Raw genomic sequence first — 144,179 nt, forward strand, 5'->3', positions numbered from 1 at the left:
CTCTGCTGGGGAGGAAGTGCTTCAAAGCTCACTCATAAGGTTTTTGGCAAGGTTCACTTCTTTGAGGGCTGTTGACTGAGGGCCCCCAACAGTTCCTTATTCATAGAGCCTTGAGAGAGTGTGAGTGCCAGCAAGAGAGAGAGAAAGTGCTAGCAAGATGGAATTCTCAGGCTTTTGTCACCTGACCATGGAAGATCTATATACCATCACTTTTGCCTTAGTCAGCTCATTGCAAGCAAGTCACCAGATAAGCCCTTCGGTAAGCCAAAGGACTGCACAGGAGGTGAGGATCATTGAAGGTCATCTTAGAATGCTGCCTGCCCAGATACTTACTAATGTGGCTAGCATAGGAAATACTAAGTATGTATTCTGGCCTTTGGTACGCATGCATTCTTTTATTTAATAATACTGAGAGATTTACATGATAGTAAAGAGACAAGTCTTTAAATATATCTTCATAATGTAGTTACAAGTGCATGATATAAACACTGACAGAGGAATGAAGTAATGTTACAAAGTTATAGATGATTAAGTTGGCATTACAATTTGTGAAGTTAAATACTAAAGGAAACATTTAAATAACTACTTTAATTCAATTTTCTTAGTCAACTGGATCATTTTCAAAAATATAAATTTGTGCCTGGTATATTGTAATAGTTTTTATACAATAGTAGCTATAACTTGATTGTGTGGGCAATTGATTACTTACTGGCTTGATATTTCATTAACAGAACTCCTCCCAGACCAATGGAAATAATAATTTACTTATAAGTTGGCTTTCTAAAATACTGATATTTTAAAATTTATCAACTACAGTACTATTGTACACTTAAAATAGCTAAGGAGCCAAAATGGTTTAAAAATACTTCTAATGTGGGAGCACCTGGGTCACTCAGTTAAGTGTCGGACTGTTGATTTCAGTTCAGGTCATGATCTCAGGGTTCCTGATATGGAGCCCCATGCTGTCCGCACAGAACCTACTTGAGATTCTCTCTCTCTCTCTCTCTCTCTCTCTCTCTCTCTCTCTCTCTCTCTCTCTGCCACTCCTTGGTGCTCACTCTCTCTCTCTCTCAAAATAAATGTTAAAAATATTTAAAAGTACTTGCAATGTGAAAAGAAACTATCTTTTTCATTCAATGTTTTGAAATGACCATTGGGCTTCTACTGAACTTGCTAAACTACATACGCATAGATAAAAATTGTACTATAGTTATGAGTATCATCCATAATCCTGGAAGCAAGATTCTAACAACTAGAGGTTATTACTTTTTGGAGGAATTTTAACAAACAAAAAGAATGATGTTAAGCTCATCAGAGACTTAAAAAAATGGTTTTCTTCCATTTCATCTCACTTAAAATGTGCAGGGTTTTTGTTGTTGTTGTTTTTGTTTTTTATGTATCCGGTGCCATGGGTTAAAGGCCACTAGGGACATATTTCAAACTTCTGACTGTTACACCACAGTTTTCATCTTTCTCTTGGACTAATGTTTCAAATTCTCTAATCAAAAGTCTTCCTTGTCCCTTGGCCCATTGTCTACTCTGATGAGCTTGAGGAGCTGGGGGCAGATGTGGCTCCTTAAGAACCACTGAGTGTTGGAAAGCATGAACAGAGCCAAGGAAAAGAAGTGATTTATGTTTGTTATGCTAAACTAAAAATGAGAACCATAATTTGAGTTGAGTCTTCCACAGCCTTGCTTTTAAAGTAGTTATGTTTACTTTGTGAATTATATTCAATTTTTGAAATGGCATTTAAAAAGCTATGCTAAGAATATCCCAGACCATCTCCAAAAATTGATTTATCACAGAAAAAAAATCCAGGTGGTCCTAAGAAGTTACTTCCTTCTGGTTCTGAAGGTATTCACATCCTATATGAAAGAGGTATAGTGTCTGTAATGCTGAAGGATCATAGACCATGTCTGTCAGCTAGCATCTGAAAGGAGAGTGCCCTGGGTCTCAGTACAGACCAAATAGAATATTCCGAAGGTATTCTAGCAATTTTAAATCTCATGGTCTCATTTTGTAATGGTTTGTTTCAACCATCTCTTTCTTAGTGTCTTTGGCATTAATGATTGTTTTATGTGATTGAGAGATTTCCTTTTATTTTGAAATAACTTTGTAATTATACCTTTATAAGCACCAATATTTCTCTCTTGTTTAGAAAATTACCTTTACTTGTAGTGGGCTTTCCAAATACCCGCTTCCTCCTTCATTGCAGACAGACCCAGGAGAGCTGATCTGTTCTTTAGGGTTTAAAAAGTAAAAGACTGTAGGGGTGACCCCTGGGTGGCTCAGTGAGTGTTGACCTCTTGATTTTGGTTCAGGTCATGATCTCAGCTCATGAGATCAAGTCCCACATTGGGCTCAGGATTCTCTCTCCCTCCTCTCCCCTCTCTTCTTTCTTTTTTTCTTTTCTTTTCTTTTCTTTTCTTTTCTTTTCTTTTCTTTTCTTTTCTTTTTTCTTTCTTTCTTTCTTTCTTTCTTTCTTTCTTTCTTTCTCTCTCTCTCACTCAAAATAAACATTTAAAACACTTTTTATTTATTTTATTTTTTTTTAATTTTTTTTTAAATTTTTTTTTCAATGTTTATTTTTGGGACAGAGAGAGACAGAGCATGAACGGGGGAGGGGCAGAGAGAGAGGGAGACACAGAATCGGAAACAGGCTGCAGGCTCTGAGCCATCAGCCCAGAGCCCGACGCGGGGCTCGAACTCACGGACCGCGAGATCGTGACCTGGCTGAAGTTGACGCTCAACCGACTGCGCCACCCAGGCGCCCCTAAAGCACTTTTTAAAAACATGTTTATTTACTTACTATTGAGAGAGAGAGAGACTGACGCTTAACTGACATGATGATGATGATGATGATGATGATAATAATAATAATATATAGTAGAGACTGTAGGATAAAGAGATAAATGACACCAAGGGGCTGTAACCAATGTCCCACTCCAGCAACATCATTGGGCAACATAATTCCCTTGGTGGCATCGGTGGTGCAGTTTATGGTGTAAATACAAATGAGCCTTCTAACTATACTTTTTTTTTTCCTGATACCAGGTAGATTTTGCTAGCACCGTATAGCCAATAGCATTTTGGGCATACTTCAGATGGATTGATGTCTCATCATCTGGGGAAAATTAAACATTCTCATTATTAGAGAGTTAAAATAAAAAACTTAGTCTAACACATTGCACTGTATGTTAACTGGAATTAAAATTTAAAAACTTAATAAAAATTGAAAAAACTGAATCTAGAAATCCCTCTTACAGAATTCTGAGATGAATTAAAAGATTCCGGAATGCATAAATGAGGTCTTGTTTTGGATTAGACATATGTGTCATAAGAAATACAAAAAAAAAAAAACAACCAGGTGCAGGGTTTGGAATTCTCTAAATGTGCCCGCTTTACCTTCCTTCCCCTCTTCCTATGGTTGAATTCTTCTCATTCAGGCTCTTCTCCAAACCAGTATCATTCTTGAAATTCTTATCCCTCCAGACAGGCTTTGGTGCCGCCTCTTAGGCTCTGTCACAGGAGCCAGTTGCTACTTCCTAGTATGAATCCCGTGTTTCATCTTTATTGATTCTTTCCCTGTTGTTAGGTTCTTTTAGAGCAAAGACTTCATTTCTAATTCCAGGACCCTTTACCCACTCTCACAGCACCCATTGTTTTCCTCACTAACCACTATCAGTCCTTCCATATTTATGGGTGTGCTCGTGAGATGAATGTCTACCTGCCCCAGGGCTCTACAGCTCTGAGAAGGCTTTACTTTCCTTTGCATCCCAGCAGGTAGCAGAGTACCTGACATCTTGCAGTTGAGAAAATAATTCTGTACTACCAGGATATAACCGGTACTCACATGTTCTTTATTTAAGCTCTCTAAAGCTTTGTTTTCTTACAGAGGGGGAATTGTTAACAGGGCTGAACTTCCTCTGGAGGCTCAGGGATGGAATCTGTGCCATGCCTCTTTTGGTTTCTGGTAACTGCCAGCTTTCTTGGCTTGTGGCCACTTAACTCTAATCTCTGCATCCACCTTTATAGTGCCTTCTCTGCATACATACACACACATACATACACATACATCTACATACATATATGTCTATATATAAAAATATTTATATGTTTATAATATATTTATAAGGAGGTTTGTTACAAAGTATTGGATGCAGGCTGAGAAGTCCCAGGGTTTGCTATCTGTAAGCTGGAGACCCTGGAAAGCCTGTGGTGTAGTTTGAAAGCCTGAGAGCCAGAAAGCCAATGACACAGATTCCGGTTGGAGTCTGAATGCTTGAGGACCAGGAGTGCTGAATACAGGAAAAGATCAGTGTTCTAGCTCAAACAGCAGTCAGCTAATTCAACGTTTCTCTGCCTTTCTCTTCGAGTTAGTGCCTCAGTGGATTGGGTTATGCCCACCTACATTGAAGAGGTTCACCTGTTTGACTCAGTCTACCAATTCAAATTCTTACATTTCCCAAAAACTCGCTCACAGACACACCCAGAAATCATGTTTAATCAGCTGTCTGGGCACACCATGGCTCAGTCAAGTTGACGCTTAAAAATAACCATCATACTTGGCATTGAAATGAAGGCCTACCTGGATAATCTCCTCATTTCAAATACTTATTTATGTCTGCAAAGACCATTTAAACCAAACAATGAAACATTCACACGTTTGAGGATTCAGATGTAGAACTATCTTTTTAGAGGCCACCAATCAGCCGGCGACAACACTCCTTAGGGGAGTGAGAAAAGAAAACATGCCGTTGTATATGTTGGCTGAAGTAGCCAAAGTATCGTGGTATTGCTGACCTTTAACACAGATAAATTAGGTAATTGTAATTGTAGTGATTTTAAGGATAATTTTAAGATACCCCTCCCCCAATATATATGCCACAACACCTTTGTTTCTTCTGGTCATTTTATTGCACTGATAATCCACCAAATACAAATTCAGGTAAGTCTATTATTATTAATACTATTAGTGGTAGTAGTTGTCATTGTTGTGAACCTCTGAACGAAGTGAGTTAATCAGTACCTTGATACATGGCACTTTATCATCACTGGTCTGCAAGTTCCTTTTCTTGTACATAACGCTTGTTTGGGAATATATGTTCTCTTTGATCCTTGTTCACTATTTTCCTCCCCACCCTCCATAGATTACCATTGTAAGGTGTTTTCCTAAGTCCCCTTGCTTATGTGTATGCTGTTTTGTGTGTGCATATTTTTAATTATTAGTTGGTGCTGTGAGAAAATTACATTCTGTTTCTTACTATTTTCACTACACAATGTTTGAAAGATTGATTTTTTCACTAACTTGTGCATATAATCTGTTTCTTCTAAGGGTTACACAATCTCCCAGGCTCCACATCTACCCCATTAACTTCCTGCTTTCCCAGGGATGGCGGTAACAGGCAGACTCCCAACTCCCCGCCACCAAAATAATGTGGCAATAAGTAACCTGTCTCTGTCCCCTTATGGGCCTGGATACATTTTTGGGGTACTATTAACATAGGAACAGGACTGTTGGTCCTCATTCTATGAGTTATTTATATTTTTGTGTTTAATACATCAACTTGAATTCATTCCTTTAAATTTTGGCATGTTCTTTGTACAGAGTCTAAAGCTGGGAAACTGGGGTAGCAAGAAAATAGTTTGGGGCTCCAAGTGCTTGGGTGCCAGGGGCAGTAGGAGAGAGGAGAATAAGGGAGAGTGGGAGGATATTCAGGAAAACCTTGCCTTTTACCCACAGTTGATTGGAGGTCCCAGGATTGACTATCTTTTCATTGTCTTTGTCATAATCATCTTGCAATTATAGTTTCAGCAGATCAGTTATCATTTGCAAGGGCCTCTTGTGTTCATTACTTTTCCATAATACCTGGTATAGCCAGGTTTACTTTCTGTCTACCAAGAAAAAGTCTCCTTATTGTGTCCTGCGTGCAATATGCCCATTTTCATTTCTGTCTTCACTCACACTGTTCTCATCTGACATGTGCCACTGTGTGGCTTAATATCTCCCTCCCTTCCTTCAAAACACAAGCAGAGAAGTACAGTGACAGCAAGGAAATACCCTGAAGGCCAGTGCCCCAGGCCAGAGCAGTCAACCAACTGAAAGGGACACTGAGGGCTTGGAGGGAAGGACAAGTCAAACTAATTCAGCAACAGGAGATCCTGTGCCCAGCTCTTTGGTCACATATTGACAACAGAAAATTTTTGGAATTCCTAAATATAAGATCAGGCATGCCCTTTCTTCACCATCCCTTAGAAATGATGAATTCATTTACATGACTTACCTAGATAACGGGAACAAGCCTAGATGTCAAGAAATGTAAGTTTTTAGTCCTAGCTCTGTCATGAACCCACTAAATGACCTTTGCCAAGTCAGTTAACTTCTGTGGGGCTTTCCCACTAGTGTGCCTTTGCATACATTACCCCTTTTATCTGGAATTACCTTAGCATTGGGACAGGGAAACTCTTACTCATCAGCAGTACTTAGCTTGGTGTCAGCTTTACTCTGAAACATCCCCTGAGTCTCCCCACCTACGCCTCAGCAGTTAGGTGCCACTTTCTTCTTGACCCTGTACTACACTTCTTATTTATGTGACTGTCCCTTTCCTACTCTGCTCCCTACCCCTAGAGTTCCACTATGAGCTACTACTATTGCCTCTGTTGTTTTTTGTTTTTTGTTTTTTTTTAAGTTTAAGTATTTTGAGAGAGAGAGAGAGTACAAGTCCAAGCAGTCTCCACACTAACAGTACAGAGCTGGATGTGAGGCTTGAACTCAGGAACTATGAGATCACAACCTGAGCTGAAGTCGGACACTTCTGACTGAGCCATCCATGTGCCCATCCTCTGTTTTTGAATAGAGGAAGTGCCCAGCCTATGGTTTGACATATAGTGAATACTCAGTATGTGCTTGTTGAGCTTGATGAACTTTGTCTTTATATTTCTTTGCATGCTAAATGAAGGAGTTGGACAAGAGGGTGGTTTTCAAATGTTTAAAAACTAGAAGGACCGGTTTTCTCATTTAAAAAATTTTAAGGGGAGGACCAATGAGAATGTCATGGAGAAAAAGAGGAAAGTGCTCTATTTGAAGTAAGAATGGGATTCCAGAAACCTGTCCACTTGACCTCTCCTCTTCAAGAAAGCACTAGGAGGTGGAGAAACACAGTTAAAACAAATCGGCCTGGAATCGGGGTTGCTCATTTCCCTTGCAGCTATAAAAGTGTAATTCTGTGAAAGATACTCTTTCAAGTAGCAACATTTTCTCTTTCTTATGTGAACATTTTTTGGTGAAATTTTTCCTGAAATGTAAAAATACTGAACTGCTTCCCTAAGACAGAATGCAATACTAATGTAACTGAATCTTTTCTTAATGACCTAGGTACCTCATTAGGAACATTCACTGTTTCACTGGGCTGAATTCACAAAGGCACTGTTATGACGTGTTTATTTTCCTGTATCTTCCCTACCTGTCATCTGCCATTTCTTCTGCTGTCACTTTCTCTGACCTAATAGCTCCCTTAGCTAATGTCTTTTTCTCAAAGCCCCTGCGCCCTAAATTTTTTTGTGAGCTAACACAATAGAAAATAAAGTTTGTTTAGGAAGTCTATGTTCACACACACAAAGAGTCGGGTTTGAGAAAGTCGATGGCCATTGTGTTGGCCCTATGTGAACATCATGAAGGTTATTTTTGCTATTTAGAGGCTTACGGGTATTTTTTGCATCCCTGGGTTTGGGGATTGCTAGAGTCCCACATTGACATAAATTAGGTAGGTATATATGTTTTTTAGAAAAACTAACCTTGGAATAATCTGGGAATGACTGAATGAACGTACCTTGAATGATGTAAAGCATTTAAACCATTTTTTTTTTTACAAAGCAAATGATAGAATATTTTTTAGTATGGACCCCTAATGTATGTTTATAAATGATACACAAGTGCTTTTGTACTAATGTGTTTTATACATTGTAAAACATACTCGAAAATCAAATTTACAAATAATAAAACAAAAATATAAATGTTCATATTAGAATATTTTCTCATATTCTCACACTCCAGAGAATCGTCTTGGGCACCCCCTGGGATGCATGCACAATTACATACCCCATTTGTGTGACTGTGTTTTAGATAACTGCATAAGGATATTGACTTTGACTTGAGCTATGCCACTATTCCTCTGCCCAAGTGAAAACTAATTTAGGTGCTTTTCAAGACCTCAAATAAAAATATTTAGCTCCCGAACTTGTGACACAGTACATAGCACAATAAATGTTTGATGAATGCTGAACGAATGATGGACATTGAGTAGTTCATAATGATGCTTTATAAACTCATTTAATTAGTTCATTTTATCGGTTTAGCTCGTGTCAGACTTTTTTCACAATGCGTTCACATTAGATCATCACTAGTGCATATCACTAGGCAGAAATGGGTATAAAACACATTGGGATTTTTAAAATATCTTTTTTAAAAGTTTTAATTATTTATTTTAAGAAAAAGTGAGAGAGCAAGAGCAGGGCAGGGGCAGATAGGGAGAGAAAGAGAATCCCAAGCAGGCTCTACACTGTCAGCACAGAGCCAGATGCAGGGATTGAACTCCTGAACCACAAGATTGTGACCTGATCTGAAATCAAGAGTCGGACTCTTAATCAACTGAGCCACGCAAGCATCCCACACATTGAGATTTAATGGTAGAGGGCTTTGAGCCAGAGCATTTACTTGCCCAGGGAAAGTTTCGACCCATCCAGATTACTATAGTAGGAGACATGGCAAAATCTGGCTTAACAAAGGCCATCATGTGATACCCATGGGCATCTGGGGTTGTGGGTCAGTGGTGGTAGTAGTGACTAAATAGTGGTGGTCTCAAGCCAGGGAGATAACAGTATTATGATGACATTGGGAAGGGTGTGGAGAAAGGGAGTGGGGCCAGTGAGGACACCTTTGTATTGAGTTTCAGTGCATAGCTGTGTCTTAAGCCTTTTGTTTTTACGCTACATATTCCTCTTGGGCACTCAGAGCTCCCAGTCAGTGGAGAACCATCTATGTGCTTACGTTCCAAATCCCTATCCAGCAACCTTCTGGATGACTCCAGTTAGGTGTGTTGCAGGCACCTCAGAGGCTATATCATCTGCGTGATCAATTCAGCAGCTTTCCCCAAACCTGCTTCTCCTAAATGTTTCCATCTTTGTGGGTGGTATTACCAGCCTCCACCTAGATGCAGAAACCTGGAAGTCACCTTGGATTCCTCTCCTCCCCGCCTCTTGCCTCTATTTGGCTTCATTCCCCTGCCATCTTAGTGGACTCCCTAGCTCCAATCTCGGTGCCTCCAAGTTGTTTCATACATTATTCCAGAGTGATTTTTATAAATGGAAATTTGGATAATATAGCCTCCTTGTTCAAGGCTGGTAAGGCCCCTGATTTTCTCTTCAGCTCCATCTTTCTTACTGCCTCCCTTGTATTAGTTATCCCCTTACACTGAACTTCTTCAGTTCTTCAAGGATGCTTGGCTCCCTTCCATCCTCCAGGCCTCTTCCCACATGGCTCCTTCTACCTAGAGCAGTCTGTTCCTTTCCTTTTCACTTTCTTCTTCTGGTCTCAGCAGAGACATAATTTTTTCCAGGACCTTTCCCTTGATTCCTAGACCAGACTACATCTCCCTGTTAGCTTATTTATTATCCTAGCATCCCAGAACTTGTCTTGCCTTGCCACTCAGCAACTGTTGTTGTAAGTGGTTGTGTATCCCTATTTACTCCTCGGCTGCGACTCCGTAAGGGCAGTGGCCACATTGATCATCTTCACTGCCGCGTCCCCAGCACCCGCAACAGTGCCTTCCACCTCCAAACGTATTTGTTACATGAAAGAAGAGGGCATGGAGTGCCACTCGTCAGGAACCAAGCTAAGCGATTAATCAGACTGAACAAATACAGCAAGGGATAGGGTAAGTGGGCAGCTTGGGGAACACTTACGAGCCCACACTTAATTTCTGGCCTATCAGATGCCACCCTTACACCTTCCAGAGAGAAGACCTGAGTTTACCTAAAGAAGCAAGATAGCCTTGAAGACGGATAGATCTGAGTTCTAAATCCTAGCAGTGCAATCCTGGCAAGTTATTGGTAGGGCTGATCTAAGAACACAGAAAATTTATAAAGTGTATGTATGATAACTGATGTATATATTTTTAAAATGTTTATTTTAGAGCTAGAGAGGCAGAAAGAGGGAGACAGAATCCGAAGCAGGCCCCAGACTCCGAGCTATCAGCACAGAGCCCGATGCAGGGCTGGAACTCAAGAACCGTGAGATCTTGATCTGAGCCGAACAGTGCTTAACCAACTGAGCCACCCACGAGCCCTGACACCTGGTATTTTGATGTGGCCCTTGTGATCTAGTCATCATGCCATGCTCAGTGTAATCCATCCAAATGCTTCTGCTGTATAATGCTCAGGTATTGACCCCCTGTCCTCATACCTGACATTATTCCAAATGCTATAGGAGACTTATGTTTTTCACTTATATTTTTATTTTATAATTATTTTTTTATAGTAAGCTTATTATCCCTCATGGGACCCTGTGAAGAGTTTCTCTTATCATCTTTATGAGGCAACAAAGGGATAGAGAGTTTGACTAAGTTGCCCAAAGTCACACAGCTGAGCAAGATACAGCATGTGACCATCCTGGTGATTCTATAACACAGGCTCTCATTTATTCCTAATATTTTTATTTGAATTTTATTCCTTCCTCATTAAAAAGTAAAATGTTTAAATTCAAGAAGTATTTATTGGGGCGCCTGGGTGGCGCAGTTGGTTAAGCGTCCGACTTCAGCCAGGTCACGATCTCGCGGTCCATGAGTTCGAGCCCCGCGTCGGGCTCTGGGCTGACAGCTCAGAGCCTGGAGCCTGCTTCCGATTCTGTGTCTCCCTCTCTCTCTGCCCCTCCCCCATTCATGCTCTGTCTCTCTCTGTCTCAAAAATAAATAAACGTTAAAAAAAAAATTTAAAAAAAAAAAAAGAAGTATTTATTGAATCCCTTACCATGTGTGCAACATTAAGCACTCCGTGTGAAATTAATAAATATTTATTGTGCCTATGACTTTGTAGAAGAGTTGTAGAACGTCTTGATATTCATGGACTGTAACCTCTTTGTGAGGGGATTAGAAAAAAAAAGAAGTCAAGGAAATGTGCAGAAAAGGGATAACACAATCTTTCCGAGTGGCTACTTCCTACCCTGTTCCTTTGATTGCAGATAATGTTGTAGTAGACAGTGATGTTTCCTAAACGTTTGTTCTCTAAAGGAACTGCAGTCATCCTCAGAATTGATCTGCTTCTATCAAGCAGATTCTAGAGTCCAGGCCCCTGTACAAGTTTTCAGCAAAGTGAAGGCACTTTTATGCACACTGTTTCTGAAATGTCTAAACTAAAGACAGAAGAAAAAAAATTAGGCATAGGTCATTAGGGAAAATGTCATTTGTCTTTTGGGATGTAGAGTTTGACCTCACTGTCATCAGCAACTTCAAAGTCTGTGTTCTTCAGGTTTAACTGAAAGTAGGTTGGGTTGCACTGGCACTTTCAAGTTAAGAAATGGATTTTTTTTGCAATCAGTTGAAATCAATTCCAGTGGGTTTTTTAAAGAAAGGAAATTCCTGGGATGTTATTGATACACCTAGAAAGCTGCATCCAGTGTACATTTTCTTCAAGGTTGACAACATGACTGATTTCCTCTCTTGGCCTAGAGATTTAAAGCATGAGTTGGTTCTAATTTTCTAGAAATGAATTCTGCATTTTGCTTGCAATGAAAGAACAAGTTACCTGAATATATTATTAAAGTACTTTGTACTTGCAAATTGCTTCGTACAAGTTATTCTAGGCTCATCAGGTTATGCTACAATCAGAACGCCTGATACTTAGTTGGCTTTTTACTTCCGACCACAGGTTTATCTTGCCACCGAAGCCATTCACTGTGCAAGGCCTGGCTTGGGGCCCTGGGCCAGGGCGTCCTCTGGGACATTAACCTTGTCTGCCTGGATGCCTCCAGTTGATTCAAGCAAGTGCAACTGGTTTTACTGATCCACGTTCCTGTTGGACCAGAATAAAGACCTGAAAAAGAGAATAAAGGTAACTTCAGAGGCATAGAGTTTAAACACTGAGCTAAGGGTCAGGGTTTCAAAACCACACTTTTACTATCCTATCAGGAAAGTTCGATAAATATTTATATTTTTTGTTTTGCATTGTCCCCCCTAAAGGTTTCTCCTTCACTCAGGGAGTTCCCAGATCTTCAGTGGGTCTGGGACAGAATTGGGAAGAAAGGCTGGGAGAAGAGGGAATGGGGTAAGTCTGGGCAGGAAAACGCCTAGGCAGCCAAGGACCAGCCAACTCCCTCCTTTCTCTCAGCCCCTAGAGAAACCCCTTACCCGGAGCCAGCCCGTTCCGGCTTTGGCCTCCTGACCCAGACAGTGCAGGGCGAGGGAGCCCACGTTGCACCGCCCCCAGCCTTGGGCGGCCCGCCAAGAGTTCGAGGCCTCCTGATCCGGATGTGATGAAAAAGAGCAACAGACGGAGAAGTGTTTCAGGAGTGGAGGAGTGGTGGCAGGGGGACAGAGAGCCAGAAGGGGAACAGGCCCCCTTCCTGGGGAGCTGGCCGGACTGAGCTGGCTGGAAAGAGAGGGCGGAGAGCACGGAGTCAGAAGAGCGGCCACTGGCGCAGTTGCAGCCACTGCAGTGTCTGGGCTGAGCCTGAGGGAGGCGGGGAGGGACGCGCCGGGGCGGCCGCCACTGCTGCCAGGCCACTGGGGTGAGATGCCGAAGCTGCTGGATCCTCGCTAACTTTGCCGGGCGGAAGAGGAGAAGGAGGAAGGGGCTTTGAGAGAGTTGGGGGGGGGGGATGCCGAGGTAGGTGGTGGTCTCCCCGGCCAGAAGGAGGAGGGGTTTGGTCCCCTTCCCCGCGCTTCCAAATCCAGTCTCCCTTCCCCGCCCCCTTTCAGTGCCTCCCTCCCACTGCCCTCCCCCGCCCCCCAACTCCACCACTGTCAACGTGCGGGGTAGCAGTTTTCCTCCCGGGTTTCAAATCAAAACTTCTCTGGGGTGGGGTTTGGGGGAGGGAGGTGGAGGGGCAGGGAATGTCCTGCAGGGGTGGCGTGCTGGTCTCTGAAAACACTTTTTCCCCCCCAACAGAAGCAGTCAGTTCTCTGCACCCACCACCTAACAGCCCTTCGCGTCCGCCCCGGGGGCGGCGAGCTAGGCGGCAGCGCGGCGCGGGCTCGGTGGAGCGGCCCATGTCCGGCGCGGGCGAAGCCCTGGCTCCCGGGCCCCAGCGCGGGGCCGAGGCGGGCGGCGGCCGGCTGGGCGCCCCAGCCCAGGGTGAGTGCCTGCTCGCAAGTTGCGAGTCGCTTTGTCGTTGTTGCATTTTAAAATCTGTCCACACATTTACTGATTGAGGGAGGGGGGTGGAGGTCGGTGTGCAATGAGGACGGAGTCTCACCCCGTAGTTGTGAACTTTTGCACAGTTAGTGCTACTCAAGAAAGTTCTCCAGGACTCCAGCCCTAGATCAACAACCGGATAAGAGGGCGGGATCCGCTGGTCCTTCCACTCCCCCTTCCTTTGACTGCAGGGAAACTGGATGACATGATTGCTTCTTTCTTAAGCATATGCATTTTGGGGCCTAAGACTCCAATATGTGGGATCTGAAGCACTCTCGCCTCCTTCACTTCAGTTCTTGTGTCTTCCTCAGATCCAGGTCTGTTGCTGCTCTCTGAACAAGCTAAGCACTCTGGGTTCATCTTTGTTTCTTGTGAGCCACTCTGCAGCTCAGTTGATGATCTGGGGTTCTGTGACCAGTTCCTTTGGAATGGCTCACGCATACGTTTCAATAACTGTTTTGTTTTGAAATCAGCATGCTTTAAAAAGGAACACTTGGCAAGAATGAATTAGCTCCTTTGTGTTTTTCCAAAGTGTAAACACAGGCAGCCTATAAAGAATATGATCTTGTTTCTGGGAGACTTCCCTAACAAGCTTATAAACAAGTCAGGCAATATCTTTGCTCTCTTGAAGGTAACATCCTTGAGGTTTTCAGGGAGCAAGGGCCTTACTCTTCTGATGCAGTTTCCTCTAACGGTGGCTCTGATTTAGAAAGTTCTGATATTGATTTGGGCTAAATAATTTTCCAGGTCTTGAAAACCTACTTTATAGTCTTGATTTTAAGCATATCTGATAGCTTTTGTATTTCTTTGAGGATAATGTAGTGAGCTTCTTGGGATTGGTGTGGTTTTTTTTGTTTGTTTGTTTGTGTTTTGTTCCTTTGTGTTTTTTTTTTCTTTTTCCCCAAGCTGCAAAAATGGAAAGGAAGAAGTTAATGTTGAACTCAAAAGAGGTGAAAGCAGAAAACATCCATGGCTAAATTAAAATGTTCTGGCATTCAGGGCTGTTAAATTGAATTATGTTTATCATTGCTTTTTGCTTCTAAACAGTGAGTCATTTTTTTCTAAACAGAAAATAGAGCAAATCAGAGAAGTAGAATGATAAACATGTTTTCCCAGAAGCAGCCCATGCTCTGCACATTGTATTGCCAACAGTCATTTTCCCGTTGTTAGGCATGCCCTTCATAGTCTTATCGACTCATTGATGTTTCACACTTGAGCTGTTAATCACTGTTGTTAAACAATGCTTATGTCAAAATCCACATCAAACACACTACAAAAACAATTGATTTGGACATAGTGATATCTACAGTGTCCAACTTACTTTAATAATACGCATCGTTAGAGTCAGCTAGAACTTGCAGTGGTGTGTAATGTAATGCAATGCAATGCTGTAAAATATCACATGATTCTGATTTTAGGAAGTGAGCATCTAGAATGGTCTGAAGTGCAGTTGACTGCATACAGGATTACCAGTGTGGAAACTCTTGGGGTTATATTGTACCTGAAAATCAGCTTACCCTCAGCAACATAGTTATATACCGCCTTTTTATTAGTTTATCTTCGACTCACATCCTTTAAGCATCAATTTAATTGCACGTGTAATATAAGGTAATGATTGTAATGATTTTTTAGGAAGAAAATCTTCAGATTCTTGCTAAAATATTATGCCTCATATAAGCAGATTTCATAAGGTATATCGAAAGAAAACAAATTTTGGAGTGAGTGGGTAGGGTACAAGTTTGCAGATGCAGCCTTCCATAGGTAGTTTGGTCCTCTTGGTAAAGGTGTTAGTGAAGAAAGAAGCTTTGCTCACAGAGTGCCCTACTCTCCAGCTCTTGAGTTCTTTCCTCTGTCCTTGGATTCTTTATCATCTTTTCAGAAGAATAGTTTAATAATTCTCTGGTCAGATGTGGCTGCTTAGTTAATTGAAACTTAATTTAAAATTTTTATATATTAAAATCTGTGAGAAAAATGGAGTGTTTTATGGCAATTAGCAGAAAATATCTTTTCATGAAGAGGAAATATAAGGTCAAGTCTTACCTTGTAGGCAAAGATAGATAGATGTCAAGATAAAACCTATGCATATATTACTATATCATGATGAGATTTCCACACTCCTAACTAAGGGCATGCAATGTTAAAGTTAAAAGAAATTATAGGGGGGTCTCTAGTGAACTCCCCATCAAATCTAAAATCCCTTTCTCCGTTCTTCCAGATGGTTAGTTAGAAACCTACAGTGTAGCTGATTCTACGTAACGGCATTCAGGGTTAGGAAGGTTTCCTTATTAAGAGCATTGTTCTACCTCTTTAAAATTTCTGCTCTTTTCCTGTGATTCTGCAAGGAAAACTCTATTGGTTTGAAAGCATTAAAAACATTTTCTGTGTATTTTGAAAATTGTTGCAGAGCAAGGACATAAGCTCTTATGCTCCAGGCTGTAAGAGGGAACCAGGATGGGTGTGAGAAGCTTGTAGCAGCAGGGATCGTGGGCCCTGGGACAGCCCATGGGCCAGGAGGTGGTGATGCTCAGCTCCAGCTCATTGTTGCCATTTGGGCTAATATCTTCCAGTATTTCAAGAGACACTGGAAATACAGATTTTTATGTATCATCTCTCCCTTTTTAAAAGTTGGCAATTGATTAAATACAATTTTGCCCCGGCCAACAAAACAACTACACTTTCAGGCTGGATATGGCCTCTAGGCAGCTGATCTGTTATCTCTGTTCTAGAAATCAGAATGTAAACATGTGTTTATAACTGTTTCCCTATTTATGACTAACTTCTGAAAGATTGGTTTGATTTGCTGTCCCATGAAAAGTCCCTGTATGAAGGTCTTGATAGATGAAGGATAATTTGGGCCAAACTTAATTTTGTTTTAAGAGAGAATGGATCTTGTATACGTGATTCATCTAATTGTCATTTTTTTTCATTCTTGGATTAAACATCTTAAAATTCATTGTGTTATCGCTGAAAATGTAGGTACTTACTTTTTTGCGCAAAAGTTACTAGAATCCATGTACTCGGAAGAGCTTTTTAATTAAGTACTTCATTCATACATTTGCAACCTGGGACTATGAGGATTTATAAAAATAACTTAGTCCAAATGGATCACTTTAAAAAAATTTTTTTAACATTTATTCATTTTTTGAGAGACAGAGGCAGTGCAAGTGGGGGAAGGACCGAGGGAGAGGGAGACAGAATCTGAAGCAGGCTCAAGGCTCTGAGCTGTCAGCACAGAGCCTGGTGTGGAGCTCGAACCTAGGAACAATGAGATCGTGACCTGAGCCAAAGTCAGATGCTTAACCGACGGAGCCACCCAGGTGCCCCCAACTGGCTCACTTTTTAGAAAGGTTGTCCAAAGTATTCAGGTGACTTGGCCAAGGTCTCATGCAGTCCATAGAAATCAGGGTAGAACCACAAACTGGGGAATATATGTCATTGTGATAAATGTGGTTGAAGTAAAGAATGAATATAAATCTTTCCTACGGATGGATGAATCGAAGATAATAGGCTTTGGATACTGTGAATCACTTGAGCCTGTTCCAGTCCCTGCATCTTCCCCCTCCCCCCGCCACTCCCTGCATTTGCCAAGACTTCGATTGTCGGACTGTGAGTGCTGGAATATACTTTAATGTGATAATGTGTGATTTAATGCACTCTTCTCTCTTGGGAGAGTCCTCTGAGACTATTAGGCAGACTTTTCATAGCAGGATGCAAAATGCCAGTGAAGTTAATTAAAAATAATTTAAAATAGAAGCTAGGGAGAAAATCTTCGAGTTGAAATTACATAAGAAGAGCTTTGACTTAGAAGCTTAGCTAAGTTGTCAGGAGTTTATAGTGGCTAATCAGATTTCCTTTATGGGAATCCTGTTTATTTCAATTTATACAACGTATGCTTGTAACACCCATATTCTTAGACACGTATCATATTGTTTTATCCTTCTGATTAAGGATGGAATTTCTCAAAGTGGATCCTCTTTGGATAGCTTCTCTCTCTGGTTCCAGTCTGGGGAGATTGTGCCCTCCAGGAGACATTTGGCAACATCTGGAGACATGTTTGGTAGACATACAGGGAGTGGAGTGGGTCCTCCTAGGATCTAGTGGGTAGAAGCCAGGGGTAATGCTAAATATCTTACAATGCATAGGACCAAACAGCCCCTCACAACACAGAATTATCTGGCCGAGAATGTAAGATGCATTGAGATACTACCCTAATATTTCAAGGCTACTGGCATTTTTGGTCCCACTCTGGACTTTTAGAATCAGAATCTCTGGATATGGAAGGGTCAAGAAGCTGTATTGTTAACAGTCTCCAGGTGCTCTTTATCTCTAGTTGAAAATAATTGTTATATAGGCTTTTGTCTGCAGAAAGATATATTGATAGGTTTCTAGTAAGTCTCTCATTTTTAGTTAGAAAGGCCTCAGAAAGCTTTAAAAACAGTCTCTCTTTCAAGTTCCAAATTTTAAATCCTATCACTCTGTGTATCTTCTACATTACTACTCGTCAGCATGTTTATCACATACCCCAATTAATAAAAATAATCCTGAGTGTATTCTTCCTCAGAGAACTTTCTAACATTTTGTGGACTGTAACACAAATGTATTGTGAACTTTAAAAAGGAAATACAGAGATGAAAATTGTAAGTGGATATAAGTACATGAAAATGTAAGTGAAATAGGTATTTTAGTACTTTCTTCTACCAGCTCAGTAGATATTCGTGTCCTGCCACCGTACACTTCTCTTTGGAGATCCCAGCATTATGGAATAATAAGGAAAAGAGTGCATAATTTGCACATGGGTTGTGTTCATTTGTAAGTTGGAGTTTTGGAACCTAAGTTACCCTTTCTCATAGAAACAGTGATAAATTATATTTAGTTCCCTAATCTCAAAAAATTAGAATCAACTTATATTAAATATTTATTACTAATTTTCATTTCTACCATAGCCTTTTTTTTCCTCTTTGCATTATTTCTGCTTTATTCAAATGCTTCATAAATATTCAATCACACACACACACACACACACACACACGAATATATATATATATACACATATATATGTATATATATATATATATATATATATATATATATATATATGTATCTTGAACCTTGCTGTGTGACAGGTACAGAGAGGAATACGCTGAATGAAATTCGGGTCTTGCTGAATGATGGGAAAACACCTACATTCACCCATAACTGTAATACAAAGTAGACTGATAGGTGCTATGATAGACGTAAAAAGAATGTGTGATGGCAGAACATGGGAGACAGAAAGTATCTCTAGCTGGGGCATTTGGAAGAACCGCAAGGAAAACTTTTGATTTGAGCTGGACAAAGAAGCACGATCATAGAACTCAGCTCTGTGAAGATGGATAATGGAGAGCAAAACTTGGAGGTGATTATTACAAAATGTTGAATGCTTCACTAAGCCCTTTGTATGGGCTGTATCAAAGAACAAAGAGTGAGGTAAAGTTGTAAAGTTAAACTGAAGTAATTTTGAGGATGGCTCTAATTCTCCACTAAGGCGTTTGTATATCCTTTTTGTAGGCAGTGGTGAGCCATTGAAAGTTCTTGAGAAGGGGAAGGACAGGACCAAATTGGTGTTTTTTAGGAGAATAAATCTGGTGGCAGTGCAAAGGATGATGTTGGTACGAGGGGCAAGAGTGAAGGCAGTGATTATCCGGGAAGCTATGACAGGCACTTGACAAAAAGGACATAGGGCAGCCCCACTAGGAATTTGATTGAGGAAATGGGTTTAAGAACAATAGCAAAATAGAGTTCTTCCTAGCTGTGAGAGCCCCTTGAGGGCCTTAAGTTTTACTTACTCAGCTGTGAATCTCCTAAAGCATAGTGTCCAAATTTTGTTGTATCTGATTGATATGGTTGAGCGATGTATTTTATATGGGAGGTAGTGTGAAGGTAGAAATTCAAGGTAATCCAGGGGTTTGATTTTTTAGCCTGAGTGGAAACATGGGAGGAGCTGTTGAGTCTTCTTTGGATCATCTTCGTTCCTGGAGCTTATCCCTTGCCATGATAAGCCAGTAAGCCACCAAGAACTAGAACTTGTACCTAGGAGAGTGGTGAGGGTCAAGCTCACAGGGTCAGAGTTCACCACCAGATAGTTGATGGCTGGACACAAGAGTGAGGGAAAGGACTGAGGAGAAGCTTTGGGGGCATGGCCACACTTGAGGAAGGAGAAGGAAAAGAATACAGAAAGAGAGTCCATAAGGATTGGTCACAGAAGCCTTAGAGGTTTAGTGGTCATGGAAGATGAAAAAAGTTGTGATTTGTTAAGGAAGAAACCAGGTGTAGAGAGGATTTCAGTTGGGTGGATTTTGAGCTTGCTCACCACGTGCTTATGAAAAGAAATCCAGGGGAGAGAGGGAGATGGAAGTTGAAAGGGTATGGGGTACAGTGGTGGTGTGGTGGGTGTGTGTAATTGAAAGTAAAATTCCGGGACAGAATTGGACAGAGACCAGTCATAGGAAAGTAGACCACGTTCCCTTTACAGATGGGCATGGGAGAAAATAATAAATGATAATCTAGACACAGTTTGATGAGAAAGAGAGATCTTGGAAGGCCTAGATCTTCTTAGCAAAGTAGATGGTAACATTTGCTGAGAGCAAGAGTGGGGGGTGGTTAGGATGAGTCAAGAAATTTGAGATGTGTGGAAAAGATTTCAAAGAATGAAGTATTCAAGAGGGATTCAATCTGGGGCAAACAAAAGGGCTGCTCTGTAGCACTGAGGGCTTAACTGAGAATGAATGGCATGAATTTTTAGTGGACACGGTCAGCATGGTTGATTGCCTTTCTCAGCAAGGAGCATGTGGGAGCTTGGGAATAGAGCTGATAGAATGAGTTTTTGGAATTAGCCTAGGGTTGGAGGTTGGCAGGGTAGAAGCAGTGGGGGACAAAGGAGGAGGATTACCCATGTGTGAGAAGAGTGTATTTGTTCTAATGAATCTTGTGTTCTAGGGTGTATGGGGAGCCAGAGAGCCCAGCAGTGTAATTGGCAGGCTAAGGTTTCTGGCCAGCAAGAACCATGCCTGTTGGCCTTGTTTGGTCAGTTAACATGTAAGGATTTATACGTTTATACATTTATACATATATATATATGTATTTGAGTGACCTTTATAGGGCTAGTTGGGGGGGAAACTGGAATTTTTGGGTGTGTAAGAGCCTTTCCTGTTTCTTTGAACCTTATTTCCTGGATCTTGTTGAGGTGATATCATGGAAAATTCTAATAGCTGTGTGCAATTATTTTAGTATCATTATATTTTTATAATAATAAAAGATTTGGGGAAAATAAGGAAACCTACATTGACATAATCTGAAGTTAAGCCATTTGCAAATGGAAAATTAGAACGATACAATAACCAACAAAGGAGAGAAATGATTCAACCAAATAAATGGTCTTTCTGAGGTAACATGATTATTCTACCCTATATAAAGTTAGGGGATGTGATTTTTATGTTTCTTTTTCTAAAAGTCTTTCTTCAGTTTTTACTAAGGAAAGATTGATCCTGCACTGTCTAGATAGTAGATGTTTGGATAGTTGGATGTTGGTGATTGGAGCAGATGAAGGACGCCGTGGTTTCTCCCATTGTCTTAATCATACATGTATTTGTGCACCAGTGTTTTGGATGCTTCTCTCTCTTTTCCTTATCTCTGTGTCTGTGTCTCTTTTTCCCTTTCCTCCTCTCCTTTTGCCATTGACACTTTCCTGAAGTTACTTAAACTTTTCGTATCTGCTTTCACATTCGCATACATCTTCTCCAGAAGGAAAGCTTTTAACCTTGAGTTTGAAAGCCAGTTATGTTTTTAAAAGATTCTAATTTAATCAGTTAGGGTTCACTAAGTAGGAGCTATGAACAGAGTTATTTTAACATTAATTTCGTTTGTGGTTTCTACTTGCAGTCCACTTCTGTTTTCAGATTCACACCCACATGATCTGAAGTAAGATGATTCATATGCATGTGCTTTTATGCCTGATTTTTTTTTTTTTTACTAGTTTCAGGAGTAGAATCTGAAGTTAATTTTCCTGCCAGCACATAGCTTTCATTATTGATACGTTTGAAGAGAAACCGTGTCAAGAAATCGTTTTTGTGTGCCTACTGCGTGCGAAGTCTTGTGCAGATTAAGAATCTGTAATGCGTAGTTTGCCCACAAGGAATTTGTAAAGTTAATTCCTTGTCTAAATATCAATTCAAGATTACAACAAGAAGCAGGTGACAGATTAGTTTATGGCCAGTTGCCAGCTGACTGGTGCAGTTCTGGAGCATACAAATTCAGAGGTTGAATGAGAAACCCAGAGTGGCAAGAAGTCTGTTCCTTCTGGGTTGGGCTGCTAGTGATCCCATCTGAAGAAGACATAGTTTGCAGGTCTTTTGGTTTGAATTATGCAGAATTGAGCACCAAAAATAAAGCAATTTGTGGTTGAGTAGGTGACAGACTCTCTGAAGGCAGCTGGAACACACAAAGGAACCAGCCTCTTCTCTAGGATCAGGTCCTCCTACTCTTTTCCCTGGATCAGCCCTTGATCTCCTGGGCTCTAATGAACGTGGACCTACTCTGTTGTTTGTTTTTCCATCGCTCATGCAGCTTGCATTTTCTGAGGGGTATTACTCTTTATTTCTCACTGAAATACAAGATGAAATTTTGGAGCATGGGAAAGGTGTAGGAGCTTCCATTAAAATATGTACAACATCACAATATACCGATTTGTCATCACTATGCAAAATGAATTATTACTTGAGCTAAGGAGTAACATATTCAGTCTTTGTGTTGAAATAATTTCAAGAAAAAGGTGGCATTGGTAGTGGGCATAGGAAAATATACATTCGAGAGAGATTGGGAAGTTATAATTAGCTGGATCTCATAGTTGACTCTGTTAGGGCAGAGAAAATAGAGAATTGAAAGATGATTCTGTGAACACCGCTGACCAAGATATAGACTATAGTTGGAGAAACAGGGCCAGAAGAGAAGTGGTGATGAATTCCTAAAATTTTAGGAAATGTTGAGTTTGAGTTGCCAAAGATATATTCATGTAGAGGTGAGACTCCAAATCTGTAGGTCAGGACAGGGAGCAAGTCTAGAGGAATGGATTTACAAGTTCTCCTCCTGGAGGCCATCAGCCATTTGTGAGATTACAAAGATTGTGGGGCCAGAATGGGTTTGTTGTCTTAGAGGAGAATCCAAAGAAAGCAATGTCTCAAAGAAATGATCCTGAAGGCAAGAAGCCACATCAGTTTTGGACTGAAGTCCAAAAAATAAATGGCAATATGGTTCTGCTTCTCTTATCATTATCTTATTTGTGTTTTCACTACTATGTGAAATGCTCTTCTCCATCCTCTCTCACTTATATCAGGAGTGGACTCAAATCATAGCTTTGAAAAAGGCTTTACAGATGAAACAACCCCCTTTGGTTCACTTTTGATTTCCATTGGCCTTCATTCTTGTAACAGTGCCAAATTAAGGTTCATCCCCACCCGATATAACTGAGAAGTAACAGAAAACTTTTCGAATTGTGGCACTTACAGCAGTGATCATGACAAAAGACTGAAGATGGGTGTGTGACATCATTTTAAAAAAGAGGAAGATGTCAGAGTCCTCAATTCCTTTTTGTAATGGGCTTAGTCAATTGCTAAGTAAGAAAACTGCTGCAGATATGGCCTCTCTGGATTTCCACAGTAAGACAAACTGTTTGATGATGGCTTTCTAGACAAGATGAAGAAGACTATCCTGTCTATAAGGGTGAACAGAATGTTAAAAAAGGTCCCGAAAAATGATTGAAGGAATTGAGGGTGTTTAGCACGGAGAAAATAGACACAAGGGCATGAGATATTTTCTAATATGAGACGGTCACAGAGGGAACATTAGACTTTGATTGCAAAGAGCAAAATATGATGAATCAGCGAAAAATGTAAGGAAGTAGATTTTAGCCAATTGTGAGGAAAGCCTGTGAATGATTAAAACAGTCCCAAACTGGAGTCAATGGTGTGCTGAGGCTATTTCCCTGCCCCAGAAGTAGTCATGCCTATACTCCTTGGCTTGTTCTTGGGGATATTGGATGGTGAAGGTATTCATCTGAATTCAAGTTAGCAGGTTGGGCTGAGACCTCTAAAAGCTCATCTAACTCCAAATTCCATTAGCCTGTGAGTGTTTGACTTTAGCATGAGTATACTTGGTTGAAAGAACACAAATGAGCATATATTTGAAGTGGAAGGAGTTTACTATGCCTCAGGGTAGGTCATCCTGAAAATATATTTTTAGGAGAAAGAACTGTAGGTTTGGATGTCAAAGGGCAGGAGATAAAGATGACAGAGGTAATGTGCCCTGGTTGCCAGTATCAGCTTTCTGTCATCTAACCTCTCCCTACTCCTTCTGCCATTTATTTAGAACCCAGATTTATTGAGACATTATTATATTTTGTACCTATTCATTTGCATGGTTCTATTCAATTGTATATTTATCTAACTTTGGAATTGTTTTCCGCTTTGCTGTGTGTATAACCCACTCTACCTACCCCCAAATTTTAAACCAGTGGAGTCAATGTCATTTTTATCACTCTTGAATATAAATGCACCCTAAGCTTTTAAATGCATATGGAGCCCTTTGAATGAATGCACACTAGATTTTGCTCAGTCTTATTTTTCAAAATATTGATAACAGTGAATTGATTAAATTAAATTGATTCATGCATTTAGTTAGTTCTATAAACACTTATAATGATTTGTGCTTATATAATAATTCTTGTATTTACAAAATTATGAAATTTTATGCATATGCTCATTCATGTGTTAAAATACTTTGGTTATCTTAACTTTTTTTGGACAATGAGATTTTAATCCAATTTATTTTTTGTTCTTTAACATTTTTGAGAGAGCACGTGTGTGTGTGTGTGTGTGTGTGTGTGTGTGTGTGTGTGTGTGCGCACGCAAGCAAGGGAGGGACAGAGGGAGAGAGAGAATCCTAAACATGCTCTGTGCTGTCAGTGCAGAGCCCACTGTGGGGCTCAATCTCATGACTGTGAGATGATGACCTGAGCTGAGATCAGGAGTTCAACTGACTGACATTCAACTGACTGAGCCACCCAGGTGCCCCGATTTTAACCCATTTTAGAGCATTAGGCAAAGCAGGTTGGTTTTGCAATGTTTCTTGAAGGTCATTAGGCTTGAGGGTTTTGTTTGTTTGTGTTATTTTGACGAGTGAAGAAGTAAAATTCCAGAACCTTAGGTCTTCCTGGAAACTGCTTTATCTTTGATTTTTAAAGGTTACATATGGGAAGCATTTGTAGATTTCCACATTGTTCTGAGCCTCTGGGAAAAACAGACCCAGATTTTTTACTTTGCCCAGAGATTTTAGTCTTGGATTACTTGAGATTTCATAAACCGGAACACACATAGACCATCTGAAACGATGCTGATATTTTAAAGGAAGAGTAAGAATTGTTTAAAACAATTGCTTTGTTTTCAGAAAAAGGAGGTATGAATATAGATTGCACAGCAGTAAGAATATCCATAATATATAGATTATAAATAATCTGACATAGATTATTATCAAATATTAAATTGAATTGGATGAGATCTAACATGCAAAAGTCCCCAAATTTAAGTACAAAGAATGGTACTTGTATTCCTTTTATATATGAATATATGTGTGTTTTACACTAAGTTTTTGAGGTTTTGTAAAGATTTCTGCCAAGCACCATCATTTATATTAGCCTTCCATGAAGTAAGCAAATAAAGTATGGTTAACGAGTAGAAAATATATTTGATGGTTGGTTTGTACATTTACATATACCTCTGCCTAGTTCAGTAGAATATTTTGAGGCGGCTTATAAGAGTACATTTTAAAAGAATATTAAAACCTAATAATGGAAAATACAGGTACCTAGGAGATCCAAACATGAGGGAAAATCAAAATGTATATAGAGACCGTAGGGTCAGACTCACTCAATTTTGTTGGTAAATTTGGGTCAAAAGGAAAACTTTTTCTTAAATACGATGTTCCTTGTGCATCAGGAAAAATGTATAGCTTCTCAGAGAAAGCAATAGTTTTCCTCATACTAAGTCTGGAAATAGATTTCTTGCCTGCTTTTTCACATAGGGATTACTGACTAGATAGTTCCCTCAACATCTTCCATATGATAGCTTTATATCAGGGTTTTAAAAGATGCTTATTGTAATAACAGTTAATGAAATAATAATAGCAAATGTGGATGAGCCCTTACTATATAACAGAAACTCTGCTTTCCAGGCATGATTCCGTTTATTTCCACAGCCAGTTTATGAGATAGATAACTATTGCTATTCCTATTTTAAAGATTAAACATGTGACAGTTAATTTGCTCAGGATCCATAGCATTCGTGGTTGACCCAGGCACCCTGATTTGAGATCCTGTGCCGTTAACCACTTCCACGCAAAGTACAATTTAGAGATGGTCTTTCTGTCCCAGAGAACCAAAGAGAGGCTTTGTTCATCAGGAAAGATTCAGATATCTGCACTTGTACATGACAGGATTATCTCCATTTCTTGGAAAACCCTGGCACGTACAGAACTCTGTGTTTAAAAGCTCATTAGTAATTTTCACAAACTAATCATCCTCATGCAGCATGGCTAGATTCTTTTACTATTGTGTGCTAAAAGCATTTAACTCTTGAGATGGTATATTTGCTTGATTACAAACTGATGGAAAGACTATCCCTTTTCAGTGGTTGACACTGTTACCTTTTAGAAAGGCTTAAGTTTACTATGTCTACCTTCAATGGGCAGAACTGAGACTAGTTATAAATTACCTGATAGCAAATTTGTGTTCAAAATAAAGAACAACTTACTAATAGACCTAACTGACCAGGAATAGGGTTGTTTCCTTGTGTGAGGGATCATTCCTTGGAGGTTTGAAGGGCTGAGTGGTGTGGTGGGTCTTTCTACACTTGGTACAGTATCAAATGAGCTGCAAGATGCTTTCCACTTCTGGCTTTTCTCCTATTTTCGCCTGAATGTCTGTCTCTGACTCTCATTCTGCATTCTCATCAGTAAAATGAAGCCAACGTGTTCTTACGATATCGTTGATGGTTCCGAAGATCAAATAAATATTAAAGCCCTTTGAAAATTGCTAATACTGTAATTGCAAAAGTTAATTAATTTACTCTTTCAACGAAAGGAAGTGTTTTATTTTTAAAAACTTGTTTAACAACCATATACCAGCTAAGTGGGTGTTCTGTGGCATAGAACGTAATATAATGTTGTACGTATATTATTATCCAATTTACTTATATGTAATACTTTTAGATTTTTCTCTTGTTAATCACCATTCAACTGGGTTATTCCCTAACTCTCAGAGGTCAGTAAAATTCTCATTCTCAAGGTTTCAAATTTGGACAATGTCAACTAGGTAAAATATTATAGAATTTTAAATGAAATGGAAATTCTGTTTACCTGAATCTCATTCTTCTTCAGCAGGAACGATTGAGATTGGAGAGAGATTACTTTTCACCATTCATACCCTTGTTTAGAAAAATAACAAAAAATAAAGAGTATTGATCCTGTGAGAGAGTTATTTCTGAGTAGAACATATTGTATTTAAATCGATCATTTAGAATTCTTACTATTTTCTTTTGATTCTTTTGAATCAGCCACATAGCTGGTCAGTTTTTGAGTCAGAATTACAACCCAGTGCAGTTTCCATTACCTTCTGTTTGGTAATTGCTTGATTGTTTTGTGTGTATGTTTGGTCTCTCAAGCTAGAGGATTTTTTTTGTCAGAGACCAAGGTGACTTTATTTTCCTCCCTCAGCCAAAGATTTCTTCCGTACTTCTGTGATTCCTGGGAGGCTAGCCTTATGGAAGCAGATGCCAGTAGTATGCAGCTGTCCTCTGGTCTAGTGCTGTTTTTAAAGTGTCTTCAAGTGTATTTTAATTTCTAAAACAATGCTTATGTATTCGTCTATTAGTAGAGCTTGTTAATGTCCTATATAACTCATGATTTGTATTTTCATAGTTGTCCTGACCTGGAGACCAAACTGAATACCTCTGTATTAGTGATTAGGTAAAATTGTATTTTCTGATTACTTGGAATACGGTGACGAGGTGATGTGAAGTGAGGTCTGTATTGCAGTATTGAATAGGCTTTTCTAAGTGTTCTCGAAATTGTGTAGTACAGAAGAGCTTGCTTAGAACAGTGTCTCTCAAACCTGGCCATATATGATGATGACATCCCTCCCCCCATCCTACCCCATACCACCTGAATTGGAACCTGTGCCTCTTTATGTTTAAGGGGCTCAACAGTGAAGACCCACTAGCGTAGAAGAACAGCATTATTGAGATGACCACGGTCCCCTTTTAAGAGAAAACTGTTAAGTTAGAGAGCAGTGCTGCTTGGTTGTATACGCAGAATTCTTACAGAAATGTACGGGCTGAGCTCATGCATCACGAAGTTACTTGATTGCCTATGGGATGTGCCTTTTGGGACCATATACTAGTTTAACAGCATCTACAAACCTTCATAAACCCAGGAAGGAATTGATTAAACCAGGACTGTCACCCTGCTTCTGCAGTTCAGAAGTGACACACACACAGTAAACCTCCATTGATAACAGAAATCTATTAGAAATGGCCTGTTTGTCATCTTACCTAGTAGTGGCTGACCCAAAGTACTGAAAGTTGTAGTAAGGTTGGTTCTGCGGCTGGGCATCATGATTCCCGCCTTACCGTTGTCTGTCAATTAAGTCTTAGTCTGCCTCCATGCGTTTCTTCAGTGTTAGATGTAACGGCGCCCCATTTATGAGACTGTTATATAGGTATTCCATTAAATATTACAAACATGCCAATAAAATAATATACTCATGTTAAAAAGTTATAGAACATTCAAATGGTCACAGAAATTTAATTTTTAAAAGTGGAGAATTGGCAAAAGTCAACTGAATTTTTATGCTTAGAACCTTTTCTGAGCCTTGTTTTGGGCTGGGTGCTGTGTGGGTCATAGCAAAAAGCTGAGGCCAACTTTTGGGCTAAGACATTTACTTTTCAAATGAGGCAAAGTTGGATTGACTGATGATTATGATTTGATAGTAATTACATTTTGTTTCTTATTTCTTGAATATAAAGGGACAAAGAATGATAATTTTTCTTTTTTAACTTGAGAAGGACTCTAACTCTAGAATTTCACAGATAAGGAAACTTAAAAAAAAATAAGTGATAAACTGTTCCTTAATAAATACTTAAAGCAGAAGAACTTTATTTTCCTCTTAGTGGTGGGTCACTAGTAAATCAGCGTGTATGTGGACCACATGACATTTTCATTTATTCAGTGGAGAGTTTAGAGGGCCTGTGTTGAGCACTTGAATATTGGACATGATTCAAACGTGAGTCAAGTGTGTCTAGAGGCTTTATTCATACCTATTTTCTTTTAGTCAGCAATGCTTCATAATGCCCTGGTTTCATGAATTAATTTTAATGGAATTAAACTTGAACAGCTCAAAATTATATAATTAATTTCATTCAGCTTCAATTAAAGTTGCTAATTGAATCAAGCCTACTAGCATGACACCTGGCGGCAGTTAGCTTCATAACAGTAGCGGCAAGTGTGTGGGACTCTGCTGATGAGCTAGTTTGTGTATACTAGTGACTTTTTATAAAAAGCTCTTCTGTTGATAATCTCAGAAAGGCCTTGAGTTGACTGTAACAGTGGAAAGATTTCTGGAGTTGTTTAAAAAAGTAAAGATTTTAATTGAAACGAACACCTCTCAGGAAGATTACATTTTCTCTAGGATAATGCTGAGTAAATGTTACATAAATCTTCTAGAACATATTGGTTTAGCATGCTTCTGATTTATATTTTACTGCTATCTGAATATGGTTTTGCTTTCTGAAAATACTTAGCATTGAAGACCTTGCTTTTTTTCAGAGATTTTTAGCCTCTGGACTTAGTCCTAAGCGGTGTCCATCTATTTTCATGTGTTGAAATGTGTTTCATGGCAGAACTTTTCAATTGTTGTGAAATCCCCATGGTACATGAGAAACTTTTGCATGTGCAGAAAATTTTTCCTTCCACTGGAAATGTTAACAGAGTTGACTAACAACTTCTGTTTGAATCTCTTTCCTTTCCTTGCTTCCATGGCTTGACATCATCCAGTTTCTCGTCCTTCTCTGACTCCTAATTGTACAGACCCCTCTTGGTACTCTTATTTTACGGTGCTCACTCTTTGGATGGGCCCATTCATTGAAATGGCTTTAGCAGTCAAGTTTAGGAAGATCACTTTTCCCAGCTATAACTTTATTTATGATTTGCACTTTGAAATGTGCAACCTAAAGTCCTCCTCTACTAAACTGTAAAGTTCATGAAGGCCTGAGCTGTGTCTCAGAATTCATTGAGCCTTCATTGCCTGACACGATGCCTAAAACATCTATGTACAAATAGATAATTTTAACTAATAAATTGTTCTCCTCCTCTCCAGGTTTTCCCCTTCAAATCCTTGACCAAGAGAGCTCCATCATCTCCAATCCCATCTTCCCTGATCATCTGTGCAAATCTCTAGTTATGTTCTCACATCTACCCCCTTTCCCATCTTGTTGTTCAGTTGATTAAGCTCTGATTAAACTGGACTATTCTAAGCCTCTCTTATACTCTGTTCTCCCTCTTAGATACATCCATACTCCAGTGATTGTCAAGGATGTGAGTGCAGTAAAATTACCTAAGTGCCCCATCCCTAAATTGAAATAGAATCTTTAGTGGTGGCGTCCAGGAATCTGCTTTTTTTTTTTTTTCTTAAATAAACGTACTACTCTTTCAACGTTTATTTATTTTTGGGACAGAGAGACAGAGCATGAACAGGGGAGGGGCAGAGAGAGAGGGAGACACAGAATCGGAAACAGGCTCCAGGCTCTGAGCCATCAGCCCAGAGCCCGACGCGGGGCTCGAACTCACGGACCGCGAGATCGTGACCTGGCTGAAGTCGGACGCTTAACCGACTGCGCCACCCAGGCGCCCCCAGGAATCTGCTTTTTAAAAAGCCCCCCAAGTGGGTTAAAATGCAGACGGGATTGAGACACTGCTGTGCACAAATGAATTAATCTTCCTAATGCACAACTCTGATAAAGCAATTCATAAAGCTTCAATGGCTACTTTGACTTACTTATCTTGCCTTGAAATTCTGTCTAGATTTCTCACCTTCACATTCAGATAAACATGCTGTGTCCCTAATCAAACCTTTATAGTCTTATCTCCTAATGTCCCCCTTAAAGTATTTCACACTCCAGAGAGTTGGAACCTTTGCTGGAGTTTATGCTTGTGGAGTTTGGCCAGGCCATGCTTCCACCTGGAATGACCTTTCTCCCATCTCTGTTTGCAGAATTCCTGCTAGTGTTTTGAAGACTATCCAACACGCACCTTTCTCTGGGGTGCTTTTCTTGAGGTCTGAATCTGGATGACTTTGTTTTTCTTCCTTTGAACCTCTTTATTGCTCTGGACCTCTTCTAACATGGATTTTACCTTGTGTTGTAGTTAGCTTTTTGTTTGAGTTGTTATGTTCCTGATCAGATGTTACTTTTCCTTACTGGCTTTCCCCCTAAGAGCCCATAAACCCCTGTATAAATCTCCCATCCTAAACATCTCCCTTTGTGAGAATATATAACACAGCCCTTGCCTCTTTCCCAAGTTTCTGCAGAGAGAACTCTGCTTGTTTCTGTACTTTCTCACTTCTCAGTTGCTCCCACTGAGCTTCAGCCTGATTTTTAATCCCCACCGTTCATTGGGATCTCTTCTCCTTTGTTGCTTTCTCTGCTGCACCTGCCCTCTGCATGTAAGGACTCACTTTCATCTTTTATGTGACCTTTCCACATTTCTCTGTCATGGCACACCACTTGTGTTATGATGACTTATTTATGGTAACAGGTTAGTTTTACTGTAAACACGTTTGTTTCTTCGATGCTTGTCACATAGTAGGTGCTCAATAAATCTGTTACTGCTTCAATACCTATGCGACAGTCAATAGAGGTACTGCTCCCATTTCCTTAAATTATGGCAGACTTGGAAGCATTTGGAAAAAAAACACCATAAACTGAAAAAAATAGAGAACAATATGTAACATTTAATGGTAATAGATCTTTTGTTTTATTTAGAAAAATGTGATAAAGAAAATACTGAGAGAAATATAACTCAAGCTGCCGATAGCTGCTTCGCACATGGAATGATGCAAGACCAGTCCATTTGGGGAAATTGTTCAGATGACGAACTCATCCGAAGTAAGTATTTTTAGAGAAAATCAGAGTGATTTGGGTATATGCCTATGATAATAGGCTTTTAGTTAATTGTCCCATATAATTTTCCTGGAAATCTATAAACCAACAGAGTTTATCTGAAAGTATGTTCATGAGTATTTTAAAAAACAGAGCTAAAACTAGAATATAGGTAATCCTGTTTGTCCATTTTCATCCTTTGTTTTTTTTTTTTCTTAGAAAAGGAAGAATTGACCTGTAAACGTTGGATTTTATTCTCATAGAGCTAGAGATAAAACTTAATTCATTCTTGAGCAGTGACTGAGAAGTAGTCAGACAATTCTAAATGGACTGTGAAACTAAAAAGATAATGAAAGAACAAAAGGGCAATGAACAGTATTTTGGTAATGCCATTCTGGTCTCTGTTCTTGTAGCCAAATGACTCCAAATGTTTTTTTTTTACAATTCCCATCATTGGCATTACTTGGCTTTTCTTTTTCTTCTCTTCCTCTCCCTGAACTTGCTCTGTAGACTGTATACAAAAGCTGTGGTTTATTTCCATTTGATGGTGGGAATCCCCGGAAACACCAGTATCTTTTGGGTACTATGTAGAATACTCATGATGTGTCAGGTTCTCCTAAGACCTGAGGCTTTCCCCCACCCCCACCCCCACCCCGGTAGGTTCAAAATGAATTTGCTATATAATGAAATATTCTTTGTAGCAAACAGGTAAGTATAAAGAATATTGTTATGCTATTTGGTGATAGAAAAAAATACTGTCAATTGCATGAAATAGTTTCTTTGTTGAGATGATGATGATTCAGCCTGTATGATGGGACACTGGCACTCTGGGAGCAACTCTCTAGTTGTTTTACTAATATGCCCTGAAGAAATGCAGAGACAGGGCGCTTTGTGCACCCCCCCCCAACCCTGGGAAAATGGACAGATGAATGCATACACAAAAGATAAAGTCCGAAGACAGCAACGCCACTCCTGCCTGAAAAATAGCTGGTGAGAATTTCCAAATATTTGCAGGTGACCTTGGACTCTGAATTCTGATTTACAAATTTCAGAAACTGTATTTTCGTTCTCGTCCTGGTCACGCTTTTCTAACTAAGGCAAAGGCGACTTTGTTGGGTCCAGAGAAAAATCTGATGTCTGGATTTGCCAAAACGGAATGTTTTATGTCATATTTAAACTCAACTCAAGCCTGGATAGCACTTCAAAGTTTGCTATTGTGATAGCTTCTGCTGTTCCAACTCCCTGACACTGAACTCTACAAAGCTGCCTGGATTTCCTTCTTTGGCCCCATAGGGTAGTTGGCCATCTCTGAATAATTTAATGTCTGTCTCTCTTAACCCCACAGCTAGGGAGATGTGTGTTTTCCTCTCAGCATCCAGCACATTTTGGGGGGCCCAGTGAAATCTTTTGTAATAACAGTAAGCCCTGGAAAGAAGGCCCTGGCTCAGAGTTGCACGGGGGAGGAGGGGAACATCTGTGGTGAGTCAGGACCGGGCTGGCTCCCGTTCCAGGAGTCCTGTGTGGCTCCCTGAGCACTGTGGAAGAGGAGGACAGCTGGCTCTCATGGAACTGATTTTAGTGTTCCCACTGTAGTGTGAGCTTGGCTGGATGCAGGGATCATCAGAAAAATGAGGCCGGCTGGGGTGTGGGAACGTTTTCAAATGCACAACCCACTCTTTTTCCAAGCTTCCATGGGATAGCTCAGCTGCATAAGCAAGAAGTAGAGGAGAGTGAGTCTGTTTAATACGACTTCTTTTTCTCTATCTGTTCTTGAGAGTGTTTAGAAGGGCTGGCAGCTAACATCTACGTTGTCCGGATGCCTGCTGCTTTCTTTGTTGGACATTTAAGGCGTAATTTATAGGGGACTGTTAGCTGTCAGTGTGATGAGGCTGTTTTTACTTTTCTGAGAATAACTGAGCTCTGGAAAGTCAAGGGAGTGGTTGCTTTGGAAATTGTATTCTAATTAAAGGGTGTATTCTCAGGCCTCATAAACGAGATCCAAGCTGAGAATAATTTCCAAATTATTCTCTGAACTTTAACCCTGACCTCAGTGGACCACCCACTTGTGGCTCACACTTGGTTCATACTCCACACAGAAGTTCATGAGCTTTGTGTGTCTTCCCTGGTCCTTCTAGAAAACATTGCAGGTGACAGACCTCAGGTACAGTGCTCTCAGGGCCTGGATTTCACATTGGTTGCCCTTGAGTTGCTAACTTATTACTGAGAATCCTTTCTGGAAGTTATAAATAAAAGAGAAGAAATCCATATGGAATCAAACATTTCGAATAAATAGGCCACACGCAATCTGGTCAGGGAATGTGCATTGTGATTCTCTTTCTTATGAAATTTAAATTAAAAAGACAATTCTAACGACTCAAGTTTTTTTTTTTTTTAACCTAAATCAAATCAGTAAAGAATTAAAAATGTAAGGAAGGTAATTTGAGGAAATTTTATGTTTGGAAAGTTTTATTTTTTCACCTTATGCATTTCCTTTTTACAGTTTACAATGGGTTCATGTTATGAGAAAATATTTTCGGTTTATAATTGCTGGAAAAGGGCTTAAGTCTAAAGTTTAGAGTTTATAAGAGTATATTTTTATGACAACACCAGTAAAGACTTTGGCTTTCCCCCTCAGTTTAGCGTATATGATTCAGTATATAATTTGGAGCTATGCCTTGTTTTTATAATCACTATTCCTCTGAATTGGTAAAATAAATGTGGCAGGGAAGTGACACCCTCAATTAATATTAATTTTTCTATTTAACCCATAACGCACATAAACTGGTAACAGGCAATAGGCAACATTTCATGTTTTAATTAGACTAGAAAAGGAACAGAAGTAACATTTTGATCTTAGTCTTTGGGGGAATTTCTAAGGTAGGAAGGAGTGTGTGTGTGTGTGTGTGTGTGTGTGTGTGTGTGTGTTCCTGTGTTACTGTGCTTACATTCAGATACATGTAGTATTTTCCTTTAATTTAGGTCAAATTCTATTTTAATTATTTCTTATAGAGAGCTCACATTTTTCTTTGTTCTTCTTTCTAAAGTGCCTTAGGTCTCTATCTCTGATTTTCTAGGTCTTTCTGAAAAATTCTTATCACTTAACTTTATCCTTGGCCACTGCTTTTACATACATGTCTCCTAATTCTAAATGCCATTACTTAACTCCAGAAATTTTCCTTAGCTCCTCTTCTGAAATAAATGTCCCATTAAATTAAACTATTTTGTTCAGCTAATTCTCTCCTTTGTGATTTTGTAGAATTCCCATGATCTGAAGCAAAGTTCGAATGCTCTACTTAAATGGCAATCCTCATTCTATTTAACCCATTTATTCATTCTGAAGAGTTTCTCGCTCTCGTAGTAGTAAGCACTCAATTGGCAGTAGGTTGCAAGCCTGTTGCCCAAGTCACTCTTGCCTCCTCTTCATGGAGCTAATGCATCAGGCTTTTTCACTGGGCTTGCTGCTTGACATCTTCCTCTTGGTGTCCTCTGAGCTTCCTCTCAACATCAGCGGGCTCGGTTATGAGGATCTCTATTCTTTCTTTCCCAAGACTTGGCCAATGTATCTCTGATCGCTCCTTAGTGAATATTATTTTATCACTTTAGGGGCCTCCTCTATGTCTAATACTGAAAATGGCAGATACTCAGGTGTACTGTTTATATACAGAGAACATTTGTTACTTGGTGATAAGGAAAGATCAGGAGAGATTGGGATTTAAATTTCTTTTGCAGGTCTCATGTTTGAATGCACATTATAGTAGTAGTATTAATATTCTCTGAGAATTCACTTCATATAAAAGAAGATGTAAACAAACCCCTGAAATAAATACCACCCAATAAGACTGGGAGAGGCAGCTTTCGTGTTACGGTTCTCAGTGGACCTGGAATTCTTTCCTAATATTGCATGCTCATTCATTGTGGGATCCCATATCGGGAGCAAGTCATTGTGATTTCATTTTGCTCAATATCTTTGCCTCCATTTGTCTCTCAGAAAAATTCTCTTTAAAAAAAAAAAATACACTGACCAAATGGTTATGTGGCTGCAGTTAAAATGCTTTGGTCTGAAGAGAAGAATCTTTAAAAAAAAATTTTTTTTAACGTTTATTTATTTTTGAGACAGAGAGAGACAGAGCATGAACGGGGGAGGGGCAGAGAGAGAGGGAGACACAGAACCGGAAGCAGGCTCCAGGCTCTGAGCCATCAGCCCAGAGCCCGACCCGGGGCTCGAACTCACGGACCGCGAGATCGTGACCTGAGCTGAAGTCGGACGCTTAACCGACTGAGCCACCCAGGCGCCCCATGAAGAGAAGAATCTTTAACCATTTGTTATTCCAAAATCGAACTCCTGGTTTAGTTTAGGGTTGGGTGGACAAATCATAAGCTGTTTTTTATTTTATTTTTTTTTTAACATTTATTCACCTTTGAGAGACAGAGCACGAGGGTGAGCAGAGGAGGGGTAGAGAGAGAAGGAGACACAGAATCTGAAGAAGGCTCCAGGCTCTGAGCTGTCAGCACAGAGCCCGATACGGGGCTCAAACCCACGAACCATGAGATCATGGCCTGAGCCGAAGTTGGACGCTTAACTGATTAAGCCACCCAGGTGCCCGAACATAAGCTGTTTTTGATGGTTACTTATAATGATCTCATTGTTCAATGACCATCACTAGGCTGCATTCTAGAATGGAACTCAAGTTTACTGACACACTTCTCCATTAGGGTGCATTATTCCAAGCTCATCTAGGTTTTGACCAAGAAGTTAGGGAGAACCATTGCCATCTTTTGCTTTGGGCATCTTAAGTTCAGTTCCTGGAGGCCAGTGGGAATTGATGGTCAGGTTCAGATCCTGGATACATGATTCCTGCTGGTGTTGGGCAAGTTATTTAAACTCTATGATCAAAATTCTCATTTTTTAAATGGAGGTCCTGGGGTGCCTGGGTGGCTCAGTCAGTTAAGCATCCAACTCTTGGTTTTGTCTCAGGTCATGATCTCCTGGTGTGTGGCATTGAGCCTTGTGTTAGGATTCACATTCTAAACGTGGAGCCTGCTTCGGATTCTTTCTTCCTCTCTCTCTCTGCCCCTCCCCTGCTCTCTCTCTCAAAATAAATAAACTGTAAAAACAAAATAAAATGGGGGTACTAATTCTGTATACCTTATTGTGTTATTTTAAGGATTATAGGAGAAAAATATTTTTTTATGCTTAATTATCACAGAAATATGTGTCTAAACATTGAATCAATTTATTGATTTTCATTATCTTTGGACACAAGTATCAGTTTCAAAGCTTTGTTTTTTGCTTTTGTTCTTGCTCGGTTTCGTTCTTTCATTGTTTCTTTCGTTCTTTCTGGATCCATGGTTCAAATGGGTTACATGTCCAGACACCTGATATGCTGGGTATTAGACCATGTCTTCCTGAGAACATTGGTAATTATGTCATAATAGAGCATTGGATATTACATGGTTTGTGCTTAATAAATCCTTAAGAAGTACATGGAATTAATGAGATTCTTTTTTTTTTTTTTTAATTTTTTTTTTTTTCAACGTTTATTTATTTTTGGGACAGAGAGAGACAGAGCATGAATGGGGGAGGGGCAGAGAGAGAGGGAGACACAGAATCGGAAACAGGCTCCAGGCTCTGAGCCATCAGCCCAGAGCCTGACGCGGGGCTCGAACTCACGGACCGCGAGATCGTGACCTGGCTGAAGTCGGACGCTCAACCGACTGCGCCACCCAGGTGCCCCAATGAGATTCTTAAAAATACATCTTGCTTGTATTATTTCATACTTTAAGTTCCTAATATGAGCATTCTAAATCAATACATTCTTTCTTTTTTGCCTTCTAACCCCCTTCTTACTCTCAAGCCATACCTGATTCATTCACGTCGAGTTCCAAATATTCATAGATGACTCCTAAAGATATTAAAACAGTCAAGTCATAGGTTTGACTGCTCTTCACTTTGAAGCTAGTCTGAAGAGTTCTCAGTGAACGGTGGCAGTGCTCTGAATAATGTTCATTGTCTGTGGAGGTGGGTAGGAATGGCACTTTATGTAAGACCTATTTTCGTTCCCTAGTTCTTATTTTTCTTGCCTTGCTAGAAGAGTCTGAGACTCCTTTAGTTCCTTTGTTCCTTCATTGCTCTTTCCCTTGCTTACTGCCTATCTCCCCAGCTTCCTTCCTTTCTTCTTCCTTCTCCTATCTTTCTCAACCTTTTTAAATTAGTTTTAAAATGCTTCGCGTTCTATAAAGTATACAATGTATATAGCTGATGTTGTTGTCCTTACTATTCCTATTAATATTCTAATTTATTACTTACCCTTCACCCTTATCTTATACCATGACTCATTTCATTTTCAGTCTATCTCTTGCTGCCCTTTTGTCAAAGATTTTCAGGCTCTTTCTGATATCCCTAAAATCTTTTGGTCTTTATTGGGAGAGATGAGATGATATTGAAATACAGGTGGCGGGTGGGGCTCAGTGAGGGAACCAGATATATTCCTTTCCCATCTGGGAGTTTCTTCAAGTCTCAGGGAGGAGCTGAGGCCTGGAAATTACCACAGAGATTACCCTGAAAATACTAACCACTGAAGAAATAACATGTAATGATCAAGACCATAAATGCTGTGGTCTAGATAATTTTAGTTCTCAAACCTCCAACTTCCTGGAGTTGAATACTGTGTGAATTTACACGTAAATTATTTTTTTGTAGAATATGTTATTCATGGGTACCTTTCAGGATTAGGAGTCAAAATATAACTTTTAAAGCTGAATAAAAAATCAGTTCTTTTAAGATGGAGTGTTACAGTGTGCTGACCCTGTGTTATGTTTGTGATGCAGTGATGAACACTACAGGTGTGGCCTCTGTGTTCAGAGTTTATAGTCTTGAAATAATGTGTGTTATGAAAGCTTTGATGGGAAGGAGCAGGCTGTTACATTTTCACATTTGAGAAACACAAATTCTCATGTTAGGGAGAGGTCAAAATGGGCTTTCCAGAGGGAGCGATGTATTTGGTAAAGCCAAAAGGAGCTAGCCAACTCTGGCAGAGCATGGGAGTGGGTGGAGCCAGTGTTCCAAGCCAATAGGATGGTTTACAGGTCTAGAGGTAAGAGGTCAGCTTGAAGAGAGTTGGAGAAGTTTTGCCTAAGCTGAGATGGAAAATATTGGATGAGAGCTGGAGGGAGGTGGGAGGCAAAGAATCTGTGAACAAAGGGTTAAGGGAAGATGGAAGGTATTGAAGAGAGTAGTGACTTAAGCAGGTTTATTATTTTGTTTGCCTATATTTTAGGGCATTAACTGTTGGGGTAGCTGGAAAATATAAGTAAGAATGAGAAACGGAAAATATTAGGATACCGACTGGGAGATTGTTGTATTAATCCAACTGAGAAAGATCGGTCTTGGATGGGGTAATGGCAGGTGGGATTCAGCTTTTTGGGGTGTACAATCAGTAAGACATATGGGGTAGGGGAATGGCAGGTGCTGGGGATGAGGCCAGGGTTTTTAGTTTGGACAAATGATAGTTATGATGAAAAGACAGTGGGGCAAAGGACTTAAGGACGTTGTCCAAAGAGAGTTTATAGCACTGGGCTGAGGATATCAGATGGGTTGAGAAGGAAGTAAAAACAGGAAAGATCTAACAAATAAGAAAACTAGCCAGAGAGGCTGACAGTCCCTAAAGGTTTCTATTCCTGAAGAAACAAAACAAGTATCAATGCAGTAAATGAACAGGAGAAGTAGAAAGAGTAGATGAATTATGAGATTGGGAAATAAGAATTTAAGATTTCTGAGGTAGGACAACACCCAAGGTGTAGTTGTGAGGCTGGATATCTGAAAGAGTGTCTTCCAAATCCAGAGTGCTAGATTTGGAAGAAATTTTGGAGGCTTCATAAAAATTGCCCTGTTTAGTAGATGGGGAAACAAATCCAGAGGTTCATTTCAATCAGCATGGCCAGTAAGAGGCAGAGCTGGGGCTTATCTATGTTTTTTGTTTGTTTTGAGTCTCAATCATCTGAATTCTTCATCAAAACATAATAGTTGAGAAGAAGGCAGCCAGTTGGTTATCTCTGGTTCTTTCTGCTTTGCCCTAAGATTAGTCACCTGTTGGGGAAGAATGGAAAAGTAGTTTGATATTCTTTAAGCTGAAGACCCTGAAATGAATGAAAAATAATGCACACTGTGTGGAGCTGCTGGTTTGCTTCATTGAAAGATTCAAAGGGGTCTTCTCCATCTAGTTCAGTAACATACAAAATTGGGATTTTTAAAAAAAGATATATATATATATATATATATCCATCTATATGTATATATCTATATGTAAGTGGGGGGTTATATATATAATTGTGTGTGTATGAATATGATTTTTATCAAATTAGATGTGTATTTTTCTTTTTGTTCGTAATGAAAGCTATCTCTTTGCAATAGTTACTTTTAGGGAATTATGTCAAATTAAGTGTGGGGGGGTGCATTTGTGAAGAAGACTTCCACTTAATATTGTGTATACCTTCCTCTGAATCATTGATTTTTCCCCACAGGGTAAATTCTCTTATTATATTAAAAGCAATCATATTTTAAAAAGAAAATTCTCCCAGATAGCAAAAAATACCAGGGCAAGGGGCCAGCTTCCCAAAGCTACATTAGAGCCCCAGTCACTTGTAAGAAATGCTTCTCAAGTGACAGATAAGCCAGGAGATTCAGATTCCTTCAGGTTCTGTGGAAGACAGGACCAGCTAAGTAAATTGGTGGGGGTGTGTGTGGAGAATAGTGCGAAACGAGAATTCAGGTCCCCTTATTCAAAAATTGTGAATTTTAAGATGGCAGCAGCTGAGCTTTGCACAGGTCACAGGTCCATGAAGCTGGGCCTGGCTGGAGGCTTCAAGAGAGTGGCCATTCAGTTCTGGTAAGCAAAAGAGAATACTGTATACCCGTTTTATAATTTGGTTTTTCAGTAAGGCACTAAAGTTCTAGAATGAGGAAGTTTTTCTTTGCTTGGCAGATCCTGCGTTTGTCACAAGCACAAATGACTTGTACGGGTACTTGGGAGCTGCCATGCAGCAGACTCTGGAAGACAGTGGTTCCGAGCTTTTCTCCAGCCACAGGAGTGAGACCTGCTTCTGCTTTATCCATGGCTCAGTAGTAGAGAATGAGGTGTGTTAGAATGAGGAGGCTTGGTAGAAATCCCTCTCCATTCCTTCCAGGAACTCCATTTCCCCTCTGCCTTAGCACAGCTGAGAGTCAATACAGTGACTTGTCCTGTGTTTCTTTCAGTGAGTCTTTCAGGACTCAGTGGTAAATCCATGCTCCACAGTTTTCCACTGGAAGCTGGATTCTTCCCAAGTCCTTGGGTTCTGCAGTAAAACACATAAAAGGGAAATTTCTTTTAAAACCCTCTGATGCTGGTCTTAGAGGGTGAAATTGCATTATGTGAGCTAGAGAAGGAGTGGGTGGAGAAATTTGTTCTGCATTGGAATATAATCTAATTAAATACATTTCCCATGGTTCTTGAGAACTTGGATTGGGAAATTTTAGAAAAAGCAAAAGATTTCCACCATCTCAAATTGTCATAAATAATTGATTCATGCCTGTGATCTAATAAGACCATTCATGTCCTCTTTGGATGCTGCCCATCATTGCTCCTCGTAATGGAAAAGGTACTAATGTATCATCCACAAAGAGGCCCGTCTCTGCAGGTGGTCTTCTGCATATTTGTTCAGCACTGCAAAGGTGCTGTAGTCATCACAAAGGTGAGTGAAATGTAGGCAGCAGCAGTGAGAACATCGTGTCCAGAGGATGATGTGATCATGCGCAACTAACATTTTTCTTCTCTTCCTTATGAGTTAGTTTCTTCTTTTTGCACTTCTCCCGTATCCAGTAAATTTTTGAAAGTCCTATCAAATAGCTCTGAATATGAATAATTACTACTGGAAATGTCAAATGAAACCCATATTCTTACATATTTAGGTTTCTAATATTTTTCATTTTAGCAAGTTTCAGGTGGTTGATTTTTGGTCTGGCTTTACCTGTTGAAACAAACAGAACAAATGCCTTTTAGTACTTCTTAGGTAGATAGGTATAATTTGCCTTTTTTTTTTTAAATAAGAGGAATCCCTTTTGATTTCTATAGATTATACCCCAGTGGAATATATGTGTGTAATATAAAATGTGTGTGTGTGTGTGTGTATTAATTTGAGGGAGGGAGGGAGGGAGGGAGGGAGGAGAGAGAGAGAGAGAGAGAGAGAGAGAGAGAGAGAGAGAGAGAGAGAATCTTAAGCAGTCTCCACGCTCCGCATGGAGCCCGACATGGGGCTTGATGTCACAACCCAGGGTTCATGATGTGAGCTGAAATCAAGAGTTGGGTGGTCAATCAACTGAGCCACCCAGGCACCCCCCTTTTTAATATATCATTTTAAATGTATATCATAAGATCTTTCTTATAGGAGGTTGAATAAAACTGGCTTTTTCTATAAAGTCCAAATTTGTTTGGACTGATCCAAATCAGGGTAAAATATTTCAGGCTACAAGATCTTCTGATAATTTAAACATTAAATTTGAGAGGCGCCTGGGTGGCTCAGTCAGTTGAGCCTCCGACTTAGGTTCGGGTCATGATCTCACAGTTTGTGAGTTCGAGCCCCGCGTTGGGCTCTGTGCTGACAGCTTGGAGCCTCGAGCCTGCTTTGGATTCTGTGTCTCCCTCTCTTTCTGACCCTCCCCCGTTCATGCTCTGTCTGTCTCTGTCTCAAAAATAAATAAACATTAAAAAATAATAATACTAAAATAAAGATTAAATTGGAGCCTAGCTGCTAGTCTGATACGTGGAAAGTTGATGTGAAGGGGGTGTTGGTAGTAGCTGACACTGGAAGTCAAATGGCAGAGTCTTAAATTACTCATTGCGTGGAGGAGTATTGAGTGTGTTGTTGCTCTGATTATTCTCACATTCTCTTCCACCTTCTAGCCTAAACTATTTGATCCCTAACTAGTATCCAATTTGTTCTCGAACTCAAAGCTTCTTTTAGTTTCTTTATAAAGCTTCTTTTAATTTCTTTGAAATCACACTGATTCTTGACGACTTTAGCTCAAAGGCCCTAATGTCTATTTCACTTCAGCCACCTTACAAATATAGACCCACCTTGGACCTTGTTACTGCAAAATCTCTAAGATTTCGAAATCAGAAATTGACTTTCTCATTTCTGCCTGTTTTTGACTTTAATTAGGCCTAATCTGTGAACTATGTTCTTTTGCCTCATGGTAACTCATCTGCTTCTTCACTTCATGTGCCTTTGTTTTCATGGCCTGCTAGCACCTGCAAATGATCTGTCATTATCCCCCTCAATTCTATGACCTTGTATCCTATTTGCCGTGATAATAAAGTAAAAGACAACACCATCAGTATTCTCAGTTCAGATTCCAGGGGCTGGGGATCATAGATAAAAGATGTTATATCGCAGTAAGATTAGCTGTGGTATAAATACATATTCTCTAATCTCAATTGAGACCTCTCTGATACTCAGCTATACTTTAATTTCTAGTTGGTTTTCACTTATGATCTATTTTTGCCTTTTGATTTTATGACACTTCTGTTTGCTGAAGACTCACATTGTATTCTGATACATCTGTCTCCATCACTGAGATATTCTAGGCTCTATTTTAATACTAGCTCCTGGTATTCAAACCCAGTTTGGTCCACATGGCTGATACTTAGTCTCCTGGAAGGTTAAATACAACTAAAATAGTCTTTTTTTTTTTTTTTTTTTACCATTTATTTATTTTTGAGAGAGGGAGAGAGAGACAGAGTGTGACTGGGGGAGGGGCAGAGAGAGAGAAGGAGACACAGAATCCGAAGCAGTCTCCAGGCTCCAAGCTGTCAGCACAGAGCCCGACGTGGGGCTCGAACCCACGGGCTGTGAGATCATGACCCGAGCCGAAGTCGGACGCTCAACCGACTGAGCCACCCCGGCGCCCCTGAAATAGTCTTTTAATACTGATAGGTCAGTTATCGCAGTGGTCTCTTCTCAGACTTCTGTGTGTAGTGTTTGACGTGACGTGTTTCCTGCTGGAAATTCCTGCCCCTGCCTGTGTAGCTATACGGGGTTCCTTTTCGGATCCTCCAGATGCTCTGAGTTCCTTTCTGTCTCTGAGCTTTTGCACTCTGGGTCTGCCCACCAGACTTAATTGTCAGTTCCCAAGAGAGGCTTCCCAGACTTCTCAGTCTAAACTGGGCTTTCCTATTTCTCCAGGCATCCTTGCTTTCTGTCGTTGTCACAATTTGTAACTTGTTTCTGCTGTTACATGTCTACAGGTCTCCTGGCTTTAGGTTGCACCCCCAGCAATTAGCATTGATCCAGGAGTACATTGGACCTTCCCTAAGCTATTTGGAATGACTGTGGGAATAAAAGAAATTTTGGTTTTTTTCCTCCACTACTTCCTTTCATGAAGTTTTGCCGTAGCCCAAATGCATTCCTTTTTCTTCCCTCTCCGGGTCCAGTATTTTCCTTCTCCCATGCTTCACTCGTTACCTGTCTCCCCACATCTCCAGCTGTACAGGCGAGCCATGCTGTGATTTCTGCAAGCAGAGTGGCTTTATCTTCATCTCTCCTAAAGGGCTCGTTAATTTTGAAATCGTCCTGTGTGGATGGCCCTCTTCCTCATCACTGAACTGAAGGCTCCTTAAAGGCAGAATTGGTGGCTCATTCAGCTTTGTAGCCCTCACAGCATATAGCCCAGGGCCATGCACAGAGTTTGTTCCCAATACTGTCATGTTAATTGTTGAATAAATGAAAATCTGTACCTTTTGACTACATTTAGCTTCTCTGTAGGAGACTGACAGCTTTGAATTGGTTAAGCTGTAGTAATTTGTCTTAAAATGTGGATTGACTATCTTTGCCTCTCTTAAGGAGCTAATTTTCTCAGTCTACGGTTCATGCATATCAAAGGATGCTTTTTATTAGTAATATTAACAATGTTATTACTTAGAGCTTTTTACAGTTAATGAAATTTTTCATATTGATGATCTCACTTGGCCTATCAGCAACTTTATCAGGCAGGTGGAATAAGTATTATTATCTGTAGATGGGACTGAGCTCAGAAAAGTCAAGCAGTTTACCTAGGGCCACACAGCTAATCTCCCAGTGATGTAGCCCTGACTCTCAGATGGGGAAAGAGTAGGGAAAGAGTCAGGACTCTGTGGTGTTCATGGTCCCCTAAAGATTACATTAAAATCATAGGGGAGATGATAGTTTTCTTAAATTAATAGTTTATTCCAAGCTGAAAATTCTAATCCATTTCCCTGGTTGGAAATTATTGCCCTTGTTCACTATTAATGATGTGACCGTATCCTGCCTTTGTGTTGGGCCATAAAAAAGGGCCATAAAAAAAGGAAAATTTTAATATACTATATTCTTTTGGAATTTTATCTTTGTTGTGATAAATTCAAGTCTATTCCTGGGCTTACAATATACTTGACGTTTTCGAAAAAGGGCTTCTTTGTTTTCAGAACTATTGTCTCATTGCCTCTATGAGAACTTACTTGGTCTCATTCAGAGAGATAGGCAGAGAATCTTGACATCTGCTGTTCTTTTTTTGTGGTCTGAAGATAGGCATTTTCTTTTGGCACCAAGAAGAAATCAGAAACTGAAGCTGAAGATACAGGGGCCAGAATATGCTGCTGTAGTCCTATGCCGTTGTTGAAAGCAAGGGTTCTCCACTCTTTGCATTAGCTTCAAAACATATTGATGTCCAGACCAGTCCACACCAGTGAACGTAGATCATATGTGGGCATGGTCTGGACAAGCTTAATTTTTCAGAGCTTCTTAGTTAATTCTGAGGTATAGCTCAGACTTAGAACTAATACGGTTTTCAATTGAATATATTGCCCAAACAGAGTTTTTTCTTTGAACATTTAGAGACTGTTTGTTTGTTTTTTAGAAAGTGGTTTCTTAACAGTTGTGTTTAATGACCCCTAGGGACTGATAGCCATGGCTGCCTTTTTGGGAGAACCCAGGTACTGGCTCCTTGATTGAGACTAAGCTTGTTTTGAAGTTTTCTAGAGAGATGTTTACATCGTTCACAAAGTGTTTCTTACTTTTAGTTTCACTGTGCAGCACTTTGCGTTCTATAATACTGGAAAAGAACTATTACAGTTGGTACTTGTGGCCTCGTTAAATGGCATGATGGGGTTGGATAGCGCAATGAAAAGACTTTAAAATCGAAAACTTGATGTCGCCATAAGGGATTATTTGATTATCTTAGGAATCTTGATTTATTAACCCAAGATCAAGGTTTATGTTCCAGAAGAGTCAGATTTCTTAAGGTTGAAAACTCTTTTGCCTGTTTTTCTGAGGAATTACAAATGCCTGCTTTCATCTTCTCTTGACACTCTGTCCCGAATGGGAATAAGCTATCTCTTTCAGTTAAAAATGTCTGCAATAAGCAGCCTTCCAATCAAGTGTGTGTAGATATAGTGGAAAGAATATCTCCTTACCTATTACAGCAAGAGTTTGTTCTCGAAGTAAAGCAAAGTCCCTTATAATAGAGATACAGTTTACCTAAGAGTCAGATTAATAAGTAAAAAAAGATCAGCTTTTTGAATAATATATGAATTCATATGATATCAGTGGTATCTAGGCATTTGGGACAATACATAATTAGTTTCAGTGCCTTTAGAGAGGGAGATGTGGATGTTAAAATAAATTGCTGATGAAGCACATACTTTGGAGAACAGTGTATTTCAAAACTTTGTGCAGTATCAGCTATTTCTTTCAATGGTATGGAAATATAGCATAAGACGGAGAAGATTTATTAGGGGCAGTTGTACACCATTCTTACTGTATAAAAGTTCATAGTTTGCTCATTTGGAACTAGCTACTAAAAGAAGAATAATGGCAAATATTTACAGGGCTGCTGGGAAAACATTAGTTCTGTACAACTTCTGGCACCATTTTTTGTCGCCAGTAAACCAGGAATAAGCATTTGCTTCCATAAGAATCATCACTATCGCAATATTTAAGCATTTAAAAGAGCTTGGTCATTTAGTTATTAAGAGTGACTGTTTTTACAAAACTCTGTAGAATGGACCTACCCCAGAAGATTCAGTACTCGTGGAGTAAGAAGACCTGGAATTGTGGAATAATTATATTCTGAGAGAAGAAGGGAGGAACAGAGTTTGGAATAAATTGATTTTATTAATTTGTTAATTAGTTAAAAAGTGAAACTGACTCTATGGAAGGAACTGTTTTGCCATGAGGAATGAATATTCCAAACTCAACTGTTCTTGGGCAGTAGCCTGTCTCCTCATTCTTACCTTGAGGGAGTTCTTCAAAGGTTTCAGTTTTACCAGGAAAACTAATTAGGCTCCAACCTACACACTAGATGTAGTTGAACGTTCTCTGCGAGCACAATTTACCATCGGCTCCTGAGTGTGTGAGACTCATAAACGAAATACTGTATCTTTTGCACAACTCTTTGAAGTTTGTGCTCTGATGTTGGTGCATTTACACTATCATTATCTTAAATGGTTTCACAAGTTTTTTCCTGAGAAGTGGGGCCCTTTACCTAGCCAAGGATTCAACGACCTGCTCATCACTTTTCTCAGGGTCGCTTATTTTGATAAACATGAAGTTGATGAGCAATTCCTTGTCTCCATTAAGCCTAAAGAAAATGAGGGGTTTGTTAGAACACTCACTGGGAAGAAGTCTTTAATTGAGTTTGTTTTTCTGGTGACATCTACGGCGTTAAAGTAAAAATATTTAAATGGAACAGTTCACCGAGTACGTACTTAATGTGTAAAAAGAATGAATGTGTGGGAGTGGTCATTTTCTGCATTTAATTTTTTTTTTCTTTTTTACTAAAAACAAACAAAAGCCCAACCACTACTTCTTCGACCTAAAAAACAAAACAGGGTAACTAAGCTCGCAGAGTCAGAGTCTACAGCGCTGGCAGGCTGAAGAAGGGCGATTATAGCTTGGTCAGTAATAATGACAGATTTTAGTGTCCATTTTAGTGTATGAAACACTAAATTACAATGAAGTGAAAAGATGGGTAGTTTATAAACCTAGAATAGCATATCTTGGGGGATAAGGATGACGTTAAATCGTTTGAGGATGGTTTTGGTCTTTTCTCTCAATTGTAGGTACAGTGTTATTTTCACGTCTTTGCATATTAATACAAATGTGGAAGTATTTGTGGATAGCCTTTTTTGGAGAGAGGCTCATTATTATGCGTCTCCCACCCTTTAACGTATCCCTATTTTTTGTTTTGTTTTTGGCACAAATATTAGAACTCAGTCCCTTGAAAAATGTCATGTAGAAGTTTCATTATTCAGATAACTTAATTTTTATGAGTCTGCATGAGTGCTGTTTCAACTTAGTTTCCAGGCAGTAGGGCCTGATGCAATCCACTCTAGTATGCCTTGCGAACTAAGTGCTGAAATCTCTCCTACTGTTACTGATGATGTATGAAGACTTGGGAAGAACTGGAGGTGTCACCAACGACAGGTACAAACATAGCATGGTGCTTTTTTTTTTATTTTTTTTAACGTTTATTTATTATTGAGAAACAGAGAGAGACAGAATATGAGCAGGGAGGGGCAGAGAGAGGGGGAGACACAGAATGAGAAGCAGGCTCCAGGCTCTGAGCTGTCAGCACAGAGCCCGATGCAGGCTGGAACTCACGAACCGTCAGATCATGACCTGAGCCGAAGTCAGACGTTCAACCGACTGAGCCAGCCAGGCTCCCCACATGGTGCTTTTTTAAAGCAGAGGAAGGTACACATGTGGCAAGCCAATTAGATTGACTCCCATATTCTTTTAAAAAAATTTTTTTTTTCAACGTTTATTTATTTTTGGGACAGAGAGAGACAGAGCATGAACGGGGGAGGGGCAGAGAGAGAGGGAGACACAGAATCGGAAACAGGCTCCAGGCTCTGAGCCATCAGCCCAGAGCCCGACGCGGGGCTCGAACCCACGGACCGTGAGATCGTGACCTGGCTGAAGTCGGACACTTAACCGACTGCGCCACCCAGGTGCCCCTCCCATATTCTTAATAGACAAAGGTAAATGTAGGAAAAGTGAAAATGAAATTATGGGCAAAAGCTTGACTTGTCAGCTAGCTCTAGGTTTGACTGGAGTGATGCTCCTGGTCAGACATTATAAAAGGGGCTTTGTGTATGCAGAGAAGGTCAGATGTGAAGTCCTGTGATTTGGATTCTAATCCTGACCAAAACTCCTTAGCTTGGGATCACTGGGCAAAGTGACTTCATGCTCTCCACCTTCAGAATGTGGACGGAAGGGAGGTACTCTCTTCTCTCACTACCTCTTGAGGTTAGTGAAGAGGCAAACATGAAAACCTAAGTGGAAATACATTGTTAAGTTTCTAGATGCACATTTGTAATACATAAGAGTGACAGTAACTGGTACCCGGATTAGACTAAGAAGTGCAGGGCCATTTTGAGTTAGGCATTGGAAAGAATGGAACCTCTTCTTAATCCCACTTTCAGGCTGATCCCGAGATACTGAGCAAAGACCCAGGAAAGAAAGTGGAGTTGTCTGGGTTCTCCCATTGGTTAGCCAGGAGTTCGCAGGGGAGAGTCAAGCACACACAGCATGGCCTGTTGGTATGATCCTAAAACAAAAACAAAAACAACCTAAAACACATCATCAGAGTTGCCTGTAAAACCATGAGAAAATGAGACTTGGCACTGAAGAGGCCTCTCTTTATTTTAAAATGAATTTTCAGTTTTAAATACAATGAAATATCTCAGTCATAAACAAAAGATTACTCTTCTAGGAAAAGGATACTAATTTGCCCTTGATCCTGGTAATATCCCACTCTATTAGTGTTTTCAGGATAAAACAATATTCCTACCTAAGTTACCAATCAACTTATACGCTTAATAAATAGAACTCTGATTTTTCTTAACATTAAAGTAGCTCCTTTAAAAATGGGGAAAAATGAATATTGAAAACACCCATGAATGAACCGGGCTCAGCTTTAACAAGTGTTAACATTTTGCCACATTTTCTTAAGGTGTGTGTGTGTGTGTGTGTGTGTGTGTGTGTGTGATTGTTTTTTAAAAATCATGTTTAACATGGCAGATTGGACATACATATTCCATTCCCTTTGGAAATCCCACTTAAATGATTGTAAATTAAAAATAATTTTACAGAGACAGAAATTTAAGGAAAGCAAGAACAGACCAGGAAATGACAGATCAGAGATGTTAAGAGTTTTCTGTAAGATGGAAAGTAGATGAGGAAATAACTGACTTTGTAGCACTGAGTAGCCAAAACCTAAGTGTCAGTATGACACAATCTGGCACTACCCCCAAAAGGCTCCAGATCTTGAGTCACCGAGGCTCTTGGGCTCTGGGGTGAACTTTGACGCCCAGAAGTGTGCTGGTTGGAAGTTTGCATACAGAAGGCTTAGACCATCAGATCTCTTCCCCTGCTTGAGTCCGAGTACCATTTTATTCCCACTCTGACTCTCATAAGACACAAGAGAGGGATGCTCTGGGCAATATAAACCAGGGAGGCTCCAGATCATAGGCACCTATGCACAGCACAGCACGGGAGTGAGTGGCATAGTGATCACAGGGTGCTCAGTGAAAATCAGCTGCCGGAAGGATGAGTCACAGTTACTGTCCCAGCCTCCTTTCCTCCTAAGCATTGATGGACATGAACCAGATAGCACATACTATATAGAGAAAATACTTATTTTCATATTCTGTTTTGTTCACTGGTTTTCCACTTTTGAAAAAAACCAGCCTTAATTTTACCCCTACTGGTTACCATTGCTACAGCCCTGAGCTCCTGACATCTGGCCAAGAGCAGAGGGTTTGTGAACCTTGTGAAATTAGTAATTGTTGGCTGGAGGTGGACAGCTCAATCACTACTGTCACTCCCCCGGTTAACCTGGCTCCCAATCAATGGTCCTATTTAAGTGTCATACCTTCCACCCTCTCAGACTCCTTTCTCTAGAAAAAGATGACATTTGAATACTTACCTTAATAGATATTATCTAGATGACATAGATTCCGAATTATAAGGCCCTAACAACATGGGTGCTTATGCTGGTATTTTCCAGTTTGTTTTATGTATATATTATATGCCATGTTTACATTGTTTCTCTACATGTGGAAAATGAATCCTGGGCCTATATTCTTGTAATATTAAAGTTAAGGAATGTCCCTTAGAGATCAGTGTGTTCAACCTCTGTGGGTTCTGTGTTTTGTTTGTTTCAGCTGGCAAATTGAAGCATAAAGAGGTAAACAGTTTATCTAGCGAGACTCAGGTAGTTGGTGGCAGAAATGGGCTAAAATTTTTGAGAATGGTCTTTGATTATCAATGAGAATATATAGTTAGCTCTTGCAGTTTGTAAACTACAGTGTGGGATTTGCAACGCTAAATTTTTCCTCAAGTTTTCATTTAAATTCTACTTAGTTAACATACAGTGCAATATTAGTTTCTGGTGTACGATATTGTGATTCATTGCTTCCGTACAACGCCCAGTGCTCATTACAAGTGCCCTCCTTAATCCCCATCACCTCTTGAACCCACTCCCCTCCCTCCTCCCTTCTGGTTACCATCAGTTGGTTCTCTAAAGTTATAAGTCTGTTTCTTGGTTTGCCTCCCTCTCTTTTTTCCCCCCTTTGCTTATTTCTTTCCTTAAATTCCACATATGAGTGAAATCCTATGGCATTTGTCTTTTAAATGCTATATTAATTGAAAATAATTGCTAGAAATTAATGGGGATTTTAAAGACCCCAGGTAGATAAACTTATTCAACTGACTGTCCATTTGCCCATTTTGTTCTCCCTTAAGAGTTTGAAATCATGATAAAAATTGCTCTTGGTAAGCTCTCTACTGATCTGTGACTCCTGTATTAGAGTTAGGATTCTCCAGTGTGGTGCACAAGGCAACAGCTATGAGACTCGCTGGAGGAGTTTGTTTTTGAAACCACACAAGATATTCCTGAAGGGTATATGTTGCTCAAATAAACTTCTGTGGAGTTGGAAAAAGGTTGAGAAATACTGCTAGAGAATTATATTTTGAGTAAAGGAATCAGAGTTTGAAAATTGGAATAAAATAGGAAGAGGACTACAAAATCGGAATGACAGTCTCCTTTCTAAAATCTGAGCAGATTCCTAAGAACAGTAGCAAGATTCTCCCACAACCATTCATTTCACTATCCGAGAACATGGAATAATTCCTGCTAGTCTCTCCAGCCCCAGAACAATTTTCATCCACTTTAAATATAAATAGATTTGTACATTTCAGAGAAATGGATGTATGTGTTTCTTTCTTAGAAAGTAATTAGAGGATAAGATTTCTATAAATGTTTCCTAATATTCCAAATTGTAGTTGTATATATACAGTTGATGGCCCCTTTTTGTAACTTCCTCAGAAGTCTTTTCCTGGGGGTATCTTGATTCACAGTAAAGTATCTAAGTCAACTTCTGGTCAGTTTTATTGAGAGTGGTCTTATAAGTGAATAATTTACTATTGTAATGGCTTATATGGCAAAGAAGCAGAATATCTGGAAGAATATTGCCAGGAATTGTTGATGGAAGCATTCTATGATTTTTCTGATGTATTTGTTAATGTTTATCCTTTGAATGAGGCAATGCATGTTTTGTCCAAAGGACTGTGTGAGTGTCCTCTAGCCACACTGGCTTCCCAGCAGGTCAGCAGATGTGCTGAGCCCTGTTCTGTTGCGGAGCTTTGCACGTGTCGTTAGGTTGGCCCAGAACCCTGGAACTCTCCGCGAGGCCTTCTTCCCCTTCAGGCCTTTGGTGAAATGTCATTCCAAGCTATCCTAAGCAAAACAGTTTCACTTGTTATTCTAATAGTAGTATTTTTCCTTCATAGCAAGTACCATGATTTCAAGTTGTATATTTTGTTTATTATGTACATGTCTCATGTCTTTTTATTCAGCTCTACTTGACTAGTCTTAGCACTGTGCCTGATACATAGATGTTCCATAAGTATTTGGACACATAAAGAAAACAGAATTCTGTATATCATGGGCACTTCACCCACTCTTAATCTTCAGGTGCTAAGATCTGTCGTTGTTTTTTACTGTTTGTGGGTTTTTATCTACTGCTGGAAGACGGAGCAACATTCTTCGGAATGTTAACGAAATTAATATGAGGTCTATGGTGATGAATAAATTTGACATTCTCATTTTCCCATTTCATTTGAATGATAGCTCATAACTGGCCTTGTAAATAACACGGTGTGTGTGGGCTGTTACAGGGTGTTAGGGTTGTTATCTGGGTTAAGTAGAACTCAAATTATATCAGAGAGGTATGGGGAAAGGCAAACATGCTTGTTTTCCTTGTTTACTTTTCTAGGTAAGAAATGCGTACTTAAGGTTTTATTTTAATGGATTGAAATTGGGAGCTGTGGAATGAATATTATTGTCTGGCATTCCTTCGTTCATTTTTCTAAGTGACCACTATTTGAGGTACTGTAACACATCTTCAGAAGCGCTGGGCACTTGAATGTAGCATTTAGTAAATGCTTATTGAGTGACTGAATGAATGATATGTCTCTTGCTACGGAGGAGCGTATCTACAGTCTGGGGGAAAGGGCAGACCTTTAAACAGATGTTGGTCTGCACGGAGAGAAAAAGGGAGCTTTACTTTTAGTTTGTGGCCCAGTGTCCACCAATGAAACCCGAGGGACATCTCCTGGAAGGAAGGGTTTTTTTTTTTAAAATATATTCTTAAAGAGATGGTAAGAAAGAGCACTTCTTCTTTCAAGGGCTGTCATCATCTCGAGATGTGATGTTTGGAGCTGTTTCAGAGAGTCTTGTAACTCTGAGGAGAAGAGTCGGATGGGAAAGTTGGCATGCCGAGGATGGCAGTGAAAATACAGAAACTGTGAAATTAGTATTAATTAGAGCCACCCTGTCTTCAGATTTCTTGTTATGCAAGATAATAAATATCTCTTAGCTTTGTGAGGGCAAGGCATTTGCAAATTTTGTAAAATCTCTTCTGCCTGGAACAGTGGCTGGCACTGTAGTATGTACTTGCCAAGTATTTTATAATATATTTAAGTTAGTTTGTCGCCAAAGGTACCCTGAAGGATTTAGTGGATTTTAATGGTAAAATCCAAGGAAGAAGTGGTCTCGATCTTGTTAATCTTTAAACGTGGTTAATGAGTTTGTTCCTCTGTGCTCATGTTGGGGTAACATTTCATTCCCATAGAGGTTAAAATAGTCTTGATACATGGGTGAAGACAAGAATCTAAAATTCACATTCCTCAAATCCGGCTCCAAAAATTTAAAGTAGCCCTGTAACAGGGTGGGGAGCGGGGGCGAAATTTCATCTTAGGAGAAGACAAGTTGAGAATGAGGAAATAGTGTTATTTTTTACCTAGTCCTTTCCATACTGAAACCTTTCTATTATGTTTAACCTGTGATCTGTTGCTCACGTGTAAAAAAGAATTTAAAATTCGTATGTGTGAATCTGCCTCCACAGGTTTGGAAAACTTCACTGCACTGTTTTTTTTGAAAATTGTTTTCAGTTACGTGGGATAAGCAGCTAGTGTATTGCTTCCCTATGGAGGAAGCTCTCCAGGACCTCCCCTAGGAGTTGGACATGATCGTTAGGGCCATTCCAGTCTTAGAGTCAATTCTGAGAACTTTGGAGTCCTAAATCTTTAAATTAGATCAGAGAGAGCATCACCTGTAATGAGAACTGTTCTTAGAATGAAGGCACAGAGGTTTCCTTGTCTCGGACCCTATCTTCAAGGAATTTATTGAAGAGTGGAAAGCTATCCCAATAACAAATACTCACCAGTGAACTTTGAGGGTTATGACCTATATTAAAGCTCTGGGGAATAACAGTGGAATTTACTTTTTTTCTGATTTACCTTGTATAAGCTACCAGAAATAAATTTCTTTTTAAATGTTCAGTTAGCAGTGCATCGTTTCCTCTACCTGATTCCCTGTCTTCTAACTGGAACTTCACTTGCAATTCTGCTGCTCCAACCTCAAAGAGATACGAGTTTTACTTGTACATTAAGTTGGATTTACTTTTATTAAAGGGCAGGGAGAAAACTTTCAGATATATAATTTGGTACTGACTTTTTAATGCTGTTTTCAGGAAGGTCACTTAACTAGTATTTTTGATGCATTTCCCTACACATTGTATGATATCTGTAACTGAATCTTTAATTCCCTTGTTATAACGGAGAATTTCTTGAATCCTTGCTATAGCTCCACCATCCTTATATTATGCTTTTACAGCAATTCCCTAGACTCGTGAAGGTGAAGGATGAAGTTTATAATGGTATTGAATACCAAACTGTTGCTTGATTTATTCAGGAAGGTTGTTACATACTGGGATCAAGTGACAGCTTAAAAGCTAGTATAATTCATCATCATCAGTTAATTTTCACTGGGTGTCCACTGGGTGCTGAACACTGTACATGGCTCTTTGTCAGCAGGTATGTGCCTGATAAGGTTGATGGAACTCTAAGAAGACGGAACCTTGTCTTTAAGGCACTTGCTGTATAATCAAAGGCAAGTCAGCAAATGCCCAGTGTTAAGCTCTGTATACAAAATGTGTGTAACCAAAAGTACTTTATTTTTTGAACGGTTCTTGTCAGTAAATTGAGGTCCTGCTCTCATTAATAGCCATACTGGCACCAGAAGAAAGTGGGTGATGTTGGACGGATCAAGATTAGGTGTCGGTTATGGTCCAGTCTTTGCTTGACCCGCACATATTTCTGTGTGTGTCTACATACAGATACTTTTTGTTTCTGTGCATATGGATTCAGGATATTCTTAATGAGATCCAATTATCCTTTCAACAAACACATGTGGACTCCACCTGTCCCTAATGAGAGATGAATCAAAGTCACATTCAGATGATGCATCTAGAGCTAGCATCATAAGGTCATTGTTCTGCACACCTCTGGGTGATATTTATTCCTCCTTTGACATGGTTCAGAAATGTGATCTCAAATCAAATTTGGATTTAGCTCCTCATGGTCTTGCGACTTATGTTTGAAAACAAATGTAACTGTATGATGGTAAAGGAAGTACAGGGCAGCTGTAGTGTAAACTCTCAAGTACAGTACTGATCTGGGGAATGTCCATGTCAGTCTGGTGAGGGATAGTACAGAAGCATCTCTTTATTGAATGTTTCCCTTGACCTTGGCCTGGGTTCTGTAGGCAGTAGATGTGCTTACTCCAGGATCATCTGCTAAGATTTCCCTTGTTGGGTGTCCCTCATGGCCCTTTCCTCAAGGAAGGGCTTCCAGGAGGATTCCTTTGTTAGGGATTTTAGCAGTTCTCTTCTTGTTAACAAGGACTTAGATTCAGGGATTGCCTTTTGGTGGAACTGTCACAAGCCTTTATTTTCTAAGCTAGAGATTTTTCTAGCAATGTAATTTCTTTAACATCTTTGTTATTTGTTTATCAATATCCTTTTGGGGGAGGTGATGGGGTAAGACTTCATTTTCTGGTAACTGGCATCAAAAGTTGGTTGAATAATCTTTGACTCTGGTCCCTTGACCTGCCATCTGTGTTTTTGAGCTCTGATCTCCTCCTGTCTCTGCGTACTGGCTTGCCATCACTAGCTCTTTCTGTGGTTGGTGAGGCTTGACCCCGTGGTCGCTCCTTCCTCAGGCTGTATCCCTCGTGAATGAGTTATGTGAACTACTGAGAGGCAGTGAGTGCAGGAGGCACTGGAGCTGGGAGTCTCAAGCCTTTCTTGAGATCAGCACACTGAATTTTGACTGAATACATAATTTGGTTGCTGAAATCCAGTTACCATGTATGACTCTCTGAACTCTAGTGGTCCCTCCTCACTGGCTACTAAGGCTCTTGCTTAGGGTTGTATGTCTGTGAATTGCACCAAGGCAAGTAGAGGCCAAAGCCTACTCTTCGTCTACTCATTCAGGTATGCAATCAGGCAAGGAAGGCTTTTGAAATTTGTGCAGAGGGGAGCACCTGTTTGGATTCCCCACAATAGCAAATTTATGTGTGTGTTGCTGGCTTTGTTTGTGTTGCTTGAAGGTAAAAGGAGCTCCCTTGAATGAAGCTGCCTGCTTTCTCCAGGTGGCTGTTACCATGGCCAGTTAGAATGGAGTTTGTTGTTTTATTGCAGCAGCTACTGAAGGCCATAAGAAGTCCGATATACCAATTTGTGAGTTTTCTGCAGAGTACTCCAAAGCTCCAGCCTCAGTATGCACATGATTTCTGTTCTAAGAACTGATGGCTACTCACTTCAATGCACTACTTTGCTACTGGTTCACAGTGACTACTGGTTTTCTAGGGTAGGATGTATTGATTCTCATCTTCCCCATTCTTGGCTTTACTTAACTAGTTTCACACTTTAATAGCCTACTCTTGATGCAGTTTTTTTTTTTTTTAATTTTTTTTTCAACGTTTTTTATTTATTTTTGGGACAGAGAGAGACAGAGCATGAACGGGGGAGGGGCAGAGAGAGAGGGAGACACAGAATTGGAAACAGGCTCCAGGCTCCGAGCCATCAGCCCAGAGCCCGACGCGGGGCTTGAACTCACGGACCGCGAGATCGTGACCTGGCTGAAGTCGGACGCTTAACCGACTGCGCCACCCAGGCGCCCCGATGCAGTTTTTTATACTGGATCAGAGTTCTTGGTTTCAAGGTTTTTTTTGACTTGTATCCTTGCCTTACTGGAGAGCCCTCATCCCATGGAGGAGGGCTAAAGTCACTTGAAGGCAGGGATGATCCAGGACCCATGTCAGAAAGCAATTCTGCATCTACCCAAGTGTGTCAATGTGTATCTTCAGTTGAAGCCTAAGAGTGCTGCATGCTTCTTAATGGGAGGTGTTCTTACATGCTTTGTGGTCCTTGAAATCTGTAATTAGTATATAAAACCTCAGGATGGATTCTGGAGTGTCAGATATGTGGGGTTTTCAGTGTGTACTTCCCTTAGTTGTTACCAACACTAATTTTACTGCAGTGTATGTTGTTTGAAGTTTGTAGATGCTGCATGTGGTTAAATAAGGTATTTCTGATATGTTAAAGATATGTGAATGTGTCCTATTCCATTGTGACAGATAATCAGGTGCTGTTATTAATTTTTTATTTTTTTAATGTTTATTTTTGAGAGAGACAGAACAGAGACAGAGTCTGAGTGTAAGCTGGGGAAGGGCAGAGAAAGGGAGACACAGAATCCCAAGTAGGCTCTAGGCTCTGAGATGTCAGCACAGAGCCCCACATAGGGCTTGAACTCACAAACCATGAATCATGACCTGAGGTGAAGCTGGATGCTCAACCGACTGAGCCACCCAGGTGCCTCAATAATCAGGTGCTTTTAAAATGATTACTTATAAACATGGTATTAATAATTTTTTTAAAAAATCTTTTTCCTTAAACCTATGGTGAAACACCAACAAGGTCAAAGAAATATTTAACTTATGGTCTGAAGGTTGAAGTATGAGTAGTTGTTCTCTGATACTTGTCTTCCTACTGTTTTCAGAATTCCAAGGAGAGATTCTATTTGTTAAGACATAACACAATTATAGGATTTTTCAAACTTCTGCTTGCCCAATAGTTGTTTTTTTTTCTTAAACCAAAGAAGTGCCTTTTATAACTTAAAAAACAAAAAACAATAAAATTTTAGGATGTAAAATAGGTTTCTGGAAGAGTGTGACTTTGTGTTGCCTTTTTATTAGTATGTTTTCTCTCCTACAAGAAAAGGCTGCTTAGGCGATATATATATATATATTTTTTAAATGTAAGTAATATATTTTATTTTAAATGTAAGTATATATATTTTTTAGATATGTATCATATAGTTGCAAATAATTATAAGTTAATATAATTGTAATAATTATAATTATATATTTTTTAAATGTAAGTAATTTATTTTAAATGTAAGTATATATATTTTTTAGATATGTATCATATAGTTGCAAATAATTATAAGTAGAGGATATTCTATCAGTTGAATCAAATGGGGGAAATACCTGAAAACATAGGGATACCTACCGTAGCAGAACGACCCCATCTTCACTATGGGATTATATAAGAAGACCGTGTGATCTGTTAGTACATAAATAAAGCTTGTAGGTAACAATCCATAATGAAACTTGCTAACTTAAACTGAAAAGTATTCTGTTCTCAAATGTACGAGTGGTGGGCTCATGTTATCCACATAAGGTAGCTAGAATCCATGATGTATAAGAGCTGGCATAATGTAAGGCCAAATATGTCATTCATTTGGGGATGGAAACAAGCATTCAAGAAAAGCTACACTTGGAGGGAATACAATAAAAATTGTTTGTTCATTGGCTTACTGCTGGGGACTTTTCAGTAAAACATGTAAATCTTAAAATGCCAATGATTTTCCTTATTTTTTAATATATTTTTCAATCAAGTCATTATTCTTTCTGAACAATGAAAGATACTGTGTATTTTTTTGAAACCTGTTATTTCATAAAAAGGTCTTGCATTGATTTATAGGGGGAAAAACCCCTAGTAACAGAATTAAAAAAAAAGCCTAATAGTAAATCAGAAAGAAATGATAGGAAAATTATGTAGGGAAGAGTAAGGAAAGAGAGTAACTGTGGTATGAAACTGGAAAGTGCTAATAAAGTGTCCATACCCATGAGGACCTGTCACTTTATCTCATTTTGCTAGTGAAGGGCCTCATGCCCAGGGAGATGAAGTACCTTTCTCAAGCTTACAGAACTGGGAAATACTGACTCTAGAATTCAACCCCTCGTGAGTCTCGCTGAAAGCCTATCTTCCCACCATCTGCTAAAGCCAGTGTCTCATTTGAAGAAAACAGTAGCAATTGTGTACAAATTGCTCCTGATGTAAAGGTGACCAATTTGTCCCGGTTCATCTGTCTTGTTTTAAAAACTAAGAGTTCTGCATCCCAGCACCTCCCTTAGTCCTGACCAGATGGGATGGTGGTCACTCTACTGGATTTCCTACTAGCCATGGTGAGGCTAAAAATTGTCTTTGAGCAGCAGAGTAATGCTGGGAGACTTTTCCTGCAGAACTGCATGATGCACGACTATCCCTCAGTAATAACTGGCTTCTGCATAGTAAAGCTAGCTCATCTACTGTCTTCTAAGATAAACCCCAGGCTGTGGGTTTGACAGTGGTCTTTCTACTGCTACAAATGTACTGTTTCTTTCTAGTGAAATGTGGTATCTTTTAAGTCATTTGGGCTAGGGGCAGTTCATATATATGTATTTAGAATTTGCGTCGTTGTTAATAGGATTTGATAGAAGCTGTAATGTTTGGTAACATTGTTTATAACAGCGAGTCCCAGCATTAATCCCATGACTGAATAAAAGTTTATTTCTTATGGAACAGTATAAGATGAGCATACTAGGTCAGTGAGAGGCAGATTCCTTCTGTTTGTTTTCTCCAAAATGCCTTAGATATTTCCCACTGCTGTGGTCAAAGCTGGATTGCTGGCTAGTGCAAGAAAGAATAGTATAGAGGACACACCCTGGGCTTAGGCCCAGGCCTGGAAGTGGCGGAAATAATTTCTGCTCTCATTCTTTCAGAGTGAACATGGATATATGGCTGAACTGAACTGCAAGGAAGACTGGGAAATGGGTTAGCCAAGAACCCGGGACAATGGGGAGCATGGAATTGGGGAAAAGCTAGCAGTCCTCCCTCCTTTGAGCTCTTCTTCATTATGGTTAAGGACTTTCTTAATGATTGATTCTCCAAACAACTTGTCAAGTTTTATCCTTTTGTTTGGGAAGTATTTGCAACCCCTACCACTGATAAGTGATGAATTACTGTTAAAAATGCTTTCATCATAAGAGAGTCTCTTCCATCTTGTACATTTCAAATTGTGTAGAGAGAATTTGATTGGGCTTCTCAAACCGATCAATGTTCCAAAAAGGACACAATTGCAAAATATATTTCACTATGTTAATATATACATTAAATAAAATGAAGATGGAAAATATAACACGTGATGAAAAAGTTCAGAGGCTCAAGAGATAAGTCAAAATTTTCAGAAAGACCTTGGGTGGGGAGGGGGCGCAGAGAACTAAGGAAACAGGTAGAAAATGCCAGGAGCTTTCAGACTGTGTAAGGGCTAAGATGCTGGGTCTATCTAGGGTACACTGAGAAAGGCTTTTATCAAGCTGAGGAACAGAGTTAGCCATTATTTTAACTTTTATTTTAGTTGATTTTAGCCTAAATCTTACATTATAACAAAGATAATTTTATCACATTAGTGCATCTCGAAGAGATTTTTTAAGCTATTGGGTATTGACGCGTATTACATGTATATACAATAAAACACCACTTTATTTATATATAATCTCTACCATTTTAGTATGTGTGCACATGTGCATGTTTGTCTCTGTCTCATAGTGACCATGGAGTTACATAATATTGGGCATCCAGAAAAGCTTTGTCACCTATCTCTGGGAAGAGTAAATTCAGTTTATACCAAGTCACCCCCTAACAATATTCTATTTTGATAATTTTGTTACAATTTTAAATTCTAAGCATTTAACTTTTTTTCATATGCATACAACCACCATTTAAAGTGGGCAAGTGGTATGAGAATTCTTTTGTAATTTTATTAAATCTGATTTGTGCAAGAGACCAGTGACTGAAGAGGTCTTGCACATGCTAATAGATTATATGCTACAACAAAATGTTGCTTTATATTGCCGCTCAGGCAGCTACAGTTGCAAGTGTAGTTATTACTTGCTGCAATATCACCCAGTTTAAAAAAAAATTATCAAAAGAAGTTCATGCTATTGACTCATTACTCCCATATTTATTATTCTTATTGAAAATCACTAGATTTAATTCTATTGGTTTCCTCCCTGATTGAAAACATTTGAACCTAGAAAGCACAGTATTTCTTAAGACATTTGTAACTATTCATCACGGATATTAAAATTACAATCATGTGGCATTGTGTGAGCACTGGTAAAAAAAAAAAAATTCTTTACACATATGGTAAGCGGGTGACCAATGCTATCCAGGTTTGAAGATGCTGAATGTTCATATAACTGGTATTTGAAATTTTGATGTGTATTGCATTAGTTACTGAATGTCAAGAATACATTTTTTTGCTCATATAGAGTAAGTTTAAAATGGGGTCTTTTGTAGAAGCACCCATCCTGTTTAGAATGATATAACAGATGCTGAATGTTCACATATCAAACAAAATGCCAGCTTTCTGTAGAAAAGAGGTGTCAAAAAGTTTCTTTGTACCTTTAACGCATGTGATTATGTAGTACAAAATGCAGAGTTTGTAAAATTTCTTGAATATACAGGCAAAAAAATGAATAATTCAAAACAACTCATAAGTTCTACATTCTATTGTCCCTTTATAACGCAGGCAGAAGATAGCAGTGCGCTCCCAATAGAGCTGAATTTGCACAAGTTACACCTCGGAAAATGCCAGATGGTCTATGGTCTACTTTTGAGAGCTGTCACATATGTAAAGATTTGAAAAAAGAAAGACAGCTGAATGAGAGCAGTGGATCATTAAAGGGAGAGTGAGGGTCCCTAGGCATCACTTGTGTTTTAAGAAGCATTGTGTCGTTCCCATATTACTGTGTTTTTTTTTTTTAAAGCCATACACAACTTTTACACAATAAGGAAAAGAAATCTATTTAAAGCCAAGTAGTTAGGGTTTAATCAATCAGATGTTTTTGTTCTTTGAGAATAAAATCCTGTTTCTGACTTGGTTTTGCTTAGAATTTGACTCTAAGATTCAAGTCACACCCATGAAAAATTAGCAGTGAACTTAAAATAAATGTTAATATAGCTAATATACCTAGGGTTTATCCATTTTTAATTTGACTTACATACTGTATGTATCTGCCCAAATCCTAAAACTAAGAAATTATTTTAATAAAAAAAAACTATTACTATTAAAAAAACCAAACTGGCATAAAGAGATAATATTTGGTTACCTGACCATAATACAAACTATAGTTAAAATAATTAGAGGACAGTGAAACAAAAATGAATGTACTTTGATTTATCTGCCAACAGAAATAGATATCATTTTGAAGATTGAAATGTAGATAAATCATTAAGGATATGTTTGAATACCACTTGAGCCATATCTGGTAATTTGCAAATAGTCAATTTTGATAGTAGAAAAAGGTCAGATCTGTCAGTTTGAGAATTTGGTGGCAAGACATAGTTGTCTTTTACCACCTTTTTTTAAAAAATTTACTTATTGGAATGTTTTAACTACTACATAGTAGTTTTAAATTTATCTTGGATTATGGACTGTGACAGGATATTTTTGGTTGATAAGAAGTCTCCTTAATATTGGTCAATTGGATATTTCAATTTAACCAAGCTCTCGGATTGCTTTTGAAATATTCTTTTTAGAGAAAACGTGGCCCAAACATTCCATTTATTTGGTGAAATTACTGGTAAGTGCTCTGAAAAGAACACCACATTACGTTTGACTATCTTCTCTGGCATCCCTTTAAATACATATGCATAACTATGTGTGTTCAATAGCAGTCATTAGGGTGTCCTTCTAGTTGATGCAAGTTACAGGAGCCGCAGATTAATCTCTAGATCAAATGATTGCACACTCATAAGAAATAGATCTACCTTTGCAGATGCCTTGTCGATATTTCTTAACAGAAGGGCATATATAGCTGCTAAACAGAGAAGTAAGGTTTTTTTCATCAAGAGTAAGGAGAAAAACAAAATATTTTGATCTATTTTACCACCATTACTTTACTTTTTAGACAGTCATTTTCCTTTATCACTGAAGAACTGAAAAACTTTAAGGGAGCTCATAGGTTAGTTTAATAAATCAGGTATTAATGTTAACAGATTTGACGAAAGCATGCTTTTGTTAAGTAAAAAAAAAAAAAGAATGTCTTTTTTCTTAAAATATGCACATTCATGAGTTAGCATGTTTTGATATGTTAAGATGTTTTTCTTCAAGAGACAGAGGATATGTGAACAGGAACGGAGGTAAACAATGTGTGCTAGAGATTGACTCAAATGCAAACTGTCTTTGTCAAAAATATATACCAAGTCTTAGCTAATCCCCAGAACACAGATAATCAGACATGGTCAATGCCACATATAATTGTGACTGCTTTGCATGCAATACTTTTCTCAATTGAAGAGTTCTTAGTATTCAGATGTAATATACATTTCATAACTGCTCATATTCATAAATGGAAAAGATTAATTAAAACAGCACTTTTAGATTTGAAATTGCAGGAAATTATAAAATAGTAAAATTTTGGGAACAAATTGTTTTTGTTGGTGGTTTTTGCTGAAGTGCGATGATGGATAGCTTTGCTTAGGGGCTACTCAATCAAGGTGAATGTTGATTTTAATAATTTCATTATGTAACCAATGTAAAATAACACTGGGGGTGGGGGGAGTTAGGGCTCTTTAGCTACAAACAGTAGATTCCATTTTGGCTAATTTAAATAGAAAATAAATTTATTAGCATACAGGCCCTCCCAAGAGTTACACAGCCACAGATCATTCCCATCTATTCAATGGGGCTTCTTTGTTGAAAACCCCACTGCTAGACTATCGGTTCATTGGTCTGATAGGAAGTGGACATCAGACACTGCACCCCACTGCCGAGACCAATAAACGCTTTCTACATGGTCTGTGCTGAGGGTTTCCACCTCTCTGGCCTTCTTGCATTGGCCATTCTGCATGTAAGTCATACTTGTGCTTAGTAGAACTTAGGTCACATGCCTGCCCTTTAGCTGCACAGGAGTCTAGGAATGGAATAGAGGAATTTACCAAAAATCCATGAGGGTGTTCAGAAATGCCAGGCAACACCAATGATGAATAGTCATCCTGCTTTTTTTTATGATTCATTGTCCAACCAATTAGTTTGTCCCTCCTTAGTGTCATGATGTTAAAATAGTCTTATATTTTTTCAATCTGAAAGGTTTTGCTTTTCATAGGTAGGCATTTAATACACCCGTAATTTATTTGGTTAAGGAATACATGCACTTAAATGTGTGCACACATTTATATTGGGAACTCTCTCTGCTTATCCCCTGGTTTATGTGTCTGTGTCTGAACCATCAGCTCACTGCTTTAGCTCCTGTTGGTTTTTTGATAAGACTATATATGTAGTAAGTCAAATGCTGCAACCCTCGTTTTCTTTCTGAAAATTTCTTTAGTGATTGTTGATACTCTTCCTCATAAATTCTTGAATCAGCTTGTCAAGTTCCTTCAACAAGCCTGTTGTTTTATGGGAATTACACTAAATAAATAAATTGGGGAGAATTAACATTTATATGCTCTACAGTTAGTAGTATATTTTTTAATGTCCTTCAGTATTGTTTTAAAATTTTTGCCAGAAAATCGCTGCCCATTTTGTCCTTGCTTAATTCTTAACAGTGTTTTTCTTGGCTTTGTTTTTTGTTTGTTTGTTTGCTTGTTTGTGTTTTGTTTATGATACTGTGAAGAGTTCATTTTTTCTTGTATATTTGCTATTTGGTTTCTGTTGGCCTAGAGGAACTTTTTTTTATTTTAATATGGTTGATCTTGTATATACCTTGTTAAATTCTTTGTGTTGCAAGATTTATAGTCTCCTAAATTTCCCCTAGAACATTCAAATTAGGTATACGTCTCAAAAACATTTTTTTTCAGACCTGTTACTTCTTTTTCATATTTACTGTTTTCGCCAGGACCTCTAGTGTAATGTCAAACAAGAGGGGTGAAGCTGGGCTGCCTTTTCTTGGTCTTGACCTAAATGGGAGTGTTTCTATAGTGCTGACATTTAACTCTGGCAGATGTGTTTTATCAGATTAAGGAAACTGTCTTCTATTCCTAACTTTTCATAAATGGTTTATTTTTTATATCAAATTGATGGATACATAGAGAAAAGGTTTTCTTCTCCAGGATTTAAAATAAGATTGAAGGGGTGCCTGGCTGGCTCAGTCGGAAAAGCATGTGATTCTTGATCTCGGGTCCTGAGTTCAAGTGCCGCATTGGGTGTAGAGATTACTTAAATAAATAACCTTTAAAAAAAGTGAAATTGAAAAGAAAAACAACTATATTTCCTTCTCTATTGTCCAGCTTTGACACTTGAATTCATTGTTCTTTCCCTTTTATCTCAAAAGACAATTAATTACTTTAGCCCATTATCAAAGATATTGAGATAATATTGCTGTTTCTAGCACCCTAAAGAGGGGCCTAGTACATAGAAGACAAACATTTGCTGTTGATTGGGTGTGGAATAACTTTTTCAGATTTCCAACTTAAATTTTCTTAAAAAAACAAAAGTCTTTCCTGCTATTTTCCTATTCCTGTGTCAAGTCACTTCTGATGACCCTGTTCCCACTTTGCCTTTTGTACTAATTGTTTTCTCTGTGTCCATGTTAATTAATATTTCCTTTTTCTCCACCTTCCATTTTTTAGTACCACGGGTGAAACCCAGGGGAAAAAGAAAAAGTCTGTTACTGAATATATTTTGATGATTTTCAAATATTTTTTTAACTGGAAAAACTTTTCCTGTTCTTTAGCCCAACCTCAGCGCCTGCCTCAGCTTCAAGCGTCCCTACAGGAGCCAAGTGAGGAGGAAGGCGGCAAGATAAAGAACGGCCCCACTAGTCTCAGCAACGGAAATGGAATTCACCACCACGGGGCCAAAAACGTATCTGCGGATAATCGAAGACTTTCAGCACCTGTTTCTAACAAAATGCATAGAAAAATTCAGTCCAGCTTGTCCGTCAACAGTGATATCAGTAAGAAGAGTAAAGTTAATGCTGTCTTTTCCCAAAAGACAGGCTCTTCACCTGAAGGTACGTTTGAGATACATGCTTATTTTATTTGACCAGATGTAAAATCGTATTCACCAATAACTACTTGATCAAGCAAACATGAATGAAGAATCTTGCTTATCTTTCAAACAGGAGTTTTGGTAAAACGCAACATCTGCCTAGGGAAACACAGGCTTGGAAAGGAAGTGTTAGCAACTGACATCCTGCTTTAGATTATTGTCTTCTAGAGTGAACAGTCAGGACTTTAAATAGAACTCATATACCTGTTTTTTTTAATACCACATCTGAACATACGAATGCAGCATTCTGGTGGTGTGTGCATGTGTTCTCTCTGTCCCTGATTCATTATGATGTCCTGTGGTTCAGAAATGACTTGCTTGTATTTTTGTCTTGCAAATCAGTTCTTAAATACGCACAAGTAAAATGAGGAAAGGATTAGGTAATTTCCATCCTCTCACCAGGGATGGGCCCGGTGATGTGTTGCTTCACTGAGGAGCATCTTCCAGCCCCCGGTGTCGTCACCCCTCCAGGCCCACCTCATTGCCCATTCACTTTGGTCTGGTTGTGGCCTCTCCTCCCGAGGTACATGGGTGTTCTTTGACCTCTGGGGAATTACTGATTAGGTCTTCAATGTGCTTCATCCTGTCCTTGGCCAGGTTCAAGTCAGGTTAAATACTATGAACGTGAGAAAGCTTTTATTAGAACACAAACCCGTCCGATGATGGGTTTACAGCCCACAGACTCCTTTCATAAAAATGGCTTGCTGTGTTATATTTTGTTAGAGAAGAATAGCCTCCCTACCATGTGTAAGGTCCCAGATTTCGCCCAGCCTATCCATGTTGTTCTATTCTTCCTCTTTCCTCTCCTTTTAGCAGTTCTTGGGGATCAAAAACCTCACATCTGCATTTTAGATACAGATACAGGTATATATTTCCTCCTCTGGTTCAGATCTATATGTGATTCTTTTTTTCTAATTCCCCTTACCTTTCAATTTTAATTACCATGAAATTTTAAATAAGGCAAATTCTGTAGATGCCTCTGTGAAGTTGGCCATGCTTATTCATAGAGATAAATTGAGTTGTAAATAGGAAATTGTATAGAGAGTTACCAGTAAGGAGTGGGAGAAAGGATATTACATTTTGGCTACAGGTGTCCTAGACTCAACTGAGGTAAAGTGTTAGGTTGATCAAATGATATGATAATAAGTGGTCTGCATAGTTCCAGGTCAGTGACACTACTTTCCAAACTAATTAGATTGAAAGGGACATGATTGACACTTTAAAATGAGTTTGACATGCAAGCTGTATGGTCATCTCGGAAGCAGAGGTAGGCTGTTAACTAAACTGGCTCTCCAAGGAGTTGGGAAGGCAATGCAATTTTCTTTAGAGTATCTTTGCTTCCCAGTGATTGGGTGAAATAATTGAAATCTACTTGTTTTATACATTTGAATTTACTTATTACAGCCTTAACCTCTTCTTTTCCATTTGATATTTACTTATTGTAAAGAATGGTGTATCAGTCCTACCTGAATTGTATCAGTCCAACCTGAAATAGCTTATGGAACTTTTAGATTGTCCTTGTTTATTTTTAATTCTGTGTCTGAAGTTATTTCTAATGGAAGAATGCAGCTTCCTACGTAACATAGGAAGGAAGAGGAAAATCGATAGTGTTGAAATGAAATAGAGTTGTGTTCTCCCCCTTTCTCTCCCAGGCCTGTGAGTGTATGAGGGAGATAAGGATAAGGGAAGTCCCTTGTCATCCTCCTCTTTATCACCACATCTTTTCCAGGTTGGATTGGGGAGTGAGGAATGTGAAACACAAATGAAGATGTCTAAATATATTGTACGTCATTCTATCCAGAACGTTGCTGTGAGGGTATAGGATTTAGCTGATTGTATGTTGTTGTGATTGCTCAAATCTAGATGAACATGTCCCAGTTTCTTGTGTTCTCCAGCTTGGGCATTCTCATGCTTTTTGATGCTGTTTAAAGTTGACTCCTGATTTTCAGTTTTGAAGTTCAGTTTATTCTCTGGCAATGTAGTTGTAGGGAAACAAAAAGTACAGACCTGGTAGATGGCAAATGAAATGACAAAGTGCCGGCCACCAGCTAGCTGGGCAACTTGCATTTCTCAGGGGGCTGCTTTTTCTATAAAATGGTTTGGAGTAGGAATCTTCCAAGTTAGGTTGAGTTCAGGATTCTGTGATGCCATCCCCACAGCAAAACTGCTTCACTTCAGTGCTGGTTTCTTGCTCTGCAGAATGTGATTCCTGGTTGAGCAGAAATTTAATACTTGCTGAGTAGGCCGGGGCAATGGCAGGAATGGTTCTGATGAACAGGGAGAGCATCTGGATTTCAGGAGGTATGTCACAACAGTAGGTCTTGAACAGGCTTGATTCAGGACACTGATAAAAGTGGATACAAATTATTTTTTTTAAAATGAGAGATTTAATTGTTTTCTCACTTTCTTTTTGTTACATTTTCTTAAGTCTTTATTGTCTATGCCTGTTCCTCCTACAGTAACAGGAGCAAATGAATAGCAAAATAATATTCACTCAATTCAGCTCAAAGACAGCTAACCACAGTTTGACAGTGTGATTTCTAGACAAATGGTGCCTGTGGTTATTTTTGTGTTACACATAAATAATACTGACAGGGGCGTTTTTTCTGGTTCAGAAGATGGAATTAAATATGAAACTATTTTATTTCGCTTCATTAAAAAAAGTAAGGGCCTCTTTGCAGACCAAATTTTGAAAAACCCTTAAGGTGTGGGCCCCCTTGGGGTGCCGGGGTGGTTCAGTTGGTTGACTGTCTAGCTTCAGCTAAGGCCGTAATCTCACGGTTTGCGAGTTCCAGCCCCACATCAGGATCTGTGCTAACAGCTCAGAGCCTGGAGCCTGTTTCAGATTCTGTGTCTCCCTCTCTCTCTGCCATCTCTGTCTCAAAATTAAACATTAAAAAGTTTTTGAATAAAAATATATTTAAAAAAAAGATGTTGGCCCCCTTGCTCACGCAGAGCTTAGGACTTACCTAGCCCCGTAATTGAGTCAGTGTGTTGGCAACATCTTGTAAGATGCAACTGTAGGTTATCTATGGACTGAGCTCAAGTAGTAGTGTGTATTGTTGATTCTCTTTTAAACTAGGCTAGCATGATTTCATTGTACCCTCCCAACAGCACTTTAAGTTATTCAGCTCTGTGTAATTGTCTTATTATAAATGAGCCAACTGAGGCACAGATGGGTCAGGTGAACCCACTGAAGTCAATTGACAGGTGGTAGAAATAAGATGAAACCCCAGACCTTTTGGCTCCACAATCTATGCCCCTAACCACTGATACTTTGCCTTACTGAAAGTCTTTATGAGAAAGGTCGTTACTGGTCATTCCCGCATCGCATCTGATGTTGATGGTGTTATCTGTGGATGAGGCAAGGATCTTAGTATACATTTGCCTTCTTGAAGCTTTTCCTACTAAAACTATAAAAACAATTCTCACACTTTTGCCCTAGGCTTGTTTCCCTTTCCTGCCAGACTAAAGTGCCAAAGAGGTTGGACGGAGGTGACTCAAATTTTTTTCTTTATGAAGCTTTAGTGCTGGGCACCATTATAAATTAGAGTTTCCCACCAGTTAATAAGTGATACAGTGTTTTATTCCACACACTTTTATCCTACTCTTCCTTGAAACCAGCACTGGAAAATAAAATAGGTGCTCATATTCATTAAAAAATGTTATTTTAAAAATTTCCTTTTTTGCAATAGAGGAAAAAAAAATACCCGTGTTGGAAAATATTGTACCTTTTAAAGTTTATTAAGTAGATTTCTACTTGTTTTGTGTAAAAATATTTTCATACATCCTTAAATTTTCTGATTGCATCACCCGTGTGGAGAGTTTTAAGACTAAATGTTTAAGATTCTTGACCTCTCAAATAATTATAGGATAATTTAGCATCATATAATATTCAAATTGCCAAGGGTTTTCATTAGACTCTAAGACACTTTTCTTATCCTAAGAATGGTAAATCTAACACATTTGAGGTATGCCAGTTACAGCTATATATTTGTGTGAAAATTAAGTTTCAGCAAAGGTGTTTTTAGAATAGACTTTATACCTTTCGGGTTAATATGCCATCTTATATACTTCTCCAACCCCAAAGCTCATTGAACTTAAATTGAACAAGACAGCCAAGAGCCTTGTGTATATAGCAGTACCTAGGATCTGTCCCATTTTTAATCACACACACAGGCTGTGTGGCCTAGGGATTAGACCACAGACTCTGAAACTAGTCGGCTTAGGTTCAACTATTGGCTTTACCACTGACCTGTGATGTGTCCTGGGGTAGGCTTTGTACCTCAGTGTCTTAAGTGTAAAATGGGGCTATTATTAGTACCTACCTCATAGAATTGTCATAAAGAGGAGTTGAGTTGATGCCAAATTCATTTGAGTTAGAACGGCAGTCTGGCCCAGATGAAGCATCTGATAAGTATCACTGTTGTCATTGTCATCATTAAGTAGCTCACAAGTGTTAAGAATGTTAACTTCCTGAAGAAGGCAATGCCTGGGTGGACGCTCAATAGATAGATGAGAGAGACATTCAAGGCTGTTAGGAATTAATGTGGTTTGTTCAGATAATCATAAACAGTTTACTGTGATAGAAGCCAAATTAGCCATGAGAGTGGAAATGTGACAAAGGGAAAGTCCACAGGACCCCTGGGATGTCCTGTTCCTCTGAAGCTTTAAAGCAGTCTCTTTGAAGGACACCATTTTATATCCAGTATACATTTCTTTGAAAAAAATTTTCTCTCCATAATGCAGAAATTCCATGGTTGCAGTTATTCAAACCAGATGCCTTCTTACCTGTTCAATATTGCTATCTATTAAGCACCTGCATGCATAGTGCCTTCACAACTTTTAGTATGTTAGAAATAAACTATTGCCATACCTGACATGATGAGTTACTCTGGACTTGTTGAGCTGGGATGCTACCAACCTCTAGGAAGCTTTTGGGACTATGGATGGACTTGAGCCCAGTCTTCCAATTTTACTGGTTCTCTCTGCTTCCTTTTCTTCAAATTATTTTCTTGGTTTCCTTCCTCTCTGACCTATCATTTTAGATTCTTCTTCCTCCCCCTTTTCCATGTATTTCCCCTTGTATTTGTAGTATAGCAGTTTTTCACGGTATACCAGAGGGACAGGGCACCTTAGCGTGAGTAGGAGCAGGTGGAGCACACAGCCTTCAAAGTGGATGTGGCACTATTGAGCATGAAAGTGTGAAAAGCTCAGGAGGTGATCAGATATGTCCTGCCCCGCCTTTCTTGAGAATTGCTGGTGAAATGGCAAAGATGTCTTTCCTTGACCTCATCACTTCCCCTACCCTCCTCACCATCTGCAAACCTTGGCACAAGTCCACGTGTTTCAAAGCATGCCTTTACTCCATTGGTTAGAGGTCCCTGTACATGTGGTTAAGGGGTACAAGTAAATGCCCTTCCTTCTTGTCTCCCCTCAATGTGGAATGCTCTCGTAATTTTCCTTGCCTTTTTCACCTGTGTACATTTTTTTTCAGAACTCAACTTAGGCATCATCTCCTGATGCCCAGTTTTGAGCTAATTGCCCCTCTTTTGTGTCCCCATAGCACCTTCCACATACCCAATGATACTGAAGTTTGTCTTCCTGCCTGCACTAAAATGTAATTTCACTGAAGGCCAAGACTCTGTCTCATTCTTTTTATTTCCAGCACAGTCTAGAGTCTGGCTTGTAATAAGTGTTGAAGCAAGTAAGGAGTATAAACCTGAGAACACAGGTACTTGTTCTTTAACATTCCATAGACATCGTGGTTGAAACCTCAGAAAAGCTGAAATCCTCAAGGGAGAGAGTGTGGAAAGATAAGAGTGCAAATATCAGAGGTCAGAGACAAAAATTCTACTGGGGTAGGACTGGAACTCAGAACTTCTGCCTCTTACCCCCATTGTTTCTTCATTATTCCTTGTGATTTTCAGTCAACAACATGCTGCCAAATCCTAAAAACAAGGGGGGAAAAAAGTAAAATTCAAATTGAATTGTTCATTCTTAGTTACATAATACTATAAAATCTTACATTCATTTTCCCCCATAAAACGTCAGGTTTGCCTGTAATTGTAGAAATACAAGTATTTTAGTGGAAGGATAATAGGATTTTATGAGAGGACTATAGTGTTATAATTTGAGCTTCCAGAAACACACCTCCTCTGACTTTGGCAAGATAGGTTTCTGCTTTCCTCAAAATACTTAGTTTGCTTGGATGATGTTTTGTTTTGTTCTGTTTTCTCAGGCACAGTGCCTTCCATTCCATGTCAAAATGGTTGTGTGGGAGAAAGGTTTAGAACTCTGCTTTCTGAGGCAGTATTTGCCAGTCCATTGGAAAACAGGCTTTTAGTAAATTTCATTGCTCAACCAACAAACTAAATGGAACAAGAGTCATACAGTAGATGGGTACGTGAGGAAAGAAGACATGATCAAAGTTGATCTCAAAGTAGAAATCATTCTTTTTATTTACTTGAGATATTTTATTTATTTGAGATATTTAATCAGCTTTTTTTAAAAAAATTGAAACAATTATCTATCCAAAGTGCTTATAAAATGTGAGTTTTTCTTTTTTTTTTAATAAATGATGTTTCTAGATACTTGAATACACTGTAGATTTTAGGCAAATAGGTTAACTATATAATTGATGTTCTATAGTAAATTATTCTCTTACCCATCCCTTTAATGATCAAAGAAAAGATTTTATAAGGTTCTGAAATACATATAATTTAACATTTGGAACAGAGATGCCTCAGATAGCTTCATTTGAAATAGCTTACAGTTTTGCAGGCCAGGATAAAGAAGAGAAGCCATCAGCTATGTATGGATTTTACTTCCTTCACCTTTGGCTTTTTGGTTTTGTAGACAAGTTGCTTAGGCCACTATTCTAATGATCTAAATTAGTTTAGCATTCACTCAGGAGATGGGTGGGGAGGAAATAAAACAATGAAGATAGAGATAGATTGGCCAGGAAGCTCTGGGGTGTGGGGTGGCAGGGTGAACAGACCATTTAGAAACCCAGCTTCAGAATAATAGGCTAAATGGAAAGGATTGAACAGATCTTGTGACCCTATTCATACACCATGGTTTTAATTTTTTCTTTGATGATGAGAATTTTAGGTGGTGTTTTTGTGTGTGTGTGTGTGTGTGTACGTGAAACAGCACTAGGGGATACAGTAGCCAGGCTTCTCTAGAGCAAACTTTGTTTTCTACCCTGTGAGTTGGACTGAATGTGATAACTGGGAAGCAGAGGTTTTCTTTAGGGTTTCAGGATTAAGGGCTGGGTTAAAACTGAGTAGAACTGAACAGCCGTCAGACCTGCATCTGAATCAGGACTGTCATTAATTTTCTAGTTCAATTAGTTGGAAAAGGGAAAAGAAATGAGGAAATCATGAATAGCTCAGTGTAGTTTAAGGATGACCATGAGTTGAGTTTTAGAACTGTTTGATTTCAAATGATGATACACAATTCAAGAGCATTTGGGAAAATATAGTTGGAACTTGGGAGGAGTTAAACCCAAGTATGCTAATTGATATTCTCATGGAGGGAATATTTGAAACTAAATCTGGTTGAGTTTTCTTAAGAAGAGATTTATGAGAAACAGTCAGATGGCGGAAAACTGACTGACTCAGAGATCACTGGAGGCCAGCCAGCTTGGTGGGAGGGGAATGTGGGTTCAGCTTGCGCACTTGGGAGACAATCGCATGGAAAAGTTCAGATTTTTCTCCACAGGTGATGTTAAATAGAGTCAGAGTGAGGCCATGATACTGATAAGATAGCCCTCGGGAGACCTCAGAGGCAAAGAAGAGGATTATCTTGCTGAGAAAAACAATTGGAAAGGATAGTGCCACGGAGGCCAGGGAAAGAATGTAGGAAGGGGACTGTGCCAGATCAGTGACAGGTTCAGCGGGATGAATACTGAAATATTTTATGGGTTTCATTGTGGACATCATTTGGTGACGTAATTTAGAACCATTTGCATGGAGAAACCAGAATGATGTAGGCTATGGAACACTGAGGAAACACATGGGCAACAGTAGTTCTAGAAAGGCTCAAGTCCAGGGTGGAAGTGTGGGTCCAGCGAGTTTGTTTGTTTTTCATTTTAAGATGGGAAAGCTTTGAATGTGTTTACTTTTCGATGGAAGGGATCAAGGAGAGAGGAAAAGTTTGAATACATAAAAAGGTAGTAACATTAACTTCTTGACAAGCCAGCATACATGGGTTCTTTAGAGTTTAGCTCTTTCTGTGGTTGGATATCCATTAACAAGGCAAGAGAATTGAGCAACCAGAAAAGCATTTACTGAATTGTTAACCTAGATGACTCCACTCTGTTTGTGGTGTGGTTGATTAATCTTAGAAGACTTCTGAATAACCTCTGTGGAATGACTGGGTATGAGGAAATGTAACTTAAAGTGATTAAAAAGCCTATCTCAAGCCCTCACTCCGACCTCATTCCAGGAGCACCTACTGCCATTTGAATGGGAGGCTTTCACAGGGCGGGCATTTGTGATTCTGAGTTCCAAACTTCTGACTGTTGTCTTTTGGATCACAAGTTCACAAGTGGATGTAAGTTGATAGCTTCTTATACTTTAGTTTGGCAAGACCCTTAATTGAATTTAAATCCTAGCCTCTATATATGTATAGTATAAGAAAGGAAATACATGAACACAAAAACAGGTAAAGAATTAGAAGAGGGGCGCCTGGGTGGCTCAGTTCGGCAGCCAACTTCAGCTCATGAACTCATTACTGGTGAGTTCGAGCCCTGTGTCAGGCTCTGTGCTGACAGCTCAGAGCCTGGATCCTACTTTGGATTCTGTGTCTCCCTCTCTCTCTACCCCTCCTCCACTTGCACTCTGTCTCAAAGGTAAATAAACATTAGAAGAAGAAGAAAAGTATAGGAAAGATGAATAAAGAAACCACTGCATCATCCAGGAAAATAGAAGACAGGTGAATTTTAAAATATATATAAAGTAAATTTATCTTGTAATGTGGCTTACTCTTTTTCTTTTTTTTTAAGTGTATTTATTTATTTTGAGAGAGACAGAATCCCAGGCAGGCTCAAAAGTGCTATCAGCATAGAGCCGGACACAGGGCTGAAATTCACAAACTCTGAGATCTTGACCTGAAATCAAGAGTCAGACACTCAACTGACTGAGCCACCCAGGCACTCCTCACGTGGCCTACCTTTGACTGAATTACTATTGTAAGTAAAAGCTTGCAAAGGTTAAAACCTAACCTGTAATAAATTGAAATATTATGATAGTCTCTTACAAAGTAATTCTGATCATTTTTGGCTCACAGGCTTCTTTGAGAATCTGACAAAAATTGTGATCCTTTTCCTCAAGCTTTTAAGAAAGATGGTAAGAAAATCCTGTCAGTTCTTGTGTTGTTCCTGGAAGTAAATTAAGACACTTAACAGTGAAGGTGGTACAGATAATGGGGAGCCTGAAGAACCTTCAAAGATTTTGAACAAATGAATGACATGGTCTAAGTTAGCATTTTTAAGCATCACCTGCCTCTGTGCTGATAATCCACTGCAGGTACAGAAGGACCAAAGAGGCCTACTGTGTGCCTTTTGCAGTAATTCAGGTGGGAGATAGCTGTGTTGGATCCGGGTGGCAGTAGAAGTGGTGAGATGTTTTTGCATAAGGAGGTATTTGGAAGGCGGAGTAAGATTTACTGAACAGTGAGATTTCAGAGAAAGAACTTAAGGATGACTCCTGAGGTGTTTTTTGTTAGTTTTCTGTTTTTTTGTTTTGTTCTGTTTTGTTTTTTGCCTGAGCAATCTAAAGTAACAAGTTGCCGTTAATAGAAATGAGAAGGCTATAGGAAGAACAGGGTTTTGTTGGTAGAGGAAGATAAGGATTTTGGTCATAGATTTGAGATACTTTTTATTTAACTGGTGATATGAAATAGTTGTTTGAATAGAGGTGTCTGGAATTCAGAGGAATGGTCTGCAGCCTAAGATACATTTTATGAATCATCAAGATACAGAATGTTCGACGAATGGGATCTCCGAGGACTGGGGTTCTCAACCTGGGGACCTGGAGGAAGAGCTTCTGGGCAAAGCAAGTAGGAAGTAAATCACCACTCTCTGGACTTTGCCCCCAGAGATTCTGATTCATTTGGGATTGGAGGGAGGCTGGTGGCTAAGGTATCAGTAGCCTCTACCTGCTTCCCACCAGATTTTAATATGCATGTAGAGTTAGGAACTATTGCTCAGGATGAAGATAAATTTAGGTATTCCAAAAACTGAGCCACTGGACTAGTCCAATATACAGAGGTCAGAAAATGAAGAGGAACTTTAAAAGAAAGAAAAAAGAAGAGGAGGAGGATGAGTAGCCCGTGATGGGGGAGAAGGAACCACTAAAGAGAGACAGCTTGGAAACCAAATGGAGGAAGTGTTTCAGTATGAACGAATGAATGATCATGGGTCAAATGAAACTGAGAAGTCCAAACAGGTGCATGGGAGGTGACCGTTGACATTGTCCTGTGAAGGTCATTGGTGACCTCATACTTTTGGTGTCGTTAGGGGGATAAGAGTATGATTAAAGTGGGTTCTGGAGAGAATGAAAAGAGAGGAATTGAAGATTGGAAGTCTAGGATACTGTATTCAAGGAATTTTGCTGAAGGGGGATGTTTTTAGAAATAGGATATATTGGGGGCAATTAGGTGGCTCAGTTGGTTAAGTGTCTGACTTTGGCTCACGTCATGATCTCATGGTTCATGAGTTTGAGCCCCGCATTGGGCTCTGTGCTGATAGCTCAGAGCCTGAAGCCAGCTTTGGATTCTGTGTCTCCCTCAATCTGTCCCCCCGCCTGAACCACCACTCACATTCTTTCTCTCTTAAAAGTAAATAAACAAAAAAATATTTAAAAAATAAAAAGAAATGAGATATATTGGTTGATTGTTATTGGTGATGATGCAGGAGAAGGATGTCCTGGAGTGTAGGAGAGAGGGGAGGAGATCCATTACAAAGTGCTCTATCTATATCTTATCCTTCTCAGGTTTTAGACCATTAAAAGCAGCTATGGTTTCAGATGATCTTTATAGTGTCCACTATAGTAGTGCTTATAGTAGGAGACACTTTCTATTTCTTTAGCTGGATATCTTTCAAATAACCAGTAGGATTTGGCATAGGTTTACTGTTTTGGAAACCATCCATTTAAGAAAATACTTTATCATTTGGCATGCTGCTAATTATGATAAAAGTTTCCATTCGTTTTAGAAGGATTTCAAAAAATTATTTCATAGTTACAATAATAGCACTAGACACTGCGTAATAACTACAATTCTCAGAGGAGGAAGTTTTTGGGAAAAGATACAGAATGTGCAGGATGTTTTGAATCTTCTGACAAAAACTGGCTGATGACTCATGAGTCTCTTGTAGTTTATGAAGTATACACAGGGAAAATAGTATCAAAGTATTATTCATTGAATATAATTTTTATCTTCAAATATTTCAGATGACCACTCACAGTAAAACTTGCTCTCTGCTGGTCACAATAAATCAAAATTCTTTGTTTTGTGTCTCACTTTAACCTAAAATTTACCACCGTAGCTACAGTATTTACCTTGCTAAAAAAAAAATTAGTTCAATTTCTGAGGTTTGAAGGATAAAAATTTTTAAATGACTTGAGGAAAATACTGATGTGTAATCCATACCTTAACTTGTGTCCAAATGCCAGATGGTCTGCCCACTGACAATCTGGAAGAAAGAAGAAATTCAAAGTTTTAAGCCTAACTGGGTTATGTTCATGCTACTTTGACTTCAACTAAAACCATTTTTGATAATGCTATATTCTGTATTTTTTGTCTTGGCACCTTAATAAATTTCCTGGTGTTTTTTTTTTTGTTTGTTTGTTTTTGTTTTTGTTTTTTGCCCTATGTTTTTCTATGTTCTTTCCATTCCTTCCTTTGTGTGCCCCACTGTCATCTCTGTATGCTCAAAAGATCTATTGTTTTACTGGTGAAATAGACACTAAAATATTTAACAATAGAGAATTGCAATACTGGGGGGAAACCCATTTGGAACTGTTTGGATTAGGCCTTCAAGCTGAGTTTGGGCTCCTTTGGTTTGTAACTCCAAAGTATACTTTGTGTAGTCCATCTGTCTTTCTCGCCCAGTGCCCCTCCATCCCTTCGTTTTTCTCTTTTTCTTACTTTCTCTCCCTCCTGACTCAGACATTTTGCATGATTTAAGTGAACAACTTATTGCAATTTATAGGAACCCAAATGACAGTGATTCATGACATTTTCAATGTTTTAATATTAGTGTCCAATGGTTTTATTTTTAGCTTTTGTGTTTGTGAGTATGGGTATGAGAATTTTGAACACTGGTTATCTTCTTCTAGATTGAATTAGATTCTCATGGTATTTGAGTTGATTTCTTTCAGAATACATAGTTGCTCACTGTTTGGAGTTAGGCAGGGTCATTTGAGAATGTAATTTTAAAAAAATGAAGTAACATAGAAATGTGTACAGTTCATCTTAGAACTCTTTTCACTAATTTTAATACTAATACATAGTGTTAAATTAGTGTAGTTTTTGAGGACTTTTTCAAATTAATTTGTATAACTCTCAGATAGAGGGGAACTCAAGGTACAAATTTGCCTTATTTCTGAAAATTTCTCACAAGGTAAAATATTTTCTTAAAAGAAGGCTTAGGTTGAATATACTTAAATGAATAAATATACTTAAGTGAAGCTCTTTGAAAGATTCACTTACGATCCACCAGTTCAGGGGTCTTAGCTTCGGGAAGGGTCCATGACTTTGAGAGGGAAAAAAAAAATCAATTTCATTAGTTTCTGTACTTGAAATTTAGCATTTCTCTCAGTTATAAATGGAAACAATAAACTTTAGTAGCATTAGTAGTACTTGTAACTTTTGTCACTGATATTTTCTTTTATTATTAATTGTATTTTAGAGAGAGCATGCATGTGAGTAGGGGAGGGGCAGAGAGAGAGAATCTTAAGCAGGCTCCCCTCTTGGCTTGGTGCCTGATTCGGGGCTCAATCTCATGATTGACTGTGAGATTGTGACCTGAGTTGAAATCAAGAGTCAGACACTCAATTGACTGAGCCACCAGGCACTCCAATCACTGTTATTTTCATATCCTATTACCATTGCTGCAGAAATCGTGAAATAATTGTTTATGCTAATCACTACTTTAAAATTATAGCAGTTACAAGGTCAGTGGATCTTGTCATTGATGTGTTAGAAAAAGCACATACTTACTTTAATTCTACCTCAACTTTTAATATTGTAACTATTTCAACATAATTGGTTTCCTTTGAAATCGTTTTTATTTCACACATTTGAAACTATTATTTTATGTCAGTGGCAGACACACAAAAAACAAGAATACCTGCTCTATCCTGCTTTGCTGCATCCTAAGCATTCTTTGTAGTATAATTTCCTTTGCAACCTTACATATCTGTGTGCAATTTTCATAATACAGAGAACACAGATTTTTTAACAGCTTTTCTTGCTCGTATGAAATTGAAATAAGCATAAAAGACATACCCAAATTTCCACGTCAAAAAACAATATTAAATAGTAAATTCCCAAGAAACTGTTGTTCTCACGTTTACATCTTCTTGCATACTTTTGTAAAAAAATTTATTTTTTACCCACGTCATACTCAGCAATATCAGGATATAGAGGAATGGAGAAAATTATTTCCGTGGTTTTGCATGCCACAGTTTGGGTAATCTTAATTTAACTGTCCATAAATAAATACAAGACAAAACAGAGGAAATGTATCAAAAGTCAACAACCTGGTGAAAACTTTGTTTCCAGGCTCTCAGGCAAATCTTGCAAAGGGATTTGAATTGACCTGTAACATAGCGTGGCGTCATGGCCCTCTTCCCGGCACTGGACCTTGGTAGTTGGTCCTTACTTTGCGTCTGCCTGGCTGAAGGGAAAATGGAAGGTGGTAGGTAGAGGAGGCAATTAGAAGAATAAAAGTGAGTAATTATAAAACAGTTTACTCAGGGAAATTAATTGTATTCTTTATCTTGAAAGGGAAATATTCATACACATAAATAATAGTGGTCTTCTCAAAGATTGAGAAATCCAGGATTTGGGGGGAAATGTGAAGATAATTGAAAGAAAAGAGCAAAATGGATGAATATACTAGTTTTCCAAAGACATATTAAACCTGCCTAAATTTCCACTCTGAATTCTCTTGGGAAATCAGACTGGAAGAACTGGACCTCTTGGGGAATAATATCCCCATAACATAACATAATTTAAAGTTGACACTAGAAGCTGAAGTTTATTTTTTTTTTTTCTAATAATTATGCTCAGTGAGGGATGCAGAAATTGCATCTTGGAATGACAGAAGAGTAGTTATTTTAGAAAGAACTTTTCAACATCTGTGGTAGATATCTCCTGGAAAATGTGTTCTGTAGAGTGACAGGAGAAGATGAAGTAAAACCAAAAGTAATCTTCGCCTGAGGCCATACAAATGAATTTCATGATGTCAACAGGTATTTAAGGCTCTGCCAGGTGCCCAGGCCTGTGTACTAGATTCTATAGAGCAGTCCCATGTTATTTTCTAATCTAGTGCCTTTGAGTATTATTCTTTTTTAAAAATTACACTTTTAGTCAGAAATAACTATGAATATGCTGGCTCTTGAACTCCACTTGACCCTTATTATATGTACCTGGCCTCCCAGATGTTGTCTTCCTTATTGATATTTGGATCCCTCGATGAATCTCCCGACTCGAGACCCTGTCCTTCAGGCATGCCTGCCTTTCAGAACCAAAACCTAGACCCCTTTTCTTTTTCAACTTCTGTCTGTACCAAGACGCTGAGCACTACTGAGGAAACCTTGACCTCCATAAAAATCACCATCACCACCGATGTATGGTCTCAGATCTCAACTGGATTTTCAGAATCCCTCAGCGAACCTTCTGTATGTCCCTGACTCATTCAACAAATCATTATCAAGCTTGCTCTGGGGCAGGCACCCTTTAGGGGACGAGGACATTGCAATGAACTACGCAGATAAGCAGACCTGCCCTCTCCATTTTCCACAATGGCTATTATATTTTGTTGCCACTCTCATTACATGAAGCTCTCTGAAACTTTCTCTCCCTCTCCATGGGGAGAAGATGCTTTCCCTGTACAGATTTCTTGAAAGGTATCTGCATTTGCGGTCTCTACTTCCTCATTTTTCAATTACCCCTCCTCCCACTGCTATTCACTTTCATCCCTATCACATCACTGAAATTTCTCTGGCTAAGCATACTATTTGACACAATCTCCTTGAAATATTTTACTCTCTTGCTTCCACGGCACCTCCCTTTCTTGGAGTTTCTTTGCCCTTGTTAAGTCCCCAGTTTGCCCTGCCTACCCCCTCTTCCTCAGTCCTTTTCTCAAATGCTGTTTGTCCCCTTCCGTCTCTTCTCCTTTTGCTCAGGACATTCTCCCTGGGCAGCTTAATAATTGTATTTGCCGTAAGCATTTCAGCGACTCTGGCTCCCTAGCCCAGACCTGACGCTTAAGCTCTTCGGCCAGTGTCTCCAACCACCTCTTGGACAGCTCCATCTGAGTTTCTTCAGAATTATCCTATGATGCTTTCAGAGTGTCTTTAACTAAACTATTTGTCTATGTTTCTTGCTTAGTGAATGGCTCCAGAATCCAGGGAGTCATACTTGACTATTCTGTTCCCATCATTGCCTCATCCAGTGTCTTAGCAACTCGTGCTGATCTGACCACTTCCATTATATTCCCCAATAATACAGCGTCAGGGGGGTCAGGTAGCTATATATTATCACTGATGCTGCTCTTGCCTCCTCCTTTCTGAAATGGAAAGTTGAAGGCTTTCTCCTTGGTTTTCCCTACCCCAACAACACTGAGCCACTTGGATCTCTAAAACTATCATATTCTTGCCTGTGTGCCTTTACATTTCCTCCTCACTACCTGGAACCACCTTGGCTTTCTCTTCACCTAACACATGTCATCTGACCATCTGTTGAATATGTGTTGACGCTAAGTTGGTTGCGACCCAGGAGCATCTGTGAACTTGCCACTGTACTTCGAATATCGTGTTAAGCCAAGTAATTGTTCTGTTCAAAGCCAAGAAAAGACCCTGAGCTATGCTTTGATAGAAACTTACTGCCTGGAAAGAACTTGGAGATTATTTTGTTCTTTACTGTAAGAAGTTAGACACTGAAATCATTTGCTCAAGGTCACAGAGCCAGTTAGTGGCAGAGTCAAGACTAGGAAATAGGTTTTCCAGATCCTGATAAATGGGATATAATACTTGGCTGTCTGTGCCACTCACGAAGATGGCAGAGGGATCATAAATTGTAACATTTTTGTGCCCTCAAAAATGTCATTTCCCTGTTGCTAGAAGCCTCACCAAAACCAAACAGAGAGACAACCACCACGGACACTTGGGGCATCTGTTTCAGTAATTCTGGCATTTGCTGGCTGGAATTGCCACAGTAGGTAATGAGCTGTGACTCAGGGAACCCGCCATTGGGGGGTGGCCCTGATGAAGTGCACAGCATCGAGAAGCAGCTAAGTGTTTTTATTTTTTTTACCTTCTTTTCTACAATTTAAAGTAATATAACAAGGCTCCAAAATTTTTATTATATGAGAAAACCAGGTTTGTCAGTTTTAGAGTACTTGCAAACGACATGTTCATAGATTTTCTTGGCTGTGGAATTGTTTGTACACTAAATTAAGGTGGAGGTATTTATACCTTATAATTTCAGTGTCATGCTGTCCTGTTCATCGGAGGCTTAAAAAAACAAACAAAAAAAATGGTATTAATAGATAACATGGGTGAAGAGGGAGGGATATGGAAAGAGTAACAATGCCATCACTGATTCGCAAATTAATTCCATAAATAACAGGATTTACCTCCTGTGCACTCCTTTGAAATACGCTTTGGTGTCTCGTTTCGCTCTGCTTGTTCCTCTTCATCTTGCCTGGAGTGTCTGTCAGACTGCTGTGCCTCTTTGGTTGGGGCCTGGCTTTTGTACCGGGACTGGGGTGCACAGCCTGGGCCTTCTCAAGGCAAGGCTGCTCTTGCCTGTGTGAGGCCTGTCCCCCCTGCTGGAGATGCGGTCCCTGCCTTTATAGGAGCTTACAGGAACAGTCACCACCAGGGCCTCTCAGCCTTTTTCCATGGTACAGGTGCAAGTGCCTGGAGAATTATTGTTCCAGATCCCAGCCCTTCGAATACTGTCAGCTTCCTCTCCTTGTGTTTGTTTATTCCCACGCTGTCTTAAAGACCTCATGACACAAGTGACCTAGCCAATTCTGGGGGCCCTGGAAGAGTCTAGTAGCATCTGATAATAGGGAGTTCTTGTTCAAGATGGCACAGTAGGATCCTGAACTCACCTCCTCCCACAAACACCCCAAATCTACAGCTACATATGGAATAATTTCTTCTGAAAAGAATCTGAAAACTAGCTAAGTGAATCCTTCACATACGGCAGAGAAGGAAAAAAAAAAAAAAACAACAACCACATCTAAAGCAAGCAGGAGAGGCTGAGATTAAAGCTCACACCGGCACAATGACAGGATGGAACTCAAAACCTAGAGCCTCTCCCTGAAGAGCAAAGAGTTTGAACCCCACATTCAGCACCCTGACTTTTAAGACTGTATCTGATAGAAGAACCCCCAAACATCTAGCTTTGTAAACCAGTGCAGCTTATATCCCGAAGACCCAAAAGACTGTGTCGAACCGGGAAGTGGCTAGTAATGGGCTTGTGCGTGCGGACCCACATGCCCTGGGCCCAGTAGAGAGGCAGCGGATTGAGGGGTGCCCAGACCTTAGGTCAAGCAGATACTCTTTAAAATAAAGTGTCAGTGTGAGGGGCAAGCACCTAACTTAACACACATCTAGGAAATCACCAGGATACTCAGATCTGAAGCTGGCGGGCTCTATCTCAGGGAGGTTGTTCTAACTCACTGTAATCTGGGTTCACCTTGGAAGGTGAACACTAGCTTTGTCCTGCAGAATGCCAGTATCTCTGGGAGAAGATGAGCTTATACACATCTGGTGCCCAGGGACACCATTCGATCGCCTAGCTGTGGTGGATAGCAGGGCCTGCGTTCCTGGGTCCCACAGACTAACACAGGAGAGACTGCTCTTGGCCAGCTGCCACTCCAGAGGCACTGCACAGATAGCAGACTGAGACATACCCCCAGTCTCTGCAAGGGAGTCCTATTTGCTTAACATGACCTTTGGCTTTGGGCAGGCTTCAGGTTGGGCACATATGTAGGGGCCTACTTGTATGCACTTCCAGAGAAATGGCCTGTGAGTGCCGTCTTTAAGCTCTCCCTTTGCCTTGCTCCAGATAACCAGTATCCTCCCAAAAGAAACTTGTATACCCAGCTAGTGCCCTGATTTTTGTGACTGCCACCAGTGGACACCTCTAGATCACCTGGCCTTGGAAACCAGTGGGATTTATAGTTTTCGTGCCACAAGATTATATATGTTTGCGTACTTTACAAGCCACTGCTGCGGGGGAGGGGGGTCATTTTCCAAATAGCCTTAATCTAGGTGCTGACTGATTTCTTCCCCTTTGGGACACCAGTAAGTCTTAGCGCATCCTCAACCACTGGGAGCCAAAAATAAATAAATAAATAAAACACTTTGGACAATCACAAAGGTTTGAGAGACAACCACAAGCTAGGACACGGTTGAACAAGAAGATGTACCTGCTACACAAAGCCATTTCTTCAGACCGGGCAAGGTGGCTGTTTTATCTAATGCACAGAAGCCAACACAGAAAGTCAATAAAAGTGAATAAAGAGAGGAATATGTTTAAAAAGGAAGAAGATAAACCCTAAGAAAAAGTTCTTAATTAAATGGAGATAAGTGGTTTACCTGCCAAAGAGTTCAAAATAATGGTTTCAAACATGTTCACCAAACTTGGGAGATGAATGAGTGGACACAGAACACAGAGATATAAGACATTACCAGATGGAAGTCACACAGCTCAAGAATACAAAACCAAACTGAAAAATATACTGGAAGAATTCAACAGCAAACTATGAAGCAGAAGAAAAGATCAGGGAGTTTCAAAACAGGGCAGCAGAGCTCACCTCATCAGTGCATAGAAAAAAGGAATGGAAAAGTTAAGATAGCTTAAGAGAGTTATGTGACAACACTGAGTGGGCCAACAGTGACATTAAAGGGATCACAGAGAGAGAAGAAAGGGGCAGAAAAATTATTCCAAGAAGTAGTGGCTGAGAATTTCCCTAACATCTTGAAGAAAACAGGTACCCAGATAGGGAAGCTGAGAGATTGCCAAATAAGATGAACTCAAGGAGACTCACACCAAGACACATCATAATTAATATGTCGAAAGTTAAGAAGAAGGAGGTAATCTTAAAAGCAGCAAAAGAAAAGTATATGTATAAGGGAACCCCTATAGACTATCCTCAGATTTTTCAGCAGAAACTTTGCCAGAGAGAAAGGAGTGGCGTCATTTATTTCAAGTGCTGAAAGAAAAAAACTTGTAACCAAGAACACTCTCCAGCAAAATTGTCATTCTGGATTTCAGGAAAGAATTTTCTAGACAGATAAAAGCTAAGCCTGGTTTACAGTAAATGTTAAAGGAACTTCTTTAAGCTGGAGAAAAAGGGCACTAATTACTAACAGGAAAACATGAAAGTATAAATCTCAGTGGTAAACGTAAATGTAAAGTTCAAAATAATCTAATGTAAACATGGCAGATCACTTGTAAAGCTAGTGTGAGGGTTAAAAGACAAAAGTAGTAAAACTCACTATAACCACAATAAGTAGTTAAGATAAAAAGATGTAAAATGTGACATCAAAAAAGAGGGGGAAAGTAAAAATGTAGAGCTTTAGAATGCATTAATGCTTAAATTATAAACTTAAAATAGGCTGTTGGATATGTCATTATATGTAAGCCTCTTAATAACCACAAAGCAAAAACCTGTAGTAGACACACAAGATATGAAAAACATGAAGCATATCTAAGAATAATCTAAGCATAACCACTACAGAAAATCATCAAGTTACAAAGGAAAAGACCAAGTGAAAGAAAGAAACAGAACTACAAAACAGATTAAAAAAAAAACAATTAACAAATGGCAGGGGCAGCTAGGTGGCTAAGTAAATAAATAAATTGTAAAAAATGGCAGTAAGTACATACCTATCAATAATTATTTTAAATATAAATGGACTAAATTCTTCAATTAAAAGAATGGTGGTACGAAAACACAAGACTCATCGGTATGCTGACTACAAAAGACTCACTTCAGATGTAAAGTTACATAGACTTAAAAGTGAAGAGATGGATAAAGATCTTCATGCAAATTGAATCCAAAAGAAAGATGGAGTAACTGTATATATATCAGACAAAACAGACTTTAAAACAAGGACTGTAAAAAAAGATAAGATAATCATATGATGATAAAAAAGGTAGTCCAACAAAAGAATATAGCATATGTAAATATTTAAGCACCCACACAGGAACACCTAATATATAAAACAAATATTTATAGACCCAAGTGGAGAAATAACAATAATAGTACAGGCTTTTAATACCTCTTTCATCAATAGATAGATCATCCAGACACAAAATCAATAAGGAAACATTGTCCTTAAGCAGCTCATTAGACCAAATAGACTCAGCAGATATACACACGGCATTACACACAAAAGTAACAAGAGTATACATTCTTTACAAGTACCCATAGAATATTCTTCATGATAGAGCCTATTAGGCCCCAGAATAATTCTAAATGAGTTCAAGAAGATTGAAATCATATTAAGCAACTTTTCAAACCACAGTGGTATGAAATTAGAAATCATTTACAAGAAAAATGGAAAATTCGCAAATATATGGAAATTAAATAACATTCTACCGTACAGCCAGTGGGTCAAAGGAGAAATTAAAAAATACCCCAAGACAATGAAAATAGAAGTACAACACAGCAATACTAATGGATGCAGCAAAAATAGTTTTACAAGGGAAGTTCATAATGATAAATGTCTACCTCAAGAAATAAAAATTCAAACAGTGTAACTTTACACCTCAAAGCATTAGAAAAACAAATGAAGAACAAAGTTGGTAGAAGGAAGAAATAACAAAGATCAAGTGGAAGTAAATGAAATAGAGGTTACAAAAAACAATAGAAATGACCAATGAAAGCAAGAGCTAGTTCTTTGAAAAGATAAGCAAAATTGATGAACCTTTAAATTCACCAAAAAAAAAAAACCCTCAAAAAATCCTCTTTAATAGATGAAACAGGAGACATTACAACTGATATCATAGAAATACAAAAGATTGTAAGAGACTACTATGAACAATTACATGCCAACAAATTTGACCATCTAGAAGAAATGGATAAATTCTCAGAAACATAAATTTACCAGGTTTATTTATTATTACTGTAACTAATAAACCTATTTATTTTATCACAATAAAATAGAAAATCTGAATAGACTGATTACTACTAAGGAGATTGAATCAGTAATCAAAGATCTCCCACCAAACAAAAGTCGGGACCAGATGGGTTCACCGGTGATTTCTACCAAATATTTAAAGAAGTAACACCAATCCTTCTCAAACTCTCCCAAAATAATAGAACTCATTTTTTATATGACTAGCATTACCCTGATACAAAACAACACAAGGATGCCACAAAAAAAGAAAAAATATTACAAGCCAGTATCCCTGGTAAACATACATGGGAAAATCTTTAACAAAATACTAACAAACAAAATTCAACAGTACAGTTGAAAGATCAGAGATTATGATCAGATAAGATTTACTCCGGAGATGCAAGGACAGTTCAGTTTCTGCAAATCAATGTGTATACCGTGTTAATAAAATGAAGGATAATAAAATAAAGTATATACCATTTTAATAAAATGTCATCTATAGGTACATAAAACCTCTGACAAAATTCAAAATAAATTTATGATAAAAAATCTCAACAATTGTGTATTGTGTACAGAGGGTATGTATCTCAACACAGTAAAAGCCATATATGACCAGTCCACAGCTAACATCATACTCAATGGTGAAAAACTTGAAAGTTTTTTCTCTAAGATCAACAATAAAACAAGGATGCCCACTCTCACAACTTTTATTCAACATGGTAAATTCCAACCAGAGCAATTAAGCAGGAAAAAGAAACAGGAGACATACAAATTGGAAAGTAAGAAGTAAAACTATTGCTATTTGCAGATGACACAGATATGTGTGGAAAACCGTAAAGTCTCCTTCAGAAAACTTAGACCTAATCAGCAAATTGAGTAAAGTTGCAGGATCCAAAATCAGTATGAAAAATCTGTGGCATTTCTATACATTAATAACAAACTATCAGAAAGAGAAATTAAGAAAATAATGTTATTTAAAAATGCATCAGAGAATAACATACACAGGAATAAATTTAACCAAGGAGGTAAAAGACTTATACACTGAAAACCTACCAGACATGGTGAAAGAAACCTAAGATAACTTAAATCTGTATGAAAATATTCTGTGCTCATGGATTGGAAGAATATTGTTAAAATGTCCTTACTACCCAAAACAATCTACAGTTTCAATGAAATCCCTATCAAAATGGCAAGGACATTAATAGTAGAAATAATCCTAATGTTTGTTTGGAACTACAAAAGACTCTGAATAGCCAAAGCAATCTTGAGAAAGAACAAAGCTGAAGGCATCACACTCTCTGATTTCAGTCTATATTACAAAACTATGGTAATCAGAACATGATGGTATTGGCATAAAAACAGACACATGGATCAGTGGAACAGAGAGCCCAGAAATAACCCCATGTATATATGGTCAGTTAATTTTTGACAGCAAGCCAAGAATATGCAATGAGTAGAAGTCTCTTCAGTAAATGGTACTGGAAAAACTAGACAGCCGTATGCACAAGAATGAAACTGGATCACTATTGTGTACCATACACAAGCGTTAACTCCAAATAGATGAAAGACTATAAGATCTGAAACCATAAAATTCCTAGAAGAACACATACTCAGGAAGCTACTCCTTGACTTCTATTTTTGTGCTAAGATTTTAGACTTGACACCAAAAACAAGCCTAAAATAAACAAGTGGGACTACATCAAACTAAAAGGCTTCCGCCCCACAAAGGAATCCAACAAAACAAAATCATAACCTATTGAATGGGAGAAAATATTTCCAAAACCTATATAATGAGGAGTTAATATCCAAAATATAGACAGAATTCTTACAATACAAAAGCAAAAAAAAACCCAACAATCTGATTAACAATGGGCAGAAGATCTCAATAGATATTTTTCCAAAGATGATATACAAGTGGCCAACAGGTACAAGAAAAGGCTCTCAACATCACTAATCGTCAGGGAAATATAAATTAAAACCATAATGAAATACCACCTCGACCTTGTCAGATTGGCTATTAGCAACAAGAAATATCAAGTATTGTTGAGGTTATGGGAAAAAGTGCACTATTGGTGGGAATGTAAATTTGTTTAGCCACAATTGAAAAGAGTATGGAGGTTGCTCAGCGATTAGAAACAGAACCACCATATGAGCTACTAATTCTAGTTCTGGGTATTTATCCAAAAGAAATGAAAAGACTCATTCAGAAAGATATATCCACCCCCATGTTCACTGCAGCATTATTTATAATAGTCAAGATATAGAAACAATGTTTCTCAATGGATGAGTGGGTAAAGAAGATGTGATGGATATATATATAGGATATATTTGTGTGTGTGTGTGTGCGCACACACACACACACCCACACACACACAACTGAACGTTATTCGGCCATAAAAAAAGGAAAGAAATCTTACCTTTCCAACAATATGGATGGACCTTGAGGGCATTATGCTAAGTGTGTAAGTCAGAAAAAGACAAATACCATATGATCTCAGTCATATGTGGCATCTAAAACCAAAACCATGAGTTCGTAAAGAACAGATTGGTGGTGGCCTGAGGCAGGGGGTGGACATGGTAAAATGAATGAAGGAGTCCAAAAGTCACAAACTTCACTTATAAAATAAATCAGCCATGGGGATGTAATGTACACCATGCTGACTATAGTTAATATATTGCATATCTAACAGTTGCTTAGAGAGTAGATATGAAAAAGCTCTCCTAAGGAAAAAAACTAGAGTGGCAGATATTAACTAGACATCGTGGTGATCATTTCACAGTGCAGATATATTGAGTCATTATGTTGTACACCTGAAACTAATAGGTTATATGGTTTTTTTTCATTTCAAATGTTTATTTAAATTCTAGTTAACATACAGTGCAATATTGGTTTCAGGAGAATTTAGTCTGTCAATTATACCTCAATAAATATAAATACATAAAAAGCATGTGATACAGTAAGGTGTTATTTTACTGTTCTTATCATCACCACCAGCACCTTTTGCAGGATCACCCTATTAGGTACTATTTGACTTAAACAGATTTCTTTTCATAACAGTACCTTGTGCAGTATTTAGGCATGCACAGATCAGAGGGGAAACTGAAATGGTAATTGTGAAATAGTCACAGTTGTGAAAAATGGGAAAAACATTAAGGTTTGTGGAGACATTCCTTAGATCATTTTTACACAGTCATAAGAACGTAAATCCTCTAGTATTAATGAAAAAGTGTATTTTTTTCCTAGTCATAGATGCCATTGTGACCAATTTTAGGAGACACTGTCAGACATATTCTTTCTAGGAAAATGCTTTTAAGGTCTAAAGTGGATTTGGTTCTCTAAGAGTTATATTCAACTTCTTTATTGAACTTTTTGGATTAGAGATACTCCAACTGGCTGGCTGAATAAAATCAGCATTGAATAGGTTCAGATAAAGTGTAGTCTTACTGTGTTTATGCCTTCTAACTTCCTGAGAAAATAAATGGATCATTTAAATATGGGAAAAGATGGGGCGCCTGGGTGGCGCAGTCGGTTAAGCGTCCGACTTCAGCCAGGTCACGATCTCGCGGTCCGTGAGTTCGAGCCCCGCGTCAGGCTCTGGGCTGATGGCTCAGAGCCTGGAGCCTGTTTCCGATTCTGTGTCTCCCTCTCTCTCTGCCCCTCCCCCGTTCATGCTCTGTCTCTCTCTGTCCCAAAAATAAATAAACGTTGAAAAAAAAAATTTAAAAAAAAAAAAAAAATAAAAAAATAAATATGGGAAAAGATGATTATTTTAAGTCTTCTGCTGTAGTCAAACACAAGATTTACTAATTTTTTTCTGGGCAGATTTCTGCTTCACTCCCGCAGATTCTGTCTCTTAAAGTTGCCATTTTGGGTCTCTGTTTTCAAGTGTTTCAACTATGAACTAAGCCTTTTATAAAACCTCCTTAGTTTAAAATGGAATGGCCCAATTTTGGTGTAGTAATCAGAGTGAATGAAGTCTATTGGTAGGTAGAGACGTGGGGCCTCCCTGAAATAAATATTTTTCTATTATCTTCATAGCTATCACAGTAACAACATTTAATAAGAATTACATGATAAATCCCTTCTTGAGTACTTTTTAAGTTTATTTTGAGAGAGGGAGAGAGAGAGAGGGAGGGACGGGGGGGGGGGGGCGGGGAGGGAGGGAGTAAGGAAGGGAGGAGCAGCAAAGGGGAGAAAGAAAATCCCAAGCAGGCTTTGCACTGCTAGGGCTGAGCCTGATGTGGGGCTCAACCTCACAAACTGTGAGATCATGACCTGAGTGGTAACCAAGATTCAGATGCTTAATCAATAATCTTCACTGTAACCCTCTGAGGACAGTATTGTTATTACCAGCTATCAAATTTGTGATCTTAGCGTTGTAGGGATTCGGTAAGTTAATGTACATGTTATGTGCACCACCTATATTTTTTAGCTTTTGTTTACCCTCTTCTCTTCCCATATTTTAACTACATGTAATGGCATGTAGACAACAGAAAATGTTTTAAACATGTAAAATGCTTTACATAAACACGTCTACTAACTGAGCTTTTAGTCCTCTTCAGATTTCTGTGTACAGCTTCTGAGGTGGAGGGGAAGGTGTTCAGGTGTATATGTTATGTTCCTAGACTTTGTAAGATGCGACTCTTTACAAAGGACTACTTGACTCAGTCCTACAGTTGAGTAATGACTGGCGATTACTGGATCAAATCTCTTAGAGAGTTTGGAATGTTCAATGAATCAACCATGGAGCATGCCGCAGAATAAACGGATAAGAGAAGCAAAAAAAATCTGTACCTTCCACTTACTGTAATGTAAAATGCAAATGCACCTCTCATAGGTACAGGATGGAATCCAGAATTTGGACGTGTGCTAGGAAAATTATCAAGGAGTCCCTTTCTGGGGTGTGGGAGAACAGTGCTCTTTTTTTTCCCCAAGGTTCTTTTGAGTTTGCCGAAAGGAAAGATAATAGTAAAGAGAATTGTTCGGTTTTCCTAAGTGTGGTCTTCTTTGTACTGCAGTGGAAAATATCGCTCTTCTCTTTCCTTTACCTCCTGACCTAACTCCCTTTCTTCCCCCACTAGGAAAATGTTGACTGTGTTCTGGCTAAGATGCATGGCCTCACGGGGACAGCAGTGCGCCAGAGAGTTCTGTGTAGGAGGTACGCTTCAGGCCAATTTATGCAGGCAGCGGGTCATTCTAGGGCTGTAGGCCAGAACGCTGTGCGTCCTCTGGCTGGGAGACTCAGAGCTACTTGGAGCTGAGCTACCGTGCTGTATTAGTAAATATCTCCTGCCCCTATGAACACTTGAGGAGCACAACTCCCTGGAGATGTCTGTGTCTCATCCCTCACAGCTAGCTTTTCACATAGGCCAGATACTAACTTAGCCATCCTGGCTGCAATTCAGGATTACTAACCCCCACTTCTAGCCTGGTTTCTGGTTTTGCCTTGAGAAACAACAGTTGCAGTCAAGCAGTGTCTGGGAAGAAGAATGCCACCAACCAATCAGGCATCCTCTGTACGGGGAGCCCCTTTGGACGCCCCCTTAGTTGTGAGCCTTAGCAGGTCAAGACATGGGAACACCTGGGGGTTCTCTGTAGCTTTGGGTGTGAAGTCAGGTTTGGTCTCTGTGCAGTTATCAAATGACTAATTATGCATAATTGACTGCTCATGTTCTAATCTGCAATTGCTTTTTGGCATCCTGTTAGCCTGTTAACAATGTTAACAAACTTGTGTTTCTCAGTATATAGTTTACTTGTTGGGGACTTGGTTAAGTAAGAAAGTCGTTTCAAGCATTGAAGACATAGGAAACGTTATTAGAGATTAGTCGAGATAAACCACATACAAATCTGGTTTGTGGGTTGTTCTCAGAATTCACTGCTCTGCGCTTCCCAGTACTCTGCTGTTTGGGGTCTTTGTTCCAAGAAATTCAGAGCATCTGTCATACCACATCTTAAAAAAAGAAAACTCAAGAAATGTAATAGACTCATTTATAACAGAGCTGAATGTACTGTGCAGAGAGTTTTCTGATGGCTCTCCCCCCTATTTTCTGAGCATTTGGGGCCACCTATGATTAGGGAAATCAATCTGGGATCATTTCATTATTAAATTAACATGTTCTTAGCAAAATGAGTCTTTGGTGTCGTTTTAAACAGACCAAAGCCCCTTGGGCCAGTCACGGCCATTTCCATAGTCACCTAAGATGCTGTTGAAGTAGGTTTCTGTTGTTGCCTTCAAGGCCTGGGGCAGCCAGATGTTTTCCAGCTAGACCAGCTGCAGGGGTTTAACACTGATGACCTTTTATAGGATTCAGATATTTTGTTTGGGTTTGTGTCTGCAGTCATTCATAACAGTTTTGGTTTTCTTAAATCAAATGTTGCACTAAACTTTTCCTTTTATGCTTTCTTGCAAGATACTTGGCTGCTGGTATGTGCCTTTGTGTTCCTCAATTTACAGTAGCTGTCAGTCTTGCGCTGAGTTCCCCTCTCACTAGCACATTGAATTGTGCAATTCTCGCTTGGCCCAGTTTGGGACAGGCATCCTTCCCAGAACCTAGTTGGCTTCTCAGAGGTTAAATGCTTTTGGCAAAAACTGCAAGTATGACTGAATAAAACCATAAAAATGAAAAACCTCAAGAACAGGGGGGAGAAATTATTTCTGACTGTGAACTATCATCGATGCAGACAACTCTTCTTTTTCAAAGTGTCTCTATTGAAGTCTTCTTAGTTTGCTAATTCTTAGAATCTTCTCTTTGCTTCAGATAAAACCAACATTGTAATGCCTCTTATGATTCTTGATTCCCCTGGGGGTGGTGGGGGTGACAATGGAAGAAACTCTATCAGCTATTTTGTCTCAGTTTAACCTTTTCATTGCCCCAGTCACAAACTGCTCTTTCTAGAACCCAACGAAAAGAAATGTTTTGGACAAGGAATAAAAATCAGATTATGAAATTGATTTGATAGGATCCAGGGATCCTTTTGTTTCTTTTGTTGTTTTCATACCTCGGAAGTTCTTGTCAAGTACAGGTAAGGACTGTGTTTGTGGTACACGCCCCTGTGAATGCACCATATTTAACATCACTTTAATCTCTAAGGTGCAGTTTGGTTTGTGGCTTTTTTCAAGGTGCCCTTTAATAGATTGGTTTTTCAGAGTAGCTCAAAATGGTTTTCTAGTGAATTATGTAGGACCTATGTTCTAAGAGGATGTCTTTTTTTATTTTTATTTTTTTAGTTTTAGTATTTACCTAAAGAATTGATTCTTTTAAAACCTGTGTCATTACCATGTTGTACCAGAATCCCTACATAATCTGTTCACTGCTTTTGTTCCTGTAACTGTGGACTTTAATGTTTACGTTTTACATGTACAGATTTGTGTCTTTTGAGACCTGCTCTCTTGGCTGCCCACCTTCTGATGTCTGTCTCCACAGTGTTACTGGCAGTGTATCAGTTCTCCAGCTCATAAACTTTGCTCTTAGTTGTTGAAGGTTAACCTCTACTATCAACTCTTCATTCAAGGTGAAATTCAGAATCATCTTTAGAAAGGAAAGGGACATGAATCAAGGCTAAAAACAGATCAAGACAAATCAGGAAGGTGGGGGTTTATAACTGATCTTCCCCCAAGGAAGATGAACCAAGCGGTCCACCCCTGCGGTCAACACAGCATGCTGGATTAGAGCAGGGCCTTTCCCTGCGAACCATGTGGTTCTCACCCCGACTCTGTTCCTTACAGCCTGTATGACTCTGGGCAAATGTTCTCAATTTTCTCTACGTCTATATTGGTAAAACATGGATAATACCAAGAGAGTATTATTGAGAGTATTATTAAAATTAAGTGAAGTAATATTTGGAAAAAGCCTTAAATAGAGATCAGTACAAAGTATCTAAAATAGTTTTTTAAAAAATAATCAAAACATTTTCTCTAAGTACCATATTTCTTAATATGAAAATAAATAATTTTCCTTTATTTATGCTAGGCTTCCCATTCTATGAAAGACAACCACTCATACCTATTAGTTACAGAAATCACATTTGGTTGTAGAAGATAGGCTAGAAAGGAGTATTTGATCTATTTACAGCTAAGAACTTTCGTTTTTTCATTTTGTTTACTAAAAATACAAAGGGGGTTTAACAGACTTAAATTGATCTGTGAATCTTGTTGGCTAAAATAGGAATTTGGACAGATCCTATTCTGGACTTAGGGCTTATTTCTGTATGACAACTGTCATCATCTAAAATCAGGAAGGGATTTTCATTCGCCAACGAATAGAGACATTCTGTGAGTAGCAATGAGCTGTTTAGTTTGGAATTATTCTGAAGGCTGTTGATTTCTTACTCATCACATTCAGTCTCTCCCTCCTGATTGTTGCCTTCTTCTCCCTGTCTCTTTCTCCCTCCCTATCGGCAGGGCTGGACTCCCCTTCTTTTGAATCAGCCATTAAAACTTTTTATTTCATTCTGTTACCAGATCTTGTTAATGCCTCCTTAGCCATATAATCAATCCCATATCTCTAGCTAACAACAAGATTTGATTTGGATTTCTCTTTATTTAACTCTCAAGGTCTGAAAATTCACTCATCTGTCTCTTATTTTACTTTAACCTAAGAAAAGCCACATAACCTAAGAAAAGCCATAAGAAAAGCCACCTAAGAAAAGCCACAGTCATTTTTGAGAAAGGATTGGTATCTTGAACCTATGGAGAACTTCTACAAATCAGTAAAAGCACAACTTAATAGAAAAATGAGGGGAAAACATGAACATCCCGAACACGTGTTTCAAAGAAGAGACCGCATGAATGGCCAAACATGAAAAGATGTCCCAACTTACTAGTAAGTAAGTAAATACAAAGTAAAACCACCATGAGATGCCGTTTCGCACTCACCTGATGGGCATATATGAAAGTATGACAGTTCCCAAGATTGGTGAGGATGCAGACAGTGAGCATTCTCAAACTTGGTTTGTGCGAGTAAACTCTGGAGCAATCGCTTTGGACAACCCGTTTGCATATCCCATGAGCCAGCAGTTCTGCTAGTTATATATCATGTATGTTCTCAGACACTTGCACAAAACCATTCCCAACAGTGATGTTTGGAGTAGCAGAAACACTGGAAATGACAAAGATATTCATAAATAGTACAGATAAATAAATTATGGCATATTAAATCAATTGGGATACTCAACACCTGGAAAATAAGTGAACTATAGTGACATGAATCAGTGAGGGGAAATCTGAAACAAAGTGTTGAGCAAAAAATGCTACTCCCAGGAATTCATAAGGTATCATTTCCCTTCTGATCGGCTATGTAGGGATGTTTACACATTCACTGTTGCAAAAAGTACAATGGTAAGTAAGGGAAAGATTGAGTCAAAACTCAAGACATTGATCATATCTCAGGAGAGGAAAATACAGTTATTAGAAAGGGACTAAAGGAGGCTTCAAAGATATAACCCTCTACTTCTGAGTCTAGGTGGGATGACCATTCTTTCCCCCCTTTAAAATCGATAGATCCATTACAGATAGTTTGATATATGGTGTAGTTTATGATTAATACATAAATAATCTAATGATCAGTAATATTCTTAGGGTTTTCAGAATACTCAGTTAAAGGTTCTTCAATGTCAAGTGAGTTTTGTAGGTTCCGCTTTCAGCTTTGAAATACAAGCTTTCCCCAGCAGAATAGAAAGTTAAGGGCAGAAATGTTACGAGTGGTTAAATAGGAGTATTTGTTTGAAGGCATACTGAATAGAACTGGCTTAGTGCCAGTTAAACACTAGTTTCTTAATATCATGATAATCTAGCTCGTTAGCTCTTTAGAACATTTCAAGTACCTTATACATCATGATGTACTCAATAATATACTGAATGTATCCTATTGAATTTTTTTTCCTTCCGATTTTGGAGCAGGTGGGTGGAGCAGTCAAATTTCTATTTCTAAAGGACTTTACTGTCACAGAATTGTTTGAGCCTCTGTTATAGAGAGCAGTAGCATATAGGGACGATGGGTAAGAGACACAGAGAAGCGGAACCTAGGACCAGGACCACGGCACAATGTATGAAAGTGACATGAAATCTAACCTATGAGCACGCAGCAATATACACAACAATGATCTGTTTTTTTTTTTTTTTTTTTTTTTCCCCTGAATGCAATACCTACGTCTCAAGATTCCTCCTCGAAAATTTAACTTAAGTTTCTTTGTGAGCTTCCAGCCCCCGGAAAGACTTCTAGGAGTGCCTGTCACTGCGTTCCGGATTCCTTATTTTGATCAATTCTTATTAATTCCGTCCATTGCTGACTTATGTAATTGTGTTCATTCTCTCTCTCATATGTGGTCCCTTCCCAACTGAAAATGAAGATTGCTGTGTCCACTGTATCCTGGCCTGCTTGTTCTGTGAATTCCTGACCCTCTGCAATATTGTCCTGGGCCAAGCTTCGTGTGGCATCTGCACCTCAGAAGCCTGCTGCTGTTGCTGTGGAGATGAAATGGGAGATGACTGTAACTGCCCTTGTGACATGGATTGTGGCATCATGGATGCCTGTTGTGAATCATCAGACTGTTTGGAAATCTGTATGGAATGCTGTGGAATTTGTTTTCCTTCATAGACATTTATCTTCTGTTGTGTTAAAACTGGAGAGTTTTAAGATTTTTCTTTTAAGGGGGCAGAAAAGCCCATGGTAAGATTCTCATGAAGCAAGCCAGTATTTGCACTGTTAACTCATTAAGTAATCTCTGAAAGCCTTCTCTAACCAAATCTACGTGGTTTAATATGTGAAATTTTAACTACTTGTAAACTTCATAGGTTACAATGACTGAGGGACATTTTGACCAAAAAAAAAAAAAAAAAAAAAAAAGCTAAATGTCTCCTCCTTTTATACACATTTCTATTTCTTTTAACAATTCCTAGGAGCCTCTTGCTCCAAATGTATTATTTCTCTGTGGGTATTTAAACCAGACAGTTTATTTTTGATGTTTATCTCTCCATGGTTCAAAGTAAGCGTTTCTTTCCTTTCAAGTGAACTTTGGGAAACAAACCCACACCGTAGTTGGGCGCCCCGTGCTAATCTCCGTGCTCTGTTCTCACTTTCTCCACTTGTTCAACAGACATTGAGCTCCTCCTGTGTATAATCGCCTGCTCAGATGCAGAGACAGATGCCATTCAACTCTCATCTAGAGGAGTGTACAGTTTAACAGAGCAAAGAGACCTGTACAGTATGAACCATTCCTCAAGGCATGCTGAAGTGAGGATTATGCAAGAGAAAGACTGAAAAGGCCCTAGGAATACACAGAGAACAGCTCTTGTCTACTGGAATATGCACAAGGCCTCAAGGAAAAGATGGTATTTCAAGAGGCCTTTTAGGATGAGTGATCCATCTATGGCTTGAATGAATTAGATTTAGGACCAAGTTTTAGGTGGGGAGCCTGAACTGTGTCTGTCCTGAAGCAGTTGAAAGAAAAATGCCTTAAGTATGTATTTTCTTTAGTTGCAGGAATACAGCTTTTTTTTGTAAGACTATCAAATTCAACTAAAATTACACAATAACTTTTTACACATAATTTAACTGTGATAAAGTTTTTGGTAAGAACATAATGATTTATTAAAATAGCTCTATTTTATGAAGAACGTGGAATGCTTTTGACAAATTGCATTTAAATTAGGTGATTTTTTTAATACTAAAATCCCAGTATTCTGATTTTGACTTGTTCAGAAATGTTTGTTTTCTTTTTTTAATTTTTTAAGAGCTTTAAGTCTATAGGGAAGGAAGGTTGTTTGTTTTGCTTCATAACCAATGTTATATTTTATAAACACAGCTCATCTTAAATGTAAACCATTCCTTCCAAAGCAGTGGGAAACTTGACGTCCACTACTGTGACCAAATTTCACTATTGCAATTTTATGTTAAATTAAACCAACAGGACAGGTTGTGAAGATGCTGCAAGAGTAACGAAATAAGTCAATTATGAGACTAAGTACATAGTAAGACGTAGAAACTTCATGTAGCCCAGATGAAAGGGGGAGTACATTTCCATACCATGTACTTTCCTACTAAATCTGATCTCCCCAAAATTGTAGTTTGGTTTGAGTTAATGTAATTCCTCGTAGAAATTCTGAAAGCGCACTTTTGGAGTAATAGTTATTTTCAGTTCTTCTAGTTGAAATTCAAACTCATGATAAAAACAAATACATTTTTTTAGGAAGCCTTTAACAAACCTACCCTTTTCAGAAAGGTTTTATTTTTTTTTTTAATTTTTTTAACGTTTATTTATTTTTGAGACAGAGAGAGACAGAGCATGAACAGGGGAGGGACAGAGAGAGAGGGAGACACAGAATCTGAAATGGGCACCAGGCTCTGAGCTGTCAGCACAGAGCCCGACGCGGGGCTCAAACTCACCGACCGTGAGATCATGACCTGAGCCGAAGTCGGACGCTTAACCGACTGAGCCACCCAGGCGCCCCGAGAAAGGTTTTAAACCTCAAGCATAGGAATGTCACCTACAGTTTTTCCTTTGAGATAAAACCTAGTTCTACTTCTATCATTACTGAAAGGACTTAAAAAGTCGGCAAACTCTTGAATCCCCTTTTCAGTGCTATGTGCGTGTATACACACACACACAACCTTTAAATTGTCGGGTTTAAATAGAATTCTAGGAAACAGCTGCCTTTCTCTTGTCTCAAGAGTGTCTTTCATTTGTTACATTAAATATAAGAACATCTTTGTACTATTTCATAGTAACCAGAATCTGAATATTTACATATACCCAATGTTAACTTATGCATATATATTAGGATATAAGAATATCACATGTGTATTGATATGTAAAGCCTTCTAATGACCTAGAATTGTTAAAATGTCACTTTTCATCATGCAAAATTTTTCAACCAAGTGGTTTATCTAATATTTAAGTATATTCTGCCCCTATTTGCAATGAAAATAATAGCACTTTTAAAGTAATGTTTTTCTTTAACAGAGAACATTAATTGATAGCAGAATTTTATTTTCCTATTTATGTTCACAGGACTTTTCCTCTATTGTCTACTCCAGTCATGCCATAAAGTGTCTTGTATGATTTTTAAAAATGAAAAAAAAAACAAAAGTAGGAAAATGTGAAAATAGTTTTCAATATATGTTAGAATTTCTGTATGTAAAATGTTTTGTTGAATTACATGGCCGTCATGACTAAGTGCTTCAGTGTACAGTTATAGATTTGGTCTCTTTTCAGATGTGGAAACTTAACCTGAAATATTTTTAAACTGGACCTGTATTATCCTGAATACATTATTTTGAAATAAAAAAAAATTCTCTATTGGGCTTTAGCATATTTCCTATCTGATTGTTATACTGATATTTGAATTAATTCAACTATAGTTTAAACCTTGAGACTTTTCTTTCTTACTTCCCTTTCTGAAGATTTCATATTTCCTTATGTAAATCACATGACTCACGCTCATAAATGAACTATGAAAGATTCAGATCAGTTTATACCACAAATCATAGTTAATATGGTATTTTAAAACATAGTCTTAGGTAAATGGTTTTTATAAGTTGGGAAATAATTCCGACGTAAATAAGTGGAAAAAAAGGTCATTTTATTTTTAATGTATATACTGAGATTACACACACACACACAAAATCTATGAAATTGGATATTAGATTTAATGAATTTTACCCAAAAGTTAAATCAGCAGAAGTATTTTCATCTAGGGTTTTTAGTGGTATAATTTTTAAGTAGTAGGAAAGGCTTTATAGTATTTCACCCCCCCCCAAATCATTTATTTAGCAGAAGGCTATTTAGGAATATTTAATTTTTATATTCTTCATCTATTAACTACATCCGTTTTTCTCACCTAAAGTAGTCAGTATTTTTCTGAACAGTTCAAGGAGTAACCAAGGCAACCTTATGTAATAACTTTCCATTCTTTATCCATACAAACTCTATCAGTGCCCTAGATTCTAATGTTATAAATGTCAAAATCACTGCCTAACATAAATAAGACTGGAGTCCTGAGTCTGTGGCTTGCCTTCTTGCCTTTCAGTTTAAATGCTTAGATTTACCCAACCACCTAAAGAATAAGTTTATTTATTAATGAGATTATTTTTCAAATTATTCAAGACCTTTATGCCCTTTCCAATTACTTGTGATTTGTTGGCCTGTAGGTTTATTACATCTAATCTGACAGGCAGGATGAAATTTCATCAAATACTATAATATCCATTTTTATTTTCCCTTTACACTAATGTAGTGAAGCACACCATTTTTATTTTAAACAGTAGTTAATATATTAATAGAGTTTATTCCACACTTACTATTTATATCTTTTAATCAAGAATTTTTACAAGGGTGTCCCTTTAACCCTTCATCTCCATTTCCCACTATAACCAATACATTTACAAGTGCCTATTTTTAATTTTTTCAATGTTTGATGACTTTTGAGAGACAGAGACAGGGCGTGAGCAAGTGTGGGGCCGAGGAAGAGGGAGACACAGAATCCGAAGCAGGCTCCAGGCTCGGGGCTGTCAGCACAAAGCCCAATTCAGGACTCGAACTCATGAACCGTGAGATCATGATCTGAGCCAAAGTCGGACACTTAGCCGACTGAGCCACCGGGCGCCCCTACTTTCTCTAGATACCCAATGGGGTCAGAACCCTCACGTAGTTTCAACCTAGGTAAGAAGTTTGGCACCTCCCAGGAGAAAACTGTATTTCCTTGCTCATTTTCTATTAGAGATTCTGTAGAAGAGCTCATAGAAAGGTGATAGCATGATGCAGCCCTGAAGTGGAGGGTGTTTTTACAAAAACCGTCAGTGGTGACTAAATCCACCATGTTTTTTCACATCTCAAAATTTCCAACGATGCCTGCTCCCTTGACCTTAAAGGACTGTGAATGAAAACACCATATAAATGATCAAATTTTAATGAAATCGATAGGCAGTCTGGATCGCAAAGGAGTCTGAGCACAGCCACAGCCGAGCCCCACCCTGTAGAACACAGGATCTCTAGGCAAGCAGAAGCCTGCACCACCCCGTGCTTCATCAAACTGGGACAATAGCGTGCCGGTTTCCACGGGGACTACACCGATAGCTCCCAAGCTGCCAAATGTCCTCATGAGTAGTTTCCTGCCTTCCCACTGAACTGTGGCTACTAGTTCCAGTTCCACCGTTTGTCTGTTATTTATGCCCTCCATCTGTTGCCTCAGTGCTTGCTAAAACAGAGCCCTGCATTTACTTGTGAGGTGACCGTGAAGAAATCACGTTAGATAACCATCCTTTGACACATTACCAACATGGGGTATAGATAACACATGTTAAAGACAAAGTAGAGCTTTGCAATTAAGTGCTCACTTCCAGGCAGGTCTTTGTGCGAGGTTCGGTTGAGAATGTAATTATTAGGAAAATAGTAAAAAGCAAATTCAAACCAATTCTAAGTTTAGCTTGAAAAATTGAAAAGGTTCTTAAGTTCTGTCTGATGCATAAAGGGGTAGAAGCAAAAGAATTACGTTCCAAAGCCAAGAAAGAGGGTGTACAAAAGCAGCTGATCCACTTGACATAGTTCATAGCCTTTTGCAAAGGAATAAAAGCCTGTTGAGCAGGGAACCAAAAGATCTCATTATAGGATGAAGCCAAGCCATATTAAAGCTTGTGCACTAGTAACTATGTCTAAAAACAGCCTGCTGTTTTATATTGAACCAATACATTTCTTAACTTGGTAGGTTGCAGTGTAAAGATGTACAGAGCCTGTCTGCTGGATGCTCTGCCAATTACAGATGTGGCGGAGCGGTGTCAAACACCTACAAATAGTTAGGATCTCGAGCAATCTTCGAGTGAAACAAAAGAAGTGTTCAAATGTCATCTCAAAACCTAGAAAGCACAGTTCATCATGTGTGTCTGACTCTTAGAGTCTTGAGATCACCTTTATTATATAATTTAATGTGGACGTCATATGATCCCTCAATCAGAATGCACAGTTCTTTCAAGGACATGAATAGTGCCTGAGAGATAAGGAGAGTATCTTTTAAAAGTAACACCTTCAGATGACAAGGCATCTGTGATCAGCTCTGCAGGAAGGGCGTTTTATTGGTGTTGAGGCGGAGGAGGAGGGAAATACTCACGAATACATATTCTATTAGATTTTCTTAGATCATCAGAAAGAATAATTGGGCATATTTACACAATTACATTTTAGTAAACTATTATGCCAACTTAACGAGAATACATATTCTGGTAAAAATACATTAAATTGCAATCCAAAGGCAATTTGCTGCTGAGGACATTATTTTTTTTTATCTAATTATTCACAAATTAATGAATAAAATTAAATTCCAATCACTGAAGAAAATGAAGCAATGGTAAGAATCAGAACTACAGATTAGTTAAAGCAAAGATATGCAATGCATAACAGAATTAAAGCATTTCTTTTACTCAAACTCAGTGCTTAAAAAAGAACAAATCCATCATCTTGAAATTTGACTTGTAGCTTGACATTAAAAATAATCTGAGTAGAATTTTCAGTGGGGTAAGCACAAAACTAGTTCAAGTTGTGTCACTCTCAATTACTGTACTCAGGTGGTGTGCCCATTAAAATTCCCACTTGTGGGTTCCGCTCGCTATGCAAATGGGGTCATTACCTGGAGAATTTAATTGGTTATGACACTGGGAGTAGGACTTTTCCTTTCAAAATAAACCTACTTACACACATTTTCACTAGAAATGTGATTGTTATATATACTTTGGATTGTTTTGCTCTATCAATATTTACTAAAAATAGATGGTCTTTGCTTACTTATTTCTTACAAATAATTCAAAGTAGATCCAAATTACTTTGTGGATATGGTTTTGTCTGTAAGACTACTTAGAATGACTCTTTGGTAAATCAAATTGCTTATCAAAACATCAGGAAAGTCTTTATATCTTTCATACCACCCATCACATGTGGGTACACTTCCAGAAAAGCTTTTTATCTTTTCATAATATACATTTTCTCTCTCATGCATGTCTGAATATTTGATTTGAGGGGATCCTTCCTTTTTTTTTTTTTTTGTCACTTTAAAGAAATGGACAGTTAAAAACTTAACCTGCCCTCTTGGACGTATAATACATATTTTGGATATATAATATGTAATGTATAATCACTTATATGGCTGAGGAGCCAGGTGTGTAACACTAGGAAGGCCTTTATGTTCACTGAGAAGTCTGGGTGAGGACCTAAGTTGTTTGTCAGAACTAGTTTCACCGACACTTCCACCAAGAGCCATCAGACAACTGAATTTAAGGAGAACGAACAACAAATTGGTGTGAGAAGTGCAGCTCTTCATACACCCACCCTCTGTTCTCCTTGACTGTGGTGATTTCAACTGGAGAAAACCTGAGTTTATAGTTACCTAACAAGAATATTAATAATGGCCTGAGTTCACAACGAACACTGAAATTACAGTGTGGCTCAGTGGATGTAATATGAAACTGGGCATCCAGGAATTTAGTTCCTAGACACTGACTCCCCCGGCAGTTCCCAGAACGAACTTGAAGTAGGAACAGGATTGCTGTAAGTATTAATGATACAATCTCAGGGAAGCACTAACAGTTCCTTGAAAGAGAGGGGCTACGCGGTCCAAATTTTTATCACGGTACCAAGTTGTACAAGCCAAGATTTTATCACTGGCTTATCTAGACCTACAGAGAATTATATTTCCTTTAATGCAAAAAAGAATATTCTAAAATGAGAGAAAAAAATAATTCCAAGGATGAAAGAAGAAGAAATACTACACATTCCTAACTGGACATTGGGCAGGATTTTTAACATCTGTAACTATGGGAAGTTTCCTATAGAATATCAAATATGGATCCAAGTCTCTGACATTCATTTTTCTATGATATTTCTAATTGTGCCCGGAGGATAAGAAGGAGTTGGCGCATCCAATAAATATAATCATTTACATGCACGGAGCTCCCTTTGAAGTTAATAGGACCTATGGAAAGGAGAGTTATGCACCACGAAAACGGAGTTCAACGTGAATCTAGTTCTCTCTTGTTAACATGCAGCGGTATTGCCAACACATTTGGATTTTCTTACTGCTTATCTTTTCTTTGTATGTGATGTTTAAGTTGGAGTTGAGTGAAGTGCTCCATGTGTAGGGGAAAGATAGTCAAAAAGAGAGGATGATGATTACAAGCGCATACTCAGGGACCGGCTTTATGAGATCATACCCAAAAGCGATAGAGCCTGACATTTGTAGAGCTTGTTTAACTTCTCAGAAGAAAACCATTTCCACTTTCCCATTTGATCTTTACAACCCTACAATTCATCTAGGATGTGCATTTTTCCCTCCATTTTACAGATGAAACAATGGGGACAGATGGCTTAAGTTCACTTCCCAAAGAAACACAGTTCCCTTAGACCTCGGAAACCTGATTTCTCTTCCCAGATCTTGCTATTACAACCCTATGTTTCTTAAGAAATCTTACATATAGGGGCGCCTGGGTGGCTTGATTGAGTGGCCGACTTCAGCTCATGTCATGATTTCCCGGTTCGTGGGTTCAAGCCCTGCATTGGGCTCTGTGCTGACAGAGTCTGCTTTGGATTCTGTGTCTCCCTCTCTCTTTGCCCCTTTCCAGTTCGTGCTCTGTCTCTCTTGGTCTCTCAAAAATGAATAAACATTTAAAAATTAAAAAAAAAAGAAATCTTACATACAATGTAATATAATAGATTCAATCACAACTGCTCTGCTTGAAGCTGGCATGAGGACATGGGGATCTGAATTCTCGCCAGCCTTATTTCCTGTCTCTCATCTCTCCCACCTTGAGTGGGTATCCTGGCACCAGCTCCCAGGAAGACTGAAAATCGTAGCCACTATACTACTTAAATCTCATTACATGCGCTGACCCCAAATCAATCAATCCACAATATTTCACTATCGTATGCCTACTTAACACTATCCCTCTTTGTCCCCCTCCACCCCTCCCCCCGCCCCCAGATGGATAAGGGATCAAGAGTTATGTGTTCATTATAAATTGTTTCTGGTCAATTCTCCATTTGTCCCTCTAGGTCTACTCTCGGTCTCTGCCTGCTTTGTTCAGGCTCCCTTGCTTTCTGGTTTCCAGTTGATTTTAGCTGATGGCAGTCATGAGAAATCAGAAGGTGGGAGGAGAGAGGTCAAGGTGTTAATTCCCAGCCTACTTCCTGGCCCCCTTCCTGCCAGGTAATGAAATGACCTTTAACAACTCCATTCCCCACCATAAAGTGCTGCTGTGTCATCACCCTTGTCTAGAGCTACAGCTCTCTTGCTTTTGCCCCTTCAGACATAGAGATGTAACATCTCCCACTGTTGCTAGTTTCTGGCACTCCAAATGCCCTTGTTGGCTACCTTACAACTGATTCTTTCTCTGTAAACGGTCCATTTTATTAAATGCTCTTCAATTAAGCTCTTTGAGTGAGCTGTTTCCTGTCAGTACTCCAATGAGATAGTGAGGAAGAATGAGCTTGTGTGTGCAAATGCGCATGTCGTCTGAATCCAATCAAGTTATCATGTGCTTCTAAGATTTATCAAAATAATGTTAACTCTGGTGGTTTCTTAGATGTTTTTCTCTTTAGCATGGACAGTTAGTCAAATCTAATATTGCAAGAAATACACTAGACACTCCAGAAATTAACTTAGCAATTTCAGGTTCAATGATTACACATCTTGATGCTAACATTTGACACTATAACAAGCTGGCAGTGGAAGAGGGAAGGAAAGAGAGTATCATTATCAGGAGTTATCCAAAGTTTACAACTGAGTTTATACAGCTTTAAGATTCCTAGAGATGACAAGGTTTAACCTTGTTCCACACAACCTGGAATGATGCAACATCATTATCAATGTAAGCAGACCCACAATAGAAATATTAGCCTGGAAATTAGTCTTTCCAGAAATGTCCTATTTAGAGACTCCATATGAATGTAAACAAAGGTAATACAATAACTTAAGTGGGCATCTGTATGCCTTGAGAGTCAAATACGTTTAAGCAAAAGTAGGTCCAACATCAACCTTAGGTTTCCAAGTTCAACCTGTAGGCTCTGACCTGTAGACAATGGGAAGCTTGGTAAGGATTTTAATCAAGGAGATGATGAGATCAAATTTATATTTTGATATAGTTTTATTGGGGCAGCTGTATGAGTGACAGACTAGAGGGGCTGAAGATGAACTGAGGCAGGCTAAAAGATTGTGCGTTCATTTACACCAAAGATGGTGAGGGTGTGAACTAAGGACCGACTGTAGGAACACGGGGGGGGGGGGGGTGGGAGGAGGGACTGAATTAAATGCATTTCTGGAAGAGAACTGAAAGACTATCCTAGGTGAATTGAAGTATTAAATGTGCCTGGTGCCTACAAACAAAACCAACTGCATGAATATTAGATAAAAGTCAAGTTCACAAAAGTTTTAAAGCCCATTAATGTTTCAGGCCACCGATATCGCGTTTTCACTAGTCAGAAATGGATCTGAAAATGCTTGTAAACAGTGTCACCAATATTCGGAAACTTCTTCAGAATTCCATTTAGGGTTTACATGGTGGGAATGGTGGTATATATGGTGTTCTGGTGGTGAACTAGTGAGAAAAATACCAGAGTAAAATCTTCCAGTTCCCGAAGATGCTGGAGATGGATGTTAATGTGTGTAGCTAGGGGTTGTGGGGGAGGAAATACAAGGAAAACAGGAGTAAGGAGACACGGACAAAGGATCTCCAGAGTTCCTGACACGTAGGACGTGTTCCTGTGTATATTTGTTAAATTAATATGTGAATTCATGAGTATGTATGTATATGTGTAGATGTGTGTGTGTGTATATATATATACATGCCACATATGTGGCATGAATAACTGCACAGAATCAGATGTGTGTTGCTACAACACGCTGAATGACAATTATAAGCATAATAACTGAGAGAGGACAATTTCCACTGGACTATACACACTATTGTTTGATCATTTTTAGCTAAACAGATTGCTAACCAGTTACTGATCACTAACTGTTGGCTAAATGAGTCATTCTTTAATTGGCTTAATGAGTAAGTCTACTTCCCATCATAAGTCTTAGGTAATGTATGACCCAAATCTCTTTGGTGCGCCTCCAGCAGTTCGAAAATTAGGGAGTAAATCTTCCAAAGTTATAGTGTTGCCAGCCTTTGTCTTTTTGCACAACCTGATTCAAATTTTCAATTGGACACGTTCCAAGTTTTGTGTTAGTCTGGGAGGGTGTTTACTGGCCCCGAGAGATTGCCTAATTTGTCTTAAGTTCTGTGCATCACATATTATGTTTCCTTAGTTCAGAAAGAAAAAAAATGACCCAAACCTGCTTTTACTATTTTATTCTTTACTCGCACACACAAAATTTGCAAAAGGATCATAGAATTAGACTGTTTTCTTAAAAAATAATTACGTTTAAAGGTAAATATTTAAATTCACATTGCAAATACTAATTAAATTTCAAGGGGTCTTTAAAATATAGGTGCTTCCTAAGAATAATAAGGGAGGAGGGAGGCACCAGGGCAAAAGGGAGTCCCTTGGGCTCTTTTTGTCCCCAGTGATGGAGGCTGGTACTTGAAGGGAATCACAATGCAGCTTCCCGGGAAGTAGTTTGATTTGCATCTGGCAACTAGATCATAAAATATGAACTGAGGGATTTTATCTGTTCATTAAAATATTTAATAATTGTTGACAGTACGGAGGACAAGGCAGTGGGAATCCACACCAAAATACAAAAACTTACAGTTGCCAGATTCTTAAAATATTGTATGTCACAATTCCTTGGGTGTTCCTGTTTTCAGAGATCATGTCATAGAATAAAAAATGTCATGTGCTGAGGCTTCTCGTGTATTATGAGAGTCAAAAAAGTTGTCTTTCTTTTGAATTACATTTTCCTTGAAACAAAACTTTAAGGTTCTCTGATCTAAAATATGATAAATTATAATGAAGTATATATGGGGTACATATAATTAGGCAGAGTCTATCCCGAAACTTACCTATTTTTAAAGTATCTCAATACATAATAGTGACATCATAATCATTTCTTCTTTAAAGAAGAGCATGTGCCCGGGACAAATGACTATTTCCATGGAGAGAAAAGTTAATATGTAATAAGGGAAAACACTTTACTTTTATGCTTTCTTAAATTTCAGAAAGTATGACTTTCAACACGTATGATCCTATCAAAGCATCACAATACGTATAGATGCACATCTTTGTGATGAGAAAGTTCTACTTTTTCTATATGCGCTCAATTATTTCCATTATTTGGAAGTTGGAAGACTGTCTTCAAAAAGGTTTTCTACATGAAAAAAAATATGGAGGGATAATACATTGCATAATGACACCCCAAGTTTGCCTTAATAAAGTATTCCACTTGTAAGTTTCACAACTAAAGTAGCCCTGTGGTTGTCATAGATTACAGTACACACAATTTGATTGTTCCAGTGTAGACATCTGCCAGAAACATTTCAGTTTAGCAAGATGAATTTACCTTAGCCCTGTCAAGAATCACATTACAATGCCAAAGTATTGCTTTGAATATATGTTGAAAAACAGCAATAAATTTATCGAGGTAGGGTTTCAAATCCCCTCAGAATCCTGTCATTACTGGTGCTGTGGCTAGGCACGTGTGAGCTCAGGTTACTCCATGGGGGATTTGCCAATAGTAAATGCCACTCACTCAGTCGGAACAGCTCAAGAAAAGGTATTGTTGACTGTGAGTGATACAAGGAGTTTATCAGCATCACAGCAAGGATTCCAGCATACTTATTTTAGAAAAAAATATAAGGATATTTAAAACAGAATCCCTCTCTAAGCCATTTAAGCACACTCACATGGCAAGTTGTTTATCTGTAGCCCTTTTCCTTCTTAATGGCAAACTTCTGTGAACGATTGGACTAAAAACTCTAATAGAAACCACATTTGCCTCCAAATACCTAATATTAGCCATCATTCATTTGAATAGTGGAGTCTGCACTTCCCTTGTGTGTAAAGTACGGGATAGGAAGACAGCAGGAGATGCCAACAATTGGTCATTATTCTAAAGCTATACAAGAACTATTGGTAAGTTCACATCTAGTGTCTTTGGGAGCCAAGGTAGACCACACTCTCCTCTACAGCCTGCTTCACAAATGCCAGGTGAAATTTTACTCTAATTTCTTGAAAGGCTTATGAACTCTACCAAGAATTTGCTGCGCACTTTGGGAAAATTTTACGGTGTAGACATGGCCACATGATAGACTTCTTATATCCATAGCAACTTTGAAAGTCTAAGATGCACAATAAAGACTACTGCCTTAATAATACCATGGGCCACATCCGTATAGGCAAGATTGTGTGCAAGGTTCACAGTTTAACTACCATAAAATTTAGCTGCCGCTTTCATTTGAGAAATGTGGCAGATAAAAGCAGTTTCAATATTGCACTATTGCATTAATGTAGATGTAGCACAGATATATTAAATTTTTTCCTCTCAACACCATGCTCTAAGAAAGTAGTAAAAGTATTATGTTTGCATGATACTGATTTGACATGTAGTCTGAGAAATATATGAAATGTTGTATTTTTAAAGGACTTGGCTTATGAAAAGTCATATTTGAGGGAGTGTGGAATCAATTCGCAGGGATAGTTTATGGTCTAGGAACTCCTATAAGCTATTGGAAGAAACGAGTGTGTGCGCGTGCATGTGTGTATATATGCAAAATCGGACAGAAGTAGTATTAATAACTTATATTGAACTTCATCAAGGGAGAATAAAATCTTACAATCTCTAAGTTTATAGTTGCAATACATCTATGGTATTTACTTAGCCTAGAAATTGTATTTATATCATTTTCCAGTTTTTTGTACCTTCTAATTGCTTTCAGTTCAGCTAGAAATACAAATTTCTATCGCATTCAGGTAAGCCAAACTTAAAAAGATAAGATCTAAGCATAAAAAGATCCCAGAAAAGAATGAACTTTTTAGTGTGTGCGTATCCTTGTTTGATGTAACCACTTATATATCCTGGAAGAATGTCCAGAACTACTGATTTGAAGAAGGTTTACGGATATTTCTGTAGGAAAATCGAGCTATGATATAGATACTGGAAGAGAGGAGAAACCCATGGTGAAATAACCCAGAAAAACAAAAACATAATAGAGAACAGATATATACAAGTGTACCCTACTAAAAAAAAAAAATCAAGACACTATTGGCAGTATATCAAAAAAAAAAAAAAGCATTCATAGACTATCAAATTGTGGCACAACAGAATATCCTATCACTACAGAAAAGTGAAAAACAACACTGCACTCATAAGGAAACATTCCCTTTATTGAAACTGTGGGAAATCCTTTTTTCATATGAATTCAGAAACTTTGGACATGATTACAGGTCTGGTATCTCTCCAATATATCCTCTATATTAAAATTAAAAAAAATAAGCTTTCTCATCTTTTCTACTTGCCTGCTACGGTCTAGTAAGGAGAATTAACACTATAAATCAAATCTATTTCCTCTGAAGTTACTTGCATGGTGAAGCATGTCAAGCTTTTTATTTTTGAGAGTTTCTAAGTGTTTGGCAGCCAGATACCACTGCTCCCGGGGCTCCCTCTCTGGCTTTTAGATCAGGTAAAAATAGGAAATATTCAGAAACTGATGCTCCACATTCTTTCTGAGATAGAAGCCTGGAGCATCAAGATTCTCAAAAGGCAAATTCCAATTTGTAGAATAGTTTCAAAATAGAAATTATCACTTAAATCACTTAACATTATCTTGTACATTGTGGTGCGTGTATATGTACATATTCATTTTTAAGGAATAATTCGTAATGTTAAATTAATCCTGAGAGTATAGCAGTTTATAGAAATAACAGCACTTAGGAAACTGAGCACTAAAAACCTGTGGGATATATCTATTTTTTAAACTAGAGTTAACGCCCCTGAACCTGAACATCGGTCTGTGTCACTTGTGTCTTTGTCCTCTTTGCATTCTACCCGCACACATTTTTTTCTTCTCATGATGCTGGCTTTCCTGTAACATTCCAACTCCACTTTCAGTCATCACTCTTCACTTTCTTTCTCCCAGTTGCCTGTTGATAAACATCCCCTCCTAAGTCCACCATCCCCTTTTCCCTGTGCTTTTCTTCAACATAGAATTCTCTCTTGACGTTCTCAGTACCATTCAGTCAAGTTTGGCCCATGTGAAGTGGCCACTTTTTCTAAGCACTAGGAAGACAAGATAAATCAGAGTTGGCTCCCGCATTTCTGGAGCACATAGCAGACTGAGGGAAATAAAGACGTGAACAAATTATGAAAGTGCATGGTCAGAAGTCAGAGAGAAACGTGAAAGTTCGATGGGATTGCACAAGACTAAGGCTTGGCAGGAACAAGAATTATGATGAAGTATTCTTTTGAGCCAGTTCTTGAAGGATGATTTCGAGTTTCCCAAGCAGACAAGGAGAGGAGGATGGACAGTCAAGCACAAGGTGCGGCATCCACAAATACATGGAGCGTGAAGAGCGTGGCATATCCTAACACCAGAGAATGTTCGGTGTGGCTAAGAAACCACCTCAGCAGGACGGACAGAGTAGAAAGATGAGACAGAATAGAAGTTGTGGTCAAGATGAGCTTTTATGCCATGTCACGTGATTCAAAAATTTTTTTCTATGTGCTACAACTTAAAGCAGGAAGATAGTTTCAGATTTGTGTTTAGACAGATCATTCATGCAAAAAAATGGAAGACACTGGAAAGGAGGAAGACTCAAGGGAGAAAGTGAAACCAGATATGAGGTGGTTGTTATAGTGAGGTCCACGAGTGGCCCTACCTAAGGCTACCAAGGCTGCGGCTTATGTCTTTCTTGGACCTCCAAGAAGAGGTCCAGAGAAGAAAAGTAAATTTCAGAGTTTTTTAGTTTGTATAGGATTGCCTTGAGGGCAGAGTCTGAAGCAAGAAGGTATATTTAGTTTATCTGGGAGGTGATTCCAAGAGCAGGATTGAGGGATCAGGGACAGGGAGGCAAGTGAAGAGGAAAAGTCAATTTAAAGGTGTTACTGAGGTTGTCATTTGGGCAATGGGGCTCATTTCTGCCAGTACCAGCTGAGAAGGGCACAGAATACTTTTCAGAAATGTGTACCTAAAGGAGAAGAGGCAGTGACATTAATCTATAAGCTCCTACTCCATCGGTCTCCATTGTCCCTGAGAGTATCCACACCTCATACTTCCAGGTTGTACTTTCTCTGGCCAGTCTAGCTTCCACGAGGTCTGAACTAGAAAGCCTGGTACAGAAAGCGAGTAAGGGGCAACCTGATGCCAGATTTGGTTAGCATGTGGGTAGAAGTCCACAAGGAATCACCTGCCCGATTCACATCTGAAAACAGAGGTACTCACACACGCGTGCGCACACACGCACGCGCGCACACACACACAGGAATATTACTCAGTGATCAAAAAGAATGAAATCTTGGGGTGTCTGGGAGGCTCAGTTGATTAAGTGTCCAACTTCAGCTCAAGTCATGATCTCACAGTTCATGAGTTCAAGCCCCGCATTGGGCTCTATACTGGCAGCTCAGAGCCTGGAGCCTGCTTCGGATTCTGTGTCTCCTTATCTCTCTCTGTCCCTCCCTTGCTCACATGCTCTCTGTCTCTCTCAAATATAAACATTTAAAAAAAATTTTAAAGGAATGAAATCTTACCATTTGTAACAATGTGGATGGAACTAGAGTGTATTATGCTAAGCAAAATAAGTCAGTCAGGGAAAGATAAATATACAATCTCACTCCTATGTGGGATTTAAGAAACAAACAGATGAACATAGGGGAAGGAAAGGACAAATAAGATAAAAACAGAGAAGGAGACAAACCATAAGAGACTCTTAAACACAGAGAACAAACAGCACTGCTGGAGGGGTGTTGGGTGGGGGGAGGGGCTAAATGGGTGATGGGCATTAAGGAGGGCATTCATTGGGATAAGCACTGGGTGTTATATTATTAAGTGATGAATCACTAAATTCTACTCCTTAAACCATTGTTAAACTATATATTGGCTAACTTGGATTTAAATACAATTAAAATAAATAATGGTAACCACAAATAGATACTAGTTGAAGCTACTTAACCTGAGGAGATCACTAGAGTAAACATGTAGACTGGCATCTCTTGACATGGTCAGACTATAGGGTAAACCCACAGAAATCAGGAAATATGTTTGTATTTATTGCCGTATGCACTTTTCTGAGAAGGAAGTCCAGAGATTTACCACATTCTCAAAGTGATTCTTGATCCACAAAAATTTAAGAAACACAAAGTTGGAGCAAGAATGCAAGTACAAGAAAAGAAACCAGAAAAACAACATTTGAGAGTCAGAGAGGAGAAGATGGGAAGAGAAGTGTTCATGCCCAGGCTTTAGAATCAGAAAACCCTGAGTTTGATCAAGGCTGTATTTGAATTTGAGCAGATTATTGCATTCTTCGAGCCTCATGATGCTCTTCTGTAAAACAGCGATAGTAACACTTAGATCTCAGGGGTATTTTAAGTATGAAATGGAAAACATGCGCCAAGTATTAGAATTAAGTAAATTCTCATTAAACGAGTTGTCAGAAAAGTGGGAAAATGCCAGAAGAAACTGTATAATAGAACCTGAGGGGAAAAAAAAGACAAAAAGAAGTAAATAATAGTTTTCATTAGGCAAGTATAGAAAAGGAGGTTGAAAAGAGTTCATGGAGTTTTTTATGAATTTCAAGAATAATCAAAATACAATTGTTGGGTAGAGAAGGTACCTTGAGGAGTAAAGTACTGGATTGTCAGAGCAGACTCGTACAAATCAGGTATCTCACCCAGTAGTGAGCTTTACAAATCATTTAAGGATATCCTCAATCAAGAAACATAGACCAAATAGAGAGCCCTGGAAATTCCACACAGCTTTCCAGGTCCTTCCTCCCACATTAGACATGCTTTTCCTGGCCCAGAATAATATATGGAATCTCCAAATAAGGTTTTGCAGGGTTACCTGACAAGAACATTAAAGTTATGAAACATCTGCATTTTATACCCAAAGGAGTTCTATAATTTATGAGACATTCTCTAAGGAGTCATGCCTTATAAACCATAGATTCTGAGTTTATTTACTACAGTAAACCTTTAGTCAGGGGCTTCCTACTATAAGAATTCTATGGAAAGTTCTCTTTCTCCTACCAAATATTAGTGTCTCTCTCTCTCTGAGAGAGAGAGAGAGAGAGAGAGAGAGAGAAAGAAAGAAAGAAAGAGAAGAGAGAGAGAGAGTCCAATTGATGGGGAGATAAGAATAGTTCACTTTTCCTTACTTTTTCCCCAGGGGTGCTACCCACCCCCAGGGAGACTGAATGGATCACGAGGCAACTGCCTGAACACTTCTCCTCAGTACCATATTCATTGTGCCACCCACTTCTAACTCAAGTACCCAATCAGTCTTCTCTTCCAATAGAGAAGTTATCATTTTTTTTATCATTTGGTATATATCCTTCCAGAACTTTCTTTATTTATTGGTGTGTGTTGGATTCAAATATGTGTGTGCCATATATGTGTATATAATACATTATTGATTTTTCCCCCCTAACAGTATGTCTTGGCTATCTTTCCATATACTTCAATTTTTTAACAATCTTAACAGCTGTGAAGGGTCTGAGATTTTACTGTTTGCGGGTTGAAAGCTAGCTTGCCACAGTTTCATGGATGCTGGCAGATGACATGAGACTCTTGGGTCAGAGATAAAGAACTTTTCTCCCAACAGCAATAGCAATATCAGGAGTATCAGCATTTATACCAATCCCCTAAGCTCCAATTCCCATAGGGTAACACGAAGAAGGATAGGCAATGTCTGTATATGCGGTCGAATGACCCAAACTTAGAGAATGCCAAATCTTCATTAATTGGCAGTCGGAAGAACAGCTTTATGTTGATGCTAGAGGAAGACACTGTATTTATTATACTGGAGAGTAAACAAACATAGCCTATACTCCAGAGGGAGATAATATCTCTATCTTCCAAGGCTATTCAGTATACATTCTTGTAAGACATGCAGAAATGTAAGAGGTGCCATGGAGGATTGTCTCCCAACAAACAAGTGTATACAATTTCATAGTATTAACATTATTTAACCATTCTCCTATTAATGGTCATTAACAGTTAATGTAGAACAAGTTCTGCTTTCTCAATTATTTTCCCAGGGTCATTTGCTGAATGAAATTAACTTTTATTTATTTTCCTTTTTTTTTTTTTTTTTTTTTTTTTTTTTTTTTTTTTTTTTTGAGACAGAGCATGAGTAGGGGAGGGGAGGGGGGAAGGGGGTAGAGAAAGAGAGAGAAAAAACTCAAACAGGCTCCATGCTCAGGGCAAAGTCTGATGCGGGGCTCAATCCTACAACCCTGGGATCATGACCTGAACCAATATCAGAGTCAGACACTCAACTGACTGAGCCACCCAGGTGCCCCTGAATGAACCGAACTTTTTTTTTTTTTTTAATTTTTTTTTCAACGTTTTTTATTTATTTTTGGGACAGAGCAAGACAGAGCATGAACGGGGGAGGGGCAGAGAGAGAGGGAGACACAGAATCGGAAACAGGCTCCAGGCTCTGAGCCATCAGCCCAGAGCCCGACGCGGGCCTCGAACCCACGGACCGTGAGATCGTGACCTGGCTGAAGTCGGACGCTTAACCGACTGCGCCACCCAGGCGCCCCATGAATGAACCGAACTTTTAAAGTCAGTGACAAACTGTTCATTTATTTTTATTTTATTTTATTTTATGTGAATTCATTTTCTGAAGTAGGATTTTGTTGGTTATCTCCCATAATGGTAGTTTTTCTCATATGTTTTGAATGCTTATTCTGCCACTTCCTCTTGAATGCATTGTTATTTGTTTTTCCTCTCTCAATTCTAGGTTTCCCTTTCTACTGTCTTGGAATTCTTGAGTTGTTCCATCTGGCCTCATAGAGCCATCTTGTCAGAATCAGGTCTTAGGCTGATGACTAGTGGCTCTGGACTAGGGACATTTCAAATCGGTTCATTGAGCCAGTATCTGGATTGGGTTCAGGCTAGGCTTCAAATCTGAGTCTCCTCCATCCTGTCTCTCAAGGTATATGCTGTCCTTGGCCACTGTCCTCAGGGATCCAAAGCAACTATTTTTATCCTCCTTTGAGGGCAGTGGAAACATGGGGCAAGGAGTCAGAAAAGAATATCTGAGAACTTTGTGTTAAGAATTGAGGCTGATGTAATATTCATTACATCACAGTAAATGAACTTCTTGCTACCTTGACCTAATCGGGGTCTAAAGCCCAGAGAGCTCACACTTGTAGCTTCACACACTTACCACTTTGTGCACCTGCTGCAGAAATATACTCCACAGAGGCATTAAGCTTGTTTTGGGCTAATATATGTAAACACACACACACACACAATTTAGATATATATTGCTTCTTTTTCTAAAAAAAATATGTATTTTGTTTTCCACACTGCTATGTGTTTCAAAGGACGACCTCAAAAGATGAACTTAAATTGCGACCTCCACTGGCGGCAAATATAACATAAGCTCATTTATACAACTCAAATAGCATAAAAACAAGCAATCTGATTAAAAAATGGGCAGAGAATTTGAATACACATTTTTCCAAAGAAGACCTACAGATGGCCACAGGTCCATAAAAAGATGCACAATGTCACTATTTATCAGAGAAATGAAAGTCAGAACCACAATGAGATATCAGCCCACACCAGTCAAAATGGCTAGCATGAAAAGACAAAAAATAACAAGTATTAGCAAGAATGTGGAGAAAACGGAGCGCTTGTGCACTGTTAGTGGGAATGTAAATTGGTGCAGCCACTATGAAAAGCAGTATGGAGGTTCCTCAAAAAATTAATAATAAGACCCCCATATGATCCTGCAATTCCACTTCTGAGTATTTATCTACCTGAAAGAAATGGGAACACCGACTCAAAAAGATATCTACACATCCATGTTCATTTCAGCATTATTTACATTAGCTAAGACATGGAGACAACCAAAGTATTCACTGATAAAAGAATGGACAAAAAAATGTGGGACACACACGTACACAGCAATATTAATTAGCCATAAAAAAGAAGGAAATTCTGCCATTTGTAACAACACAGATGGACCTTGAGGGCATTATGCTAAGTGAAATAAGCCACAGAGAAAGACAAATACCGTATGATCTCACTTACATGTGAAATTGAAAAACACAAAATCTCAAAACCCAAAAAGCAAACCAGAACTCAAAGATACAGAGAGCAGATTGTGGTGGCCTGAGGCAAAGGGCTGGGGGTAGGCAAAACAGGTGAGCGTGGTCAAAAGGGACAAACTCCTAGTTAGAAACGAAAATGGCTAATTTACACAAAATTGTGGCAATGCGTATGATGTAATTCTTTCACAAGGTTGTAAATTGACACCTAATGTTTAAGATTAGTTTTGAGCTGGGTTTAAATCAGTGGAATTCTTCTATTAGAAGAGCAACTATGGAAATCATTTCCAACTTCAGAACTTTCTTCCATGCCCTAATAATTTGATGACCTTATAAACGTATTTTCTTGCCATATGTAAAATATTACCGTCAGGTCTATCAAGTCCCAATTAGCCCAGACTCTAGACCCAACTTTTTGGGAGGCGGGACAGTGGAGGCAGGTGGGATGGGAAACCAGTATGCTTAGTTTTTGAAATAGATGAGTTCTATAAATATTAAAATTGAACACAGTCTTTTTCTTCAGTTCAATCATAACCATCTGTGGTTCCCAAATATAAACAATAAAAAAATAGTACTTCAATAAAGCTCAGAATCCAGTGAGAGCTTTTCATCACTCAGAATTCCGAAAAATGGATAAAGTAATTTGTCTTTTAAGAAATATGGTAACTCAAAATACAGTAACACAGCCTTTAATTTTCTATTATTATTTATAAATGGTGGAAAGCCTTTTTTCAAAAAAGAAAAACGTTTCAAATTTTGAATAAATTGTTAGACACAATTAGTGAAGGACAATGCAATCAGACCTTGAAGGGCTTTTCCTCTAATATTGTGTACTTTTTACTTAGATTGTCACTTATCTAGTGCCAGTGTGAATTAAACTAAGGAATATATATAAAAACAGCAGACCTACATATTCATATGGGTAAAAATTAGATAAACTTAAAAAATACCTCCTTTGACTGAAACTTTATCTTTGCAAACAGACCTAGAATCTATTCCTAGCCTGGTTTTTGTTGTTGTTGTTCTACAGATAGATAATAAATAGTGATCTTTGAGAAGATTTATTGAGAATTTTTTTTCCTCACCTGATTCTGGGGATATTCTAAGAATATCTGGGGATTTCTAAGAATATCTAGGGATTTCTAAGAATATAGAACTTGTGTTGCTATTTCACATCAGTAATATTTACATGAATGAATCTGTCTCTTGAAATGAACTTCTACACTGATATCTAGCATATTTTCTCTAGAACCTTGTAGTATATAGAAGTTTAAAATCAAACTTTGAGATTTCTTACACCAACAAAATTTCCCTAACCGGTTTTGAGAACATAAGATTTTGATTATTTTGTTTTGCTAAGCAAAGACACTTTTTAAAATCTGGTAGTTGATGTCATTGAAATATTTTAACACACACAATTAATCAAGGGGATAATGTCAGAATAAATTACTGGTTTTCCCAAGAAATAATGGTTGTCAGCTTTATAGCAAAACAGTATTTCTTACTTACATTTCTGGTTTTCAAGTGAACCCATGAAAAGCTTATTGTGGACTTATTCAAAAAGTATTGAGACCTGACTATACACTAGGTTCTGTTCTAAATGCTAAAGGAAAGCGGTTAACAAAATTAAGTCCCTACTTTCAAAAAGATTGTGTTCCAGGAGAAGAAATAATAAACAAATGGACAAGTAAATATGTCAACTGGTGATGTTATATCAGATGGAGAAAAATAAAGCAGAGTAAATGGAATAAGGAGTGCCAGAGTGGGACAGATGATGATTATTTTATAGAAAACATTCAAAGAAGACCTCTTTACAAGGGAGAAATGTGTTCAGCGATCTGAAGGCAGTCTAGGAATAAATCATGCTGCTATCTGGCAGAAGAGAAAGCAGGCGCAAAGGCCCTGAGGCAGATGCATGCTTAATGTGTTAGAGGAATAGCACAGAGTCCTGCATGACTGGAACAAAGTGAGGTGTGGAAAGACTACTTAGGGAAAGATATTAAAAAGTTTATGGGTGGCCAGATTACACAAGGACTGTTAAAACACTTTAACTTTGAGTGAGATGAGTAGCAAATGGAGAATTTTGAGAAAAGGAGTAAAATGATCTGTCTCAATTTTTTTTTTTTTAATTTTGGAATAGTCTTGGATTTACTGAGAAATTGCAGAGACAGCAATAAGAGTTCCCATATGTGTGTCACTCAGTTTCCCCATTGTAAACACCTTCCATGACATCTTTGTCAAAAGTAAATAACCAGCATTGGTGCATTACTATTAACCACCTTCCAGACTTATTTGGATTTCATCAGTTTCTCCATCAATGCCCTTCATCTGTTCCATGACCTAGGCCATGATTTGAGCTACTTTACATTGTCATGGCTTCACAGTCTCCTCTGGTCTATGACTGTTTCTCCATCTTTCCTTGTCTTACACACCTTGGCAATTTTAAGGAGTAGTGGCCAAGTTATCCTGTACCATGTCCCTCACTCTGGGTGTGTCTGATGTGTAGCTCAAGGTTAGATTGAAGTTTTGGGTTTGGGGCAAGAACCACAGGGATGAAGTAGCTATCTGGTCATGTCATAGCGGAGGGCTTAGGATATCCACATGATATTAACCATCATTTGGTGAAGGTAGAGTTTGCCACATTTCCCCACTTAAAGTTACCCTTTTTTCCATCCTATATTCTGTGCTTTGGAAGAACAATTTGACATTTTTAAAGGGTCATTTGATTACTATTTTGAGAATAGAGTAGATTCAAGACGACAGTTGGGAGGCTGATGCTCTTAATGAAAGATGCTGCTTGCAGTACACTTTTCCGGAATGAACCGCCACGTAAATTTAGAAGAAGGTGCCCCTTTCACTTGAAGATATCTTTCATGAAGCAGCAATAATTATTAATATTGAATCTCAACCCTTAGGCACAAGCTTTTAAAACAAACTATTTGACAAAATTGGACAAACTTCTGCATGTAGCAATGATAGTTTTGAGGAAAAACATGTGTATGATTGAGTTGTGAGCTGAACAAGCCACTCAGTTTCCTGGTACATTTTTTCTTTCTTTCTTTTTTTCACATGAAGGAATTACTAATAGACAAAGTAGTTATTCAGACTTGGGTCCCTGGCAGGCATTATCTTGAAAATTACAAACCAACAACAACAACAACAAAAAAAACAGTTCAGATTAGATCATATCTTTTATATAAATCTTTAGTGATTTTTCATTTAAAAGCCATACAGAGAAAGACAGATACCATATGGTTTCACTCTTATGTGGATCCTGAGAAACTTAACAGAAACCCATGGGGGAGGGGAAGGAAAAAAAAAAGAGGTTAGAGTGGGAGAGAGCCAAAGCATAAGAGACTCTTTAAAAACCGAGCACAAACTGAGGGTTGATGGGGGGTGGGAGGGTGGGTGATGGGTATTGAGGCGGGCACCTTTTGGGATGAGCACTGGGTGTTGTATGGAAACCAATTTGTCAATAAATTTCATATATATATATAAAAAATAAAAATAAAAGCAATGGAAGAAATCAGTAGAAGGGCAACTGATGTGAATTCACAAAAAATTGAATGACTACTACTCAGAAACACAAAAACCTATTAGGCAAAATGGCTAATTGGGAAAATTGTTACAAGCAATACTTATAAGCCAAGTACTGGTATCTTTTATATAAGAGCATTTTTTTTCTTTTTCTTTTTTTTCAGGCAATATTATATTATGTATTATTATATAATATTACTAAATTAATAAAATAAAATATTATAATATAATATTATAAAATATTCTGTTTCTCACTTCTTTCTTCCCTCCCTCAGGAAGATATACTAATGCTTAACAGTGGTTGTCCCTAATTAGTGATATTAGGAACATTTTAATAGTTCTCTTTTTTAATAATCGGTATTTCCCAAATCTCCACTTTTTACACCAGGGAGGAAAAAGTGCTAACGATGTTTAAAGGCCCGATATTTTACTTTTTTTTTCTTTTAGAGTTTATATATTTATTTGAGAGAGAGAGAGAGAGAGAGTATGAGAAAGGGAGAGAGAGAGAGAGAGAGAGAGAGAGAGAATGAGAATATCCCAAGCAGTCTCCTTGCTGTCAGGGGGGCTTGAACCATGAACCCTGAGATCATGACCTGAGCTGAAACCAAGAATCAGATGTTTAACAGAGTCACCCAGGAACCCCTAAGGCCAGATATTTTAAAATCATTTTAAACCAATAATTCATTTATATTGACATTCTTTATTATGCAAAACCCAAAAATCATCCTGAATCTTTAAAATTTGAATGAAACAGTTGATTGCATGAATGCGTTAGTACCTGGTCTCCTTATGGGAATCAATACAGAGGTTTTGATGTTTCCTTCAAGCATGAAGCACTTTTTCAAGAATTAAATATATAACTGTCCACAACAGAGTTTTAGTTGATAGTGAATTTACAACTGTCTTTGATTATTAGCAGTTCTAATTTGAAAAATATATTTGACAAAAAAAATGAGACATTGGTTTAAATATTTTTGGGTAATAAATATTGATTTAAAGTTTTCTTGGCTCGCCCAGTCCCTCCTTATGAACACAAATGCAGAACAGTTACTATCTGCACATGATCTGAAGGATTGGCCCAGTACTTTGAATTGTACAAGAATGTAAGTTCAGCTGATTATGTTTTCATTCCAGTCACTTTTATTTCAGTACAAGATGATACATAACAAAGAACATTTTGAATTCATTTTTAAATTTTAACTTCTTATTGACACGTTAGCATCACAACATTTCCATAATTTTTAACAGTTTAAAATTTAAAAGTTAAAAACGCAAAAAAAAGTAAAACCTCCTACTTTATGTCTTCCCTGCAATGGAGTCAGATCGTCACATCTTTGCTCCTCAACCCCTCCAATCTGCCAGAATTTCTGTGTAGTGGCTTAGAAATGTTGGTTTGTGTACAGTTTCCATTCCTTTTATTTCTCCTAGAAAAAGGACAGCTAACTAAATTCAACCAAGCTTAACCAACTTCTCCTTCTCTTTTCCATGAGAATGTATGAGTGTTTGAAAAACTGTGCATTTGGAGAACTTAATGTAAATGCTTTGGCAGTGTTCACTGACATGTCTAAGCTGGCACTCTCTGAGAAATTAAAGGGTAAGTTTACCAACAATACCCTCAATTCTGAATTTCTCTGATCTTCTCCAAAACCTGAAAAGCATTGCTACTTCTAGTGATCACAGCTGTAGAATCACCTTGTGAGATGTGTCTCCAGAAGTTTTAGGTTACACTCCATAGCCAACAGAATACTGTTAGGTGTATATTTCTAACAATTACAATAGCTTTTTCTTGTTACTTACCCACTAACTCATGCTTCCGTATTTCCATTATTACTAGGCAGCAGAGATTCCAATTTTTATTGTAGCTTTCTATAGATATAAGCCAGGAGAAATTCTTATCCATTAGATCTTCTCTTAATGCTGAATATCTAACCTCAGTCTCTCCTTTTTATTTCCCATTGTTCTTCCATTTCACTCTTGCTTTTTTTTAAATCTCTTTCACTTGTTTGCACAGTGTCCATCTCTTCGCCTGTGAAGGCTGCCTCCAAATGGACCGCCATTAAGTCAGAGGTCACAAGCTTCCTTCAGTTTGCTCTTCCATTTTCTTACCTAAGCCCATTGAGCAGATGTTCATATTTGTGGTTGAGCAAATTAGGCAACACCTTGGAAGAGAATTACTTAGGGGTAGGTCAACCCTCTGTGGTTATGCTCCCCAGCTAAAAATCTTGAGGCCGTGGAAGCAAAGTTGTTGTTTCTCCTTTTACCGGACTGTTTTCATAAGCTTGTCTACCCTTGCAGAGTATTGAAGAGGCCTCATTTTCATGTTTGTTTCTTCCAAATGGAATAAAACTTTTTGTGTGCTTTCGTTCAACTTTGCTCCTACATACATTTTGATTTTAATCAAAAGCTTTCTTGGAGTGAGTGAAGGCCACCTACAGAGCTAGTTTATGTGTTTAAAAGCTTTGTTTATCACCCAGAGTGATACAGCCTATCATAGGGGATTCATTTTGGTTCAAGGACACATTATTGTCTTGATTGGGCTTAGACATCAAAGGCAAGAATTAAAGGGTTCTGATGAAAACTTTCCACCTGACACACAGGTGGCTAAAAGTATGTGCTAGCCTTTCTTGGGTCCTTTTGTCACCTTTCTTAGCTTTCTTGTTTTGAAACATGATAATAGTAGTATTTGAGTTTTCTGGGGATTTTTGTTCTATATTGCATGCTGTGAAAGGATTTTTCTAGGTTCTGCTTCTGGGCTCCCTCTGATCTTGTGATGTTAAACACACTGCTGTCTTCCCTCGGCATTACTCTCATCATTTTCTTCTCCTCTTGTCCCACTTCTGTCCTGTGTGTGTGGGAGGGGGCTGTACGGCAGATGTGAGAGGAAATTGAGGAGAATGGCAGAGTCGGGGGATGTCAGGGAATCACACTGCTGAAAAAAAGAACCTCCACAACTTCTAAAAGAAAAAAGGATAGGCTGTACTGGTCTTTGCATTTTTTTTTTCCAGCATAACCACAAAAGTTAAACTTTTTTTTTCCAATGAAGCCTTTCAAACAGAAACACTGTCCCTTATCTTTGAATTTTGATATCATCTAGCTCCTAGAGCTATGTCCCCAATTCATGAAAATTCATGGTTTGTTTTCTAAACTGTAGAGAATGACTTATGCAACACAAATCCTATATTTTCTAGTAAGACCAGTGTCATTCTGACCTTGAAGAACTGTGTGAATTGTAATGAAAATAAATACTTCAATAAAGCATGACATCATATCTTGATTCATTTTGCATTGTGTGTATTTAAGGGAAATACTAGAACTTCCTTCTGATAGTTTTAATACCTCGGGAAATGTGTTGACTTTTGCTTTCTCTCTTGCCCCAGGGTCATGTTTGGAAATTCCACTCAGTATTAAAACCAGATTTAGTCAGTCAACAACAACAAAGAGAGAGAATGTTGAGTTTTTTTTTTTTTTTGGACTAGTTGTCACTTTTTAAATATCTTCCTTATGCCAGTCATTTTGGTGAGAAAGATGTACACACATGCACACAAAGGGAAGCAAAATGTTGACAAACATATTGAAGAATAATATGGATCAAATTTCTTGCACATAAGATCTTTCTAGTATCACATTCTGCTATTCAGGGCTGCAGTTTAATCTTTCTTTGATATTATTTCCTGGAATGACTGGCTGGGATTATATAATTAAAACAATCTGCATGTGCTAGCATAAATTTGATTGTTCTAGACATTACAACTAAATTTAATAGGACACGTGATAAGCTTTGATGGTAAGGAAAATAATTCAGGCTTTGGGAGGCTATCTACTTCATGCTTCATGATCATCAGAAGTACTTTACATTCATTAAGAAACTTAGCATGGTTTCTGGCACATAGTAGGAGATAGATGTAGATATCCATATGATTCTGTTGAGTCTAATACATGAAGAAATATGCCAAACAAATTAAATACCTAACAACTCTCTTTAGAAATTTTTATCCTCAGAGAAACAACGTGTAAGGATAATCATGCAGATACCTGGAAAAAGCCAGCAAACAAACCATAAAATGACAACATTAACTGCTCTTTCAGCTCCGTAATGAAACATACATGCGTTTGTGAGTAATAATGGGGATGCTGCCAAAATATCAACTTTTGGCACTGAGTGCTTTTACTTAGTGATGCACACAGCGCGATAGGCTTTTATTTTAAAACTGGAGGGCAATTAACAATTGTTCTTATTAACGTATTCCTTTTTTTTTTAAATATGAACTTTATTGTCAAATTGGTTTCCATACAACACCCAGTGCTCATCCCAACAGGTGCCTTCCTCAATGCCCATCACCCACTTTCTCCTCCCTCTCACCCCCCATCAACCCTCAGTTTATTCTCAGTTTCTAAGAGTCTCTTATGGTCTGGCTCCCTCCCTAACTTTTTTTCCCCTTCCCCCCCCTCCCCCCCATGGGCTTCTGTTAAGTTTCTCAGGATCCACATTCTGATACTAACACTCTATATAAAAGAAACCTATTGATAGAACACATTGTTTTTTTCTCTCATTCTCTCCTCCCCTCTCTCCAGGTCCTGCTGACATATTATAATTGGCTCCAACAAGACCCTTCTTCAGTTTCGTTCGTTTGTTCATTAATTCATTCATTCACCCATCTATCCATTAATTTTCTTTTGTCCATGTTCCCCACTACCACCTGCCCCACTCATTCATCTTAATACACTCATGCATGTATACTCATGTATGTATGTAGTGTGTGTGTATATGTTCTGTTAAATGTGTCAAGGCTTTTGCATATAGTTTTTAATTTTAGTAAATGATATTGCACATTGGATTATTTTTTCTTTTTAGTCAGATCAAGTTTTTGGGATCCATCCATACCGCTTCTGCATATCTCACCCATTGCTCTGGCATACAGTTCCTGCTATCATACTCATTACTGGTTATATAGTAATGGGTAAATTACTCAACCTAAGCTTTAATTTCTTCTGTGAAATGGAAAGGATACATTCTACCTCATTAAATTGTGTTACAAATTAAATGAAAAAATGTGACAAGTATCTAGCACATACATTCTCAGTGAATGGAAACACTCAGTATCTATCAAGTAGCTCACTATGGCTTGGCAAAATAGGGTAGAGGACAGTGGGAAAATGTGGAGTGATATGTAAGATGATACTGGAGAGTTGGAAGGACCAGATCATGAGCATTTTTTCTACAATATGGTAAGAAATTTGTACTTCTGTGCTTTAAATTTTTGCCCAGAACTTCCATTAGAATCACCTGAGATTGAGAATTCATATTTACAAGACCTACCCACAGAGATTTGTTCTGTCCATGTGGCTTAAATAAATTTTTCTAATGCAACAGAGTTGATAATATGTTTTTACTATGTGCAATGTTGACTTCTGCCCTTGAAATTAGTGGTAAGGAAGGGACATCGTTCCTAGATCTGAGTTTTAAAATCTTAAAACTTTGGAGCAGGAAAGTACTCAAAGCCCTTTGCTTAAAGTATAAAGTGAATAAACCTTTGAATTTGGGGGTGATGGAAGTTGGGTCTGCCCTGTATCAACCATTTGTCCAAGCCTAGGCCAAGGCTATTACTGTCCTCTGTTGGATCTCTCCATCTCTAAAGAAGAAGAAAAAAGACAAACTCATCTAGCCCCTCACCTTCAGTCTCTGGGGAAAAATGACTACAGTCCAGTAGGCCTGTGGCCCCTTTCTTCTACAAACAAACAAACAAACAAACAAAAACAAAATAAAACCTCGCCATCTACTTTCCTAACAAGCTGTTCAGAGGATCTTGCCTTTTCAGGCACATTAACATTTGAAAACGTTTTGGCATTAGGAGTCATCAAAAGGTACATGTATTTTGGAACTATGATGTCCAATACTTTAGCCACCAGCCACATACAGCTATTTGACTCTAACTTAATTAAGTATAACTAAAAATTCATTTCTTCTGTTGCACTAGCTACACAATATCTGATGTGTCTAAGCTGCTACTATATGGGACAGTCCAGAATAGAACTTTCCCATCATTGCAGCAAGTATCACTGAGAACAATGCTTCAGAAAGCTCATTCTAGTGGCAAGCATGTAGGATGAATTAGAAGGGAACAAGACTACATTCCAGTGAAAACGACATGGGTGAAGTCCTGACAATGGCCCCCGGGAACAGAAATAGTAAAGATAGAGAAAACTGGATGGATATGAAAGGCCTTGTTTTTGTAACTTATGCTTTGAACATTTATTTAGAAACATTTTTTTTCTGAAATTCTCAAGAAAATAAATAGAATTTTAATTATATTACTAATGGGACTTAAAAAAAATTATCAGTAGGTATTGCCTGATTGCTTTATAGAAACACTGTATCCATTTAACCTGCTACCAACATCCTAATGACAACGAAAGTCATCACTGAAAACAACTTTTCCAATTGGATTACACCAACATGGAGTCTCATTTGTAACAACTAACTTTTCCTGGTTTGTCTATCTTTCCAATCATTACATTTTTGATATACCATTATATTAATCATCATACAGCCAAAACTATTGACTTCGTTTGTTCTTCCTAACAATATTTGTACATTTACTGATCCTTCTTTAGATGCTAGATTATACATCGTACACATTTGAAGTGTTCTGCAGGTCAATACAAATAGTGTTTATGATATTCTTAGGTAGGATCTGGTAAGGAACTCTTGGGAAATTTACAGTAATATAAAGATGTGATGTGGTTTGTTTTAGGTGACAGATGTAGGAAAAAGAAGCAACACTTTATACAAGAAATATTTTGAAAGAATCATTAATACCTTTCAAAGATTGCCTACATATATGGGAGAAGGAACCATGAATTAGAAAGAATGGTGTTAAGACAGAATGACCAACAGACTTCAAGATTCATGATTAAGGAAATTAAATTGGGTGGTGACAAACTAAGTTTTAGAAACACTGATTTGGGGGAAGTGGACACATGACCAAGCGGCAACTAGCAGTTATTTAGAGGCAAAGAATTAGGTCCTAGGAAAGAGGAAGGAACCAGAAATGTGGCTTTAGATTCAGAAGACAATGTAAGTACTTGAACTATGAAAATGGAGGGAGGAGATATTTAGAGAGAAAAGGAGTCAACTCTCCATGTTTGGGCACTTTTCTTTCCGACTTCTATTTTATGTGCACTTGGCCATGAGTCAGACTGGGGAAGCAGATACGGGTAATATACCACAAAACTCTTTCCCTTTATAGGTAATCAGCTAGGAGCACATTCATGAAAGTTATGCTGCCCCTTTTTCTATACCGCCCTTGCCTCCAAGCAGGTTACCTTGCCCCACTCCGAGTCTAAACACAGAAGTCCTACCTCCTCTGTGCCAATAATGTAATCCCTCTGCCTAAAACCCCACATAAAATCCAACATTCTTCCCAAGATTGCCTCCAGGCCCAATCTGATCGCACAGTCAGTCTGCTCACCTCACTTGCTCTCTGCTTTCCTTTGGTTACCTAGAGCTCCCCCACTCGTTTTTGCCTTTTGAGCCACATCAACTCAACTCCTTGTTTTTTCTCAATATGCCATGCATGCTCACATCTCAGGACTTTGGCTCTGTTCTTTCTTCCTGGACGAAGGAATACATCTCCCTGTCAACCCTCCCCGCCCCAATGCTCTCAGAGTTTTCAAGTCTTTGCTTACATTTCAATGAATCCTACCCTGACTACTCTGTCTATATCCTCCTCAAGGAAGCCCAAAAATTCAGTCCCTTACACTATTTTTCTTCTTTTTATCCAGGGCATATCACCTTCAAACATACTATCTAATTTACTATGGTTACTGCCTGTTTTTCTTTCTCTAGAATGTAAACTCCACCAACGCCTCTGAAGTACCTAAGCTTTACGTCTGGCACATAGGTCTTCAATAAATAAATCCTCAAAAATGACTAATTTCAGTACTTTCTACATTTCCTGTTAAGTCAACTTTGTCATTTATATCAGATCTCAGTACCATACTCTTAAGAATTCTATTTTTAACTTTCCCCCCCCTCAAAGTAATCTTATTGAAGCAGTGGTCCCAATGCTAGATATTATCATTTCGCATTTGCATTTTATATAATCCTCTGGCCTGCTTGTCTAAATGACATGTGTCAGGGAAATGGTGCTTACCAGCCACTCACACCTGTCTTGTTGATGTTTGATGGCTTGGCTTATTTTGTCTCGTTCACTTCATAATTTCTTGAGAAATTTGGCAGAGCCTTTCCCAATGGTGTGAAAGCATTTTCTATGGGCTTGCTGATGGTGTGACTATCTCCCTCTGGTGTTATAGCTTTCAAGTGGCTTAAAATAAAAGACTGAATTATTCCTGTACCTGGCAGTCTTTATTGCTGCACTTCATCAACTCAATCCTACTAAATCATTAATTTATTTTACTTACATGCCTACACAAGCATGGTGAAAAGGAATCTGCAAAAATGCCACAAAATAAAGTGCCTTCTTTATTGCATTCCTGGCATTTGTATAGAGCAGAAGACTTCTTTTGCAAATTCTCTTAAATTTCCCCATTAAAAGAAGCCCGTCTCCCTAAATTTTAAAATGGCAACAATAGCACTTCTATTAGAAAAAAATTCAAAAATATTATAGAAAGACCTTGCATTGTCATCACCTGCCTCTGAGACTTTCATACAATCATGGATGAAGGAAGTCTCAAGAACAATCCTAGGACTCCTCTTTTCTTCTTAGACCCAGACCACTGTGCTTCCCTGTCTTTCTAGAAATTCATTATGCTAGCTTTCCCTGATTATCTTGCTATACTCATCCTCCTTTAAGTAGTATGTTCCATGATATTGAATTTTGGATTTTAGAGCTCAAAAGAAGCGATTATTTGTCTAATTCTTGCATCATTTGAAATGAAGATACTTGATCACAAAACATTAGATTCCTTATTTAGTGCCCTCTCCATACTATATCAACCTCCATAGCTTTAAAAAAAAACTTTTTAAGACCTCCAGTAAATGGAAAAACCTGGCTCAGACTGTTGCTGTCAGGTGGACAAAAAATTATTTTTGTCAGGTTACAGATAAGGCAACTGAGATGTAGAGAGTTTGTAAAACTCTTCCAATGTCACAGTTAAATTGTTACTGGAATTCATGCTGCTCAATTCTTCAAGCTCTCCAATTTATAATGACATAAACAAAACTACTTAACATTAAGCATAATTGCAACTCATCTCAATTAACCTTCTACTCAAATGAATTGTTATTTATAAATATTTACAGAATTTTGGCACTGGTGAGAGCCCGAGGTTTCTATTTCATATTTTGGAGGAATACCTATTCTTCAAAGTATAGGCACTGTAATTTTTGGTTGCTCATGAAATATTTATTAATGCTAATGCTAATAAAAATAATGCCATGGTGATTATGCTCTTCAGTCATTAATGCCCTGAAAGAAGTAATTTGCAAATTGGTACACTGTCACTCAAAGTATTAATTTACCACATGTGGGTAACAAATTACTTCTGGAATCAGGCTAGGCACAATTGTCAAGGCTCTCTGAAGTTCCTCGCCTCCACCCCCCGTAGCGCTCACATTCATTCAGTTGCCAAATCTCATAGAGCTATTTCCACAATGTCTCACATATATTCCCTACTCCCTCCAATGTATTGCTACTATTACCACCTGAGTTCAGGTCTTTCCTACTCTTGTTTAGAGAACTTCATTAGTATAGGAATTGGTTATTCTGCTGTCATTCTACCTCTACCCCAAACTGGCCTATGTAGTGGTCATATAAGCCTTCCCAAGACATGGGGACTTGAAAAATCACCCAAGGAGGAAATAAACAATACAGGCAACCAACAGTTGGGATTCAGACGTCATCAAGAGACAGCTGGAGCTTTTCTTAAATTGAACCAAAGTTCCAAATGCAACCTTATATAGGTGCATGCTAAATTAAATACATTGGGCAATGCTTGTATAACCCTTCACTGGCTCCGACATGAAATCCCAACTCTGAGCCTGCCCTTGCACATCTGTGTGCACAGATTCTCAACTTGAATGCTCATTGGACCCTTCCACAGAGCTTCAAACATACTGATTCTAAGTAATTGGTGAGGAGTGGTGTGTGGGCTTTGAGATTTTATAAAGCTCCCTAGGTGATTATATTATGTACTTTGGGACTAAGAACTTTTTTTTTTTTTTTAAACGTACGAAAAGAGGCAACTTGTTGTAAAAGGGAAAATAACTCCTAAGAATCAACAGACTGGTGCTCACTTCTGGATTTTGCCTTGAACAAAAGATCTCCAATGTATCAAATGCATTCTACTAAATTTCATTTCCTTATCTGTAAATGCAACATGAAGGAGTAAGGCCAGGTTAATATATTTAACATGAACATGGCACTTGTGTACTTGACTCTATTTGAAACTGAGAATTTAGCAGTGAACAAGAAAAACAAAGTCTCCGTTCTAACCAACTTCATAAAGCCTAAGAGATAGTTAAAAAATAATCAGAAATTACCATAAAAGCTATGAAAGAAATCACTGATAAAATGAAAAAAAAACTTGAGGAAGGGATGGGCACTATAATAAAAACAATAGTCTTGGGGCGCCTGGGTGGCTCAGTCGGTTGAGTGTCCAACTTCAGCTCAGGTCATGATCTTGCAGTCTGTTGAGTTCGAGCCCCACGTCAGGCTCTGTGCTGACAGCTCGGAGCCTGGAGCCTGCTTCAGATTCTGTGTCTCCCTCTCTCTCTGCCCCTTCCCCGCTCATGCTCTCTCTCTGTCTCAAAAAATAAATTAAAAAAACATTTAAAAAATAAAAAATAAATCAGACTTTCTGTTAAAAAAAAATAAAAGTAAAAAAATAAAAACAATAGTCAGAAGTTACATTTGTCAGATATTAGATAATCCCAATCTCAATTTTGTAAAGAATCAACAAAGTAGACCACACCAATTAAAAGCAAACAGCAGACTCCTGAGGGCTTCATATCTAATGTGTAGCATTGTAGAGACTGAAATTTTTTGATTGGCAGCATTCTGCTTCATTGCTTCCCCCACTTTAAACATCCATGTTTTGATGAAATAGGTAAAATCTACTCTTTGGACTCTCTGAAGGTAACAAAAAATTGGTTTGGGATGATCGAACTCAATTGTTTTACTGTACAGTGGGGCTATAATAAAATTACTCCTTTCCTGGGCATTGAGAAAAACTGAGTCCATTGTTCCTGGAACAAAGTATCTGAGCAAACATGAAATTTCAAACTTGTAAGTTGTCCAGATATTAGTAATCAGTTGTTTGCCTACACTGACATTTCTGAGATGCCACTTTCTTTTCCTGGGGCCATCTTTTCTGAACCCTTATGGTGGCAATCCTAAGGACCCTACTTAGGGCTGAGAGAGGCAATAGTGGGGACAATTCTTAGTGTTAGGGTATCTTGTACTTTATAAGCTATCCATGAATTAGACAATCTGGATCCTTGTTAACAAGTCCAAATGGAATAAGAAACATGAGCCAAGATTCTGAGCCAAGTGAGTCTGGAACCATGATTTGCTTGCCATCTGGAAGAATCCCACAAGTCAAGGAGCAAGCAGATTGAGGCTGAAAGTGGAGATGCTTCTCAGAGTCTAAGGCAATGCCTAGGCAGTGAACATTTTTACTTTTATCTAAAGTGGTCCAATTTCACTGCAGTGGTCCAATTCACTTTAAGTACTAACTTTTTTCGATGCTATTGTTAAGATTTGATTTCTCCAAAGCTCTCACAATTTTTCCCTCTGGTTAATTTCTCTGTCCTTGTAAATGGTCACCCTATCTCTTCAGCCACAATAATAGCATAGTAATCAACTGCAACTAGCATTTATACAAGACTTGTCACCTGTCTGGCACTAGGCTAAGACCTTAATCCTCTGGCCTCTGCTCTGCCTGTCTCTAACCTGAAGGCTAAGTGCAACTGTGACTTTAAAAAAAGCTCTTTAAAACCAATTGCTTTGGCAGGGAAGTAATATCTAAAGAGAGCAGGTGCATTCTTCAATGCGTTCTCTGTGTGTTTTTGGAAGACTAACAGCCCTCCTGCTCTCAGGGTTTCGCCTGAAGAATTTCATGTCTCTGATTATGCGGCAGGCCTTATGGGGGTTACACAGTCTCAGCGTTGTCAAACATTATGGGCAGGAAAACAGCAAGCCTAGGCTGATTAGTTCTGCTACCCTGAAGCCAGATAGCAGGGTCAGGGCCTGGCACTGAGGGGATGAGGCAGCAGAGTTCTGGGATGTGGCCTCGGAGAAGTCAGGAGAGAACAGCCCTCAAGGTACTTGTGCTGAAAGCCCTGTAGAGGGTGTGTGGCTCCGACACGGAGCAGAAACTGAGGTCCACCTGCTCTACCAGACTGGTCCCGCATGGGTTACTGCGTCCTCATTCCTTCTTCCTGCTGTTTCTTGGGGGTCACCTCCTCCAGCTGGACACGTCTGTGGAGACCTCATCTATGGGGGAACCAGGCATCAAATCTCTGAGCCTCTCCTGCTGCCAAGTCACAGAAACCCTACCACCTGTTTGTTTTTTTGATTCACCATGTCAATGTCCCTTTAAGTTCACAAGCGTCAACGCTTCAAATACCTAGGCATTATTCATCACAACCGTATAGGGGCCCAAAGCAAGAGACAAAGGCAAAGGACATGTGTGGGCAGCCCCACTAAAACAGAAATGCAAATAGTAGCTCTTTCTCTAGAGCAGTCACTGTTGGAAGAGCTTTTGATATAATAACTCATTCGATCCTTTTAATAAGCTTATGAAGTAGGTTTCTATTAGTCTAATTTTACAAATGTGGAAACTGAGGCATCAAGAGATGAAGTATTTAAAGTCACAGAGCCACGTAAGGCAGAAACAAAACTTGAACCCAAGAAATTTGGCTCTACCGGCTCTGTTTGTAAGCACTATACGAGAAGTCATATTTAAATGTAATTTATGAATTTCACTTCGTGTTTCTTTTACATACAGTATTTCATGAGGTGGATGAGGCAGGGTCTTTCACACAGCCTGCCACTAAGATCCAAGATTAATGTGTTGAAGCATCATCAGGGTCAACTACCATGCTGTTTTGTAAATTAACCTTGGTTGTGCTCTAGTCAGACTGAATTGGGAAGTGAAAGGTTTTTCATCTTGGATCTTCCTCATTTACTCACAGGCAATGCCATCTGGGCCCTCAGTGGCTGGCTTCTTGACTATAATTTAACAAACACTCATCTAAAACATTTTATTCCTGAGACTGAAATGTGGTTGTATAGACTGTGGGGTACAAAAATACAACAGGATCTAGTGATGTTTGACAGCATAATTTAAAGAAACTGCTCAAAAAATATTCAGTGAGAAATGGGTCAGGGGTATTTAGCAAGTGTAGGTCTATAAAGCTTTTGCGTGGTTATTTCCCTGAAAATATATGTTGTCTCAGACACAAAAGGCTTCATCATTGTTAGTTAAATGCCTGAGTAAAAGATTTAGAACTGCTTCACTTCATTATGTCTCATCCAAGCCCAGGGTGGCTCATCTTAATATTAAACAATTTATTATTTTCTAAGGAGTAGCAAAAAGGTAGTTAGCACCGGTCAATTAAAGAAGTTCCATAACTAACACAAGGGCTGATATACTAGTGTGGAACTCGAGTTTATAAAATGGACATTAATAGCTTAATGTACATTTCCATAAATAATTCCCATTAGACTCATTGTGGTCTGCCCTTATTGCAATGAAGAAACTTTATATATATCTATTATACCCCTTTGTCTTACTTTGTAGCTATCTCCTGCTGTGCCAAAAAGGCCCTCGATTCCCGACTGTACCTATCACCTTTAGAGAGGTTCCAAATTGACTCCCTTCAGATGCCACTTTTTTTTTTTACACGCATCATCTTTCACAGGAAACTAATATCCTTCTACTTGAATATGATGAAATCCTTGTTCATTGGTATCATTGTGCCATGTGACAATTGGAAATTTCTCAGCAAGGAGAAGTTGAATTGGCGTAAATAAGATCCTCAGATTTCTGCACTACTGAATCCATTCTTTAAAACTATTCAGTTTTCATGCTTTTGCCCAACTGGTTTTACCTTAACTTAAATAAATAGCCAATTCATAGTATTCAAATCAGGAAGTTAGAAAGACACCAAGAAATTAAAAGAAAGCAGATGGAAACGATTATTAGGGTACAGGTAGAGATTTGCTTTTTAGAAAACAGTTTTTCAAGTAAATCCAGGCACATACTCTTTGAAAAACCAGTGACACAGACAAGCCATCAATCCAGTTTTATAAAAAAATAAGTAAAACACACACAGAGAGAGACAATGTTATAGCGACTATTTGTAATTTACCTCAACACTTCCTTCTGGCATTAGCCTTTTCACTTAATGAGCTTCCTTCCCCACTTCAGTTCATTAGCTACTATTGGACCAGAGGAGAAGTCATATCGTGGACCCAAGCCAGTCAGCATTGCCTACAGTACCTAGATACTTTATGTCCACATGGCCAGTGTTGGTCCCAGGAGAATGACTTAAGGATATTTGCTGGTGCAAAAGCACTTGTTCTTTTGTGCCTTATTAGAAACTGGAAATATCCAATCTTGGGAGATACTGGCTACCATTTCGTAATATAAGGAAGAGCTTATCTGAGACTGTCAAAACAGAGGCAGTACATAGGAAAGGGGAATTTTTTTTTTTTTTGGAAAATATTTTGAGCCTCTGTATTTAGTAATCCTGGAGTAAGATCTAAATGAATATTTAGCAAAGCAAATCAATGAATTGCCACTTGTGCTAAAGCCAATTTGAGTTAAGTTTTTCATCTCTTGAAACAAAAAGCAGTCTAAACCAAATATACATTAAATTAGCCACACACACTGTAAGGATGAGATGGGGATAAAATCACAAATTTAGAAGTCTGTTCTATACGAAGAAGGTATATGTTTGCTGCCAAGTGAAAAGGACACTCTTCGATACTGGGTTGAGTATGTATATAGAAGCCCTCTCATTCCAAATGTGGAGTGTATATCCATCCATACTTTTCTGAAGGACAATTGAAAACACTGGACTGAGCCCAGAAAAAAAGTCTTCTTTTGAAATTATTCCCCCAAAATATTCAGAGTTGCACATAAATCTTACAGAGAGAAGGATGCATATCACGGGATTAGTTACATTCATGATAAATGTACAGCAGCCAAAAGTTCAAGAGTAGGGGACTGGTTAAGTAAATTATTTCAATTTAAAAAAATGCAACACTGTGTATCTTAAGTTGTTGATATTTAAAAATACCTTTTAGCAAGGGAAATATTTTTTTAATATTTTTTAACATTTATTCATTTTTTTTTGACAGAGACAGAGCACAAGTAGGGGAGGGGCAGACACACACACACACACACACACACACACACACACACACACACACAATCCAAAGCAGGCTCCAGGCTCTGAGCTGTCAGCATAGAGCCCAATGCAGGGCTTAAACTCCCAAACTGTGAGATCATGACCTGAGCTGAAGTTGGCCACTTAACCAACTGAGCCACCCAGGCACCCCAAGGAAAAATGCTTTTAAAACCCAGGTCACTAAAATATAGAAAAACAAACACCAAAATGTAAATGAAAAAAACAAGAGAATTAACATTTACTTTTCCGTGTTTTCTTCTTTTGGCTATACTTTTTCTATGGAGTATGCTTTAAAAAATACATGTTAAAATTTAAATTTTTGATTTTGCTTGCTTTCTTATTTTCCAGCATTTAAGGGTAACAGCTAATAACTGGAGTATCTCTTTGTAAAATGAACTGAGGTGTGAAAATATTTCATCTAATAGCAAAGTATTCCAAACTGTGAGCACCTAGACTCTCCCAGTCCCTGGAGGGAGATCACTGCAACTAACATTGTTGACTCTTAGCCCCAAAACACCAATTTATCCCTGAAGGGGTTTTAGTGTCTATCACATGGACAGAGAGCTTTAAAATAAAAATTGGCTCTATTTAGACATTTATTGCTCCAGGTAAACTTCTGTTTATCCCATGTTTTGCTTCATTCCTTTTTCTTCCCATTTCATTCCAAGACCCAAAGATGAAAAAGAAAAAAATAAGCTCCATATGACAAGATTTGTCTTTCTTCCTAGAGAATAAAGCTGCAGGTTTTTCATAGTGATCTTAACCAAGAACAACTCAACTCAACATGTATTTCTTGGAGAGGTTTAGAAGACTTTCCTCATCCTGTGACTCAACTTTTACCCTGCCTTCAACTGCTAAGCTTTCCTCTGATGCTTATTTTTTGTTGCTGTTGTTACTGTTGAGGGATATTTTTTGTTGTATTATTTTTTTGAGAGAGAAAGAAAGAACACAAGAGGGGGGAGGGACAGATAGAGGGAGACACGGAATCTGAAGTAGGTTCTGAGATTTAGTGCACAACCCTATGTGGGGCTTGAACCCACAGAGCTTGAGGTCATGACCAGAGCCAAAATCTGACACTAAACCAACTGAGCCACCCTGGTGCCCCAATTGTGTGCAATGCCCACCTTCCATCCTTGGTCTTAGTGCAAGAAACACAAATCTTTCCAATGTAATAATGTATTAAGGGTCCAGAAATACACAGCATGCTCTGGGAGCCCAGAAAAGGGGCACTTAAATTAGTCTGGAAATTCTGATAAAGTTTCCTAGAGGAAAATACTTGAGCTGAATCTTCCAAGTGACAAAAGAACTCATTACTTGAAAAAGACAATGGTGGGCACCAGAGTGCAAACCCCATTGCTAAGGGAGACAGGCAGGTTATAGATCGGAATGAGGGACTACATCCAGCTACCTCATGTGCAGGGTCCAGAGGAAGCGCAGAGGCTGAAAGCCCAAGATTTCCCTGGCAAAGGGGGATACATACAAATTCTCACACACACACACACACACACACACACACACACACACACGCACACACACACAGGTTAGGAGGCAGGGACTGGGGGCAACCTGGAGAAGCCAGAAGCATGTGAAGGGAGAACACAGTCCAGCCTCAGTGGGAAAGCAGGCCCATGCTGTGAGTACTTCTGATTCTCCAAGAGAAACTAAAAACTAAATGGTTCAACTTCAAATACAGTTTACACATGGTCAGTTCAACTAAAACAATTAAAATACACTGTGCAAGCTTCAACAGCAAGCCTGCAGGCCCCACCTAGCATCAGGACCACCTGTTTGTCTCTCTGACCCCACAGTATTCTTCCAGCTATGAATTACTGACAAACTCTGTAGAGAATATTGTCCAGGAGCATCCTTTTCAGGCTTATTTGGAAGAATTAGTCAATTTTAGAAATAAAGTTTCAGTATAGTATTTAGAATGATCTTGCATGTTCCCATTATAGAACTCTTAGCGATGTTCACAGTACTTAAAAAGATGCTTCCTGTTTAAAACAGTCCAAAGGCTCTCAAACAGTGATGATGCTACATAGAATCACCTATGAAACAGATAGAGGTATCAGAGAACCATCCCAAGCCTATTGTCCAGGAATATGGACCCGAAATTTGCGCTTACAAAACATCCATGCACACAGCTGAAAAATCACTGTATTAGACTTGGGGATATTTCCATTGTGTTTTGCTGCTAAAATTGTTTCTGTTAAACTTCTAAGTAATGTAGTGATATTATCTACATTTTGTAGTTAATAAAATTTTCACACATACTGAAGAAATACCAAACTAAGGAATTTAAGACTAGAATCCTTTTGGAAACAGAATGAACTTGTTGACAAATATTGACACACAATCTCATATATATTACGTGATCATTACATTTTATACATGAAAATCATGTATTTATAACCAAGTAGTCAGTAAAGAATAAAAATCATCTGAAATATTGATATTGCCCTCCATTCAAAACCCAATTAATAGCTGTAAGTATGGCTGATAAATAATTAATAGACTTCTGCCTAGCTATAGGTGATGCATACTTTTAGTCAATATAAAAGTTTCTAGATATGCATAAATTACAGGAAAATAGATTTAAATATACTAGACCCAGTGAAATGTTTGGAATAATTTTCTTAATAAAGTAATAAATAGTTGGCTTGTTAATTTTTTAAAAGGCTTTGAGGAGGTAATTCTTCCAGAAATTCTTTGGAACATCCTGGGGACAATTATAATCAGGTAATAATGAGTGCATTTCAAACAAATGCCATTGTTCATGCATGATTACCAAGTTATAGCAACTTTTGAAGAACCAGCCTTCTCTTAAATGTTTTGCAACTTTGGTTGCCATAACAACGTAATATTGGTTCTTTACTCCTAAAGAGAAAAACTGCTTTATTTTTCTTTTCCCTGAAGAAAACTTAAAGCATGATAGGCGAAATGTTACATTTAGTAATACCAAGTTTGGTGCAATACAGAGACAGAGAGTGGGGGGAAAATATACTTATTAATCACGTTAATTCCTGGGGCGCCTGGGTGGCTCAGTCAGTTAAGCGCCCAACTTTTTATCTTGGTTCATGTCATGATCTTGCAGTTCCTGGGTTTGGGCCCCACATTGGGCTCTACACTAAAGGTTTAGAACCTGCTTGGGATTCTCTCTCCCTCGCTTTCTGCCCCTCCCCCACTCATGTGCATGCATGTACTCTTCCTCTGTCCCCAAATAAATAAATTTTAAAAAGCTGAAAAAAAAGTCAGGCTAATTCCCATTCCCCCTTTCTTCTTCAGGTACTTCAACATATTTTGCCAAAATTGCATCTTATTCGGAACTTGCAAGGCTATTTTGCTTACTAGGAACCCTATATTTCTAACACTATGTTCTTAAATCCAAGCAATTGTTATGTTGAAATTTTCTTAGGAAAGAGATGAATGTGAAAACTGAACTAGAAAAGCTATGATGAAATAAGGACAAAAGGAACACTGGAATAAATAGATACTATGATCTATACCCAGATCCCTTTATGGGAGGGCCTCTATTAGCCCCTCTTGAAAAGGTTACTTCTTGTAAGGAATCCTGCCATCCGTATTCATATTATCATTCATGTAATCAGTTTCCTTGATGCCAGGACTACGAAGAGAGTTGTCATGTATGTTTTTATGGGTTAATGACTACCACTGAATGGTGATCTAGAGTAAGGTACACCGGCCACTCTGGGCATTCCCCTTCCAGACCAGTACACCACTGAGAGTTCCCTGGAAGTTAACTAGATTCCCAAGTCACCATCCAGTGTCTCCAAGAAAACACCACCACACACCAAGTTATTTTTGACTCTTCCATTTTCCTACCTCTGACATGTAATTCATTGACAAATCTTGGAAAACCTATTTAAGGTTGTTCTATTTCTTCCACTCATGCCACCAGAAGCATTGTACAAACCACACTATCTCAAGAGCTTCTGAACTGACCTTCCTACATTCATTCTTATTCCTCTCCAATCCATTACCTACACGGCTATCAGAATAATTTTCTTAAGTGAGATCATGTCATTCCCTGGCTTTCAACTTTTCAATGATTTCACATTACTTTGAAAATAAAATACAAAACCTTTAAGGTTAACATCATCGAGACAGAAGGCAAGGATACACCTGATTCTTCCAGGGCCCAGAGAGAGAAGCCAGGCCAAGGAGCAACACTAAGTATGTAGTTTCAGTCTATTTTATAATGGAGGAACCCTGTTTCCTCTCTTCCTTTTAACAGGTCAGGCATTAGAGCAACATTATTAATGAAGGACATCACCCTTCCTGGATGCCAGAGAGTCTGGATATGAGAGGTGAAGTGTTATGGGAATTAAAATTGTTCATGGACTTCAGCTGACAGCATATGGAGACCCTGGGGCCCAGGTGGAGAAAAACACTTCATTTCTCCCAGAGGTGGGAGTAGGGCTGGTCCCAACTATTTTGTCCAAAGCCAGGCAATTCAGATTGAACATCCAGGTCATTTCCAGCGGGTCCTGCCCTTTGTATATCATCTGAATACTCTCCTCGTATCATTTCATTTTCTTCAAAGCATTTATCAAGATCAATCATATCTTGTTTATTTTGGAAACAATTAAAAAGCATTTATTCATGCCTACCATGCATCATTCTAGGTATTTGTTTACTTATTATTATCTATGTTTTTCACAAAATGTCAACTCCATGGACAGGGAGCTTTTCTGTCTTGTTCAAAGATTTATCCTCAAAACAGCCACTACATAAACATTTGTTAAATGAACTAGTCAATTAATTACTGGTTGTTAACAGGTGTTTAAACCTAAAACATTTTTTTTAATTTTTTTTAACGTTTATTTATTTTTGAGACAGAGAGAGACAGAGCATGAACAGGGGAGGGGCAGAGAGAGAGGGAGACACAGAATCTGAAACAGGCTCCAGGCTCTGAGCTGTCAGCACAGAGCCCGACGCGGGGCTCAAACTCACGGACCGTGAGATCATGACCTGAGCCGAAGTCGGACGCTTAACCGACCAAGCCACCCAGGCGCCCCTAAAACATTTTATTTCAACTCATCAGTCAACATTAATTTACAAAAAAAATATGTTTTAGTTCTAATCTTAACCATGTCCTTCCAGCGATGCATTTTTTGCCTTAATTATTAAGTATTCTTAACATTTATCATCCAAACTGGTTTACTTGTGAGAGTCAAAGAGACACATTAGAACTGAACAGACATTTTTCCAAGTAAGACATCCAAATAGCCAACATGTACATGAAAATATGCTCATCATCACTAATCAAGGGAAATGCAAATCAAAACTGCAAGATCATCATCTCACACCTGTTAGAAAGGCTATTATCAAGAAAACAGGAGATAACAAGTATTGTTGGGGATGAGGAGAAAAGAGAACCCTCCAATGTTGTTGGTGGGGATGTATATTGGTGCAGCCACTATGGAAAACAGTATGGAGTTTCCTCAAAAAATTCAAAATAGAACTGACCTATTATCCAGTAATCATTCATCTGAGTATATGACTAAATAAAATGAAAACAGAGTATTGAGAATACATCTGTACTCCCATCTCCATTGCAGCTTTGTTCACAATTGCCAACATACTGAAACAACATAAGGGTCTGTCAATATATAAAAGAATAGAGAAGAGACGGCGAGTATATATACAGTGGAATATTATTCAGCCACAAGAAAGATGGAAATCCGGCCATTTGTGACAACATGGATGGGGCCTGAGGGCATTATGCGAAGTGAGGTAAGTCAGAGAAACACAAATACTGTGTATCACTTTTATGTGGAAACTAAAAAAGTTGCACTCATAGAAACAAAAAGTAGAATGGTGGTTACCAAGGAGTGGCATGTGAGGGAATTGGGGAGATGTTTAGGGGCTAAACTTGCAACTAGTAGATAAGTAAGTTCTGGAGATTTAACACACAGCATAGTGATTATAGTCACCAATACTATATTATCAACTTCAAAGTTACTAAGAAACCAGATATTAATTGTTCTCATCTCAAAAAAGAAATAATTATGTGATAGAGGTGTTAGCTAATACTATGGTGATAGTCATATTGCAATATATATTTGTTTAAGTTTATTTACTTATTTTTGAGAGAGAGAGCACAAGCAGGGGAGGGGCATAGAGAGAGAGAGGGAGACACAGAATCTGTACCATACTCCAGGCTCTGAGCTGTCAGCACAGAGCGCGACTTGGGGCTCAAACCCACAAACTGCAAGGTCATGACCTGAGCCAAAGTCGGTCAC

General features: G+C 38.6%; 1 protein-coding gene across 2 annotated transcripts; it reads left to right on the forward strand.

Annotated features, from left to right (window-relative positions):
* Positions 1-12,556: 12,556 nt before the first annotated feature.
* MDFIC (MyoD family inhibitor domain containing) lies at positions 12,557-99,825 on the forward strand. Of its 2 annotated transcripts, none has more exons than XM_047096207.1 (5): positions 12,557-12,778; positions 13,159-13,344; positions 31,524-31,646; positions 66,103-66,381; positions 98,148-99,825. In XM_047096207.1, the coding sequence occupies exons 2-5, from the start codon at positions 13,260-13,262 to the stop codon at positions 98,393-98,395; spliced, it is 735 nt and encodes a 244-aa protein (XP_046952163.1). In that variant the 5' UTR covers positions 12,557-12,778; positions 13,159-13,259; the 3' UTR covers positions 98,396-99,825. The 2 variants fall into 2 exon arrangements, with proteins under 2 accessions (XP_046952163.1, XP_046952164.1); XM_047096208.1 differs by lacking the exon at positions 12,557-12,778 and adding an exon at positions 12,798-12,876.
* The last annotated feature ends 44,354 nt before the right edge of the window (positions 99,826-144,179 follow it).

Source organism: Lynx rufus, unplaced genomic scaffold, assembly GCF_022079265.1.
Source record: "Lynx rufus isolate CCGP_SWC_20201006 ecotype Redwood Valley unplaced genomic scaffold, mLynRuf1.p SCAF_4, whole genome shotgun sequence".
Taxonomy (NCBI): domain Eukaryota; kingdom Metazoa; phylum Chordata; class Mammalia; order Carnivora; family Felidae; genus Lynx; species Lynx rufus.

Bases quoted from the DNA above. Each gene is read 5' to 3' on its own strand.
- MDFIC (XM_047096207.1), top strand. From the start codon at position 13,260: ATGTCCGGCGCGGGCGAAGCCCTGGCTCCCGGGCCCCAGCGCGGGGCC. The intron at 31,647-66,102 runs GTAAGTATTTTT...CCTGTTCTTTAG, and splicing joins AGATGACGAACTCATCCGAA to CCCAACCTCAGCGCCTGCCT. The intron at 66,382-98,147 runs GTACGTTTGAGA...CTGAAAATGAAG, and splicing joins GACAGGCTCTTCACCTGAAG to ATTGCTGTGTCCACTGTATC.